This window comes from Xenopus tropicalis, chromosome 6, assembly GCF_000004195.4.
Source record: "Xenopus tropicalis strain Nigerian chromosome 6, UCB_Xtro_10.0, whole genome shotgun sequence".
NCBI lineage: Eukaryota > Metazoa > Chordata > Amphibia > Anura > Pipidae > Xenopus > Xenopus tropicalis.
This window is the reverse complement of record NC_030682.2, coordinates 117,132,023-117,276,201: the sequence shown is the minus strand read 5'-3', so window position 1 is coordinate 117,276,201 and position 144,179 is coordinate 117,132,023. Positions and strand designations below refer to the sequence as shown.

General features: G+C 40.0%; 1 protein-coding gene, 1 long non-coding RNA gene and 1 other non-coding gene across 4 annotated transcripts; 1 reads left to right on the top strand and 2 right to left on the bottom strand.

The window, feature by feature from the left end:
* Positions 1–31,633: 31,633 nt before the first annotated feature.
* On the top strand, positions 31,634–34,449 carry LOC116411593. The gene is made up of 2 exons (XR_004223232.1): positions 31,634–31,727; positions 34,362–34,449. It is a non-coding gene; the product is annotated as an uncharacterized LOC116411593 (long non-coding RNA).
* A 23,059-nt stretch (positions 34,450–57,508) lies between these two features.
* On the bottom strand, positions 57,509–142,484 carry chd7 (chromodomain helicase DNA binding protein 7). 2 transcript variants are annotated; one of them, XM_002936112.5, is made up of 38 exons: positions 141,945–142,484; positions 124,593–126,406; positions 105,696–106,108; positions 94,737–94,884; positions 94,002–94,133; positions 92,773–92,838; positions 88,082–88,137; positions 87,630–87,744; positions 85,646–85,729; positions 84,042–84,179; positions 83,821–83,942; positions 83,119–83,362; positions 82,196–82,372; positions 80,927–81,070; positions 80,452–80,713; positions 76,745–76,955; positions 75,486–75,681; positions 74,893–75,060; positions 74,579–74,758; positions 74,138–74,248; positions 73,846–74,051; positions 73,217–73,416; positions 72,627–72,786; positions 71,096–71,185; positions 70,720–70,823; positions 68,958–69,087; positions 68,790–68,862; positions 68,419–68,470; positions 67,942–68,170; positions 67,609–67,817; positions 66,829–67,500; positions 64,991–65,151; positions 63,931–64,158; positions 62,047–62,490; positions 61,076–61,297; positions 60,449–60,589; positions 59,862–59,966; positions 57,509–59,488 (listed from the first exon to the last, which is right to left on the bottom strand). In XM_002936112.5, exons 2-38 carry the CDS (start codon positions 126,234–126,236, stop codon positions 58,616–58,618), a joined length of 8,910 nt encoding a protein of 2,969 aa, XP_002936158.2. In that variant the 5' UTR covers positions 126,237–126,406; positions 141,945–142,484; the 3' UTR covers positions 57,509–58,615. The 2 variants fall into 2 exon arrangements, with proteins under 2 accessions (XP_002936158.2, XP_004915241.1); XM_004915184.4 differs by having other exon boundaries at positions 60,449–60,586.
* On the bottom strand, positions 68,275–68,365 carry LOC116411838. The gene has a single exon (XR_004223386.1). It is a non-coding gene; the product is annotated as a small nucleolar RNA U6-53/MBII-28 (small nucleolar RNA).
* Positions 142,485–144,179: the final 1,695 nt, after the last annotated feature.

Genomic DNA, 144,179 nt, shown 5'->3' with positions numbered 1-144,179 from the left:
ACTAAGCATGCTGGGAGCAGGATATTAAAGGTGGTAACAAGGACAACGGCTGCAATATTCCAGTAACCTATAACAACTAATCAGCCGTTAGCAATTAGATGTTTCCTTTAATTCGTTTCTATATGTTAGAAAACACAAAAGAATAGGTTACTACTCAATTGCTGAAATGATGAAGCTTACACAGCTTCCAGGCCTGGAGCAGCATCACTTCTTAAAGCAACAGGAACATATACAACTCCCCTCCTGTTAGATGGAGGTAGGAGAGGCAAATAATATCACTCTCACTATCCCCTGAATAACAGCAAAACCAGGAATGTGTACTAGAGAATGGATCCTGAAATTCATTTAAGAAATGCAGTCATTTTCTCAGAGGCTTTATGCTCTTTTTAATATGTGATGTATCTGAATAGGAAGTTTTTTACCCTCCCGTGGTGATTAAGCAAACAGGGGGGCTATGGGCACATCAGTCCAATTCACATAGCAAGCAATAACAGCAAAGCTTTGATTTATTTGCTTACAGTAAATTACACCAACTTTCTGATAGGATAATATGTAGAATGTAAACTGGTACCTGTACCTATTTTGTCCCCCCCCCCCCCAAGGAATACTGTCATGGAAAAACATGTTTTTTTCAAAAAGCATCCGTTATTGAGCTTCTCCAGCAGAATCTTGCATTGAAATCCATTTTTAAAGGTGCAAACAGATTTTTTTAGATTTAATTTTGAAAATTCACATGGGGCTATCCATATACTTTATTTCCTAGAGTGCTACAACATGTGACCTGTGTTCTGATAATCTTCAGTCACACTTTACTGCTGAGCTGCAAGTTGGAGTGATATCACCCCCCTCCCAGCAGCCGATCAGCAGAACAATGAGAAGGGAGCAAGATAGCAGCTCCCAGTAGCAGCTCTCATCAGAATAGCACTCGATAGTAAGAAATCCAAGTCTGGCTTGGGACTCCTCCAATTACAATTAACAATAGGTTACCTGAAAGCAGTTCTAATGTGTAGCGCTGGCTCCTTCTGAAAGCTCAGACTCAGGCACAATGCACTGAGATGGCGCCTATACACCAATATTACAACTAAACAAAAATACACTTGTTGGTTCAAGAATAAAATAATAAAATTTCAAACGGTAGAGTAAATTTTTTGCAATGTAAACAGTTTAATTTAGAAATTAAAAGTATGCCATAAAAATCATGACAGAATCCCTTTTTAGAAAGTGGTTTCTGTATGGTTGAAGGCTTGCCAGCAAATAGCAGATGAGACACTTTTTAACATCACATTTACTATCATACTTAAAGGGGTGGTATATATCTTCTGTATTTTACTATTTGTCGCCATTATAAAGCACTAATTTGGAATATCTACATTTGAACAAACAAGCCCTCCCCTCTATAAACAGTTGCCTTTAAGCAGGTCATTATCAGGGGCTCCTCTGTGGGCTGGTAATTCGTTTTATCAGTTCTTTGGGACTGGACAGGAAGTACTAAAAGGAAACTGGTTTCATATTCTTGCTTAGTGCCGGAAATAACAGAAACCATAGATATTTCTTAATTAAAACAATAGGCAAAACGTATGTTCAGCGCACACAAAACGCACTAATCTACAGATACCTTTTTTTTTCATCATAACTCTGTTGCCTTCATGTTTAATTAGTGTCCCATCACTGCTTCAGCCTTCTCTTGTCTGAAAGCCAGTTCATCCATGGAAGTGCCTCTACCCTTTTATTTACACCCCTGACAAGTTTTATTGCCAGGAACATGGGCGCTAATGGAGGTCACATTTCTAACGATGCACATTTGCCCTTACAGGACTCCTGCATCTCTCTGCCCCATACACCTCCCTGTCAGATCAGGAACCTTTCATCCCACCCTGCATAGCTACATAAAGGAGGCAATGAAATAATTATAGGAGGAAAGATAAAAGGACAAATAATCACCTTCAGAGAGTCTCTATATAAATAAATTAGGATTTATCCAGCTATGGTATTCCAAGGGTTAAGGTAAAGTAAAAGGGACAAAGAAAGAATAAGACATAACCGAGGGCAGGTAGTAAAGCGACTAAATGGAAAAAGAAAGACCTGAGATTAATTTTGGTTGGAAACTCACTAATAGTGCTACTCCCCCTACTGCTATCACGTTAATACTAAACTGATTTGTGGGTGTTGTTATCACTAGTAGTGATGAGGGAGATTTTTCACCAGGCGTGGATTCCCAGCAAAACTCGAAACAAGTGCAAAAATTTGCCGCAGAAAGAATTCACCACACGACAAAAAAAGTTGCATGCATCAAAACAAAAATGACACGCTGCAACAAAAATGACGGACTTTTTTTTTACTTACTGCATTTTTCGTGTTTGCAAATTTTTCTCCGTTTCGTAGCCGCTAGCCTTGAACACAACCCAAAAGAGCAATCACACTAATTACTGCTATTTTCAAGGAACAGTAACATGAAATAATACTGAATTATCAAAAGCAGAGAGAATTATCCTCAAATAAAGTTGAGACTTTGAAATTAGTTATTAAAAAATCCCAATCATGTAAAATGAAATAAAAAAACCTTGGGGAAAATGACAGGACAACGCAAATCCTTGACTGCAAAGTGCAATTTATTACATGGATCAGTTTATATGTGTGATGCAGCATGGTGGGAGTTAGAGCATGGTGGCAGTAAGAGCACGGTGGGAGTAAGAGCATGGTGGGAGTTAGAGCATGGTGGGAGCTAGAGCACGGTGGGAGTTAGAGCACGGTGGGAGTTAGAGCACGGTGGGAGTTAGAGCACGGTGGGAGTTAGAGCATGGTGGGAGCTAGAGCATGGTGGGAGTTAAAGCATGGTGGGAGTAAAAGCACGGTGGGAGTTAGAGCATGGTGGGTGTTAGAGCACGGTGGGAGCTAGAGCACATAGGGTATTAGAGCATGGTGGGAGCTAGAGCATGGTGGGAGCTAGAGCACGGTGGGTGTTAGAGTACGGTGGGAGTTAGAGCATGGTGGGAGCTAGAGCACAGTGGGTGTTAGAGCACGGTGGGAGCTAGAGCACGGTGGGAGTTAGAGCATGGTGGGAGTTAGAGCACGGTGGGAGCTAGAGCACAGTGGGAGTTAGAGCATGGTGGAATCTAGAGCACAATAGGAGTTAGAGCACGGTGGGAGTTAGAGCACGGTGGGAGCTAAAGTACGGTAGGAGTTAGAGCATGGTGGGATCTAGAGCATGGTGGGAGCTAGAGCACAGTGGGTGTTAGAGCATGGTGGGTGTTAGAGCAAGGTGGGTGTTAGAGCAAGGTGGGAGTTAGAGCACGGTGGGAGTTAGAGCACGGTGGAAGCTAGAGCACGGTGGGAGTTAGAGCATGGTGGGAGCTAGAGCACGGTGGGAGTTAGAGCATGGTGGGAGTTAGAGCATGGTGGGAGTTAGAGCATGGTGGGAGTTAGAGCACGGTGGAAGCTAGAGCACGGTGGGAGTTAGAGCACGGTGGGAGCTAGAGCACGGTGGGAGTTAGAGCACGGTGGGAGCTAGAGCACGGTGGGAGTTAGAGCATGGTGGGAGTTAGAGCACGGTGGGAGTTAGAGCATGGTGGAAGCTAGAGCACAGTGGGTGTTAGAGCATGGTGGGTGTTAGAGCATGGTGGGTGTTAGAGCAAGGTGGGTGTTAGAGCAAGGTGGGAGTTAGAGCACGGTGGGAGTTAGAGCACGGTGGAAGCTAGAGCACGGTGGGAGTTAGAGCATGGTGGGAGTTAGAGCACGGTGGAAGCTAGAGCACGGTGGGAGTTAGAGCACAGTGGGAGCTAGAGCACGGTGGGAGTTAGAGCACGGTGGGAGTTAGAGCACGGTGGAAGCTAGAGCACGGTGGGAGTTAGAGCACGGTGGGAGCTAGAGCACGGTGGGAGTTAGAGCATGGTGGGAGTTAGAGCACAGTGGGAGTTAGAGCATGGTGGAAGCTAGAGCACGGTGGGAGTTAGAGCATGGTGGGAGCTAGAGCACGGTGGGAGTTAGAGCATGGTGGGAGTTAGAGCACGGTGGGAGCTAGAGCACGGTGGGAGTTAGAGCATGGTGGGAGCTAGAGCACGGTGGGAGTTAGAGCACGGTGGGAGCTAGAGCACGGTGGGAGTTAGAGCATGGTGGGAGCTAGAGCACGGTGGGAGTTAGAGCATGGTGGGAGTTAGAGCACGGTGGGAGCTAGAGCACGGTGGGAGTTAGAGCATGGTGGGAGCTAGAGCACGGTGGGAGTTAGAGCACGGTGGGAGCTAGAGCACGGTGGGAGTTAGAGCATGGTGGGAGCTAGAGCACAGTGGGAGTTAGAGGATTACCTGGTCTTGGCAATCTACAAATGTTGTTATTGATAAATCTGCCCCTAAGTGAACTGCTTTTTATAAATGCTTTTAGGGTACTTTGATTGTACAGTGTTACTGGTCCTCTCACCTGTACCTATCCCAGTGGTTGTCAGCCTTTGTCAGTTCCAGTCCCCATTTGGTCAGAGATGCCCGTAGCTCATGAAATGAGAACAAATATAAACCATAATCTTGGTGTATCAGTTATTCAGCCATAGTTTCAGGATTATCCAAGACAGCAAATACATCATCACCCCAAAACTCCCAATCACTAACCTTAAAGCTGTGCTCTAGTTCCCATCCAGTTTGAGACCACCGTAGCATGGCATAGTATAAAACAACCCTGATCAATGATCTACTTTTATTCAGGGGGATAATCGACTCAATCAGGCCCATCGCATATACTTGTGGTGTGCGTATGTTGGGAAAATCTAGGTTTTCCACCAGGTATTTGATCACCTTGGCCCAGTAATGTCTGAATGCTAAGCATTCCCATGACAGATGTAAAAAGGAGGCTCAAGCTGGGCTTTTACAGTTATTTTTATTACCTGTTATTTATATATTACCGACACATTTCCACAGCACTTTACAGAGATTTTACCATTATCATTACCATAAGTCCCTATCCAAGTGGCACTTACAATCTAAGGTCCCAATCATATTCACACACAGTAGAGTCATTTTTTTTATGAGAAGCTAATTAACCTGCCTGCATGTTCTGGGTATCTGGGAGGGAACCAGAAGCCAGAGCTTTTGTGTATTATAATCCCCAATGGCAGGACAGATCAGTGGAGGGCACCAGTGCAGGTTTATTGCATCTTTACAGAGCATTGTTAGTGGCCCAGCTTGGTCCTTTATCAAGCCCTGTATCAAGTTTAGTTATATTTTATACACATAAGATAAGGTGAAAGGTTGGGCCATGGGTCACCACAACAGCATGGACACATGGTGGCCCAACATACGATAAAGAGTAAATGCAACTTAACATAGGAGTTTTCCTATCTGGGCACCTACAGTATACACTGCATGGCAGGTTACTTATCAGTTCTAATGCATGGCTCTGCAGGCTGCACTTGTTTCTGTGCAGCTGAACTGCTCATTATTCATCCACACACACAAACTCACTTGTTTCCCTCGCTGTGTAATGCATTCCCCCTGTTGATTATTGATGAGAGCTGTTTTACAGAGCCAAAAATTCATTTAGAACAATAAAGATCTTTCATTGCTGTAGAGGCGTGTTCCTGCTGGAGAGGAACAAACAGCATTGTGACAAAGGTGCCTTTCATGGTACAAGGCTCTCTCCAAGGCTACAAACCACACAAATCTTTGGGTATAAAGATGACATTAGGAAAACATGGCTTTACATGGAGGCTGAGGGCTATTCAACTGTATAAAATAAAAATGGGGGGTTAATTTATCAGTGTGTTCCACATGATTTATTTTATGTTTTACTAACTTGATTACATTTTTGAAAACCATAAGGACCAGAATATCATTGTATTACACTGAAATTATCAGTTCACCATCATACAGTAATTCTACTAGATACTGTATATCATGACCTGGATGAATGAGAATCTTCATAGACAGTTCACCATCTTACTCATTTATAGACATTATAAAACTGTGGGATAAATTCCAGTCCAGTAGCCCATAACAACCATTTAAGCTGACCATACACATCAAGAACCACTTGTTTGGCAACATTGCCAAATGAGCGGATTTTTGCCTGCTTTGGTCACCTACATTCTGGGTAATATCAGTCTGTGGCCCCGGGGCCAAAAATGGGATTGTAACTGGTGCCTATGTTGGACCGTCGGGAAAGGACAACATCAACGTGACAATGAGGTTAAAGCACATCCATAAACCGTTTATATGACAAAAACAATACAAAAATAATTAGTTGTGCTACAGTTTGGTGAATTTTTGATTGACCACTGCATTTGGCAAATTTTTCCACGGTTTTGTGAATTTTTTGGCAAAACAGGACATATTCACTCATCACTCTAATGTACAGGTCTGGCTCATTTCAGGATCTGGAAGTTGTCTGGCCCCATGAAAATTGCTTCTATTGGATGAACAACTTCCACTAATGGTAGAGTTTTAAAGGCAACCATACACCTTAAGATCTACTCGTTTGGCGAGGTTGGTAAATGAGTGGATCTTTGCATGGACATGACCCACTGGCCAATGTTGATATAAACATTTTGCCTGGGGGGGATTTTTAAACCTGTCTGATTTAGGGCCAGATAGGCCACCTGAGAGGGCTCACACCATGGGCAGTTAAGACTAGGCCAGTTCCAGCCAACAGCTATGGGAGATAGCTCTCAGTACAAGTGAGGGAATACAGGGGTAGGGGAGATAGCTCTCAGTACAAGTGAGGGAATACAGGGTTATGGGAGATAGCTCTTAGTACAAGTTGATCCAGGGACTGGTCCGATTGCCATCTTGGAGTCAGGAAGGATTTTTTTCCCCTCTGAGGCAAATTAGAGAGGCTTCAGATGGGTTTTTTTGCCTTCCTCTGGATCAACTAGCAGTTAGATAGGTTATATACAGGCATATAAAATTGAACTTGATGGACATGTGTCTTTTTTTCAGCCTAACTTACTATGTTACTATGCATTTATTCTGGGGGTATAGTTTGGCATTGATGTCCAAACACTGAACAATATTTTCTGTGTATTTGCCTCTGATTTTTACCTCAATAGCTGTAACTGTGTCAGGTGTATCACAACCAATTATGCTGAATTGTGGCCAAAGATACTTACTGTATGTAAAAAACATGGTGACGTGCATCAGAAACTGGATTTTACACACCGCCCTTGCACGTGAGCCCTAGTATAAATCACATGTAAGGCACACTATTTTAGCTTTTAGAGGAGTCCCAGTTACAAAGTCTCCTTAAAGGAACAGTAACACCAAAAAATGAAAGAGCTTTAAAGTAATAAAAATATAATGTACTGTTGCCCTGCACTGGTAAAACTGGTGTGTTTGCTACAGTAACACTACTATAATTTATATAATAAGCTGCTGTGTAGCCACGGGGGCAGCCATTCAAGCTGGAAAAAAGGAGAAAAGGCACAGGTTACATAGCAGATAACTAATAAGCTCTGTAGAATACAATAGTGTTTTATCCGTTATCTGCTATGTGCCTGTGCCTTTTCTCCTTTGAATGGCTGCCTCCATGGCTACACAACAGCTTATTTATATAAACTATAGTAGACTTTCTGAAGTAAACACACAACTTTTAACCAGTGCAGGGCAGCAGCACATTATATTTTAGTTAGTTTTATACACTTTCATTTTTTGGTGTTACTGTTCCTTTAAAGATCATTGATGCACTGGAGAAATGGGCTTAATGCCACTGAGGCTGCTGACCAGGAATTTAATCTCTGGATGAGATGGTGTTTGTGCCGTCAGACTGCTGACAGTGATAATTCTCTGAAGCAAAGCATGGTGGAGCAATGCAGAAATGAATTGGCAGGCACTAGATAATTTTTCTCTTGTGCGCTCTGCATGAGGTTACGAGACCGATCATTAGGTCACACGGAAATAGCTACAGTATATCGGCCCTTGGGATCTGCCTCCTAAGTTGCACAGACTGTGAATTCCATGTCATGGGCCACCATTTTGCAAGGGATTATGTGAAGGAGTTAATTGCTTTCCACAACCATTATATATGTGCTGCTGTCTAGCCTCCTAAGCACCTTTGTTGGGGGAAGTAGTAAGGAGATAAAAGTAGATTCCAAGGGAAACATAATAGCTGCAGATTTGCCCAATGTCACAGCAGGGAGCAGAGGCACCCTCTTGCTGAAAGAGAAAAAAAAGACAAGGAGACAATCTAAAAGTTATCTAGGAAAATGTATTTTTAAATAGGGTCAGGCACCCTGCCGTCTTTAGTGCCTTATCCTCAGCTATTCACATGCTAAAAGTAGGATTATGGGAGAGAAGCCTGGGGGTTCCCATAGGTCATCTGAACCTGCTAGAATATGTCCTCCAGTGGGTGGAAGCAAATGACTACAAAACAGAGAACAAGGAAGCAGTGGTATCAATCACACCAAATGGGAAAGCTACTACACAGGGCTCCATTTATCAAGCTGCCTGGTGGTGCAAGGCAGATAGGTGGGTGCAATACGGCATTGAGAAGTCCCATTAGTAATAGATTTGCTCTATGCTAATTAGTATTAACCATGTTGCACCGAGAGGCGCAAAATGCAGCTCTAAATCCCCAAGGAAAGCAGTTAAACAGTAGTCATTAAGCACCTGCTAAAGCCGGCCGTGTATGTTCCGTACATGTACTGACCCTGTCTTGTTATTTATACAAGAAGTACTTTGTAATAAATTGGCAGCACACTGGATCTATGCTTTATAGTGCCAAAAAGGGTTTTATTGGATCATACAGACGACGTTCCGAGCCTCACAGGGCTACATACAGATACTGTGCATGTTATATAGTGTACACAGTGGCGCTGCTGCCATCAGGCCAGTTGAGAAACTCACCTCAGACAGCAGTGTCGTCTTAAGTTACTAGGGATGGCAAAACTTTAAGAGCTGAAATTTCTATTTTAAATTAGAATGTTGGGTCTTCTAGTGCAGAGAGCAATATTCCGCTCTATGCGTTCCACCCCCCGTCTCCCTCCGGACAGGGCTGCCACCTCACCCCTTTAATACCGGCTACAAATTGAATATATAGCTACTCAATCAACTTCTCTTTATGCCAGGGATGAATCTAATTAATGTTTCCCTTATTTGGTCATATAACAAATCCTCTGTGATGGATTCAGCCGATTGCTGAACCAAATCCTAATTTGTCACATAATGTAAAGTCATATTCCAAGAGACTGAGGGCCTGATTCACTAAAGTGCGATAAAATGTGCTCTATTTTTAGTGTGCGCTATAAATTTTACCGCGTCTTAATTTTGGCGATTTTTCGCACGATTCACTATAAGCATACTTGCGCTTTTTTACGCGCGATATTGCATGCGTTATTTAACTCGCGAAGACTATTTCAATGCAGTATTTGCCGGTACATGCGCTAAATTACGCACGCGAATAGTCACCGCATATGAATGGTAGCATAGAAATAGTGTATAAAAATTGTTGCCGCATATAAATGGTGTATATAAATATTAGCCACATATAAATGGTAGCATATAAATAGTAGATGCTTATAAATAGTAGCCACTAGTGATGAGCAAATGTGTTCTGGTTATCTTTAGTGAAAAATTAGCAAATCTTTCGAAAGATCCACGAAACGGCAAAAATGTTGTGCGGGCAAAAAAATTGTTGCGTGGCGAATTTTTTCATGCATTTTGCCATTGGCAGATTGTTTTGCGAAACGCATGAAAAAATCCGCCGCGAAAAAATTCAACGCATGTCCAAAAATTCTCTGCGAATCCATGCCTGGCGAAACATTTCATCACTTGTAGCCAAATATAAATAGTCGCGCAAATGAACGCACGCCATGTTAGCCATACACGCCAATACTTGCGGAAAATTACTGTATTAAAAATGAACATTTCGCTGCAAACTGGCAGCTGCGTCACTCTAGGGGAAACACAGACTTCAATAAATAACACTGCAAAGTCCATATTTTATTGCAAAAAACTCATTTACTGTACTTTTGTATAATTATCGCCTGCCTGTAGTAGGTGTTAATTTTGAGTAAAATTGAGTAAAAAGACACATACTTGAATAAATAACACTGCTAAGTCCATTTTTATTTAAAAAAACTCATTTACTGTACTTTTCTATAATTTTTCGCCTGCCTGTCGTAGGAGTTAATTTTCGCATAGCCAAATGCGATATTTAGTGCGCAAAAGTTATAGTCAATCATGCGATCGTATTCTTTTCAGCGCGGAAATTAACGCATGCGGTAAAACTAGTGCGAGAAATACCATGCGAAAATGGCGATTTATCGCACGTGATAATACTATGGTGAATTGCGCGCAAATTATCGCATCTTTTCTACCGCAAAAAAGCGTGGGATAATTTTTATCGCACTTTAGTGAATCAGGCCCATATTGTATAAAAAAACAAGAATGTGCAAGTACATTATACTCCCCTAAATATAGAAGGAATGTTTGCGTTTCAAACTGATTTATTGAAAGTTTTCTCCAAAAACCCTACAAGTCCCGCCCATCTATTCCACTTCTTGCTGCCCCTTTCCCAGCCAGAGGCACTCTGCACTGTAGGACAGGAACTAATCAGCAACTAGTCTTGCCTGATATGGATATGAAGCCTGTCTTTACTTGCTTGACTGCAGGGCTGTGATTGGCTATCACTTTTCTACTGTAGCCTTTTCTTAGAACCCGCCCACCCCTCATTTAAATCAGAGACGGGGACCTGAGAGGATCTATGGGGGACCCCAATAAAGAGGCCCTTTTTAAAGATAATTATAATTTTTAGCCCAAAGTAAAACCAGCACCATATATTATTAATTACTGCCTACAAGATTGGAGGTTTACTTAAAGGGTTCACCAGGCACTTGCCAAAAACAGCCAAGATTTGGCCAAATCCAGCATTCAGTGTGGGCACTGGCATGTATACTGCATCTAACAATGGGCATAGCATTTTGTAATTTATGCAATTCTGGGAAAATGTAAAACATTTTGGTAGAACCAATAAAGTAATGCACTGACATTGGCACTTTTGATATTGCCTGCTATTAATAAATGAGGCTCACCATCTTCAGGGGATACTGGTGTGAAAATTGTTCCTGTAATTGTCGCTTAGTGATATCCCTGATGTATCACATGACCAAGTACAACTTGTGTATAGTGAGAAATAATGTGTGTTTGACTTTTAGCGTCCCGTGTGTCACATACACGTGTAGCACAGACACAAGATGTATGCAAACAATATTCTATGCACAAAGATACAGGAGTCATTAATAAATAATAAACAACATATCTCTTATCTCCTCTTTGAAACTATAACGTGTTTTTCCCATATTTAAGTGTAAAATGAATGAGAAGGGGCCCCTGACTGGTCGGTTATAGGAGGACATTACCCAGCAGCCCAGTCAATTCCTAACCCTGCAGAGGGTGTACGAACAAATAGAGGATTGCGTTATTTTGCACTGAATTAATGGCAGTTTCTTTTGGTGCTACTTTCCCTTTGGGAGAGAAGGATGTAAATAGATTAATGTGCAGGCCAGTAATGAGATGGTGATGTGAGGAGGAAAGTGTGGAGGAAGTAATAGATAGATGGCTGTTTCATCAATTGTAAATCACAAGGCTCAGACAATTACCTCGCTGGTATAGTTCATTCTCACTTTTATTGCCGTTATAAAGAAAAGAGAATGGGTTGTTAAAAGGGTAAAAAAAAAATACTTGGGCATAGGGTTGGAAATGTTATACAATGAAGTTTATTACAAAAGGCCAAAGCAGTAGGTCACAAATACTACGGTCAATGCTGGCAGCTGACATTTCCTTAAAGGGGTATAGCCAACAAAAAAAAATCCTTTTGTGAAATAATGTGTACTGTGGCTTTAAGAGAGATATTTCTGCATTGGCTAATGGACCTAAGATTTATTATATGGTGTGTGTAGCCTTTGGATGTGGGCAGAAGACAGCTATTTTTAAATTTTAATCAACATTCTCTGATCAAGGAGCATTGCGCTGTGCTGCATGGGTGTCCCCTTTTTGTGGCCTCAAGGGCATAACAGACTAGCAATAAGGTGTCCTTTCAATACAACGCAGGCTTTTCAGTCTAATTCATTGAAACTATTAATGACCTAAAGCCCAGATAACAACAGGAGCATTTCAATCCTGTCCTGTTAAAATCCTTATCGCCAGTTGGGCATGAATACTGAACTAAGAAAAGGCTAGGTTTGAAGTCTGCCAGTGCTTACCCTCCAGCTACTGCAAACCTTTGATTGCCGATTGTTATAGCCATAGTGCAAACAGTCACACCCTCACCCGTGAAACCAGTGTCTGCTTACCCAAAGGTTTGTTCTTGTTCTGGAACCAGTAAATGAACTAGACCAGAAAAACTGACTACTGATTGGTTTCATGGCATACCATTGCCATGTTACTATATTATCCCACAAGCTTTAGACCCCCCCCCCCCTTGGTCATCTTGGTCAACATAAGATTATATGACCTACCAGCTACACGTTCTGCCTTTATGCTCAGTGGCCCAAATAGACAGATTATGTGCAAGGGTCACAGACATTATGGGTCCTGAAGAAGAGCTTATGGCTCTGGCATGGGCCAACATGGGGCATCAGCAGATGACATTTTAAAATCTGCCCAGTTGGTTGGCATCATTGGTGCAATATTATTGGTATGTATATGACCAGCAACAGTCATATCAACCCATAGATATAATGGATAATATCAAATATACCATATTAATACATATATGAAATGGGCTGTAACTTAACGGTTATTATCATAGCCCATGAGTCTCACAAGATACCTGACAGTGCCATCTCCTTTCAAAGCTCCCTTTTGTCAAATGGAGTGATGAGTGCCGGTCTCAACCTTGGATTATATATATATATATACAGGTATAGGATCAGTCATCTGGAAACCCATTATCCAGAAATTATTATAATCAAATAATTCACAATTTTAAAACATATTTCCTTTTTCTCTGTAATAATAAAACAGTACCTGATCCAAACTAAGATATAATTAATCCTTATTGGAGGCAAAACCATCCTATTGGGTTTATTTAACGTTTAAATTATTTCTTTGTAGACATAAAGTATGGAGATCCAAATTATACAAAGACTCATGGGGTAACAGGTCCCATAACTGTATATGCAGTATATATATATTTTTTTTCTTCTTTTTTATGTTTTTTTTTTGTTGGTGATCTAGTAACACAAAAGAATAAAGCGTATACAAATTGTCATAACAGTAATTTGACCTGTAAATGTTCAAATGTTATCTTTAAAACAGATGTCAATTTTTATTGCAGCTCTTTTATTTGCTCTCCCTTTCCCTGGCCGGCCGGTGGGGGCTGCGGCCTCATCTGTGGGTGATATACTGGGCTGTTACTGGCTATACAATGATAGGCAGAGTAGATGGGGCACAGCATGTACAGGGCCGCTGCTGGCCAAATGGGTGCCCTAAGCAGAAATTCACTTTGGTGCCCCCTCCCCCAAATATTACGGACGTAAAAATAAAATAATAAAAAAAAAACACCTTCTATAGGGGACAAAATAGAACCAATTGCCCCCATAAACAGTAGTCCCCACACAAAGTGCCCCCAATTGCCTCATACACAGTACCCCCCATAAACAGTAGTCCCCACACAAAGTGCCCCCAATTGCCTCATACACAGTACCCCCCATAGACAGTAGACCCCACACACAGTGCCCCCATAGAAAGTACCCCCAATTGCCCCCATAAACAGTGCCCCCAATTGCCCCCATAAACAGTACCCTCCATAGACAGTAGCCCCCACACACAGTGCCCCCAATTGCCTCATACACAGTACCCCGCATAGACAGTAGCCCCCATACACAGTGCCCCCAATTGCCCCCATAAACAGTACCCTCCATAGACAGTAGCCCCCACACACAGTGCCCCCAATTGCCTCATACACAGTACCCCGCATAGACAGTAGCCCCCACACACAGTGCCCCCAATTGCCTCATACACTGTACCCCGCATAGACAGTAGCCCCCATACACAGTGCCCCCAATTGCCCCATAGAAAGTACCCCCAATTGCCCCCATAAACAGTACCCCCCATAGACAGTAGCCCCCACACAAAGTGCCCCCAATTGCCTCATACACAGTACCCCCATAGACAGTAGCCCCCACACACAGTGCCCCCATACGAAGTACCCCCAATTGCCCCCATAAACAGTACCCCCAATTGCCTCATACACAGTACCCCCCATAGACAGTAGCCCCCACACACAGTGCCCCCAATTGCCTCATACACAGTACCCCCCATAGACAGTAGCCCCCACACACAGTGCCCCCAATTGCCTCATACACAGTACCCCCCATAGACAGTAGCCCCCACACAAAGTGCCCCCAATTGCCTCATACACAGTACACCCCATAGACAGTAGCCCCCACACACAGTGCCCCCATACGAAGTACCCCCAATTGCCCCCATAAACAGTGCCCCCATAAACAGTACCCCCAATTGCCTCATACACAGTACCCCCATAGACAGTAGCCAGCCCGCACAGTGCCCCCAATTGCCCCCACAGAAAGTACCCCCAACAGACCAGTGATCGTCGGCGCCTCCTTCTCTCTTATGCCGCGGCAACAGGCACTACTGTAAGGTTGCGCCTCGTCGCTGACGTGTGACGTCATACGCACGGGCGCAACCTTATAAAAAGGCCTGTTGCCGCTGGCATAAGAGAGAAGGAGCCGATGGCGAAGACTTGGTATGTTTTTGCGCAGAGTGCGCACTCTGCGTAGGGAGCAGCGGTACTGTTTGGGTGCCCCCCTGGGAGTTGGTGCCCTACGCAGAGTGCGTACTCTGCGTATAGGAAGCGGCGGTACTGGGCATGTACGTACAAACATGAGTGCTCAGGATGCAGCAGTTGCACCCCTTTAGTAAGTGTTTCAAGTCGGTGCATGGCAGCATTATTGGGGTAAGGAGGGACATCATCACATGAAGTTTCAAAAGCAGTAAAAGGGAACTGCATATTTGGTCCTAGTATTAAGGTAATTTAATGGCAGTGTAGTTTTCAAGGGAAGGAGGTCTCTAAAGAAGAAATTAAGTTGTTTACGAACACCTCCGACAGTGTAGGTTTTGGAGCTTACCTGCATGGTGGATGGTGTGCAGCAGGCTGGCCAGTAGAGAAATTTGTGTTTCTTGGAACTGTTTCAGATTGTTGTGGCAGTTATCCTACAGGGGCAGGACTTGCCAACAGAAGTTTGGTTTTCAGGTGTGACAACCTTGGGGTGGTGCAGGCTCTCAATAGACAGTCGGCTACCCTTCCTGAAGTAATTATTTGGTGCCATGATTTGGTGCATTGGTGCTGGAAGATCAATTTGTATTTCAGAACAGTGCATGTTCCTGGTATAGCGAACAAGATGGCTGACACATTGTCTCACTCCCAAGGAATATTTATGGGAAGCCCCCATGCTAGCTGATCTATAGCAGCTCAGGACCAGACTTGAAGAGATGGTGAAATCATTCATATCTGACTCTACCTGGGCGGCCTATGATAAGGTCTGGAAGGACTGGTTAGAAATTGGTAGTTTGGTCGGGGAACACTTTTGCACCAGAAGATAGGATGGAGGCACTGTTATGTTGGTTTTTGGAAGGAGGAGGAGGGTAAGTCAGCAGTGTTCGTGGAGAAGGGAATGGCGGTATTGGCCTTCCTCTTTAAGCTCAGGGGTTGGGAGGACATCACTAAGAGGTTTGAGGTTCAGCAGACAGTGCTGGGGCTAAAGAAAGAGAGGGTAAAAGGGCATCTAAGAGCTGTCGAGATCATGTAGAAGTCAATGTCATGTGTCCTTTTTAGAACTGAGAGGTCTTTGCTTCGTGGTTTTAGAGGTTTTCGGGGTTTTTTGATGCTGTCATTTGTGTGACAATACAAAAAGTCACATTTTGGTGTTTGTTCTGAGACTTTTTTCATTCGTGCTTTTTTAGTTTGCATCTTTTAATAAATCACTTGGCATTTGTGAAAATGAATCGTGGTTTTAAAAAACTCAAAAACCACAAAAATCTGACAATTCTGATAATTCTGTCCCATGCATAATTTTCAATTAAAATATGATTCCTAGAGATGATGTGCAAGCCATGTTAAATTCCTGGTGTTACTGGCCCTTTAATAAATACAATATAAAACAGGGTGTATTGATACCATTTAATGGTGGAATGCATATGGATAGTCCTGTGGGGGGAGATAAAACAACAATGACTGAGCTAAATGACTCCCGCTTAATGTGTATGTATCCACTTAAGAGCCAGACTTCCAGATGCAGAAGGGGTTGTGGCCAGTGAGCCAGTCTGGGCAGTTAAGCACTTTGGCGCTCATTGCATGAACAGGGTGCCATGAAAGAAATGAGGTGGAAGCAAGGGTCTCAGGGAAGCTTGGAACTGCACACTGTGACAGCTGGACATCCTGTATCATGCAGAAACATACACAAGAAATAAATCAGTCTCTGAATAACAGACAGAGGCACAGGCCTCATCTTTATACCTAGCATTAAAAACAGCTAATCAGCTCAAAATGTTTCCTCTATATAAACACGGTGCCTATAAATCCATATATTTCACCACAGCTATCAAATATAATAATTCAATTAAATATTCATGTCAGCCGTGGCCAAGAAAATCTATTACCATACTTATCTGCACCAAATTAAATGAGCGCCCTTCACGAGAGCCTCCCGACTGCCTTTAGGTACAGTAAAAGCATTTCAGTTAATCAAATACAATAAAAGTCATTGTGGGAGGTGTTATTTGCATTTCAAAAATCCACGTCCGCTGATTCTGCACATTAGAATTAATGAAAGAATGAGTACAGGGGCTTTCACTTGCTAAGCAGTCTCATGCAATAAAACATCTGTTGTGTTGTAAAAAAAAAACCCCTCTGGTCTCACTGTCCTTGACTAAAAGAGATGTACTAAATATTTAATGTCAGAAGGCTGCGTGTTCATGAGGAGCCTTCTGTCATTAGAGAATTGCCATCTATAGAAGGGACATCCAACTTAAGGTCTCTGACTTGTGTTGAATAACAACTTGCTTCAGGCTGTTCTGGGGTTCTGGGGGTTCAGTTACAGAGAGAGGGCAGTCGGTCGGGCGCAGTATTGGGACTGGGTTATGCTAATGGCTTTGTAGCTGTTGAAAGAATTGTATTTTAATGGTAGAGCTACAGTTATCAAGTGAAGGCCAACCAGGGGGTCTCAAAAATGTGTCTGATAGCCAAGAGGTAAAATACACAACATACAGATAACAAATACTGTCTGAGTATACAGATCTGAGTATTTTAGGCACCTTTTACAAAACAAAAAAAACTTCAACTCTGAAATCTGTATCTGAGGATAATATGCAGTGAACCCAAAAGTGGATGCTGAGGTATCTAACCACTAACCATGTTTTTTAAAAGAAATAAATCAAACAATCAACAGTAAAAATATGAGTGTATTGAGATTTGGGCCAACCCTATGGGTATCAGTCTATGGCCTTAGACAGACCTCTTACTGAGGAGTATGGAGGTTGTTGGTGGCCTGGAGAAGGGTGGGCTCAAGAAGATAACACTCTGGGTTAAAAGAGTCCTTCAGTGGATGTCAGGCAGGTGGAACCTAAGGGTACAGGAGCTAGGTGGCCGTAGGCTAGATCCTATGATTAGTTTCTCTAGAAGCAAAAGAAAATTATGGTTAGTTATAGAGAAGTCTGACACAAGCAGTGTAAAGCTGGTGAGGTCACCAATGAAGCACATCTGGGTCACCCATGTATCACTAGGGCCAACAATCTGATCATCCAGTGGGGACAATCGAAACTTGTCAGATAAAGACTGCATCAATGTGCTAATGCACTTATTGTTTGACAGGATTTCCAAACCTGCCGGATTGGTGTCTGATTTTCATCTAATATTGGGCAGGCCTATTTGTGGGCCCTATACACTGGCTGACTCAGTCGGCAGTGGGCTGTTTATGGCAACCTTTAAGGGATAGCGCCCACATTCACCAGTGGAGTGATATTTATTTGAAGGAATCCCAGAATGAGTATTGTATCAGTCTGTAACTAATGACTCCCTTTGGCATTTATTATCATCAAGAAGTCATATGTGTGTGGCATCTGCAGAACAAAACTGCAGCAATAAACTATTACCTTTTTATAACAACCATCATCATAATCATGCTTATATTATTATATGTCATGATGAGTGAATCTGTCCCGTTTTGCTTTGCCAAAAAATTTGTGAAACTGCGGAAAAATTTGGGAAATGGCAAAAAAATGAGTAAAATGCGTTTGTTGCGACTACCGCACAACTTTTTTTACACAAACAACAATATTTTACAAGCACACAATTTATTTTACTCGTTACTTTTTTCTCACTACAAATACATTAAAGTAAATGTTTTTTCTCTAAATCCGTGCCTCGTGAAAAAAATCGCTCATCACTATTCAAGTGAATCTATGTAAACCTTTCCACCAGTGCAGGTCCCTAATCTGAGCTATTGTTCTACAGGACTTACTAAAAGGTGGCCAAAATAGCCAAAACAGAAGGGACTATTGTTTTTGTTGATGGGCCCGATTCTGTAGAAATTCTGTAGTTTAATGTGGGTTTGCTGCTTTATAAAATAACTTGCAGAAGTGCCATAAAACTAATTAAGAGCTTGATGAACTTGAGTAATAAAGAAACTACTATATTTGTTTGTAGTAGAAAAAATCCTGCTTAAAGACAATAGGTTGTATTACCCTGCAATTTTGGACAAAATTGCCAAGTTGGTTTTTAGAAGCAACTCACTGTGGGAAAAAGAGCAGCTTGTCCACTGCATTTGTGGAGGTAAATATTATTTATAACAGATATGAATACATCCAAATTCACTACAAAGAATTACTAAGCAAACTATTTCTATGTGAAGGATATGAGGCCTCTACTGCAGCTGGCAGAAAAGATTTATGCAGCAGCAAAAGGGAGAATTCCTGGCAATAAAGTTATACTGTTGTGTAATTTTAGGACCAGGGACATAGTAATTACGTATTCTGTAGAGCCAGGAAAGAATGTTTCAGATTAGACGTTATATCTGCAGAAAGTGTTCATGGTTATTAATCCTGCAAAAAATCTTATTCCCATCATCTGTGTGGTTTATCTGTGTAATATTCCACTGAAGAGATTTGCCACTTCTTTAATGTGCAGCTATTCTTCAGTAATGGTCACTTAGCACTATGCTTAGTTATGGTCTGGTGATTTCCATCTAGTCAGATCCCATGACAGATTCCTAATCTCCTGTTGTGGCAGGCATCCAATCAAAATGCAGCCTGCTTAGAAAACCAACTTCAGAAACATTTCTTTAATTTTTGTAAAATAAATCAAATGACATATTGCGATCATATCTACATCAATGTTTCATCTATTATCAAGTCTTGTAGAGCCTCCTGTCTAGATCGTTCTTCTGTTACACATTACACATATACTTTAAAGCACCAACCATATGCTTTTAAGATGTCCTTATGCTAAAGCATATATATATCAGGAAATTATAATTTGTAAACCATAATAAAGTACCAGCTGCATTTAGGCATGAGGTACATCTAAAGATATGAAAGGCAATGTAGATGGGTAGTGACAAGTGTCTGGTCGGCAGAGACAAGTCACAAGCCATGGATTAAACAAAAGATATGTAGAGAGAGCACGATTCAGGCACGTGGGAATCACACAAGGCCCAAACTAAAACTATAATGCACAACAAACAGCACTTTGGAAATTGGTAGCCATGACCTTCATAGATCAGAAAAGACTTCTACATATAAAGTTATTTGAGCTTTAATGTGACATTGCGTGATTATTACATTTTAATAGTGAAGAGAACAACAACCACCTTAGCTTATCCGTGTTGGATGGGTGTTCAAGCAGCTAGGACCATCACCAGAGGTAATAAAACATATAGAATTAAAGATGCTGCAGCACTTCCATTTGCAAAATGAAAAGGTACATTTTTTATTTAAGTTAACAAGCCTGCTTACAGTACAGTTGGTGTGTACCAAATTATATACAAAAACACAAATAGTCTAAGTGAAGTCCATAGAATGAAGGTCCATATCCAACCATGTCCCTGGTCTTTGACATAAAAAAAAATGTTGTCTTTTCACTTTTGCAAACGGAAGTGCCGCAGCATCTTTAATTCTATATATATTGTGTAATTATTGGCCCATGACTTCAGGCCCAGACTGGAAATCTGTGGGTTCTGGCAAATGCCAGAGGGGCTCCAGTAAGATGCCATAGTCACTATTTATTGGGCTGGCGGGGGGCTGTTTGGGCCTGTGTGCCAGGGCTAGTTTCAATCCCAGTCTGGACCTCCATGACTTTTATTTTGGTCTGAGCTATCAAACTTTCACTCTCATTTACACAAATACAACAGTGCCAGAGTACACCTGACACCATGAACACATCCACACCTGCACTTGCATAGATTACTGACATAATCAAAAGTAAGATTGGAGGTTTGGATTTGATTGAGTGTCATATAAAAAAAATATGTTACCTAAGGTCTATTACTTCTGAGAAATCTACAGACATAGAATATTGGAGGAACAAGATTGGTGATCAATGGCACCATCTATTTTGACATAAGCTAAAGCTGTACTATAGAGTGCTGTACTGAGCTACGTTATTGTTGCTGTTGTTATTATTACATTTATTTAGAAAGATGCAACACATTACACAGCACATAAAGGTACATAACTGATATACATATAAACCGATACAGTGGGTTAGCAGGGCCCAGCTGGCAAGGGCATACGATTTATCATTTCTTCAAAATACAAGATTGCATTCCTTAAGATATATATAATAAGAACCCAGCACCATTCTTGAGCAGAAAGCCTTTACCCTATTGCTCTTTATACACAAATGTTTCATACAGCTAACTAGTACTTCTGCACTGAATGCCTCTGCTGAATAAACTGACTGCGTGGGAAACAAAAGGATCTTTTAATGGTGCGGCAGAGTATCCGGGCATATACATCCTCCTTCACAATGTAAAATAGGGGTTACAAAGGATGGTTCAGTTCTATGTAAAAATCAATACCAACTATAACATGTCTACAAGGCTATGCCCTACTCCTTCAGCTGAGCAAACTGGAACATTGTGTTCTCTAACCTTGTTCATTTTATTATTTATTTCTAAAGGGCGATGACTGTTAAACATGCCCTCTTGGTCTATCATGTCATTTTCAGGGATCAGTTCAACCTGTAGTATTACATATGGATGCCAAAATTGCTGTGACCCAACGTATTAACAAGAAGGCCACTTACTAAGCAGTTCTGGCCAACTTTAGTATGAACCAGTGGTTTATTGATCAAATCAGTCATTTAAGGGGCCACATGCACATTGCAAGTGAATAAATATGAAGTTATAAAATAAATATTAAAAGGAAATATGAAGTTTATAAGTATATGAATACTATATGTCACAGGCTAAACTAAAGTCAGATGATCATTAATGCTTTTGAAATGGTATGTATCAATAGAACCAAGTAGGATTCTTTACTTTCTCTCATACATATGGTGCCATTGTTTTCCTAGAGTATATTTGTGCCTAGATAGTGTAAAGTGGTGAGTGCAACTATATAAAATAATGGGTCACTTGAAAGAAAGAAAGACAAAGAAATGACAATTCTGAAGAGTGCTTTTCCCATGAGGAGTATTGTATGATACATTCTAACAAACAACATCTACAGAGCGAACTAGAGTTTCACATGAATCACCAGCTAAATTATTCATGCCTTCCTGTAGAACGTCTTCACCAGAACGCAAGGGTTTTTTTTTCTAATCTGGATTGTGATTTACCAGAGATTTGAACAAAGAAACTGAATTTCAAAAAGAGAAAACAGCTTATAGGTTTAAGAAATGTCCTCTCTATACCATAAGAAATGAGTGGAAAGAAGAAGGTGTGGGTCTGTGTGTTAAAACCAGATTGGAATGGACTCACTGCAGATCACATCTGATGCCTGGGCCTATATTCAAGGGCAGTAACTTCAGGGATGTTACTACAGAGGAAGACGACTCTGTGGTTGCAGTGGGGCCCAGGAGTGTATAGAGATGTAGCAAACTGTTCGCCAGCGAACTAATTCGCACGAAAATCGGGTGTTCGCAAGTTCGCAAGTTCGCAAACTTTTAGCGATGTTCGCAATTTTGGGTTCGCCTTAGCTGGAGCCAAATTTTGACCTCTCACCCCAGAGCCAGCAGATACATGGCAGCCAATCAGGCAGCTCTCCCTCCTGGACCACCCCCGGACCACTCCCTTCCATATATAAACCGAAGCCCAGCAGCCATTTTACATTCTGTCTGTGTGTGCTTGATGAGTTAGCATAGGGAGAGAGCTGTGCAGGGATTTGAGGGACAGTTTAGGTAGCTTTGCTGACTAGTAATCTACTTTCTACTGCTCTGTATGTAGCTGCTGGGAACAGCTGTCCTGCTGATCTCATCTGCTGTAACCCAATAGTCCTTGTAAAAGCAGTTTATTACACAAGTTTAGGAATGTAGTGTGATTTCTGCCCTTTACAGCACAAAATGCAACGCTGTGTCAACAACGTATTTTTCAGAGAAATTTTTGCCCTTGATCCCCCTCCTGCATGCCACTGTCCAGGTCGTGGCACCCTTTAAACAACTTTAAAATCAGTTTTCTGGCCAGAAATGGCTTTTCTAGGTTTTAAAGATCGCCTTCCCATTGAAGTCTATGGGGTTCGCAAAGTTCGCAAAGGTTCGCACTTTTTGGCAGAAGTTCGCGAACGGGTTCGCGAACTTTTTTTGTGAGGTTCGCTACATCTCTAGGAGTGTAGATTGCCCAGTAAGGCCCTAATTAATGAGAAGTTTTAATATAACCTAAAGGTCAACATACCCAGTGTTGGAGTGGGAAGCCACTCTCCAAAATACTTCTCCTCCGCTCCTCTCTCAACCTCTATATTTTCCTAGTTTTTTATCTTTACATACTATTCTTTTATCTATTTAGTCTCTTTGTTCATATAGAAAAATAAGGAAAGACCATGAATTAGGCCAAATGGTTAGAAGCATAAGGGCTCCATTACACCTGGGCCCAGCGGGAGTTTTCCTGGTATCCCCATGGGCCAGTCTGACACTGAACATACCAGCTGAATGTGGTGTGCCCAGTAACACCTAGTTACATCACTGAGTAACATGTTTATAAATGTACTGTATGTATGTATCATAATTATGAATTATTTGATTAAACATCATTATTATTATTATTAATAATACTAATACTAATAATTCCTTCTTATCATATCTTAAAATATATACACTACATTGTCAACAGTGTTTGAACACCCCTTCTGCCATTTACAACATAAATTGTAAGTGCCACCACAAAACAGAGTTTTATACTTGAAAACTTGGTGCTGTGTGGAAGCAGGTTTGGGAAAGCTCATTCCTGTCGCAGCAGGATAATAACCCCGTGCACAAAGTAAAGTTCTAACAGAATGAATTTGCTGAGATGGGAGTGGAAGTCAACCCAACTAAACGCCTGTTGGATAAATGGAAACACACATGCAAACTAGGCCTGATTCCCAACATCAGTGCTCAACATCTTATTTATAAATGGAAGTAAATACCACCAATAATGTTCCAAGACCTTCCCTTACAATCTGTTTTAGCTAAGGAACAACTTCATATTAAAACTTATATTGGAATAAGAGTGCACAAACTTTTGGCCATACAGAGTATTGTCCACATCTGGATTTCCAGACAATAACATTTTTAAAAAAATCTATTCAACTAAAAGATCAATTCATTAAGCCACTTTGATTTATTTGATACAATCTATTATAATGATATTAACATGTATCCCCTTATTTTGTAAATAAATTCCACATAAATAGCTAATAATGCATTATTATTGATGTTAATGTAATAAAAAATGTGTTAAATAATGTTACAGGCATAAAGGGAGAACCCTGTGACCAAGAGGAAGTCCGAATCTAAAGTAAATAGCTCAAAGAATATAAGATTATATCATGAATCAAACTTGTAGCTGTATAGACTCCCCAAATAAACCAAAGAGTCACAACCGGGACCAAATACTTCCTGGCAATCTGTGGATTCTGGCAAATGCCAGAGGGGCTGCTGTAAGATGCCGTAGACAGTTACTATTTATTGGGCCTGTGGGGGGCTGTTTGGGCCTTTGTGTCATTGAAATGCTACGGCCTATTTTGAATCCCATTCCAGACCTGCTACACAGTGTCTTGCAAGGGACAAACAATATAACTTGGTACCAAATTCTACCAAAATATATATTAAAAAGGACATCTACCATTGTATATATTGGAAAATGATATGTAATATCCTGTATTCTAAATCAGGATGCATGTTTGTGCATTCACTTCAGAACGTCATGGCAATTTTGGAAAAGATGGGGGATATCAGACCTGTAGAAGCTTTTCATGTTTCACATCAATGTTCCCCCCAACGTGTGTACTAGCATGCCAACATTCCCTCTACCCTGAGTACCCTGAGTACCCATACAGTTCTCTGAAAGAGCATGGGAAGAAAGAATATAAAAGCTGAAGTGCAGCTTGGTCATGCAGCGAGGCAGTGATCCCATTCGTACAAGCGAGTCACCAACAGATACAGAGGTTTCCCATTTCATTTTAAAAAGTGACAAAATTAAAGAAAGCTGAAAAGCAACATTACAGACCATAGCAAACAGAAATGCTGGGAGGGACTAGAAAAATGGCAAAACATGATGAAGAGGCCCCTTAACAGATGATCAATTTCCTAATTGGCACCCAACCAAAAAGAAGGACAAGTAAAGCCCTAACTACAAGTGAACACCTGACTGAGTGACCTCTGAAAATCAACATGGAAATCAAACTAATTTCCATTCCAAGCTATTCATATTAATGTGTATTCTTCAGTTATGATGTTTTTAAAACATCTTGCATGGTAAACCATGTATGAGAATTTCCTCCATGAAAAGTTATTGCTTTATTATATAAAAAGTTATTCAAATGTAATTATAATATATTGAAACTATGGATTTTTCTTCCTATTTCATTTTGCTTCAACACAGAAAGTGGTAAGGCATCTTTTCTAGTTAATATTTTACCACTTATCTGTTAATTGTCGTCCTTTATTAATATAATCCCATATTATGCAGCACTTTGCAGATAGTGTTTAATCACTCTCACAGGTTCCTGCACTTTCATAGAAATAACATTCTTGAGAGCTATACACTCATGATTTTTTTTACCTGTTTACATAGCAAATAATTCACTCTACCATTTAACATTTTATTCTTGAACCAATAAATGTATTGTTTTAGTTGTAATATTGGTGTGTAGGCAGCCATCTCAGTGCTTTGTGCCTGAGTCTGAGCTTTCAGAAGGAGCCAGCGCTACACATTAGAACTGCTTTCAAGTAACCTATTGTTTCTCCTACTCCCATGTAAATGGAGGAGTCCCAAGCCGGACTTGGATTTCTTACTATCGAGTGCTGTTCTGATACCTACTAGGAGCTGCTATCTTGCTCCCTTCCCATTGTTCTGCTGATCAGCTGCTGGGAGGGGGGTGATATCACTCCAACTTGCAGCTCAGCAGTAAAGTGTGACTGAAGTTTATCCCAGCACAGGTCCCATGGTTGTGGCACTCCTGCTGAAAGCTCAGACTCAGGCACAATACACTTTAAACTTTAAATGGTAGAGTGAATTATTTGCTATGTAAACAGTGTAATTTAGAAATAAAAAGAACATCTTGACAAAAAACATGACAGTATCCATTTAAATTTCTGGGTTCCATCAGAGTCTATGAGAAATCAACTTCCAGTAACTCAGAGCTTTCTTTATAATGGGTTTCCAGATAATTGATCCCATACCTGTATGTGTACATATAGAGGCACTGGGGTTCATTTGGAATGGTTGAACTTAATAGACATGTGTCTTTTTCAACCCAGATTAACTATGTAACCTACAGTACCACAAACCCTTATTCTCACACACTCACTCAGTAGCTTCATGTTATCCAGTTAACCTATCTGTATGCTTTAGGACTCAGAGACAATGGGCAGATACTGTACAAGGGCAGAATACATATCCCTGTAAACAGAACCCAGTGTGGTAAGGATGCAATGGCAGCCAGTGTTCTACATACCATGTACAATTTCTTATGTTTTGCTAAAATATTTATCAAATATTCTTTCAGATTTAAATATTGTGTGTTGTTGCAATCATTTGAAGTATTTTAGCAATTTTGATCTCCGGTACTTGGCAGTAAATATAATGTACAGTATACCCACAGGGGACAGGAAAGCGCAATGCATAGAAATGGTTAACTCGTACGTTTCACTACTGTAATGCCCAGGAGTATTTAATCATAAATTGAAGCAAATAAAAACAACTCCTGTCATCTCAGTGGAATGACAGCAATTAGCTTTGCACTGGGAAATCAAAACATCCCACTCGTTTCTTTTCCATTTTTTTTTTTCTATAAATGCGGTATCTCCCTGCACACGAGCAGATACACCATAGATTCCTGGCTGTGGTTGCCAAAACTATTATATGAGGCCCCGGGCTAAGGAATGACCTACAATGCAATGTCGGGTGGGGCTAAAGCATTACTGTATGGGCATAAGGGACAATTGTCTGTTTCTTCTTACTCAAAATTCTTTGTCGATTGCTGGGGGAACAACTGACCTCAAGCTAGTGAAGTCACAAACAATAGGAAAATGGGAGAATGATGAGCCCATCTGTTCCCGAGACAGGGAAACAAGAAAGTAGGCAACAAAGGCGGCAGCAACTGAGCTGACATGCAAAATATTTAGAACTTCACGCTCTGTCTCTTCCAGTCCTACAGTCTGAGATTAGAAGACACAGCATATGTCTTGTTTTTTGTCTCGTGGTCAGTACAACAAAAGGATCAGTAGTGCGGCAGGAAATGTCACGCCCTGAATATAACTGCTAATGTGGGGAGAAAGGTTTTTTTTTTATATATGTTTTTAAACTAAAAATTCAATTTTTTTAATCTGGGGATTGCAATTTGTTGTGCTCCCCACAAAGTTCTGCAGCTCAAACTGTCAAGATGTGATATCAGTCATTTAAATAAATAGCAAAACATAATCAATTACATAAAAAAGTACAGGTATGGGACCTGTTATTCAGAATCCCTGGGACCTGGAGTTTTCCGGATAAGGGGTCTTTCTGTAATTTGGATCTCCATACCTTAAGTCTAATAAAAATCATTTTTGACTGATAATGGACAGGCCCTCTATTAGGGCATTTGTTAGAGATGACAGATAATTAATAATATACATACACCCACTACTACACAATTATGTCTGAAACCAGGGACACATTTTGTAATGATCTTCTTACCAAGGTAAATGGACTTTTATTTATGATGAACTGGGGCTGGACCCTTACTGGGGTTCCCTAACTCCTAAGACCAGACACCATACACTGCAAAGCAGGTAGCAGAGGCAACGTCCTGTATTCGGGAGAAAGTCAAAGAAGGAGGTAGAATAAGCATATTGCCAGCAGTGTTGTGTCATACAATTTTACATTGCACATATATATATACAGGTATGAGATCTTTTATCCAAACAATCCACTATCCACAAAGCTCAAAAATACTGGAAAGCCATCTCCAATAGCCATTATCACCAAACAAGCTAATCTTCCTGTGTATTGCCACCTTTAAGGTATGGAGATCCAAATTACAGAAAGGTACCTTATCTGGAATCCTCAGATCCCAAGCATTCTGGATAATAGATCTTATACCTATATACATATATAGACAAGAGCATGCACTGTGTATCAGCAGAAAACAAGAAGGAGAGCTATTTGGCATCTATAGGGGCATAGCTCTTCCCTGCTAATGGACTGTGGTTGCCTTGGGCTGGAAAGGAACCTGGAAAGATAACGGGGATCATTTATAAGTGCAAGTGCAGTGTGCAAAGTGTCATTTGGAGAGCAAGTTGGCATGTCTTTCACCCAAAATGCAGCATTTTACCTGCAACTAAAGCAGAGCCGTGGCCACGTGGTGGAGAACGTGCCTGATGCAATTACGGCTGATGCATTAAACCACACTAACCCGCTGACATAGAGTTGCATGAAATGTGTTCCTAGCTTCCTGCAATGTCAGCAGCACTACAGGCATTACTATTACACATTATCTGCACAGGCACAGAGTAAATACCATAGAAATGTGAAATACATACATAATTTCTCCCCTCCTCTAACCCACTCGGCCCCTTCCCTTAGGAAGTAACTTTGGTTCATGGCTAACTGAGCATGCTCAGTTCTTTTCGACTCAGATTACTAAACACCCCCTCCAGGCTAGCAGCCAATGAAGAGATGGCACTGCTGGTTTCCATAGAAACTCTGCTCTGGTTGTGCACTGATGGAAACATGTTTATGTGTCAGATGGAAAATGGCTGCTGGGAAAAACAAGTGATGCAGTTTGGGTGGCCGAGATGTGCCCAACCTTTATACATGGTAGGAAAATGTGCTTTAAGGCAAGTGAGAAAAAACCAATTTGTTAAAATCTTACATTTGAATTACTTTTTTTTTTTTTTTTTTACTATTTTCTGATTGTTATGGTTATAAATTAAATTTCAAATGGAATTTTATTTAAAAAATAACAATGTGAAGTCCCAATAAAAAAATTGCTATTTTGATCAAAATGAATTCCTTCTCCTAAATTTCCTATCTACATTGTCTTAAATAAATTCTCTCCCCTTAAAACTCCATTATCATGTTCAACTTGTACATTTCTCCATGTGCAAAACCTTTTGCTTGGTCCCAAAGTAGCTCTTAAATGTCTGGGAATAAATCAGAACTAATATTATGAACTTACACGCAAGTAACCCTCCCACCCAGGGAGATGTTTCAAGAGAGAATCAGACAAAATGAGGAGAATTATAAAAAGCAAGAAATGATTGATGAATTCTTCAGTGAACATGAACCAAAATAGCCTTAACCCATGTAATACATTCTCGGACAATTTATTTCATTTCATGTTTTTCCCATATTTGTATTTGATTATTTTAGGCCTTCCTCAATATACCAAAAAACATGAAAAGAAATGGTTATTGTTGTGTAAAATGCACAAAAAGTGTTGGGCTCTCTTTTGTTTTAGGTGCATCCAACTGATCAGCTGCCCCTTGCTGTCTTGCAAGCATTTATGGCAAGGTTGTTTTTCCCTTAAGCAACCCACAAAAGTAGTGCATTCAGAGAGTGGTTTATGGCTGCACTGTGTGACCAAAGAGATTAAAGGAAAACTATACCCCCAAAATGGAAAATGCCAACAGATAGTTTATATGATTAAGTGATCTATTAACCAATCTACCAGGTGACCAGTAAATATCATCTGTTGGTATAGGTGACTAGGCCTAACACAAGCTTTGCACTTTTTATTACATTACCCACCTAGTCCAATAAGAAGTAAAATAAGGATGAATCTAGTTATGAATGGGCAGGATGGGATCAGCTCAATATGGCCTCTCTGTGCAAAAAGTCATTTAACACGTTTCAAAAATTTTTCACAATTTCACAAATCTTTTTATATTTCGCGGGTTTCTCACCACAGCGAAATGGGACAGATTCGCTTATCTCTAAGGGGTGAGGTAAAACATTACCGGTGATGTTGCTCATGGCAGCCAATCAGATGCTTTGCTTTGGTTTTCTAAGTGTTAAAATCTAATTGCTGATTGGTTGCCCTGGGCAATATCACCGGTAATGCTTCACTCCACTTTTTTCACAGCATGATAAATACCCCATAGTATGTAATGTTTTGGGGGTGTTAACCCTCCCTTCAGTGCATAACTACAGAGATGTTCCACTAATTGTGCAGACAATTTTGAAATATATTTAGAGCTTTTCCCCACTGACTAGATCTGTGTTTTCCATCCTTTGAAACAATATTTCCATATTTTAGATCAAGCTTCCCTTTTAATAGCCAACATTTGCCTGGTAACCCCTTTAGCTCATAAAAAGGTTCCAGTTACACATAAAGATCTCTGTATCAACCGTTCAGTCATAGTTCCAAGATATCCATGGTGGATTCTAAGAATATCCAACACAAGGACTAGCAATCATTTATAAATATCTCTTACTCTTATCACATTCAAAACAAAGACCTAAAAGCAGTGTAACAAGATGGCACTTAGGCAGATTCATTTACCCAGATGTATTTATATTAGTAAGAATGCCTCAGCCATGTGCTTCTTTGGCCCAGAATATTGTGGGAGAAACTCAGAGTACCCTTAAGGCAAAATAAATAAACAACATTAAGTGAAATTAATTATTAATACGGGCAGGAAAAAACTGTTCCTATTAATTAGAAGTAATGAGTAATTCTTCATCTGTCTGTTGAGAAAACAAGAGTGTGTGGGGATAGCACTGAGAATATCAGCTACCATGTTCATCCAAGTCTGGTTATTGGATTCCTTAAAGTCATTTAGTCAGACTTAGCTGCTGACCAATCTCTACTCTACAGTCTTTATTCATATACATTTACTGCATGTTTTTGAGGGCAAGGCACCCAGATAAGAGGGTTAGATGTGTGATATTCTTATTCATTACAGCAAAAGTGGCACAAAGTAAGATCCATGCCCCATTTTAGGGCCACGCTGATTGAGCGCCAATGGAGATACTTACTCCAGGTTGACTGAACCTTTTAGCTTGAAAGAAGCCAATGCTTTTATTAAAACAAAGTTATGACCCTAATTTTTATCATATTCAGCCATACAGAGTGTCAAAAAAAGTACAAAGTACAATCATGAACTTTTATGATAAAAGAACTCAGTTACCACTGCATCTATGGTAACAAAAAAATACATGCAGTCATTACACGAACTGAGAACATTCATTAATGCTATGTATGTGATTCATTATCCAGAGACTTGTTATTCAGAAAGCTCCAAATTATGGGAAAGACATCTCCCATAGACTCCATTTTAAGCAAATTTTAATTTTTAAAAATATTTTTTCCTTTTCTCTGGAATAATAAAACCTTGTATTGCTCCCAGCTAAGATATAATTAATCCTTATTGGAGATAAAACAATCCTATTGGGTTTATTTAATGTCTAAATGCATTTTTAGTAGACTTATGGAAGGGAGATCCCTTATCCAAAACCCCCAGGTCTTGAGCACTCAGTATAACAGGATCCATCATAAAATTACCTTTGCTTGCTAATTAGAATTTTGCTTAAATCCTATCTGATCCCCAATGTTCCTCTATGAGGGGGCGGCCATATTTGTGCAGCAGGAGGCCGTTAGCACTAGAAGCTATAACTGACAGGCTGCGGAGGGACAGTCAGGTTGGAAAAACAGTCAGGTGTAGGGACTTCCAGTAACAATTACTTACAAAAGCAGCCCTATCAGAATAAAATGTTTCACATGACCTATAGGGAACTTAATGTACATTTATATTTTGAAGAGTTTTTTAGTGCCCGTCTCACTTTAAACAAGCTCCTAGCACTTGGTTCCAAGTACCACCGCACCTGGCTTGTCTGTTTGGCTGCATATGCGCAAGTCTATCTACTGATGCAGGGAAAACATGGAAGTACCACCATCATAAAGGTGGCAATAATTGCAGGGTTCCCCTCTTTGGGCTGCGTCCATATTGTGCCTAGAGAATAATGCTTAAACATCATTTTTACTCCACCCTAACTCTGCCTGGTTTATGATTCCTTAGCTCCCCCAAAGCTTCTGTAATTCTACCAACTCGGCTGCCAAGGGGAAGTCTATGGATAGATTCCATGTGCACCAGGGGAAACTGAGACAGGAGGCAAGGTAATTATAAGGAGTGATTCATGGTAGGTAATTGAATCATGGTAAATTTTGTGTCTGGCATCAAATAGACCTATTTATATTATGGATGTTGAATGTGGTAAGTAGGAAGAGAATTCCAAGGATAAGGTTTCAAACAACCCACCAACACAACAATTTGTCCATTGGTTTGCTCAATAGAGGGTATTTATTGCACAATGGTTAAAGCCCACAAATAGTATTGTCTCAGCATCTGCACTGTATTTTCTACGTCTGGGTCAGATGGGTTCCAATTATAGCATAAGCATGAAATAACAGCACAGGAACTTCTTTGTACACCAATGAGCACAGCCTGCATAGTGCAATATGAAAGGGAAACATTGTAAACGTCACAACAGCCGTGGGATTCAACCCCATCATGTTATTTTTTGGTGATGCCATTGTCGGCTCTTATTTTCATGCATGAACATTGGCGCAAATCTTTATGTAGATGAGGTAACTGACGGTGGGGCTGGTCATGGCAATCCATTGGATTTTTTATGGCCCTACACATATTGAAAGGATATGAAGATATGGGGACACAAGTGATAAAATATAATGGGATTAATAAATTATTCATTGTTTATTGAGAAGCTATGGAGTTGATACGATAAGGTTTTGGCAGACAGAATACACTGAAGTGGGAGAAATGAGGGTTTGAAGGTCAGATACTTAAAATTTACTAAATGTTCATAAATCTATTTGAATCCATGTTATAAATCAGCTTAATTGACCATGATACGTCTTTAATATCAGCAATCATGACATAGATAAGGTTTCTTAAAGCACACATTAATTCATATATTATATTAGGATATATTTCTCCTTTCTGTGATCAGCTTTGATAAATTATGCAGGAATTGTAATGGGAATACTCCTACAAAGAGAAAACTCAAAGGCTACAGAATATACTTCACACACAGCATGGTATCTTATAAATGCTATCTAACCCATTACCACAGATCAGCATTGCCCCTTTATGTATCAGGGGACTTTATTACTAAACAGTGTGCAAACCCACAGTCTGGTTATGGCCTTAATATGTGTGTGGCCAATGATAACAAAGTCCACACTGCTTGTTGAGAGCTTTAGTGTTAGAGCATATAGAATAAAATGCTGCAGAACCATAACCTTTGTGAACCAGTACAGTTATTTATTTTTACCCAGGTCACTGTATCATTTAAATTTTATACCTCTACGCAGCATTTATTTGTACCCTCGTCTCAATGTGTTCTTCAAACTCATTCTTATGATTTAGCATTAGAACTGGAGATTGGAAATGATTTCGGGGAAATTAGTAGGGAAAGGGGCAGGCTAGAGAACTGGTTGATGGGGAAGGGGAAAGGGGCAGGGAAAAGGACAGGCTAGGCAAGAGAATGTGTTGCTGGGAAGGGGGAAATGGGCAGGGAAAAGGGAAGGCTAGGCAAGAGAATGGGTTGATGGGAAGGGGGAAATGGGCAAGGAAAAGGGAAGGCTAGCCAAAAGAATGTGTTGCTGGGGATGGGGAAATGGGCAGGGAAAAGGGAAGGCTAGCCAAAAGAATGTGTTGCTGGGGATGGGGAAATGGGCAGGGAAAAGGGAAGGCTAGGCAAGAGAATGGGTTGATGGGAAGGGGAAATGTGCAGGGAAAAGGGAAGGCTAGGCAAGAGAATGGGTTGATGGGGAAGGGGAAATGGGCAGGGAAAAGAATGTGTTGCTGGGGAAAGGGAAATGGGCAGGGAAAAGGGCAGTCTAAGCAAAAAAACTGGTTGATGGGGAAGGGAAAATGGGCAGGGAAAAGGAGAGGCTATGTAAAAGAATGGGTTGATGGGGTGGGGAAATGGGCAGGGAAAAGGGAAGGCTAGGCATAAGAATGGGTTGATGGGAAGGGGAAATGGGCAGGGAAAAGGGCAGGCTAGGCAAAAGAATGGGTTGATGGGGTGGGGAAATGGGCAGGGAAAAGGGCAGGCTAGGCATAAGAATGGGTTGATGGGGCAGAGAAATGGGCAGGGCAGAGGCTTGCTCAGTATCAAAGCTTTGGAGCCCATGAGATAGAGGAAAACATTGAAAGAAAAAACATCACTTTCTGAAACCAATGACAAATATTTTTTCTACAATTGCCAGAGGTATTCCTGGGGCAAATTAACCATTGACATATCAGATACCATATTTATATTATTTATTGCTCTAGATGGTTGAAGCAGATAAAGATCCCATGCCCAACTACTTATTAGAGTACATTTTCTCTATTCATAGAAAGTGCTAAGAAATACTGGTAACTGAATATCTAGGAAACTCCTCCAACCATCAGCAGTTTCTGCATCAGATATTTATCGTTGGGAAGAAATTGCTGCATCTAATTGATCTGTGTAAGTGATGCTTGGACAGGGAACCATTATTACTGTTCCAAAAGCAAACAAAGACAACAACTAAACTGCAAATACCACAAAAACCCAAGGATTTCTACATATGAAAGGATTTACTGTTCAGTTGCCCAGTTCCCTTTATGCAAAACAAATACAGTATAGAAACACAGAAGGTTGAATTGATGCTTTAAAAAACATAAAAAGGGGCATATTATGATTTTTATGAATGCATGGCGGAATTCTGGCTTCAATTAATAAATTACTTTTTCTCCAGGTTTCCCTGACTGCGGCCAATATCAAATGGAAGGTTTATGTGACCTGTGTTAAAATGCATTTCTTCTTTATTAAATCAGTAATAACCAGTTGTAGTGAATTAATGACTCTGAGTCAAAGAAAGTACAACAATCTGCAGCTCTTTACACTGGTTGGACCTCTCAGATTTCATATAGTGCCCTAGCCAAGTGCTGGGTTTCAGTGCTTCTTGGGTTTAAAGGGATACTATCATGATTTTTATGGTATACGTTTTTATTTCTAAATTACACTGTTTACATAGCAAATATGTATTCTTGAACCAACAAATGTATTTTTTTAGTAATAGTGTAGGTGCCATCTCAGTGCATTGTGCCTGAGTCTGAGCTTTCAGAAGGAACCAACACATTAGAACTGCTTTCAGATAAGCTATTGTTTCTCCTACTCCCATGTAACTGGAGGAGTCCCAAGCTGGACTTGGATCTCTTACTATTGAGTGCTATTCTGATACCTACTGGGAGCTGCTATCTTGCTCCCTTCCCATTGTTTTGCTGATTGGCTGTTGGGAGGGAGGGGGGATATCACTCCAACTTGCAGCTCAGCAGTAAAGTGTGGCTGAAGTTTATCAGAGCACAGGTAATATTATTTACTGCATCTCTCACAAAGAGTATGGGCATGGAATGATTTCTAAAACAAATATCTAAATCTTCGCTTACATAAGAATTTTCGTGTAATTAAAAGCAAAAAAACCCCCAGAAAACTCTTAAACCTCAAATTATATACGTTCTTTTACAGCTTTCATCAACTTCTACATGACCTAGCTTTAAGGCTGATGCCACACGTGGCGTTTTTACGCTGCATATTTTCTCAGCCTAAAAACGCTGCACAAGCCACACAGCCCCTGACTATGGCGTTTTTCAGCCTAGTACTGGTGACGTAGAAAATCCCGTTTCCATGGTGCTAGTAGTGCGAAATAGTAAAAAAACGCTGCGTATTTCCGCTAGGTCTGGCAGCTGCCTTTGCGTATACATAGGAATAGCTTGCTTTGCAAATACTGGCATATTTCAGCCAAAGCTTGAAAAATCCGTGCTAAGGCGTTTTTTAGCGTATTTCCGCATTGTGTGGTTTGCTTCGAGTCTTTTCAAGTTATTTCTATGGATGATGATATCAGGCGTTTTTCAGCCGCCGTGAGAATTAGAAAATACGCAGCGGAAAAACGCCACGTGTGGCATCAGCCTAAGATGGCATAGTTTTGGTTTTTACATTTATTAAATTCCTAACATTAGTGGTTTTTGGGTGGTTATTTGAATGCGCAAATTTTTGCGCTAAAAAGTTTGATTCGAGGAAAAGAAAAAAAAAATGTTAATAAATGATATATGCATGGGTGCAATGTAAAGCATTGCATAATTTGCTTGAGCTATATAAATTAATGATGATGATGTAGTCTCTTCTCTGCCCTGCTCAACAGTATCTTCTACCAATTACTATCCCCATTCACGGCCTCAGCCCCTCCATGATTGCACCTCCCCTACATCCATCACTGGTTGCTCCATCTCTGTGTATCCTGACCATAATATGGAGCCCACACAGACACGCAGTCTTCCTCTCTATTTTACTCTCTTCTTCCTTCTCTTCACCTTCTCTTAAATGATGGATTTTATGATGCATACATTATTTAAAAAATGGATGCTGTGCGGTATTTCTCCTTGATGAGGATGGAAGTGTGGAGATGAAGCTGGTAATTAACGCAGTGCGTGCCTTTCCAACAGGCATATCTCTAGGATTGAACTTCTAACCTGACATAAATATATTGCATATTGTAACCTGTTCCTCCTGATTATTAACCTTCAGCATGGCAACCTATAAATCATCGCTGAAACAGCTGGCGTTCGGCATTGCCCCAGAGGTGCAGAATTCTGATCGTTTTCTATATATCTTGGTGCACAGACATGAAAAATGCATTGAAGGGTGTTCTACTATAGGACTTATTGTAAAGAATTGCCACTAAAACATACATCATGCCTGAAACTGGTGTCTGCTTATTATAATTCAGCCATTTATATTTCCCTGAATTACCTTGTCCGGCTCATTCATTTTTCTCGGTATTAGAGAGAAAGTCCTATTATATTGGTCAGCTGTGGGCAGAATAAAAATGATGATCTCCTTGTTTCAGTGGCTTGGGGCAGAAATCTGTAATGATATAACATTATTTAGATTCAGATGGGATACTGATGTACAAACTAGAATTCCTTACCTCTTTCTTTTGTATTATTTAGCCACCCGCTGGGTACTGTTTATCTGCTGGTTAGTCCCAGTTTTTAACCATTTTGTGTCAAAAAAATCTCATTCACACAAAAACACAAGTAGCGTGCAGGAGATACTGGACCCCCTACTAAAGAACATTGGGCTTTTTGAGTATCTGGAACAATGACCAAATCAGGTGGACATGCAGTGTAAGTGCATTGTTATTGAGCATCAATTAAGGGCCCCTGCAGGGCTTCTACACTCCGTGACCCCACAGTAGCAGCATGGGCTACTGGCCTCTTGTTATGGTCTTAAAGACTTGCAGACAAATTAACTTAATTAGATCATTTCTCAAAAGGTATCACTGTCTGCAGTGCAAAATAGTTCTATTCTACATTTCATTTGGTGGATTAGAGCCTTGTGTTTGTGTGGTAATTGCTTGTCTTAAATTAGAAAGTGAACTTCTTTTTTCATCCATTTAGTCTTTGGATGATGAATATAAAACTATGTGGGTGCAAAGGAATGCCTTTCCATTTACTGTCACTGAATGGAATTTGTTTTTCTTCTCAAGGAGAAGGCCTCTAGTATGTGCACAGTCAGGTCACTCCTGTTTATTTGGATATTCTTATTAACATAAATTCCACCACAGTATGTCTCCTACCCTGTTCCCACCTGAGCATGGTCCGTCTCTCTGTAACTGTTCAACAGTACAGCCGTAGGGTGCAACTAATGCTTTGTGCTGCATATGGGAGAAATCTGCCATTTGTTTCAATGCCAATGTGAAGTTTGCAATTAAGAAGAAATAAAGCCTAAAAATGAATATGGCTAGAAATATTGTATTTATGATACTGAGCTTATTATACTAGGCTAGAGGTCTAGGGGCCCCATAACAGTACTGATTCAGGCCTTCAAAGTTTTCTATAGCAGCTCGCCATCTTGGATCTTGTGACACTGCACATGCTCAGTGTGCTTCAAGCTGATGCTACTAAGAAGCTGTTAGGGGTTGTTGGAAATGATCAAGCACAAAAAAATGTCTTTCATAGAAGCTGATGCTACAGGGCTGATTACTACATTCTAATACAATTTGCACTGGTCTGCGTTGAATCAACACTGGGGCATCTTTGGAGATACTGCTTCACTGCTAAAAGGACAGGTGCAGAAGCCCAAGTTATCAAGCCAAACAGCAAAATAATGTTTAAAGCTACCAGCCTTCCCAATCTCTGAGAAAGATCTGATATACATGCATACGTGCATACTTACCCCCATATGTAATAAAAGGAACTAAGTTTGCCCAGAAGCATTAACTCATAGGAGCCAATGGGATGCTTGCTTTTAAACAGGTGACCCCTAATTGCTATAGGTGATTAGAAGCGTAGCAAACTTTGCTCCTTATATTACATTACCCAGATAGTGTATAATTGTGTATCAGTACCTCTATGAGGGCCTCCCAGTGTTTTTCCCCCCAGCAGCTGCTGGGTCTGACACTTCCTTTTTATGTCTCATTCACACAAAGTTTCCAGCTGTTTTACACACACATATATTAACAGCACAAGTTTAAAATAAGACATTTATTTATAAAGCTTCTTATATTTTCCCCTACAGGATAAAATGGTAATGATTTGATAAGCAAAGATTATAAAATGAGCAAATGAAGGTTTAAATAAAGGGCACTCTTTAAAGGTTGAGCAAGACTAGTAACCATGGTTTTTTATTATTTATCTTTGGATTCCACTCTTATGTTTAACCAGGCACTGAATTAAAATGAGGCCACATGTAAGTTCTGAAAGGTCAGCAGTAATTACTGCAAACAAGCAGGGTCCCTGTTCTCAGACAATATAAGCCAGGCAGGCTGGCAGGGTGTCTATATACTAAATATGTTGATTTCAGCTTGTTTGTCGCCCAAGACATTGTATGGGGGGGTGAAAACAAAATCTATATAAAACATTAAAAACATTACCCCTTAGATATAACGTACAGGAGCAATCCCACTGAGCCAGCCTGCATCAACTTGCATGGACTCAATTCAGGTTAGCAGTCCAAGCTATATCAGCATGCAGCAATATGTCGCAATATAATGAAACTCTTAAGGCTGAGTTGGCAACAATACAGTGTACAAACGTTGGGGACCTGCCACTGAAAGTCATGGGACCAAGGTCCAACCAGTCAGATCCACTGGTAGGAATCCAAATGAGTAGAATGGTACTTGTGCAAATAATGATAATGTGTGTTGGAAAGTCAGCAAATTGAGCTGCTTAGGTCTAATAGAGTTTGTTTGTGGCAAAGTTATTTATTTTTGTGCTTAAACAAAGTAGTTATGGATTGGAAATCCAATTTATTTTGTATATTAATTTGATTTGGGCAATGTCATTTAACGCAGTTCATTTCCCACCATTTTTTCTTAGGGAAAACCACTAAAAAGATAGATCAGAGTTGGAGAAGTTGATTGTTACTGTTGTTGTCAATGGGAAATGGTTTAGAGAAGCACATTCACCCAAAAGCACATAAGTCCACATACTCTCCCAAGGGTCACTCACATCAGTCGTAAGACTTATATTTATATCAATAAGGATAGAGTTGGCTAGAGATTATCCCTTTCTATTGGTTCACTTTCCCCAAGGAAAATAGTTTCCAAAACTGTGCAATTTAATTGTATAACTTGTCTAATCTAACATCCCTTCTAAAAGCCAGTACCAGGGGACACCTCGCCAGGCCCAGACTGGCATGCTGTGGGTTCTATCAAATGCCAGAGGGGCTGGTATAAGGTGCCATAGACAGTCACAATTTAGTTGGCTGTTGGGGGCTGTTTGGGCCTCTGTGTATATGAAATGCCAGGGCATATTCTGAATCCCAGTCCAGGCCTGCATCTCACTACCCTCCCGTAGTGGTAGTTGTGGTCTAGACCTCTCACCTGCACCATCCTTAGATTTGAAGATGGGTGTTTGTATAAATAAAGGACCTAGATCTCATGAATGGTGGTTAGTCAGAGCAATGCATACCATAATCTATAATAAAAGGTAGTACAGGTATCGGACCCCTTATCCGGAAACCCGTTATCCAGAAAGTTCTGAATTACAGAAAGGCCATCTCCCATTGACTCTCACTTTTTTAAAAATGATTTCCTTTTTCTCTGTAATAATAAAACAGTACCTTGAACTTAATCCCAACTAAGATATAATTAATCCATATTGGAGGCAAAACAATCCTATTGGGTTTAATTACCATTTAAACAATGTTTTTAGCAGACTTTAGGTAGGAGAACTGAATTATGGAAAGACCCCTTATCCAGAAAACCCCAGGTCCTGAGCATTCTGGGTAGGCACCAGCCCAGACTCATTCCCCGCAAAGTGCCCCCCCTGTGCCGCTGGTCAACCAATCAGCAGGAAGCATTTACTGTTTAAAACTGTAATGGGTTTCTGCACCTGAGCAAGCTTTGTGCCTTTTATTACATGTGGAGGGAACCCAATCATTACCTTAAAGCTCCACTAAGGATTGGCTAAGTGTCCCTGAGTATAAGGTACTGTCTTAGGTGTATAGGAAATGTATACCAATTCCATTTAATTGGTATGCATGTGCATTAAAGGAAAACTATGCCCACAGAATGAATACTTAACCAACAGATAGTTTATATTATGTTAAGTGATATATTAAAGAATCTCGTCAAACTGGAATATATATATCAGTAAATATTGCCCTTTTACATCCTTTCCCTTGAGCCACCATTTAGTGATGGGCTGTGTGCTCCCTCAGAGATCAGCTGACAGGAAATAATGCAGCTCTAACTGTAACAGGAAGTAGTGTGGGAGTAAAGGACAGAACTCTGTCCATTCATTGGCTGATGAGGCCTAGCATGTATGTGTGCCTTGGCTTGTTTGTGTGCACTGTGAATCCTATGATCCCAGGGGGCGGCCCTTAATTCTTAAAATGGCAATTTTCTATTTAGGATTACCCAATCGCAGATTTTACTACTAAAAAAGTATATTTTTATGAAAATGGTTTATTTAGATGAAGCAGGGTTTTACATATGAGCTTGTTTATGCAATATATTTTTATAGAGACCTACATTGTTTGGGGGGGTATAATTTTCCCTAAATAGTAACTTTATGGTTAAGAACGACTGGCTCCCTTCATATATACTTTATAATCGTTACATGTGCACCACATACCCAAATACACTCATTTATTATATGCAAGGACTCCAAGCGATCAACATGTGACCTGAGGGAATCGGCCTGATTCACCTCATTTTCTTTTGATAAATTATAGGTACGGTCTGACACTTTCCTGCATCTTTAAATGAAGGCAAAGAAAGTGAATCAAGTTAAGGAGAGAAAAAGTAAGCTTTGGACTGAAGGAATAAAAAGCTTAAAGTCAATTTTATGCACATGATTTAAACACCCCTAGGCCCAAATGCAAAAGCAATTGGCAAATGAAATCACCTGGTCTTAGTAAAGAACCCTTTGATTCCAAAAACTGGTTATACATTTTCAGCTCCACATTTGCATCAAATCACTTTATTTTTGCATCTGAATGTCTTTGCTCTAAAAATGCAAGCACATCTTATATTCCTCTAAAAATAAGTACAGTGGACACTGAGTGCAAGCTGCTCATCTGTACGTAAAAATTATTGGGAATTCTACACAATAGGCCCTAATAATATATCATTCTACACTAACAACCAGATGGCACATTTGGACGATATACAACCATCATATCAACCATTTATAATGGCCACTTTAATGTGCCCTTCCTCAGTCAGATCACAGAAATAAACCCTAAGACTCCCACTACAAGTGGTGACTTTATTTGTCTGAATTCTACATAAATGTACTGTATATGTATCATTTTGCACTGCAACCCCTTGCAGGGTGGGACTAACATGATTTAACAAAGATGCGTGTATAATGGATTGCTCATACTAAAACAATTCATATTCAGTAGGAATGGGACCGGTTATCCAGAATGCTTGCGATTTTAGGAATTTGAATTATTTGATTAAAATAGAGTCTATTGGAGATGGCCATTCCTTAATTCTAAATTTTCTGGATAACAGGTCTCACACCTGTACAAGAATTTAGTTTTTGATTTTTTAGTTGCAAGGAAAATAATCATAAGCCCCTCGTAGAGTTACCATGAGTTACTATTACGTACCCTAACTTACCTTTGCTGGATTAGATTTAAGAACATTTCCTAACATTTATACCTTTACTCGAGAGTGGTTAACATAATGAGCAACACATAAAGCAAAACTGAAGAAATAAAAATGATTTACATGTGCCTGAAAATTTGTAATTCTGCCTTTATTACTGTGACCTGGGCAGACAGCCACACTATTATGCCACCATGGCCAAAAACTGTATAGCCTTTTTTTGTGCATGAGTTCCTCTGTCATGTATATACCTGAAGGCCAGTAGTAGGAGGCACTAATATGGAAACTGGTGCTCTGTGAAGTCTCTTACTAACAGGACAGAGTAGACCGCACCAACAGCAGACTAGAAAATAATTAGGAACCAGAGGTAAATTCAATGTTGGGGTAGGCATAACAGGCTTTATAAAGAGGCAGGCAGGTCAGGTTGAGAATCAAGTGAACAGGGAAAGGTCTGAAGTCCAACAATTGGCAGTCAGTTAGAAGCAGGACAAAGATCAAAACCAGGGAGTCAAAAGCAAAGTCAAGTGTCCAGCAGGGCAAACAGCATCAAGTACAGTTCAGAAAAAGATAACTTTTAATGCTCTGAAAGCAGGAAAGCATTTCACTTAACATAACTTCAATTTTGCAGTAAAAGAGAGGCAATAGTATGGCAAAAACCAGACAGGAGGGCCTTAGGTAGTATTTACAGTATGCTGATGGTGTGACGGTTTCCTGGTGAGAAGGAACAACAGAAGAAATGTTTCTATGGCTTTAACAATAGATAACAAAGCTCTAAGCAAGGTTAACTATTCCTGAAAAGGCACATTCACACTGATAGAGCTGTTGGCTGGATATGTAGGCTAGATGTAGGCCAGGGACACATTGGTGACAATGGCAGAAACTCAAGGTAAACATGTTATGAAGGGTTTTGTAGATCAGCAATATGACTTTGAACCACATGCATGGAAAGATAAGTGCCAAATAATGAGGGGAAAGACTTTAGCCACTCTGGCAGTCTCTGCTCTGGCTTCCGGGACCTTTAGAGTAAAACTCAAACTTTTGACCCCCCCACCATTCAAAGCAGTTCATAATTCTGCCCCACCCTACATCTCTGAACCTATCTCCGATGGCTTGTTACATTTTTCTTCTGATCTACTTCTTAAAACCCTTCCTATTACCTCTTCACATACTTGCATTCAAGACTTTGCTAGGGGTGCACCTCTTCTCTTGAATTCCTTTTTATGTTCCATCCAACTTTCTCTCAATCTTTCTACCTTTAAATGATCTCTTAAAATACTTTAGAGAAGCTTGGGGCGCCCGGATAAGAAATCCAGCGCTGAGCCTAACATACCTTCAATATGCACTTCATGCTGCTTCCACCTGCTGAATGAAATGCTCAGTGCCACTTCTTTCCCTTCATTGATTCCTTATCTTGCCCATTCCTACCCCTTGAGTCTCATTTCCCCTTCTTATTAGAGGCAGGACCCTCTTTAGTATCTATTATTTTGCAAAAGACAAAGTATGACCATAAAGATGCACCTCCCCTTCTTGGATGTCTAAGAAGGTTAGGTGCATCTTTATGGCCATACTTTTTCTTTTGCAAAATAATAGGTTCATATAATTATGATATTGCACACCATCTTTGATTAATTTTAGGCTTTGACATTGTGGTGGTGCTCCCCTTTGCAGTAATTGTATAATTGGCTATTACCCTCTTTAGTATCAGCTATCATTTCATTTTTGCATGTAATCTGCATTGTTAGTGTATATACCCATTTACTGTACAGCACTGCAGAATATGTTGCTGAATTTGTTAATAGTAATAATAATAAGTATAATAGGAGAACTGGACCACAGTGGCGCCCAAATTCTGAAGGAAATAGATTATTGCCAAGGCAGGTCGATCAAAAAGAGATTTATACAGTCATTGTTCTTAGAGTTTGTCTTTTAGCAGCTGGATTTTTGTTATCAATTGGCTTGAAAAATAGAAGGGTGAACCCATAATTCATACAAATTACATACAAATACTGACACATACATGAGAATGAGGTGTGGGACTGAGCAAAATCAGGCAAGAGATATGGCATTAAAGGAGAAGGAAAGGTAAAAGTAAGCTTTATCAGAAAGTCCCCTATCAAAAGAAACACAGGATTTGTTGTCTCTTTGTTTTTCTGTGCCAGAGACACGCAGCTCTCTCTTCTCCCCCCTCTCCTGCTCCCCCCTCCATCAAGAATACTGAGAACTCCCTCCCCCCCTTAGGAATGTGGATCTGAGCCAATCAGCAGGAAGCTTCCTCATAGTCTTACAAACTGAGCATGTACACTGGTCTTGGTGCAGGAGCGAGGCATTGTGGGAACTTTCTTTACAGAGCTCAGCGTTTTTTTTTTTCCTATGAGGCTTCTGATCATCTGAACAGGAGAAATATGGGGAGATTTAAGGGCACTATTGAGAGAACTGAAGGTATGCCTGCATCTTGAGATTAACTCTTTATTAGCCTTTCCTTCTCCTTTAAGTATTGCACTTTTTGGAATTAGCTTACAGTGAGTGATAAAGGGAAGGTAGGGTAGATGAGGGTAAGCTTGTCCAACCAAATGGGTTTTATGAGATCAATTAAAGTGGGGAAAAGTCTGATCGAAGGTGTAAGGAAATCTGTAAAAAGAGGATCATGGTGATCTGATTAGTGGCTACATGTTGTTGAAATGTATTAGTGACGTATACAATATATATGTATATGTTTCAAATCCAGCATGCCCTTCTAGTGGCAGGAATGATTATTTCCCCCCTAACTGGAACCTTTTTCATATAAGTGGGAGGGGGACACCTTCCATTGTATAAACTAGAAGCTAAGAAGGAAATAATTAAACATGATTCATTGTGCCTTTATTCAACCTCTGTTACTGTTACTGTGTAACTTGCCCATAAAGATGTATAGACTGTTTGTCTAAATCAGCTAATCAGACCTCCTGCCGTGACTTTCAGCAGTAAAATTGCATGGTGAGATCAGGTCGATGTGACTACTGCAGCAGCAGAATGTTTTAGATCCCATCTGGGTATTATTGTATGTACAATACACAAGAGCAGTACCTGGGTTCCCACGTACCAATGCACCATACATTGTCACTGCATACAAGTTGCCTTGGGACACAAGGAGCTAAGAGAGGATACAGTCTTCTGATATCTTGGTGCCTCGGCCATTGAGCTTTTGATCTTATATCAGTATGTCTTCACTGTGATTATTCAGTAATGGTACATTTAAAAAAGAAAGCTTTGGCATATGTAAACATTTTATATCACTTTCTATTGCCAAGGCTGTACGTAAAATAGAATTTTGGCATCTCCCACATGGGTACCACTACAGCTTAGTTATTAAGGGGGTATAACAATTCTGCCATAGCATTGCAATAAGGGCACTGGGTTTACCCTGAGGGCATAATATCAACCATAACGGATCCTGCACTGTCAGTCGTCTAGGGGCAGATTGATCAACATGTGAGTTAAGAGTTTAATACCTAAAAACTCACCCACATTCTATTCATTCCTATGGGATTTTATTTATTAAATGCTGAATTCTAACTTTCAGCCATTGATAAATATGCTTTTATCCCATAGGAATGAAAAGAACATAGGTTTTTAGTAAGGTCTAAACTCAAATTTTGATAAATCTGCCCCTAAATATTAAGGGTGATCAGCCTAGGAAATGCCAGTATCACAACCATGTTGCTAACCAGATCTGTATCTATACCCAGCATGTTAGGGTAACTTAATAATATTTTTTATGGTAGAACTGAGCACGCGTTCTGAGCAGGCCATGCTAGGCTAACCAAGCCCACTATTTATTGGAGTCTGAAGGTTTAACAGCCCATAACAACTAGTACTTTACTTGCTCACAGCATTTTAACTGCTCTAGAGCAATCGGGTCAGGTTATTATATGGCCCAGTATTGCATAACCTCCTATAGATTCTATTTAATATCATCTTTAGCAGAGGAGCCAGTCTAGAAGCTAAATGTTCCCATGGGCAGTAGTCCATAGCAACCAAGCAGTGATTGGCTCTTTTCAGGTCGCTGCTGGTAGAACAATGAATGCAACACTTCGATTAACTGATTTTAAACTGAACATTTGCAGAAATATGAACTTAATGTGGTCTTTACAGTAAAGGGGATCTAAATCCAAAATCTGATTTGATGCAGACTGCAGAGTTTCTCTGAGCACTTTTGCAATTTATATTGATTTACTGTTTCTGAGATATTTGCGTTTTTAGATTGCTAATAGCAGGCTTTTAGCTCAACTGAAAGTGAGCAACCCAAGGGTTAACTGAATCTAGAAAAGAGCATAGAAAATGCATAGTCGCTGATAGTCTGGGCCTTCAAATAGCCCTTAAACGGAAACCCTGCCTAGCAGTATAAAACTGCGTCAAACTATGCTAAAATCTCAGCAACCACTAAGAAAAATGAATATAACCTCTTTGAAAATAAATATAAACAGCAGAAGTGCTTAGAGGACCTTTCAGAATAATAAGTTTACACCAATTCATTTTTTCAGGGTTTAGATCCTCTTTGAGCAATTATATTTTTTTATATTAAATGGTTGCCACATTTTGGCTATTGGAGGAGAATATGTCAGGTCAGTGTGTAGAGGGGAAGCTTGGATATTGGATTTGGGGCAGATTGAGAGGGGATTTGGGTGGCTCTTAGGTGTATAAGGATCAGAGAACTAGTTATTATAAATTTACCAGGCAGTACATTTGGGGTAAATCTGTAGTAGAGGCCCCAGGCTTGGCGGGTATTGTAGTGGCTAGGCCAGTGAAATGCCAGCCTGGTGGAACCCTAATATTTACCTATGACATACGAAAGCCTCAGTTTTCTGATAACTGTAATGTCTGTCCTTTTCTCCTACATTTCACAGGTCCCTTTAGAAAAACTTGGCCCCTCACTTGCATATTTTGCAATTAATTTGAATCAATTTATGATTTTGAGCCAGTTTTCTTACTCTTCAAGAGACCTCTGGATCGGTGTTGAAATTATTGTCAGATTTGTGCAGGTTTCTGCTGGGCAGATATGCATGCTCAGGGAAAGCAAGCTTAATGTCAAGCAGTGAATAATCAATACAGTTTCCCATTCCCACAATGCTGTGCCGGGTGTTATAGGTCCTCTGGCAGAACTAATGGTTAGCTCTTTTGTCGTTGGTATTCTCCTTTCTCAGCAGAAACGATCTTGTGCCCTGCCTCCCAAACACTTCAGCCAATAAGCACTATAGGAAACCTTCTGTGCTGCCAGTTATGCCCATGCTCCCATGAACAGTCTCTGGTGCTGTGCCTGAATATGGAGCTGATGATGGAATGCTGGGGCGTTCCTGGAATGACTTCTTTATTAGTGCTGGGTTGGATATCAGCACATCACAAAGACTTCCTTTCACTTGGTTTTCCTTTGAAGACGGAGGTCATTAATAATTCCTGTTACAAATGCTTTGTGATACCCACAGTAATACTCTAGCGCCATGCTCTGTGATACCCGCAGTAACACTCTAGCGCCATGCTGTGCGATACCCACAGTAACACTCTAGCGCCATGCTCTGCGATACCCACAGTAACTTTCTAGCGCCACGCTCTGCGATACCCACAGTAACTCTCTAGCGCCACGCTCTGCGATACCCACAGTAACACTTTAGCGTCATGCTCTGCGATACCCACAGTAACACTCTAGCGCCATGCTCTGCGATACCCACAGTAATACTCTAGCGCCATGCTCTGCGATACCCACAGTAACACTCTAGCGCCATGATCTGCGATACCCACAGTTACACTCTAGCACCATCATCTGCGATACCCACAGTTACACTCTAGCGCTATGCTCTGCGATACCCACAGTAATACTCTAGCGCCATGATCTGCGATACCCACAGTAACACTCTAGCGCCATGCTCTGCGATACCCACAGTTACACTCTAGCGCCATGCTCTGCAATACCCACAGTGATACTCTAGCGCCATGCTCTGTGATACCCACAGTAACACTCTAGCGCCATGCTCTGCGATACCCACAGTAACACTCTAGCGCCATGCTCTGCGATACCCACAGTAACACTCTAGCGCCATGCTCTGCGATACCCACAGTAACACTCTAGCGCCATGTTCTGCGATACCCACAGTAATACTCTAGCGCCATGCTCTGCGATACCCACAGTAACACTCTAGCTCCATGATCTGCGATACCCACAGTAACACTCTAGCGCCATGCTCTGCGATACCCACAGTAACACTCTAGCACCATGCTCTGCGATACCCAAAGTAACACTCTAGCACCATGCTCTGTGATACCCACAGTAACACTCTAGCGCCATGCTCTGCGATACCCAAAGTAACACTCTAGCGCCATGCTCTGCGATACCCAAAGTAACACTCTAGCGCCATGCTCTGCGATACCCAAAGTAACACTCTAGCCCATGCTCTGCGATACCCAAAGTAACACTCTAGCACCATGCTCTGCGATACCCACAGTTACACTCTAGCGCCATGCTCTGCGATACCCACAGTTACACTCTAGCGCCATGCTCTGCAATACCCACAGTGATACTCTAGCACTAATTCTTTTCCCCTAACCAATATTTTTCAGAAATTATAAAGAACAAGCAGAAATTTGCTGAATTGATATATTGATATGGTCATCTGCATAGTGACTTCTAATAGCTTTAAAAGCATATTATATCCTATATTAAATGTATAAGATTTACAATGAACCAAACATGTAAATGATATCCTTACAAACAGAACATTATATAAGAGAGCATATCAAGAACATATAGGCAAGATCCCTATGTCTCTGGAGGATGCCTATTTAATATGGTAATCTTTTATATTTACTGGCATTTTAGAGAGCAGAAGCATAGTGCAAATCACATTTAGTGTGGTTACCCTCAGTATTAGTGATCTGTTTATAAAAGCTTTTGTAATTACATATTCACTTACATACAATGTTGCCCTGGTATTGCATGTTTTTTTTGTATTGAGCTATTTCTGTTTTGTTTGGGATTTGAAATAAATAATAATCTTATCATTTCAGTAAAAATACAGTATGTGATTTTCACATTTTATATTTAAACAGCGACTAAGTAGAACTACCTAATGAGGGCCTGGTCATATGATGTCTGTAGCCCCACAGAGCTATTCACTAAGGGATTCTTATTATGCCAAAAATATCCACATCAAGGATGTCAAATCTGCAGCCTCCTGGTGTTGTTGCACTACATTTCCCAGAATCCAACTCTGGCTATCAAGGGATGCTGGGAACTGCAATTCAAAGCTGCTGCAGGTTGGATTAAAGGGTCTCACGCAAAGTGCTTTTCTCTGGGCCCCACCATACTAAGCACAGCCATGTCAGTAGGTCTCTCACCTTGAGTAAGGCGCATTATCTCTAAGCCTGTCTGAGCCTATAGAGGAGCAAAGCCAAGCACTCCCAATGGGATAAGTAATGATCCGTTACACCGCACATAGAGATGAGCTCAGCATTCTTACGCGTGCATGAAATGGCTGGCAGAATAAACAGGGGGGAAGCTTCTTCCAAAGTCATTCACAGAGGATAGTGCAGCCCTTGTGATACTACAGCTCCCAGCAGCCCCACACACACAGCCACAGGCAGACTGGAGCAGTCTCTGGTATAGAACAGAAATATCATGTCATGGCAATTCTATAGTACAAGCAGAAGATCAAGAAAATGTACAGTTAAATTACACATGCATAGCCCCAATCTGGTATGTACAGCAAAAAACTATATAATATTTGTTGCACAAGGTAATGTGCCATTTGTAGGCGGTCAATGTATAGAATCACTGCTAAGGTAAGTGGATATGAGTATTTCATTGGTTTGATTTCAAAATTAGCTGGGCGCCAAAATGGACATTTTTATTTTAAATTTCTATAGTGAATGTCAGTGTCATATCTAGAGTAGCGCCTCCCTAAATTTTTTGAATGAGACATAAATACTGCTTTTCAGTCAGGATCCCACTGGGCCCCTTTACCTCCTGGGCACCCTAGTTGAACGGTTTGCTTCCCTTTGTGGCTACACACTGGTGGTTGGTTTGTAGCTATTTGCTGGGTATTATAGGGCCCTTATTAGCCATTTTGGGAGAGGGAATGGCTTGTTTGCATCAGGTCCTGGCTGGCAATTTGTGGATTCTGGCAAATGCCAGAGGGGCTGATATAAAATGCCAAAGACAGTTACTATTTATTGGGCTGGTGGGGGGGGGGGCCGTTTGGGCCTCTGTGTACTTGCCAGGGCCTATTTTGGATCTCAGTCCAGACAGGGCTTGCTTCCAGAGCAATACAGCTAGGCAAAACAGATACCAAAATGATCAAACAATCCAGGGTATTACAGATAATTCAGTTGGTTTCTGTATTTGGCTCTCAAATTATTTTACAAGGAATCAGGCTTGTTATAGACAGGACCATTGATGTGTAGTGGGTATGTGCCCAACACAGAGACATGGGGGGTGCAGAGGTTCCCTTCTCACCACTGGAAAAAAGTAATTCTTTAAGTAAGAGCAGCATCAGGCGCCAGGCCAAAACGTTAGTCTGATCAGTAGATTGGCTGTCTAATCATTTCCCAGTTTGTCCAGGAATTGAAAATTATTTATGGGAGCAAACATCATTCATCTAAGCAGAATATATTTGTCTTAGTTGCAACCTGTATTATAAACAAATGACATATTTAGCTCAAGAGTTCCCATAGCATTACCCACTGGCAAAGGATGGGAGCTGATAAGAACATGCCCAGCTGCTTCTGGAACTTCAGCCATGGCAGAGCCACCTTTGTCTTAGAGAGAAGAATAGGCGTAAGGAATTACAAAAGCTCCCTCTCATCATAAAAGGCCTCAGAAAAAACATTATGTTTATAACCATATATATATGCTAATTCTGAATGTACATTTCCAAAATACCAGACATGTGGGTGTAGCGGGACACAATAGCGTTCTGTTGCGACGGCACAGCACAAGGCTTTATTCTCAGGAACAAGTGTATTGGGGAGTTCATGAAAGTTGAAGACTAAATGAATTAGTTCAAAACCAGAACAAAACGAATCGCAAATAATTCATCTTGCTTGAGATTGTGCGGTGGGTGCATGTACCTTTCCCTGACAGATTGCTTTCTTGTCTGTTTATTTTTGCATGGAATCAGCAAAAAAGCACTTCCAAATCCTGGGCTCACTCTCCACCCCACAAGCATTTCCATTAATCCTGTGCTCCCACTGGAAGCCACACTGTGCGTTTATATGGATTGCACGAGCACCTGCTGCTATAATACCCGGGGCTCCGAATATAAAATCAATAACTGAACGCGCTGGAAGTCGCACAGATAAAGAGCCTGTTTCCTGCAATTATTTTGCCAATTTAAAGGGAAATATACCTTATTGCTCAGTAGGAGTTCTATTCTATTTATTTTGCTCTTGAAAGGACCCTACTGTAATATCACGCCTTCTCTGCATACTTGCATTCATGTGGTGCCAGCCATAGGGCATCCCCACTCGGCTGTTTTCCATTAACACCAGCAGAGCAGGGCGTCCTTTTATTGATGTTTGTGATAAAACAATATGATAAAAATGCTAATATTCAATGAAATATTATTGATTCATTGCCTTCTATTGTTTGATGTATACAATGAAAAAAACCTTATAAATAAGGTACTGGTATATTTTCTGCTTACATCACTTAGGTACATCAGCACAATATCACCCCCCAGGTTGGGCATATCAGGGGAAAGATTTTTGTTTGGGGACGAGTGAATCTTACAGTGTATGGTCGCCTTAAAGGAACAGTAACATAAAAAAAAGTGTATCCAAGTAATTAATATATTACATACTATTGCCCTGCACTGGCAAAAGTTGTACATTTTCTTCAGAAACCCTACTATAGTTTATATAAGCAAAGCTGCCGTGTAACCAAGGGGGCAGCCATTCAAGGCATAGGCTATATAGCAGATAACAGATAAGCTGTGCAGATTCCCATTGAATTCTACAGTGCTATGTAACCTGAGCCTTTTCTCCTTTTCCAGCTTGAATGGCTGCCCCTGTAGCTACACAGCATCTTTGTTTATATAAACTATAGTCGAATTTCTGAGGCAAACCCACAGCTTTTACCTGTTCACAGCAACAGCACATTATATTTAAATCACTTAAAAACCATTTTCTTTTTTGGTGTTACTGTCCCTTTAATGCACATCTGATGTAATGCTACCTCCAGTCAGTAGATGGTGCTGTAGAGTTGTTCTGCTTTCTCCAATTATGCAAATCTTTGCAGGCAGTTCCGGGCCATAAGAGTGGTCTTATGCCTGTAACCCAAGATCACAGCTGGGGATTGCTGATAAGAGCACATGATCACCTGACTTACAGACTTAAAGGACAATGAAAGGTTAATATAAATTAAAAGTAAGTCTAAAGGCATTCTTTTTAAGTACTTACTGCATATCTAAATTCCCAGATCCCTGCTTGCTTTTCTAAGATATGGTGCTGCCAGCCTACAGCAGTGTGAAGACTACAGTGACATCACTGAAATCTCTCTCCCCTTCCTGTAGGTGCCAGCAGCAGCCTTCCTATTCTCTGAGCATGTGTGTAACTTGATCCTGTCTCCTGTTCTGAGCTACACATACCCACCAGCCAATCAGAAGCGGATCTGGCAGAGGGGAGGGGGGGAGGGAATGAAACACATGTGCAGTATGAAGCAAGGAGGGAAAGGAAGGGAGAATACCTTTTTAGAGATGGCTGCCTGTTCTAGAAAATGTGAAGTAAGTGTGACTGAGTAAATATTTGATTGAGCCAAAAGTGTGGCGTTTTTACTAAACAATAGGAGGACTATTGGGCAGTATGCTTTTTACATTTTGACTTGCATTCTCCTTTAAAGAGCTACACTAGTCTATAATCTTGCCAAACAGTCAGGACTAGCCATCCTTTACTGCAGCCTGGCATATGGCATATTCCCAGCTGACACAGTACTAAGGACTTGTATGGCCTCTGTGCGATGACTAGACAGCCATCAGGCACACTGGTTGGCTGAATGAATGGAGAACCCTGAAGGGGTTGCATTTTGACTACAATACTTCAAACAAGACCCCTTGCAGCACTAAAAGGCAGCAGGCTGTTAGGGAAGGATTACGCTACTGAAAACTGCTAAACTAGTTGCTATTTCCAAGGGACCCTCACTGGCATGGAAGTCTGAGGGGAAGGCACCAGTACCAACTGGGGCAACATCAGGTTGAAGTGCAAACTTCTCACCTGCAAAGACAATGGGTTTTTCAATTTGCTAGAAGAAAAAGCAATGCTGATATGTGTGAGTGTTCCTTAGTAAACCCCCAGCAACACCACCAATCCCAAGGTAAAAGAACAAGGACAGATTGTAGCTGTGTAAGGGTGCAGTGACCACAATGCTTCCCCACTGGTGATGAGCGAATCTGTCCAATTTTGCTTCGCCGAAAAATTCACAAATCTAATTGGTGAAAAAATTTATGAAATGGCAAAAAATTTTTGGGAAAAAAATTAATGCGCCCTTGGCACACCATAAGTCAAAGAAAATAGAAGAACCTAATATTCTCTGCAATGCTTCAAATAAGTGTAAGGATGCACAATTAGGTGATTTAAGTGCTGTCATGGCCACGGCAGACTCCTATACATTATCATTGACCAGGAAATGACCTGAAACTTCTACCTCTGCCTGCCATGGCTTAAATTCTAAAACATATACTGGGTGAGCAGCTCTTTTCTACAGTTCTAACACATTATGCAACAAACTCAAGCCTTCTTACTCTCTCTGCATTCGCACAGATATGCCCACAATTTGTAAATAAAACACTATGCATTGGCAGTATGGAAAGGTACAACTTAAAAGTAGTGATGAGCGAATCTGTTCCGTTCCGCTTCGGCGAAAAATTTGTGAATCTTTCAAAAGATCCGCGAAATGGCGAAAAATTCGCGAAACAGCGAAAATGTTATGCAGCAAAAAAAGTGTCGTCCGCGGCTATTCTTTTTTTTGATGCCGGTGACAATTTTCGGACGTGCGGCGAATTTTTCCGTGCCAAATTTTTTCATCCGTTTCGCGAAACGCGGAAATTCGCTGCGAATGCCTGGCAAAACATTTCGCCCATCACTACTCAAAAGAGAAAGGGATTGCAAGTGAATCCCAACCTTCTGTTTTGCATAATTAGAGAAGATATTTTCTATATTACTTTAATGCCTTCACATTGATGGAGTTCAACGCTCCCATCTCCAGGGTTTGCTTGAGTCTATAAATCCCAAACTGACTGAAATTGTCCTTCCCAGGATCATAAGCCAGCATTAAATCAGGTGGTCTTCTGATCATTCTAATTTCTGCTGAGTCTCTGACAACAGGGACATTGGTTTTTGACCTTACATGACTACATACAGCGCAGCAGTTCTATTCTATGCTCAAAGAGTAGTTGGGAACAAATACTACAACTTCCCAAAAGCTACGATATTAGGAACAAGCCATGGGGTTGTGCTTTCATGGCTTTGCCTGTATGAGAACTCTTTAGCCTGGCAATTGGAATAGGCTCAAGCTGATGCTTTCACCTCAGAGATTCTGCTCTTTAAGGTCTAAGACCTAAGCTGTCACCTTTCCATTGGTCAGCTGAAGAGGCAAGATATAACTCTTTATATGATTATATGGAGGGTTCACCATAGTGGATAGTATTTGAGGTATTATTTTGGTTTGTTTTTAGTGCAAGTATGAGAGGTTACTTATCCCTGAGCTAGAGTATGTATTAAGCATGTGCTAAGGGCATCCCTGGCCTAGAGAGTAAACCTTGTGACAAATGGTGCAACATTATAGGCCAAGTTGGTCACTTGCAAACAACCAAGACAACCACTGGGTTTTAATGTTTTAAGATTACTCATAATGAAACCTGCGGCCACTTAAACACTTCCAACACAAGTATGAGCTCATGATAGCACCCCATTGCTTCTGTAATCAGATCATGCAACGTGTGTGCTCAACAAGAGGATTAGTGTCATTTATCATTTTATATACCTGGGGAAGTTGCACAATAAAGAAATTTAGCTTGTGGGCCAAAGCATCAAACATTTGCCAGATTTCCTGTTCCTCCTAATCTACCCACACACCTTACATTTATTTGCCTGAGTTAGTTTCTTAATGTGCCAGGTACGACCATTTTGTAATCATGCTGGAAATGTTCTGTGCCCATACACAAGAGGATGACCTTTGGTGGGAGGAGGATAGAGTGTAGGTAACAGACACACAATGAGCAGGGAACTCATTACTGCCTGTTTTGACCAGTATGTGTATGTTAGATCTTTGATTTTGCTTTATAACTTGTAGGTGACCATTCAAATCTAATTTCTGATGGGCAGTATTCGGGTGATGTTGGCTTACACATCATAATAAATATGTTTATGCTCTGCTAGAGGGAGCCAGAAAGGGCCTTATTATTAGATAAGATGCATTACAAGCTGTGCCTTGCCTACTGCGAGCATAGGTTTGTGTAGCAGCACTGTAAACTGACCGCATGGAAACTTAATTTAGCAGAAATGAACAGGTTCTAGATTAGGTTCTAGAAGGGAGGTTAGTTAGAAATTATGGAGGGCAAGATTTAATCACAGCCTGTTTATCATACTGCCATATAAATACAATCACTGCCAAAAAAGGGGCAAATTAAGAGATATGCTTCCTACATGCGGATAACCAAATTACACAAATATCCATAAAATAAAAAGATGCTAGCCACCCCAGTATTCAGTTATGCCACGGTTTGCTGCCAAACAGTTATCAGCCCACAGTTTTGGATAGAAAGTACACAAATACCATTATATGGTTCATTTGGAAACTACACACTGTGCAAAATATACATGACCTATAAAGCTTGCAATTCTCTATAAGCGCTTCTGATATTTATTATTGCTATGTTATATGAGTGAACAAAATAAATCTATAAGCAAAAGTTGTTGCTGCAAAGCATATGTGTAAGTCCAATTAGATTTTTTTTTAAACTTTCACTGTTAGTGAAAATATTACAGAAGAGTTTGACATAGAGGTGAATCCTTTAAGTCACAGTGTTGGCAACAGTAATAGAAATAAGACTTTATAAAAGGTCATACAGCTGTTAAACACAGAATATGTTACACTGCCACTTCAGCTTTTTGTCTCTAAAAACGGCTGGGCCTTTTGCAACCTGTCATTTATTAAACAACTCTAACTATCTTAGTACAGATCTGGTCAAAAAAGCCAGAGAAATCTGTTGTTGTGCAACGGGGAAATTTAGAGAATTTTCAGGTCTAGACTGATAATTAAAGTAGGCCCTTGAATTTCATTACACGTAGGCCCCAATAAATAGTGACCGTCTATGGCATCTTACAGCAGCCCCTCTGGCATTTGCCAGAATCCGCAGATTCTCAAGTGTGGGCCTAAACTGGGATTCAAAATAGGCCCTGGCACTTTAAGTACATAGAGACCAAAACAGGCCCCTACCGACTGTCTATGGCATCTTACTGGCATTTGCCAGAACCCACAGATTGCCAGTCTGGGCATAAGTATTTGTGTAATGAGGTCAGTCACTCTTGCACTCCAAGTTCTTGCACCAATACAAAGATGCAGGTTGTCCACAAACGGACTAAGGTTCCGAATTATAAGACTGTATCTGTGCTGTTAAACCAGCATTTCATTAGCAGTTTACCAAGACAGCCACTGTATAACCCAACTCCTTCCCCGGCTTCAGCTTTTGTTAATCTTTGAAGGAGCCGCTCATTATACACAGAGATTTTCAGTGGACAGGTAATTTGTTTTAACTAATTGTAATAACCAGGAGGTTGAAATGACTCTTCAGCAGGCCATACACTGTATATAATATAAGTTCCTGACTTAGCCCTTCCAGATAGGGTCAGCAGATTACTGGCCCATGTATGGGGGGCCTTCAGACAGCCAGCCAGATATCCAATGGCTTGTTTGGAAATCTCCTCAGGTGAGGAGTGAATCAACACAACGGGGTGCTGTTTGGTAACCTCAATAAATGATCAGAGCTTGAGATCTTTTCTTGCCATTTTGCATGAAATAACAAACCATAGCTATTTAATGACTACGAGGGAAAAAGTTTTCAGCCTAAGCAGTATTCATTATAAAGTGGGGGGACACTCTTCCTGTGAGGTTTAAGGTTAAATGACAATGCTATATATTGTTCTGTTTTCACTGCATTTCTTGCAGTTGTGGGTGGCTTTACAGCTCCGTTCAACCCTCCTCACCCAAACTTCTCTGGTTACTTTCCATGACATCTGTCTCTAAACCCCCCCCCCCCCCCATACACTTACAGCAAAACTGGGCTCTTACTGTAGTCACTAAACTAAAACCAGTAAAGGCCAGTGAAGAGTAAAAAATCAATAGGTTCAGCGCCTGGTTTCAGAAAACTGGGTCAGTTTTCATTTTATGTTTACTTGGCACAGTTATTGCTGGCAACACGAGCTTTAGTCTACAGGAGGACAGTGATTCAGCCTTAAGCTGACACCACAGTATTGTTTTATACCTATTAACCAGAGATAAATGACCTACATATTGTGCCTATCAAAGGCTTTTTTTGCCCTTCTGTTGCTAAGTGCTCCATATCTCTCTTTGCAGACTCTCTTTGTATTCCAAAGCACTCTCTGGTTTATGGCGCCTGTTAGAATACGTGCTTTTGCACAGACAGCAAGCCTGGTTGACATTAGATTTTCCCTCTTCCCACGAGTGCCCCCCCACCTTCATTTACCAGCCAGCTCCCCATTGTAGTATGGTGTACCCGCCCCACACAAGGATTTCAAGAAAATATACAAAAGCCATAATACTGTATTTGCTTCTATTGTGAGTACAAAATATAAAGTGGTGAACACCAGCTCTGAAATTTGGTTTCCCTAGACACTTCTACATTCTCTAATTACATCACTGCATCTCATGGATCACTTTTATTAAAAGCATCATTACTACGTTGGCAGCAATTTACATTTTATCTTACATGATAGCAGTTTCTGAAAGAAAAAAAAAAAAAGACAAAAAAGACATCACAAAAAAAAAAAAAATCCAAAACAAAAAAAGAAAAAAAAACATTTACAAAGTCTTGACTGTAAACTTCAAGGCTAGTTTAGAGTTGAGGTAATGCTGTTTAGCTTTGTGGCTAAAAGTAACAAAGTCCTTTAATTTAAAAAGAAAGACAAAAAAAAAGGTACCTGATTTTAATTTTATGCTTTTTACCAGTGCATTACAAATTCATGAGACGATTCAACTGTAGTTTTGTCCTGTAACAACGTTTCTCAGTGTGTATGTTGTCAAAAAGGTACTCTTCACATTCAACAGCTGCCTTTTATTGCTGTGTCTCCAGGATGAGACATTCTCTCGACTGCGGAGATTGTCTGAGTGTATGCACATGTGTGTGTGTAGGTAACGTGGAGTTTCTGTATACAGTCAAACACGTGTAGCTATGATATGTACTTGTAAAAATTTATCTTGACCTTCACAGCAAAGAAAAAAATGATAAATAACTTCATACTTCCTTAAGCAGCCTCACCTTCTATTTGCACAACATGATTAAAAAAATGCTGCTCTCATAATACCAACGGTAAAAAAAAAAAAACACAAAAACAAAAAACAAAAAAAAAAAAGGAGAAAAAAAATACCCGCAGAGCATTATGTATGTTTCCTTTAAAAAGATTTCTTCTTTTCTCGGAAATGCCATCTTCTCCTAGGAATAATAAATAACGCACTGCAAAATACTTAATGACCAAAAATACCTTTTGACAAATCCGTGTGACATGGACTTTTTTTTCTCGCTACACTATTTTACAGAACAGCTTATAAAAACTATGGACATTTACTGTGAGTGTAAACAGTAGGACTACCACTTGTCAAAAAGTTTAGAACACTTTAACTGTTTTTTTTTTTATTTATTGTTTTCATTGTCCAATTCAGGTTCCCCATCTGGGGACTCCGCCTCTTCTCCTTGAGCCGTTTCATCTTCCAAAATGGATGAGTCGGCTGTTTTATCCATGCTCTCCTCTGCGTCGCTCGGTTCCTGATTCTCGCAGTCGTCAGCAGCCTTTTCTTCACTTGAGCTAACAGCACTCTGAAGTCCAGCTAATGATGGGAAACCCGGTAGTGTCAATCCTCCTAAACCAGGAGGTAGAAACATGGATGGGTAGAACAGGCCTGGAGCCATTGTGGAGAGTAGGAAGGGACTGAAGGCCAGAGGATTCGTGGACAATCCAGCTGTGGTAGTAGCAGCACCAACAGAGTCAGTAGCAGAAACATTGTCTGTTTTCTCAGAGTCTTTAGCATCCTCTTCAGTTTCTGTCTTCTTCTCATCAGCCTTCGAAGTGCCATCTTCAGTTTCTCCTTGACTGGAAGCTGTAGTGGAATTACTGCTGCCAGCTGCTAAGGGGTTATTCAAAAGTCCACCAAGCCCAAACATGTTTGGCAACCCTGCCATGCCTGGCAGCATTAGAGGCAGCATGGCAGCAGGATTTTTAGAATCACCTCCAGCAGCAGCAGCTGCTGCAAGCCCAGGGGGAAAACCCATTAGACCAGCAAGTTGGAGAGACTGCAGATTCTGAAGATTCTGAAGGCTAGCAAGATCCATTCCAGCAAATAAGCTATTCATCAGCAGTGGGTTGATTCCAGATGTCGAGGCTACAGCAGCAGCTGCAGCTGCTTTGGCAATTTCACTTTTTGGCCTTCTTCCTCTCCTGCTAGCCCCCTCTTCTCTTACTACAGGCCCAGTTAGAAGACGATCAAACATTGACTCTGGTACAAAACCCTGCAAGATTGAAAAAATGATGAGGGCATTGCACAACACAAGTTTCAACATTTACTAAATAATCAAGACTTTACTGCAAGTGCTTTAATACTTTATATGGGAGATGCAGGCATGAGGCAGTGATGAGGATGTTGATGTCCTACAATGCCCCATAATCATTAACAGCTAACAGGATAATTATATTCATAGCTCATCAGTAGGTAGCCTACCCATTCAACATAAGTACCACAAACTACCCTGTGGTATTGAGTAGCAAGTTAAAGACGCTAGCAGAATAGCACTGCCCAAATGAAATCCATGTTGCATGTTATTAAAATTTAAAACAATGAAATGAGCAGTGCTAAGAATTTGTTTAAAAAAACAATCCACTTACAGATTGCTTTACGATATCTGTCCAGTCTGGGGCAACCGCAAATTCAGGGTTTTCTTCCAGCCATCGTGGAAGGTCTCTCATAGGTGGTGCCATGGCTCCTCCCATCTGCAAAAACAAAGTCAATGCTTTAATATCAAACAACTCTGGTCTTGTTTGTGCAAAAAGAATGCAACAACAGGCCCACTACAATGGAGGATGATTAAGGATCATATGGTGATAAAAAGGAAGCCAGATCAACATTATTAAAAGTCAGTGTTCTCCGATTATTTTTTACAGCATGACTGTGTAAGTAGTAACCTAAAGCCCACTCACCCATACATTTGTTATAATGCATCTATTAGACAAAAGCTTTAAGATAGGGCCCATTCATTTTGTATAATTTGGAAATGCTAGTGTGTACAATCATATAAACATAGTCAAAATACACCACAGCAGAACGTTAGAAGTTAATTAAGAGTTGTAAAAAGGAATATAGCAATTCCTTGAATAACAAATATACTTCTAAAGCGAAGCAGAGTAAAAGATGTCAGTAAATGTAAGATTTGCGACTTTGCAAGATACTGAAGAAAAGAGGACATATCATATACCTTTTTCCCATTGCGTTTGTTCACCACAGGTACCCTTTCATCCCCTGTCAGTGTGTTAATATCCAACTTGTTAGGATTTCGGCACCTGTGTCGCTTCTGTTTAGGCTTTTGAAAGTGAGAGAACAACATATCTGCAGTCTTCTGTAGTAAAAAAAAAAAAAAAAAGTTACATTCTATATATATCATCATCTGACACAAGTCAAAAATGTCTTTAAAGTACACCTGGCAGCAGAAGAGTGAAAAGGTGCATGATTTCCATGTGACTTAATCCAAATATAAGTCAAGAACATTCTTCTGCTTAGTATTTTAAATAAAAATGGCTTAAAACAAATTATATACATAAGATCCTGACAAAGAGTAACATATTTAATACAAATTAAAAAGTTGTTTACATATGAAAAATAACAAGCAAAAAGCAGCAGAGAACCTCAGCACTGTAAAAAAGAGTCGCTGGATTATTATTCTCGTTTGCTTGTGATGATCACACTAGTTACAGCTTTATGCTCTTGCAAGTACTTGGATATAAGGCCAACATATTTTGAATATATTTAGAAGCAAGTTCTACATTATGCATGCAAACATGGCTGCAGTTATCACTTGACATAGAAACGAATTTCAATTACTTACCGGTACATAACTTGGCATATCAACAGTGTATGTAGGATGTAACTTTAACCATTCAACTAGATCTTTGTTTTTGGGAGCTTCTTCCCCTACTAGCCTGGTCCCATCCTCCAAATTAATGACAGGGATACGGGTCTCCGGCTCCAACTGCCCAGGAGATGGAATGTTTCTAGTTGGCGGGGTTTCTATATCTTCATCATAGGCTTTGGTCACATCATTTTCATCCTATAATGGTTATATCAATTAGAAAATCATTCACATAAGACAGAGGAGTACCATAAACCATATACCCCCAAAGCAGCATTTTTAGTGTATATCTGAAGCAATTATAGCACACACAGCAGACATTTGCCAGATTTTCCTCCCTAACATCTAAACAATACATAAACAATTAAGTACCTGTGTTTTTATTAAAATCCCCCCCCCCATATACTGGAGTATGAAGATTTTTATCAAACATCAGTTTTAACATATGATGAAATCCAAGAGAGAGTCATAAAGTCATAATTTGTTCCTCACACTTCCCCCTTGAGGAACAGTACAATTACTATATATTAAGAAACAGATGACCTGAGATCAAAAATGGTGTACTACACAAACTCTGATTATAGCAAGGGAAATAAAAATGATAAACTTTCAGGGATTCTGGTTGGCCAATGTGACATATTTGTTGGCAAGCAAACCCCAATAAGATGAGGTTTGTGCTGGTGAGTAGCAAGGCACATCTGGTATTATTGCCCCAAGTTCTGAGCAGAGTGTGCAGCTGGTGGGGAAGCATCACCCAAGTATTCACCTAACAGTTTTGGTTGTTGGTCCGTAAAATAAAACCCTGCATGGCTTTTGAGCAATATGGCAGGTGTCTATAGCTGGAAAATACTATTCAGTAATGAGAGAAACAGCATATATGTAGAAATGCTGGGTCACAGAAAATGTGTTGATTTTTTTAATTTGTTTTCTACTCTGTTTTATCTTACCACAGATAACGAAGTCCTCTTGTTACTCATAAACAAAAGATCTAGGCCTTCAACGTTTTTCCTTCTTCCTCTTCGCCTTTTCATGGGAGGTTCACCATCAATTAAAGAGCCATTGAGTAGATGCCTTGTTGGTGTGCATGAAAGACCTGCCTGCAGTCGCTCCATTTGAGTTTTAAAGGCATCAGAAACTGGGGTGGATGAATTATTTAACAAAAATTGAGAAGTAAGAGATGGAAAACTTGAGGTAGAACTTGTAGCCTCCCTGGAGGCATTTGATAAATCTACAACTTTTTCTTGTCCATTTTCTGCTCCCATTTGAGATCCTCTCAACTGAGCCACCATCTCCATTAGATTCCTTCTCTTTGCAGCCCGCTCTGCCTCAACCTCTACCTTCCTTCTCCTTCGTCTTCGCTGACGTGGCACAGATAAGCTCAGTGCAGTTTCCTGAAATTTATCAAATATGTATATTTTACTTTGTCAGAAAAAAGTATTTAGTACTTTGGTACATGACTGGCCATGCATGCTTTTATTTACAAGCTTTAGCGCTACTTATGTGGGCAGAGTATATATATATATTCAGATCAGTGTTACCGAACCAGTGGCTAAGGAGTAACATGCTGCTCACCAATCCCTTGGATGTTGCTCCCAGTGGCCTCAAAACTGGTGTTTATTTTAGAATTTCTGGCTTGGAGGCAAGTTTTGGACGCATACAACCCCAGTGTAATGACAAACAGAACCTCCGTTAGGCTGCAACATAGGGCTTACCAATAACAGCCCAAATTTGACGCCACCAGGAACTTTTTGCATTCTTGTGTTCGGAAATTTTTTTTTTTTATATTTGAATGCGTCTTAAGCTGGCCATACACGCACCGATAATATTGTATGAAACCTCATTTTGTATGATATTCGGTGCATGTATGGCAAGTCGGCGAGTCGACCGGTATCGCAGGAGGCTGCTGACATCGCTCGACTCGCTGATCGGCAAGGTCAAAAGATTTAGATCGGGCGCCATAGAAGGCGTCTGAGCAAAATCTGCCGTCAGGGCTGAATCGGCAGAAGGAGGTAGAAATCCTATTGTTTCTACCTCCTTATCTGCCCGTTTCAGCCCTGAAGGTTAGTGGCGGATCTGATGGTCGCACAAAAGATCGCAGATCGCCACGTGTGTCGCCACCTTTACTGGTAAAAAAAAAAAAAGGTTGGTGATCCCTGATTTAGATCTGCATTTATCTATGCGAGTTGGAACAGAAACCATTCTTTACTAGAAATCTTCAACTTTGGGGGACCCTTGAATGCTGTAGTTCAGCACCAGCTGGAGAGCCAGAGGTTGATGGCTACCAATCCACACTTAACAATGAAAACACGCATAGTAAACAGAATGATGGTTCTTTTGCTAAAGATGGTGGCAGCATTCCCTCATACATGTATAAATTTAATAAGTTATATATGCCATAAGAAAGAAAAAAGAAAATTTAAAAGAAACCTACCTAAGGCAAACAGACAATCAAGACTGTGCATGTTCAAGTGCCTACCACAAATGTGAAAGCTTTGACTGGGGGTGAACTATACACCACTATAACACCAAGTTCCATGTCATGCGTTGTTTTCCCAAACACTCAATACACAAACTATTCTGAATAAAACAAGGGAACCCCCAAACCTGAGAATTTTTGTAAAATTATTGCTCAGAAATAAATAGTCTTTAATGATAATATGAGGGCCCTGGAGATTTATATAGGTGTGCATTACATAGAGAATAATCTATGTTTGGTTTTTTTTCATTTTTTTTTACTTATCAGTGTTAAAATAATGTGAAATAGAAACAAATAGCTGTTAAGATAAAAACTAAGAAAAAAAAAAAAGAAAATTATGTTGTCAAACATTTACCTGGGAGACTTGCGGTGAAGCACTAATGTCTTCACTGCCACTATAGCTGCCTTGCGCCACCATGGAGAGCTCAGCAAAGCTTCTCTTTTGCAAGGGGCTGTCCACAGCAGTTGGTGTGTACCCAGGGAGGAGTCCTGGGAAGTCAAACATCTGCCGTCTGTTTACTGGCCACTTTCCTTTCAGCACAGCTTCACAGATGTTGTCTAATCGGTTGATCATTACACGGTCCTATATTAGGAAAGTGGAACAAAACAATTTTGTAAGAAAGTAGCAACATGTAAGGGAAAACTATTACATAGCCAAACTTCTCCTTCTACTGGATATTTTGGCATGATAGCCAAGACTGATATCTAAAGTCTACAAATTAAAAGCGAGAGAGTGGCTTTCCAGCAGGAGGTAGGACAAGCCTGCGGTGAGCCTATATGCTGAACTCCTACTGTTTCCGTCTATACAGCATTGTTTGGCATAACTACTGCACAAAGAAACATCTGCTTCCAGTATCCAGTAACCAACATGACTCAGAGCTAATAGGCCAGGCCTAAAACTTTGTCCTAGTAAGTGGTTCCTCATTAGCGTCACTATCAATAAAGTTCAGCATTATAAAACTTCACCACATCTAATGAATGTCAATATTCATTCACATCCTGTATCACTTAACCACCAGTGAAGCGTGGATGAACATTAAAGAAAAACGCTAACAAAATGATTTGCAAACGCAATCACAGAGGAGTAATGGTTTCCATCTTGGAATTATCTGCATTGGAGTTAGTGTTTTTATTTTTTATATTTTGCATGTTAAACTAAAAACAAACTGTTCAGAAGCCACAAGTGGACTGAAGCAGCCGCTGCAAACCGCCTTATTTTAACAGGAATAAGCCTATTAATGTTTTGTTTCTATAAGCAGATGGCCGTGTCATGGAGATTACCTAACTTTTTCTCCCCCTTTATTTCAAACTGAAAGCATACTAAATACATGTCACATTCTCAAATGGTGTTTGTTATGCTTTGATTTTATACTGAAGACAAATACTGTATCCACAAAGGTGAATACTTCACACACCTTGGGCCAGAAAGAGAAAGAGAAGGTCCTCTCACGAAGCATATGCAACCCAGATTGTTCGCCATCCTCCAAATAGAATCCATCTCTGGTTTCATCACGGGCGGTACTCAAGGAAGCATTGCTTTCTTCATCAAAATTTTTATCCTGAGACGCAATACCCACTGCAAAGAAAACACAAAATAACCAGATGTTAGTGTGACCAGTAACCACAAAATAGTGGCATTTCTTGGCTATGTCTAGTAAAAGGGTTTCCATTAGCATCAATCACTTTTTCATCAGTTTTAAGGGGACCTGTCATGCAGAAATAAAAAGTTGTATAATGAAAGTTATTTTCAAATTAAATATGAAACACTAATTCCTTTTTTTTTTTATTAACACACCCATACCCATCATAAAGGCATTTAAAAAAACCCAGCTGTCAATCATATTGCTTGTCCCACCAATAAGCCTTAGGCATAGAGGCAGGGCAAACAATATCAAACTTTCCAAACCTTCAAATAAACCCTGCACACCAGAAAAAAAAAAAAAAAAAAAAATCAGAGAGCTCCCTTGACAAAGGTGTTTGAGCAGAAACATTGGGGTATTCTCTCAGAGTATCATATCTTTTTTCAGTTTTTTCACTGGGCGGTATGTATTGGTTTGTTTATTGATGGATATTATGAGGGTTTTTTAAAATGCAATATTGTTGCTACATAATGACCTGATAAATAAAAATGTCTTTAACTATACTATCTCCCTGAAATATATTCTTGTGTGCAGGGTTTTGAGGGTTTTGTTTGTGTATATAATCCTTTCATGGGGGGGATTTTTGAAACCCTAGCAGCACCTGGATTTTGTATATCCAACACAAAAACAATATATGTTGTTTTTGTTCTGTTTTTAAAGGACAAGTGTACCTTAGCCAGAGTGCCCTCCACTATTCTAAATTTTAATAATTAACTTTCCATTCAGCATTTGCTAGATGTTCTTGCATGCCTCACTTACACCCTCCCTTAATCACTATCTAATTGTGTAGCCAGGGCATGGGCCAGGGCATCTGGTCCTCTGTTCTATCACATAAACAAGATTTCGGTATGATGCAAAACTTGTCTTACTAACAGCGTCCACAAAATGGCACCTGCCTGCTTGCTGCTAGTGTGTAATTTCAAGACTTGTATATTATATTATATAGTGTAAAGTTTACTTTGCTCAACTAATAGAAATAAATTTGGAAATATTTATTAGGGTGACAGGTCCCCTTTAAACACCCAGAGCAAGGAGGAAATGACATGGACAATTAAATCACTTACTGACTAAATGTCAGATTTTTTTTTTCTTACAAATCTGTACACAGATACCGGTATGGGATCTATTATCTGGAATTCTTGGGATCTGGGGTTTTTCCATTAACATGGATTTATGCTATCTTAGTTATCATGAAAAGGTAATATCTTAGTATTAAGAACATAAGACAAGAAAATAAACAAATTAAAGGGGCAGAGTACATATCACTGAATCAGTTTAGTGATGAGGGCTTGAGCAGAACATAAACCAAAGTGAGATTATATATATGGTTTTTGCTACATTTACAAAAAGCCAAAACCTACTATACCTGCACTACCCTAGTATTTAAGCTGCTTTCTGCAATGGGAACAGAAAAACAGACTGCAGAAAAACATCACAAACAACATTTTAGGGCTATCCTTAAAACACAAATCAGTTTTCAACATAACCCTTTGCACGAAAAAGTCCACAGAAGAAACAGCCATATACTGTTAATACACCAAGGCCAGAAACAGTCTACAGGGAATTAAGTGCAAATGAAATATAACATATGATTCTGCAAAGGTTCTTCTTACCTTCTGCCTGGGAGGACTCCTCAGATTTGTCATCATAATCCAGTTTTTCATCATCTTCCTCTGAACCTTTTTCTGAAATGGATTTTGGACCAACTGGAGTCTCTTCTGTCATTTTAATTTCATCTTTAACAGGAATGGCTTCCAGATCACTCTCTTGTTTTATAGACTTTTCAGCAGTGTCCTCAGCTTGCTCCTCTTTAACTTCTGCTTCTTCCTTAATTACAGGATCTTCAACCTTCTCAGTTATTGCCTCTTCATTACCTGAGCCCTTTTCATCAGGATTAGGGGTTGAAGGCATTATAGGTGGTGTGTCACTGTAACCAGGTCCGGGTGGAATTAGAATGGGCAGATTGCTTGGCTGGGAAGACCCCTTGTTTTGAGCAAAACTTCTGTGGGCTTCCAGAAAAGAAAGTTCTGGATCATTCAGGATGTGATAATCTGTCCTACTGACTCCATGTTTAGCTGCACCAACAAGCAAGTCTCTGTCGTGTTTCCCACAGTCCCACCATTCTGGCAAATCAATACTGGGCTGGCATAATTTAAGCCTCTCATTTAATTGGGGGTGATTAAGAACCTGCTCCCTTATTTTCCTCAAAAGCTCAATGCGATAAAGTGTTCTCGATGCACGTTCTTCCGTTATAGGTTCAATCAACATAGAAAGATCACAAATATCTGCCCAAGAGATTAAAAAAATTGTATCAGATAAATTTATCCAGAAAACAAAAAGAGAATTGACCAGTCTGCGTCAGTCTTGGCTTGATTATGGCATTTAACACTTACCTTCATCAGGTTTAGTTCCCATGTGACAAACCCTCCTACACATAGCCACAAAGCAGCTAAAGTATTTTTCCAAGCTCTCATCTGATTTTTTATCCAAGCGGGCATAAGCTCTGAACTGATTCCAGTCAAACTTTTGCTTGGCATTGTCAAAAATAACTCCAAATGTAGATACTACACGATAGAAATCTGCCTCTTCTCTCCTTGTCCACCTTCAAAAAGAAAGAGCCACAATAAGAACACTTATGGATCATACACGCTGTTTATGTGGTTTACAAGTCTTCCATAAACACTGTTCCTACAAAAAAAAAAAAATTATCAAGATCCAGAACTCACTTTTGGCGTTTTTCTGTTATTATTGCTTCTCTTTCAGCTTCCAGGGCCCTTACTTCTTCCCGAGGACGCCGCCTACGTCGGTCGATTTTCATTTGTGCATCTTGCCTCATTTGTTGCCTTTTATAACTGCGCTGATAAGCAGTGATGAGGCGTCGAAGGCGGGTGGTTAGGGATGAAGTGTTGGGCCAGTACAAATGACCTAACTCTGTGCTGCCTTCTCCAGATTTTCCTGAAAACAAAACACACAACACAGGAATATATCATTCAGTTTGAGCTTTTCCAGAATCAAACATTCCGGCTGTATAAACTTTGAGTCTACATTTGGGTGATGTCTGCTTTCAGTTCTAGTAAAACTAGTCATTTACATCCAGAAGAATTCTTACTCCTGACGTCTCAGTATTAGCATGGATAGTCATCAATAAACAGACTGGCTCAAACCAAAAAAACACACCATTGCTTGTAGTTCACAAGTCTCACCTGTAGGCTCCATTTCTTCTTCTTTATCTTCCAGTGGAGAATTGGCAAATTCCTGTCAGAAAATATTGAGGAAAGCAATGATTAATGACTGTTAAACATTGATTGCTCATTAATACTGTTTTATTACTGAATCACCTCTAAAAGGTGTCTTTAATTTACCAACTGGGTTTATATTGTAACCGTAACACAACAGCCTGATATATCTTATTGTGCACCAAGAACATTTATTATCAACTTATTTTAACATTTTTAAAATAAGAGGGCATTCATATCTACACGTGAATAAGCTAAGAAGCAATATTATGCTATTAAGGAGATCCCTCGTATAAACAATGAATGTCAGAAGCACCATAATAAACACATGCCCTTACATCAATGTCATCCTTAAATGGTAGCCTTGCTGGTTTGTATTCTGGATCCTCATCCTCTCGATCAAAGTCACCCCTGGTAATGAAAGAAATTTAAAAAATGAATTTAGAAAAAAAAAGAATGTTGCTATACTTAAATGTATAATAAATATTGCCTAGATGGTAACATACCCATCTCCGCCATCTGCCAGCATATCTGTTCCTCGCTGTTCAGCAGCAATTGCCTTAGCATCCGGCATACCAGCTCTCTCTAGGAAGCACAGAGCAGGGTCGGCCCGGATAGAATTGTATTTCTCGTACCCTACAGAGATATATTGTGGTTTGTCACTTTCAACGAGGATGCAAGGTTAAAAACACAATGTCTTGGTACTAGCATGTGCTGTGCCTTTGTTTCATCAAACTGTTTCTGTATTAAAGTGAAATGACTAAGGGTAAACATGAAAACAATTTGACAATAAAACATTAAAAAAAATTAAGCTCTTAGGTAGCATTAATAAAATAGTAAATAACCTAAAAATGTATGATTAAAAGATGCAAGAAAACATGTCAGAAAATGATCTAATATGTTAAACAAGGATGCACGATACTGCCTATCAGAATTAATGTATTTAAGCACTACTTGAATGGAGCTGCTGGTTTGGAATGGTTACTTTAGTGACCTCTGCTCTCAAAAGACCCACCCCCAAGCTTGGCTGATTGTCTTTTTGGTCTAAGCAGAGTCTAGCTGCTCCACCCCTCCTCCCCCTTACTCACTCAATGAACATGGGTTATATGAAAGGCCATCAAACCTGTCTTATTAGGTTTCATGTGATGTGTGTCAGTAAGATGACACTGTTCCCTCCACGGTGTTAGCAGTGCTGTTTAGCTTTTTTCTGTATGAACTGACTAGATAGAAAATGGCAGATCCTAACAGTGCACTGCAGGAGTAAGACTTCTAGAGCGGGCTCGTTTCAGTTGAGGCCCCACCATTTAAAAAAAAAAAAAAAAAAAAAAAAAGCAGTACATAGACAGAACAGCACAATTCAATTAGGATTTGTACTACAACACACTTCTCCTAACTGCTGTAGAGCCTGAAGCCAAACTGTAATCATGAAAGGTTTTATAAGCCATCATTCTCCCCTTTAGTCAGGCCATGCTGCTGAGAATACGACTGCGACCTCCAGAGAATTGGGATTATAATCAGGAATCGCTCACTGTATATATCATGCCAGCTCTGCATCCCCGAGCCTTTCAAAGTTAACAAGGCTGCATCCCACTCAAGGGAGCTGGGAGTTCTCGGCGCTGACATTTGTGAAATATTGCTTGGAACAAAGCCCAGGAGGCACTTGTACAGATTAATAGCAGAGGTTAAGCCCACCATCCACTTTGACACTAGTTGGCAGAGCTAGCAAGAGAAACGGTGCTAGAAGCAGAGTTTATGGAGATCTAGAACACTGCGTGGACATTACTACTACTAGGGATTGCTTTATGTATATATTAACATTAAATATGTTTTTCCTCTCCCTACTTGTATTCTAAAGACAAGATTGTTTCAATAACCTCAGCAAAATTCTCCCTATTTACAGCTTGTTAGAACTGGAATGGAAAATCTTCACAAAAAATTTCAAAAATCAAATTAAAACAATATATATCTCCTTATAATTTACTTAGCAATAACAAAACAACTCCTGAGGTACAGCCAATCCTTACCCTACAGATCTATGGTTTACAACCTTATTCAAGCAAGCTCTAATGTTACCAGTTTCTAAATTCCAATAATTAAAAAAAAAAAAGTAAAAATACATGATCATGCTCATGTTGTGTATGTCCACCATGTCTGTGAATGTGTGAGAAGCACGTGTGCAAGTGTCTACCAGTATGAAAATGTTTGGTTGTGTGTTTTATATATTCACACACAGCCCCTTAACTTAGCACAAGCTTTGCCATAACATACCATGCTTGAAGACACCAATCAAAAGGGATTTGTCTGCTTCATTGTCCCACCAGTCTGTAGGAACCTCAGCATGGAATGGCTCTGGAATCCATACATCTACCTCACTGAAAAGCAGATTGTGAAAACAATGGATCAAACCTTCCTTCGGAATTATGAACAAGAGGGCAGCAAGAAAGGAAATAGTTAAGTATCAAGGGTATTTATTGTTAAATAATCGTTAGATAAACATTGAAGATAATATGTTCGAGTTAGAAACCTGAATTCAGTTAATCTGCATCAGAAAGGTTAAAACAAGGCAATAAGCCCAAGATATTTTGAGCAAGAATAGGTAACAACCTTGCTTTCTTTGACAAGGACACACAGATAATTTTCTAACCTTGAGTCAGCACCCTCCAAGATTTTGTCAGCTTGGTCCCCTATCACTTCTTGCCTCAAATAGTACAGCATGCGGACACGCAGCAGGACCCTGGAGAGCAAAAGAGAAGAGGAGAGGGGGTGAGGGGAGAAGTTCTTAACTTCAGGATTGTTTGCCAACAGTGGCTTTTGGCAGCTGCTGCTGTTCATCCATCATCCTGCCAAGGCTGATTAGCCATGCTGTATGGTAGGCTTGAAGCGTGACAGATGGTGGCATATAATCACCTCTGTGTGGTGCTTTCTGCTGGCTTCCAACGGGCCTGCCTGGCAACCGCTCACGCTGCATAGAGAGAGAGCAGGCTGGGCCCAGCCCAGGCGCATTACATTTAGTCCTACCTAGTGCAGCTTGTGAAGTTCAGACACGTACTGCACCGCTGCCTCTGAAGTACTGGAGCAAGTTTGTAAACAACCGAGCAGATGGCTTTCACTAACTGTTCTGCTTCATTATCTCATAAAATTTCCTCAGCTGCTGCCTTAATACCATTTTTGGAAGCACATCAGAAGTTGCAAGGATAAACGAGATTTTTTTTTTTTTTTTTTAACTACCGAACAATAAACCCTCACAATGGCGTGCTGGGGCTTCAGCTTAAGGCCTATTTGTTTCATATAAAAAAAAAAACTATTTTAAAAGGTTTCAACAGGCTGTAGCCCATTGCTGTGGAGGAACTGCAGAGCTTACACTACATTAAAAATGTTGATTAAGTTCTGAAATATAACAGGAGGTACCTAGAAACAAGTGAAAGGTTACAATTATAAATAGCTGCCAACCATGTAAGCGTCCCCTAGTTTGGGATGGCAAACATACAAGGCTAACTACAGGCAGATGTTAGAAAACTATAACCCCTAGAACTGATGTTTCTAGAACTGCTGGAGAGCAAAAGGCTGCTTATTCCTTTATAACAGAGGTCTCTCTCCCAGTAAGATCTTAGCCAGTCCAGCTGGATTATGTAAATTAGTATTTCATTTCAAGGCAACATCCATTCAAAATGTGCCAGCGTTGCTAAACTGCATTCATTATGGTACAAAAGTATTCAGTGTATTAAAAGAAAAACCAATGGGATGCAAGTTTCATAGGAAAATACCAATCATATCTTCAGGTTGCACACTGGTAACTTTGAATGCAACAGCAAGATACATATCTGTTTTGATATGAAATAGCCCCTTACTAGAACTCCTATTTACATTAATGCTGCAAATTCTATTTTGGGCTAGAAACCCACTTTCATTGTCCCAACATACCAGGATCCTATTGCACTACAGCTAATTAACATATTAGCAGCATGCTGCCATTTTTCAAGTACCGAGGCACTGAAATTAAAAATAATGACCCCGAATGAAGTTTTGTTCCACTGGTTGGTACTTATTTTGCCTATTCGGGGAGTCAATAATTGAATAGCTAAGATCACAGTCCAGAACCACTATCAACGGCATTCTGTTAAAAGCCTCGGCCCTTTTAATACAAAGAGTAAAGAAATGCACATCTCTATACATACTTGTTACAGTGATGCTTCAGGTGCTTTTTGTAGCTGTCCTCTTGAAACAAGGTGTCGGGGTTACAGCTCTGGAGCCAGTCGGCATGCTTTAACACAGGCTGTGAATTCTGGCTTTTTACTTTCTTCCCTTTCCTTCCCCTGGGCACAGGGGCAGACAGACCTGCAATTATGAAGAAAAAAAATATAGTTCACCTAAAGAATTGACAGAAATAAATTCTTCTTGAAGAACCTTCAGCCACAAAAATCAGTCCAAGCGTAACTTAACTTTAATGACAGTATTTTTAAGTTTGAGGACTTTTCCATAGCCCAAGTATATAAATAAAGCTTCTCTGCTGTTTTTACACTGAAAGAACAAGTAACTTCATAGGCATCATGTTGATCTGGCAGTATTATTCCAATAAGGAATCGGCACTCTCACCTCTACAGGGGCAGTCTCAGACATCCCATTGGAAGAACACACAAATTACCCTGGTTTGATCCTCATGAATAAAACAGAAGTTGCTTTTAAACTATACTTATATATTAAAGTTAGCCTTTCACCAAAACACACACTATCCTATACCAAACACACCTACATATGCTGCAAATACCTGAGTGATTAACCAAAGCTCTTGTCTGTCCATCTTCTGTTGGTGTAATCAGGTCCCATATGAAACCTTTGATGTTTTCATCCCCTCTGTAATGGTTGAGACAGTAGACCAGAATGGTACGGCAGATGGTTTCCACATCTTGCTCAGAAAGCTGACGTTTGAATCGGCCATGTGAGAGTATGTCAGTCCATCGGCCCCACCTATACCATGATGCAGAGAAGGTTTTCAGAAAAGATGCAAAATATCAGTTCAATACAAGGCATCATTCTCTAAGGAGTTTTTACGTACTGCTCATGTCTGAGTGGGTGCATTTTCAAAAGGGACCTGCTAATATGCCCAAATTCAAATTTGTAAGGGTATTATTTCATAAATAATTTCTTTCTGGCAGTGTATTTACATACTTTTGATGAACTGTTTTAGTAGGTGTATTTTCAGTCTGTACTATACACGTACTTATAAGGTGCCAACATATTCCACAGCATAGATTTTTCATTTTTAAAGAGGAAGAAAAAAAAAAAAAAGCTTCTCACTTCAGACTAGGGGATTTTCAATAACTATTAATGAAACACTAGTTTCCAAAATCACTGCTAAATGTATGCTTAAAAACAAGAATATACTTGTGCACATACCCATATACTAGAAGATTCTTCTCAACTCTGAAACATTCACTCCTTGCATAGCCCAGAGATTTATCCTGAGGCCTTCGTGGTTTGATACTTGGTTTGTCCTCAGAATCGCTCTCCAGATCAGAGAATTCCATGAGCTCATCCTCCTTCACTGCACTAAACAGTCTGGTTTGCTTTCTTACTCGTGGCGTGTCAATTACTAAAGTGTTCTGCAAACAAAATGTGTTCTGTTACTAGCTTGGCAAAAGATAATTTGCTCTCCTTAATCATTAAGCAATGCGTGCAATGTCCTTACCCTTCCATTTAGTACATCAAGATCCAGTTCAGCTTTCTTTGCCCATTTTTGCCAGAAATTGGGATCATCCAGAGAAATGTCTGTCCTGTTTCCAGATGCAACAAAACTAGCCTAGCAGGTTTAAAAACAAATATTTAAAAAGGTGAAAACTGTGTAAGTAGTTCTTTAGATTAAAAAAAAAAAAAAAAAAAATTATATATATATATATGTGTGTGTGTACAAATATATATGTGTACAAGTGCACAAAGGAGTATGAACTACAGCCAACATGTTAGATATATAGGGAACTAATGACTTCGTTGTACACAGCAGGATACTTGTTTTAAATTTCCATTTTGGGTAGAAGAGAAAGTAGCAGCCACCAGAAAAGCAATAAAGGGAATACACACAAAGCATCCAACACAGAGGGGATTACAGTAGAACTTTATGACAGCCCCATACCTTCGCAAACGTAGACCCCTTTCCTTCAGACTCTATTGTTATTGTATGAGTGCGACGAGAGAGAATTTGATCAATATCTTCTTCACAGAATTTGGAGCCTTCATCTTCTTCATCCATCAGTGCTCCATAAGCACCTTTACGCAGCAGGTCTTCGATTTCTTTTTTGGATAGCTGTTGCACCTACGGAAAAGGAAGTGCTTTCAGGATTTTTGGTGTTTTGAGGTGGACTTTGCTTAAGTGTTGAAGGTGGACATGGATCATTTTTAACTTGAGGCTGTGTTTACACACTGTAAAAAAATAAACTAAAAACTCACCCCATTGGTAGCATTGTCTCTTCCACTCATGGACTGCAAGACTGCTTTATCCAGCCCAAGCTTTAAACTGGCCTTATCAAACATTTCCCTCTCATAGGAATTCCGAGTGATCAGTCTGTAAATTTTCACAGATTTACTTTGGCCTATTCTATGGCATCGCGCTTGAGCCTAGAACAACAATTATCACAAGTAAAATTGGCACCAGTTCTGCAATGGCACTTACATTCAGAATTTAGATATTCACTATGGCAACCACAAACCGTAAATAAAAAAAAAACAACAAAATCACAAATCAAGCATAATGTGCAAGCCATTCAACCACTATTATGCCACTCCACTATTCCAAATCTAATGGGAAGGGTTTTTGTACACATACCCAATAGAAACATTGATAAACACTGATTAACACAAACTACAGTTGAAGTGAATTTTCTGAAGTACAGGAAAAGTTTTGTAAAGAGGGGTCTAATAAAAACAAAAAAAACACACTGACTGGAGTATACAGAACACCACGCTGGATATTCTTATTCAGATTGTCAGAAACATCTATACTTTCAGAAGCAGATTGATGCTGGGTAACAATAGCTGCTTACCTGAAGGTCATTCTGGGGGTTCCAGTCAGAATCAAAGATAATGCAAGTATCAGCAGCAGTTAAATTAATGCCCAGACCTCCTGCCCTTGTACATAGCAGGAACACAAACCTATCAGAATCGGGTTTGGAAAATCTGTCAATAGCAGCCTGACGAAGGTTGCCTCTTACTCTGCCATCAATTCTCTCATATGGATACCTGTATATAAAAAAAAAAAAAAAATTATGAGCTGCAACAAATAGGATAATACTATTCAAAATGGATTAGTAGCTAAGTGGTTAACTGTGAGAAAAATATATATATTTTATTTATTTTTTTAAAAAGGGGTGGTTCACCTTTATTAGAGTTTTGGAAAGATTCATTGAAGTCAAATTTACAATTTGCTTTAATTAAAAAAATTGATAGTTTTCAAAATAGCTACCTGTAAAGTTTATGCTGCATAAAGTCTATTTACAGTGCCAGCCAGGGGACTCGTACTGCAGGGAAGGGCAGGCAATGCTCGCTACTGTGCACACCCCTTTATTAATCTGATTGGCTGACATGATTCAGCCAATCAGGTCAAAGATATGCAAATGAGCATATGCAGCAGCAATGTATGCCTGCACCTGCTCCTTGCACCACTACGTGTCAGCTCAGAATGACATGGACAGGACCTTACAGAGCCAGGGTTTGGCAGAGAAGAGAGACCTAGAGATCTATGCAGCAATACCTTTACAGGTAGCTATTTTGAAAAGAATCAATTTTTTTTTTATTAAAACACATTGCAAATATATAATTTAAATGAGTATCTATTTATATTTCAAAACTGCAATAAAGGTGAACCGTCCCTTTAATGTTATGTGTGCAATATTTGGCTTGTACCAGAGCCTGTAGCCAGAGCTGTATAATCTGCTGGATGATATAAAACAAAAGTAATTTGGGGGAAGAAATACAACAAACACACTACAACAAAGACAAGGCAACTAATTTAGCAATAACAAACATAAATGAGGGCTCAAGATTAAGTTGTACACCCAAGAGTTAAATAGGATTAGAAAACCTAAAACTAAAAAGTGAAAAGGCTTGGATGTTCATAAACACCTCAGAACAAAAGTATGGACAGGAACTTGCCACACACATTTATTTTAATCTAATTTTCTTGACCAAAGTTTTGAGCACACACCATAATCCTGAACACTGGGTTGCAACTGCTTTGCCCAACAGACTGCAGTAGTAGTGTAGGAAACTGAACAGGTACATTGCTTTAGGCTTGCTGACTCACCTTCGTTGAATGAGGTAGTCTTCCAGTATGTCCAAGCACCGCACCATCTGTGAAAAGATAAGCACCCTGTGGCCACCAGCCTTCAGCTTTGGCAGCAGCTTGTCAATCAGAACTAGTTTGCCAGCGGCTTGGGTCATTGCCTGAAGCTGAAAATCTGAAGGGTCACAATTGTGCGTTTCTCTAAACTCTTCCAAAATTTTCTCTTCAGCACCTGTGGAGATTTAAAAACTCAAGTGAGCAGGAAGAATCATTTTCTACCAATCTGTATTCGCCCTATTCCGCAGTCTCGAATGTCATACCAAAAGGAAAATGAAGATAACAAGGCATTACAGCAACAAAAGCAAAAACAGCAAGACAACCATTTCTTAGTAGTTACGAGTTTTCTACAAACCCGCAAAACAAGCACAATTTAAGAAGTCAGTGGCGGGCTTGTCATTTTGTATGTTGAATTCAGAAGTATAGAGAAATATCAAAAGCTGTGTTCCTCTAAGTGTCGTGGAATTATAACTCACCACCTGCAAGAAGCTGTTGTTCAACCAAAGAGGCCCCAGAATAAAGACCCCAGCGGTACATCACAAAACACTAAGAAAATACCTGTAAAACTCTAGATAACTATTATATGCATAAAGGAATCTCCAAGTACTAGCCTGTAAGAGTTTACAATGATCTATAATGATTTTAGATATTGAGATTGGCCAATGGGTCAGTTCTGCTGAGCAACTAGAAAACACCAGAATGCAGCCATTCAAAATTAGCCCGGTCTGCTAAAACCCCAAAGGCCTATAGGGCTGACAACATAATATTGCTCTAGACATTTGAGAAAATAGATAGTAGACCCAGCATGTGCAAAAAGATGGACACAGCACAGATTTAGAGAAGTGGGCCTGTGAGACCAGGTAGGAGAAGGCAGGCAGAAAAGGCTAATTTCACAAGCAGAAATGTACTGGTAAATGTGCTCACTCTGCATGACATTTTATTTCAGGAATCTGCTCAAAAGGTACTGTATTGTTTAGGTTGCCTATATTTTAAAACTATGAATCCATATAAAATATATACTGCAGTTGTGAAGATCTTGTCTGTTTCCTCGAGGATGCTCGTGACACACAAAACCATGCTTTGGGAACAACCCGTATACCATTCATATATGCCAAGTGCACTGGTGCATTGGGTAATTGATTGATAAGTCTTTAAATGTGATGTGACGAGGATTAGTTGGATATAGGTTTGACAAATAAGCAGCTCTACTTTAAAAGCAACTCATACCAGGAAAGCTTAAGGGGAGGGCTGAGAGTCCAAGGGCAGAATATCCAAGCAGTGCCCGAAGGAAAGCGCATGCCAGCGTGTAACATCTAAACAGACGGCACATGCAGTTCCTGACTGAGTCAGCAGCATGGGGCCTGGGGCAAACTGCCCAGGATGAATTCCACCCCCCCTGAGTGACAGCCTTGTCTAGAAATGTTATTGTGAGTCAGAGTCATTGCCTGAGGGGGAGGGAAATAGGAGGTTGGAGGACGTTCCACATCAATCAATGCAGGTTACCACGTTGTAATTAAATATAATTTGCAAACAGTTTTATTATGGGTTAGACAAAAATTCACATGCACTCTTAAAGCAATATTCCACAGCATAGGGGACTTTAGTAAATGGTTAGGCATATGTGCGGCCGCGAAGCTTAATATTTCTCTGCTGCCAGTGCCATTTAGGTTTTTAGCAGTTTGTACAACTAGCACACACACTCAAGGTATGCGAGTATAAGACATTTAACATTAGACAATATCAAATTCAAATAGTTGATTGAATAACCATATATTTCATTAAGGCCAATTGGCTACCAAATAAGTAGTAAACCTATAATAACGAGCAAAATAAATTCAAGTTCTCCAGTTGCTATTCACTGCAACTACTAATACCCCCCTTGGGCATCCAGATTACTCATGGCCATGGAAGAACTGACTCACTCCATTACAGCATAACACCATCAAATAGTTCCATGAACAAATCAAAAGTAGTCTCCATTAAAGGAAAAGTAACAAAACATTTTTAAGTAAAAAATCTATTCTACCCTGCTCCAATAATTGCCCAATCCTGAAAACCATTCAAAATAATAAATGGTTTTCAGGATAGGGCAATAATTGGGGCAGGGTAGAATAGATTTTTTACTTGAAAATTTTTTTTGTTACTTTTCCTTTAAGATTATGAAGATGCTTCTTGTACACATTACACAAGAAATAAGCAGCGCTAGAGATTATAGGCAAGAATGTTCACCCCATGCCATATTCTTTGATAAACACCAGTTTACGTTTCTCTGTTTTGGGCTCTTTAGAAAAACTGTTTGTGACCTGTACCTTTAAAAGCTTTGGGTTCACCTTATGTGACTTCATATTCTCCAGTCTTACCTTCCCCAGTATCATACCTCTAGCACAATAATAACAAAGGAACATCTATTTGTTTACTTCCATAACGCATACTGCCGGAGGGCAAAATCTGCATCTAGTATATGAAGCGGCTGCATAGAAAGAACACATGACCATTTAAAAAAAAATATTTGAGCTACTCGAAAGAATGTTGTTTAACCCCCTTAGCACAAGATAGGAGCGCAATAAAGTAATGTACTTTGCAGCCCTCTGTCACTTACAGCAATCAATACAGAACAATCCAATTAGATGGAAGAATTAACTCCTATGCCCTTAATTATTTTAAAAGTTGAAAATGCTATGTTACTGCACAGCTCTGAAATCCGACTCTGTATCCTTACTGTGTACCAAAGTCAAATTCAATAACATTACAGCAACGCTTAGTCAGCTAAATAGGGGAATTAATGAGCCTGTCTACATACTTATTCACCTTTCATTAGCACCTCCTGCTTGAGATCCCTCTGGTGAGAGGGTAAAATAAGACCTTAAAAGTTAAATGCTCTACTTCTACAGGAGGGCATTCTAGTAAAACAAATGAACTCTTTGCTAATAAAAAGCTATAATCAAGGGCTTTATAAATCTACATTTATATTACGAATGGACTTGGATTAACCAATAAAGAATACTACACTGAGGTATCTTGTAAGAAGACAGAAAAATAGGGAATATGTGCAATATTCACTAATAAAGTGTATATATTTAGTAGAACTAAAGATAATATTCCTGCGAATCATACACTGAACCACAAAACATTTTATATAACAAGCTATAAATGGGCCGATACTGCAACATATACAGACTAAACAAAGACATTTGCAATATCTTCTGCTCTCAAAAGTTCCAACCTAGATGTTCCATTTTGATTAGCACATAGAACCTATCCCTGTGTGTAGCTCTAAGGCTGGCCACACAAGCTTTACAACAACTTCTATGAAACTATTAACCCCCCCCCCCCCCCCACTGTCATTTTTAGAAGGCTATTTCTGATATATTTACTGAATCCAACTGTAACACATCAAATATACCTAAAAAGTGTGACATTAATATTGTAAGCCAAAATCGAATTATTATTGTTGCTTCAATCCAGATTCATTAACCACTTGACAAATGGCATTTTATGGAACTAAAACTATAGATTACTACATTTAAACTGCTGTAATGTAGGGCTGGCCAAATATGTTGATTGGTTTTGCAAGCCTGACTTTATTGAAATTACAATGCAAAGATTAACTAAAATAGCATAATACAAAGAAAATGAATCTTATGTATGTACACCAAGAAGCTTTGACTCACCATTTATAAGGTAAGGATGATTGCAGCATTTTCGGAGTTCCATCATAGTGTTTAAAAGATTAGGGACATTTGCATGACCACCTCCACCACCCTTGGAGAGGAAAGCAAAGTTCTTCTCAAGAATTGCACGATAATATTTCTTCTGAATGTTTGTCAGCTCTACTTCTATTATGGTTTCTTCTTTTGGAGCCAGATTCTTTTCCACATCTTCCTTGAGGCGCCTCAGCATCATTGGTTTTAGAATGCCTTGGAGTTTTTGCACCTAAAAATAGATAAAAATAGTAGGGTAGTTCATCTACTGTACAAAATATTTAACACTATTTAAAAATTGCTAGGCCTTTTGAAGGCCTAAAGCCTCCTATAGGAATCCATCATCACAAGTGACATGCAATCGGGGGTCAGACAAACATCTTTTGAAAATGCTGAACTAAGCAAGGACATAGTTTGGATTACATGGTACTGTTCTGTATCTTACCTGTTCTTCAGTTTTCAAATCTCCAAATTCTTGCATGAAATTGCTCTCTGAAGGAAAACGGTCTGGTTCCAAAAAGTTAAGCAGACTAAAAAGCTCCTCCACGGTGTTTTGTAAAGGAGTTCCTGTTAGCAGTACTTTGTGCTCCTGGCAGATCAATAAGTAGTCAATAAGTTATAATGGCCGCAGAGAGCTGTACAATAGAGCTACAATAGGACTGCAAAGTATTTCAGCTTGTTTAGAGCCATTTCCCCCAATCACTAGCTCACTGCCACCACAAAGCTCTCTCATTAGTCAAAAGTTTTCTTATGCGTATACAAACATAGTTGGAGAAACAAAGACTTGGCAAGGCATAAAGCTAGTGGCCCACTTTTCTCACTACTGAGACTAGTCAGTAGTTAGAAGACAATTCTGCTTCCTTCCTGCAGAAAACACAAAGTATGCATTTTAATGCCAAAATCAGCCCTTGTGTACACTGATGTGTGAGTGCTGTGCCTGTCATTTTGAACACAGGGTGGAAGGAAGTGGATTGGATGCCTCTCTCTGGCAAAGAAAACAGTGTGCCAAATAGCTTAACCACCTTAAAAAGACAGACTGCTATATATTTAAATAAGCAGTTTACATTAAGAACAAGAGTTTGACAGTAACTATAGGTCATTACTGGCTAACATTTGAGGCTACGATCACAGCTTGGATTAGTGAGTAAAAAAACTCAAAATAAAGTAGTTTATTTGCAATGATCTAGGACAGGGATCCCCAACCTTTCTTACTCGTGAGCCACAGTCAAATGTAAAAAGACTTGGGGAGCAACACAAGCACCATAAAAGTTCATGGAGGTGCCAAATAAGGGCTGTGATTGGCTATTAGGCAGCCTCTATGCACTTTATCAGCTTACAGGGGGCTTTATTTTGTAGGAATTCTTGTTTTTATTAAACCAAAACTTGCCCCCAAGTCAGGAATTCAAAAATAAACTACCTGGTTTGGGGGCACTGAGAGCAACATCAAAGGGGTTGGGGAGCAACATGTTGCCCCTGAGCCACTGGTTGGGGATCACTGATCTAGGAAATCTCAGATTAGCAAAAATAGTTCAATTGTGATGTAAAATCTCTAGAAATCTATAGTCCTTCCAAAGTTATATCACAAAGCCCCTCCTGTTGCTCATCCACAAGATGCCCTGCTAACCACTTATATTGCACATTTGCATGCTTCTCCATATCAAATTGCTCCTCTTTTTGTATCTCATAATGGAAGAAAACTGGTGTGATAACTCACCAGATCCATCATCTTCAGGCCTTCCAAAAGTTTACAGTTTCTGTTCTTCAGTCGATGAGCCTCATCAATAACCACACATCGCCAATGGATGTTCCTGAGCTCGGGGCAGTCCGTTAAAATCATTTCAAATGTTGTAATGATCGCATGAAACTTATAAGCCCCTTTTATAATTTTTCCCTAAGAATAAAGTAAGATTTGTTGAAAATGTTTGCAGCTTTATTATGTAGTTACTGAAATCTTGAAAACCAAAAAAAAAAAGAAAGAAAAAATCATGCGGAATAACAGAGCTGGGATTATGAAATAACATCACAGAAAAGTTAACATTGTCCAGTTTGAGCCCTTGTACAATTGGCTTGAGCATTAAACACTTATCTTAACGCTTAGATCTTATTCAAGTCTTTTCCTCTGATCAAGGAAATCAGCTTAATCAGCTACTATGATCCTAGCTCAACTGCAATCAGTAGGTAGTCTGATCAGGGCAAACATATGCTTTAGTAGGCATATTGTTAATACACCCATAAAGGTCCATCAGCAAGTGCAGTAAAAATTATCTACGATATCATTCCCAAAAAAGACCTGATTTTTCACTGTAGAGTGCTGTTCCAATTAAATGTTGAATGTTATAGTGCTGCATAAAAATTTTAGCTTTAATAATATCAGTTGATTTAGCAGACGCCAAAATATAAGGATGCATGCTGGTCTAAATGCATTGGTCCTGCAGGGCGCTTATGATTTTCAATACATGTTTGCAACATCTAGGCATCAGCCCCTTCAACAGCAGGAAAGGTAAAAGCATACTGAAGAAAAAGCCAATAGCTGATGATTCATAAGCTTAAAATAAAAAAATAAAAATTATTGTATATATTATATATGACAATGAATAGTTGTAGTGTACACAATAAATGCAAAATGGCTGTTTATACCTGTGGATCCTTGAAGTACATTTCATAAAGTTGTATAGTTTTCCTGCTTGCTTGACTCCCATGATAAACGACCACATTCAACTCTGTCCAAGTGCGAAACTCCCTTTCCCAGTTTGGGATTGTTGACAGTGGAGCAATGACCAAAAAGGGCCCATGAATTCCCTTTAAGTATATCTCATACAGAAAAGTGATCGACTGAATTGTCTTCCCCAAACCCATTTCATCTGCTAAAATGCAATTTCGTCTAATTTAAAAAAAACAAAAAAACACAAACATAAAATTAGAAATGTATCATAATGTAACAAAAATTCACTTTACTATAACAGATTATTCACCTTTCCTATTCCCTACCCACACACGTGGCGATATTATCAGCTTTCTGTTATAGTCTATGATAACCTAGAAAGCCCCAGAAAAACACTGTATACATGAAAATATGTAATGGCGAGGTCTTCAAAAAGAGGTTTCAGGCATCGTATCTAAGGTATGCCTGCACTGTTAGCTGTATTTTTGTCTTCACATGAACTCTAACCAAAAAAAGAATGTTCAATAAAAATATGGTTTTCCGCATTTTTATTTTTTAATGCAGTATAAATCACAGCTCCTAAGATGCCAATAAAATCTGTTGGGCTAAATCGTTCCATGAAACAGAGCTATTAAAGTTTACTGACGCTACTGCTAAAATGGTGGGAAAATACTTACTTGTTGTACCAATTGAACAGCAGCCAGTTTACTCCCTCCAACTGGTATTCCCTGAGACTGTTATTATTTTTATACTCCCTGGAACTCTCAGATTTCTTCCAGTCATCGGCAGGAGGTCGCTCCTGTTTCAAATGAAGTAAATCCCATTAGTGGTTTTCCGAAACACCACATAACTGAGCTATTTTCAAATGAAATCACTGGTTGGCTGTGCCAGTTCTTACCACGCGCTCTGTTTCTGGCTCCCTGCTCTGAAGTTTCTCAAATTCTTCAATCTTTGCTTGATCCAAGTCCTGCTTCAGTTCCCAAGTGCTGTCTTCATACGGAAGGGAACACCATTTCACCAAGTAGTGACAGACAGGCTACAAATAACACAGGTAAGGCATAAAAGGTCTTGCTCTGGTGAAGCAGAATAGCAGATTAATGACTGAAAACATGATGCAAGGTGTTCTCTTAAGGGATGGTGGAGATCCCAGAGCATGCCAGGTGGTTGAGTTACATTATTCCATTAAACCTTATAGTTCTATTGACCTGCCCTGTACATAAAGATATTATTGTGTAACTATTATAATAGTTACACAATATCATCTTCCACAAGAGCTATTGGTTTTTTCCATGGCAAATACTGTAGATTGTTTGGATCGCCTTATTAAGAAACAAAGCATTTATCTTGCATGACATTAACAAAGTGGCAAAAAAATAACAGATAAGATGTTTAACCCTATAGTTGTTGAACTATAATTCTCAAAATTCTAACATCTAGATGCTAGGATTTGTGGTCGAATACCTTGCTATATCCTAATCTGACAATGCATGTTAATAAGCAGTTCCTGAGAGATTTATAAAATACTGGCAATTTCTCAGCTTTAAGAACCATCAGGGACCTTTCTGAACCATTTGTGTGGCTGCCACTTGGAACCTATAGGTGAAAAAGGGTTGAGGGTCTTATAGACAACATTTAATAAAAATAGAGAATTAGGCATAACACATTGGTAGCACTTTGCTCACAGCTTTATAATCAGTCTGTTGGGCAGGATAGATTAGTACACAAGGTACAGCCAAATGGTGGCACATTTGGCAGGGACTGCTTCAAAAGATATTAGGAGGAAAAGCAACAGATGATAACCTAATACATTGGAGAAATATGTCGCAACCAGATTTTTAATTAAAATAGGTTTGGGAAAATGACTAATACAGAAAGTGCATGGACAAAAACCCAAGCTGCCCAATTTCTGTAATTAAAGTGCGGTACTTGGTTTCACCAAGATACATTCTAAACTGGCACTATAAGCACAATGCACTCACAGGAATAAAACAAAGTAGCACCCCAGTCTGCATGTAAGCATTTAAACATTTTACTTGTGATTAGGACTAAAAAGTCAAAAAAAGAGGCCCCAGAAGCAGAGTGCAGCACAGCTAAGGCAGGCAGTATGGTAGCTCTACCACTGATATCAAAGTGCAAATATGCAGAGAATGAACATTTTATATGCACAGTTTTTACCCAATCATACTAGCACTGAAATTTTTCAGGGGGCTCCATATCCTTAGATAATGCGGTCTATAAAAACCCATCATGGTGGAACTGATAATGCATAAAATAAATGCACAAGATGACATGGTAACAATATTTACACAATCAGCACAACAAACATACTGTTGGTCATTATGATCAGTAGAGGCTAGGATCCTCTTAGAGAGGATAATTCCATGGATATTGTAGAAGTCTTGTGCTTTATGCTGGCATAACCTGGCTCAATATATAAAACTACACTGCAGCTAAGAACAACATGCCACCCACCCTGAAAGGAAAACAAGAAAAAAAAAATACCTCTCCATTTTCATCTGTGCTGGTAGCCACATCCAGTATCCGATCAACTTCAACGTAGTCAGGATTAAACAGATCATCCTCAATCTGTTGGCAAAAAGGAAAATCTTATTTACTGCGTTCCTAAGGGAAGTCATCGCTTCGTCAAAAAGGAGTACGTCATTAGGGCCACACTAACATGAAAATTCTGTGCAACATTCCCCAAACACGCTAATTGAAATACTACAATTCAGCAGGATTACTCCCTGTGAGGAAAGGAGACTTTTCTGACTTTGTTAACCGGGATTCTTAATCACTGTGTGAAAGCTTTTACGGCAGGAAAATGTTGAAGAATATTTTAAATGAAGTGTGAAATTACAATTCACTAATGAGCAATCGAAAAAAGGCTTCAAGCTCATATGGTGTCGCTAATTCTTTGGTTTGCTAAAGGAAGGTGTGCATTAAACTCTGTAAATACCAAGAAAAATGAAATTAGTGGGGGAAGGTAATGGGTTAACATGTTGAACATTTAGTGTTTACATTACGGTAATGCTTGGCATTTGTGTTGATTCTAATGGGAACAAGAAGGCTTAAGTCACGAGTGGCATAAATGGGCCTCTTATCCCTGTGCTTTAGTCTATATGCTGATGAGTAAAAAGCAATAAAGTATACAGTTATGCAATACTTCAAAAATTATAACGTGCTTATTTACTACTTTAAAGCATATATTGCATAAATTAAGCACAGCTAGGGATTCTAATATTCAAATGCCCGAGTCTTCAGATATGGGGTCTTAAAGGTTACTAAAATAAAGTCAGGATAACTTTCAGTCAACATGGATTTACGCTAGAACTATGTTAAAACTGGCCTCTGAGGGGAAATGCCTCTTGATAATGGGTTTCCAAATAAATTCAGTATCAGGATCGTGTCGGCTGCTGTACCAGAGTTTGTTGTTTTCTGTAAACATGAATTCCCAGAAGGCAAATCATTTGATGCTGAATATTAAGCTAATAATCTGTAAGGTCCTCAACATACTTGACAAATTGTTGGTCTGGTGAAAACCATATGCACATGAGAAAAGAGGGCTAAGACACTCAGTATTGACATTGAAGAACACGAGAAAAGGGAAAATTCTATGGGGCTTTCAACTGTGTGACCCGTGTCCAGTCCTGCATACAGATCTAAGTGAAATTAAATTGGTGATCAGAAGCTTATTCCCACGCGGGCAATTGTCCAAATGTGAGAAGGACAGCCACAATCCTCTGCATAATTAGCTGCTAGAGAGATGAGGAGCAAAATATGCATGAATGCTCCCAAGCATAGCAAGGAGTACAGACTTAACCCCTCTGCATAAGGTCTGCAAGCAGAAAGCATTCCGCTCAATAGAATATGCAGTGTTAAGACTGTAATTAAATGTAAGTAAACATTCACTTGCCAGCTGTAAATAATATTCTGTGGCCTGCCTAAATGTGTCTATGGGAACACAAGTAGATAAAACTATATAAAATTTTTTTTATTTTATTTATTTATTTTTTATGGGCTGCAATGAACAGACATTAGACAACCCTGCATGCACTGCCTACTGGCTCTCACGTACTGGCAACAGATGAGATGACAGAGGAAAAAAATAAAAGAAAGTTGTTTTTAGTCATGGTAGCTCTGTGGACAGGAAAAAAGAAAAACAAAGAAGCTGCAGGACTGTTTGCCTGCTTCTTTTCAGCATATCTGAACAAACTTCCCACAATTCTTTATTTTGCTAAACGAAAAGGCTTTGTACATAGCGGCCACAGGAAAGCAGACATACTTCCTGTTTACACAACCCATAATAAAGAGATTATGGCAAAGAGACAGGGAAGACGTGCAGAGTGACGAGCCAGAGACTTCAGCTGCGCACAGAAAGGACTCCCTGTGTAGTTAACTGTACCGCTACATGTAAATCTGATATTTCATTTTTGGGCTTTTTTTTTACTGTTTGTGAGGGTGCCAATAAACATGGTGGTTCCCCTACCTCTGAAAGAAACTTGTTTTGCCCTTGCTTTGCTTTAAATCGCTTTATTTTCTGTTGGATCCTCTTGTCTTTCTCCAGTTCTTCCAAAGTAGCCCAATGGCAGTGCAAGTATGAGCTGCAAGAGAGAAAGAATTCTATGAGAACAGCACGTAATTAATTATGCATTATGATGCCGAAATGAGACTCCTGAGCACCTGTTTCAGGTTTCCCGATGGGAAAGGTGCAGGTGGGGTCACTAGGCAGAACAGAAACCTTAAATGGGACAGAGACATGGAAGTGGGGGTGGGAAATAATGAATGGGAATCATCTTGGGTTCATATGTAAATCCAGGAGTTTGCAGTTTCAGTAGGGCAGCTTCTGACCCAAACTGGAAAGGATTGTGTGAAAGACACATGCAATGAGGTGGAACAAAAGCAGTTAACAGTTAAGAAAGCTTAAGAATTTGTACTCACTAGTTCTTATATTTCACATAGAATTCTTCTATCTCCACCTCTTCACCAGATTCCAGCTTTAAAAAAAAAATTAAACAGAATTTTATTTAACATGCCAAACCTTAAAATGTATATTTATAAAGTGTTTTCTTGTTCTGTTGTATTAGACATCTTTTACCAATAAATATCACCAGCAAATAGGGAAATATATTCAGACTCATCCAAAGTAATGACAGCTTTTGGCAGATGTAGCCAGAACAGGTGCAGTATCAGAGAAAGTGCAGAGTGATTAAATGCATCCAGCGCATTTACTTGTGATTTGATGGATGCAACTGCTTATACAGCAGCCCTATAAAACTAAATAACTAGCCAATGTAGCTCATTTCTTGCCTCCACAATGGGAGATTCTATTCCCTTCAATGCCTTGCCATTTGAGCAGTTAAGCGGAGTGCTGAGCAGTGAACTGTACACATGTGGCTGCCATCAGTCAATGGATAGAGCCAGGACATGGAGGTGATTTGGCACTTGGGAAAGGTTTCTTAAGGGCATGGACACACCAGTGCTTGTACAAGTCTAGATCCTAGTTTATTTAGCTAGTTTGTTTTAGCCCTGAATGCATAAGACAAACATGCAATAGATTGCCTAGCACCTTAAAGTTTACCCATAAATTCTCACTTAAAAATTGCTTACAAAATTTTATTCTATTTAAACACGAAGACTGGGTTTACACGATTACTTTCCTAGTTGCCTTTTACAGAATGCTGTTAAATATGAAGCTTCAGGTGTTGCAGAACTACAACACCCACTATCTCCATAGCAGCTTGGCATGCTAAATGCTGCTAATTCCCCCCACTGCCCACATACATGCTATTAAAAAACAAACAAAAAAAGCCACCAAGTCCTTTAAATCTTCAGCACAGCGGAAGGGCAGATTTGAACTATCAGACCTCAGTAATGATAAGGCAAATCTCTCAGGAACAGCTGCACGGTTCTGCATTGTCATATCTGACACATGAATCATTTTTAACTCCTCCTTCCCCACACGCCATCTTCATTCACAACAACCTGACCCCGTATCTGGCTGGCTGCCAAACCCACAGAGTTAAGTAGACGCCAAGTGTACCATTTTCTCAGGCAGCAGCCAATTAGCAACTGCACTCCCTAATGCCAAATGTATTATTTTTGGCTGGCTCAAGACTGTCTTGCTGCATTTTACAATTGGCTTCTACAGGGTGTGTACTTGTGCGTTGAGAGAAAACCACTACGATAAAATGCTTGTGGTAAAAATGTATATTGCTTTTGTGTTAGCACTTAAGACAGCAGCAGGAACAAGTGAGATTTGATAGCGCACTCTTAATGGTTAGGGCATGTTTAAAGGTTAGATATTAACCTTCAAAAAGTCTAAACAAACCATAAACAGACAGGCACAAATACTAGCCCTTTGCTGCTTTTCTGCACACAGACGTCATATTTAGTAAACATATTGAAAATAGAGATAGAACCAGAAACTGTAAGATGTAATAAAACAATAAAGTGTGTCTTATAACCCTATTGACTCACATGTATTTGCCTGGCAAAAAGATCTAAACACTTCAATAGATCCAATAGACCGAAATCTAGTTTCCACGTTGACTGCAACAACATTTGAATCTGTTCAATTACTGGAAACAAGTATTAGGCTACAACTAAACTGTGCTGAAGAAACTGTGGCCAAGACGTCTCAAAATGTTGCCATACTGGACAAAAGAATTTGATTTAATAACCAAATCATAGGCCTCCCAGCTCATCAGCCTCAACAGCCCTTCAGAACCTCGACCTGGACTCTTTGGAATAGCACTAAAAGCTTTTAGTAAAAAAAAAATGATGTTATGCCTTTAATGTCTGAATTGATAAACTTTCTCAATTTAATGGCGAAATTTAAATTTTATGATGCCAGGATAAAAACTCCCTTAGCAAACAGCAAAACAAATGGTCTTTATGTCAGAACTTCCAAGGCCAACACAATTAGGGTTAAAGAACAATTACAGACTTTTGCTTCTTTACTATACTATCATCTTCTGCATTTTCTCTTTCCTTATTTTCCAACTTTCCCTTTCCTGCAGGTGGCCTAACGATAGGCCTTATAATGGTAAAATAAACAATTGTTCTATATTTTACAAACTTTGTATGTGATTGCGTAAATCCAAAAATTTTCAATTAAAAAGAAATAAAGTCCTTTATAACTGCATGGAAGGGTTTGCTACAGAAAGAATCTTGCCGTATCTGACCAGATCTTTAAGCTAACCACTAATTTAGCTTTAGCGATAATGTCTTGATTGTGTGCAATTTTGCTAAACAAGAGGATTCCATCTAAAAGGAAGGAGGCATATTTCATTAGCCTCAAAAGATGTGGACTGACCAATCAGCATGACTTAGTTTGATCAGATTGTAATGGTTTGAGTTTTGTCCACAAGCCAGGAAATATAATAATTTGCCAGTTTAGCTCAGAGTCAGTTCTGCTTAAGGTAACGTTACACCGCTACGTATTTAAGGGGCACACTTCCCATACACAGGAGGAGGACCTAAAGTCACTGGGCCTTCCATACTGGCATTAACTGGTGCCAGAGGAGCAATATGGATGTATCTTCAGTCCAACAGCCCAAAGGGTTTGGTAAGTCAAAAATCCATACGACATTCTTAAACTCAGTGGTTCAGTCTCTAGACCCTGCACAAAATTTGAATAACTTTCAAAAACTGATTCAACATGGTGGGAAAGTAACTCATGAGACAAAAACCTACATGAAACAAGAGGTGCATCTGGAAAGTGTGTAAGTCTGTAATAACTATTAATAAGAATTTATTTTCCTGGGAATGCTATACATAAATATAAACACACATTTCTTTTTAGTATTTATATAGCTTAACCAGGCTAAACCACTGATCATTCAGGGATTCTCTGCCCCTAGTGAATCTCAGACTTTCAGTAGAATGGTCTAATGACTAATGTCAGAACTCCCTGGAAATGTACAATAAGCAGACTCTGTAATAACAGCAAAACATTAGCTGTAATTTTTTTTGCAATAATGCTGAAAACAATATTCTGTTGCTGGGCCATTCTTGTTTAACACCAGCGTTCTCTCCCAGAGTCAGTCCTGCTGCTGTAACCTCTGAATTCCAAATCATCACAAATAAGACGCTCTGCATGGGTGAGATATTTATATATAGGAAATACAATTTCATATTTACACCGTAATATGCGCTAAAGTGGCACGCATGGCACAGCATCAAGATACCAGATGGAGTAAATAAAAAGGCTTCACATTGAGCAGGTTCATTGGAAAGGTCAGGCAGAAAATCAGCCTTAAAATGCTTGTGGTAATCTTCAAGCACTTGACTAAATTATAGCTGCCAACCAGAATAAACCCCACCCTTGCTACTTCTAGGAAAACTAGCAGCCTCATTCATTTCCTGCTGAGATGGATGTTATATTCTTCTGGAAATCTTACATTACTTTAGCTAAAGAGAAGGAAAAAAATGCTTGAAATCACTCAAGCGCGTGTGTCACTGGCTGAAACCCCCATGTTTTTCTGTTAGGCAAACTGAAATTAGCAACATTATTGACAAGTGCACAGAAATAACATTAGAGGCATTTGCAGTAATTTATTTGTATTCCTGAAGGTTGGATCAGCATAGTTACAAATCTGCTAACAAAGTACAAGCCTATCTCATTAAACACTTTTAATGATTTGGTGCTGGGACAGCCATATCAAAATACCACAGCCAGGCGGCAATAGCATCTGCTTAAAATCAACTGGAATCATGTAAAAAAACAAGTTTAAATTTCATGCATTTCTCTTCTATAAACCCACTCTTGGTTTGATCCATTATATCATTTAAAATAGGCTGAGATGAATCCCTGCCCCCCCTTCCCTTGCTATTGGGCGCTAGGGCCACAAACCATCCTTAACTTCCTAGAAAAGGGAGTTTTTGTTCACTCCTTTAAAACAAAACCTTAGTGCAAGACAATAAAGAATCCCCCACCTGCCATTTCAGGGTTTAAATACAGTGCAGTCTATATTTCAGCCCATCTTCTTATCCTCAATATTGCTTACTGCCAGGTAAATTTTCTAGACAAACAGTATACAAATCCAGTTCAGAGTTACCCGCTTTATAACACCATCCAACACAAAGGGGCCTATTTATTATGCTGTGTAAAATAAATGGTGCCTTCCATACACCAGATTTTAAGCCATTCTTTTACATAAATTCTGGCGGAATAAAACAAAATGCGTAAAAAATTAAGCCTTTAAGCCTGCCAGTGTGCAGCAAATTTTGTCGTTTTTTACATAATAAATACATAACATACAGGTCCCAAAGTGTCTTGCATTTTAGGTGGATGGTGGATTTACTGCACTGCTTTGATCGCGCTGCAAAGTTGGATGTGCGCATTATGGTTTACCAGCTTTGTGTGTCTTGGTGATTAGTTTTGTGATTCTCCAGTTATATACAGATATTGCCATGGTTCATTGCTTTTGGTTGAGTTTGTAAACAATGCTAGGTTTATGCCATTAGATATCTGCCAAAATGATGTCTCAAAGCTTTCTGCTTTTTGTATATGGGTAATGGCACATTTTGGCACCCGTGCATAATGCACTCTTTCTGGCGCATACACTTCATCACTTGTAGGGCACCCTGTGCACCATTAACCAAAAGGCTGTAACAGAGTAACCTACTTGTTTTTTTGTTAACCGGCAACTCATGATTTTCTCCACCACGGGTCCTTCAGCATCTAGTCCATCCTAAAAGAGACAATTATGAATTCTTATTTAAGAGTGTAGAATTTTTTGGAAATATTTTGTTCACATTAACTGGGAAAAGATCAGCTTTCCACACATTGTTTATAAAGGCCCATATGAAATAACGCAAGGTTTTCACACTTGGGAACATTTGATTGAATTCAGTGCACCCAGATTCAAGTTGTTGAAAGCATTTATTAAGGTAAAAAGAAAAAAGGTTCCTCCTAGAATATTTTGAGTAATAATCATCTGTAGATTAAACCTCTCTACTGCTTATTATAAAAGGAAACCAAAGGAAGGCTCATGAACTGCCACAGGTTGTAAAGTATACTAGTGTTTTGTAATAAACTTGTTCTCTGCTGATTGTGTCTCGTGATGCACTCCTGCATTAGTAATGGATTGATAGAGTGCATCTTGGATATTTCAAAGACCAAGCGGTTGTTTTGAGATTCCAATAAGAAACCAGAAAGAAGGACTGCATAAGGACACTTCTTTGAAATTGAATAGCAGTACGAAAGAATAGCATATAAGTGCACTTTGTAAGGAGTCATTTAGGTTGGAATTACAGAACTGCAATGGAACTTCCTATTGCTGCTAACTTATGGTGCTAAACAGGCTTAGGAAATACAATTGTGTCATTAGACGTAATAGTACAAAATAGTAAAGCTCTCCAAATCTTAGATTACAATTCTCAGTATTTTCAAGCAGTCAACATCTGTTGTAGAGCAGAGCAGGGTAGGCTTGGCTTCTGCTTAGGGCCCCAAAACATTTCTCTGGTAGAAAAAAAACATTTAGCTTAAATACATTTTATTTTTTATCATTTACATTACACCTCTCCAATCAGTGACTGTCAAGCTGTTGTTCCACTACTAATCCTAGAATGTCATCATCATGGGATGTTAGGACAACTCTCCATTACATTTTATATGTTTAGATGGCGTGAATAACAACTTCTCTCTTTGGGAAGACTCAGACGTGAAATACAATATAAAGTAAATGGTTTTGCTTTACTTATACATTTGATATCAGTACAGCACTTTACTAGCAAACATAATCTTGTCACGAAAGCAATATTTTTAAATAGAAAACAGAAAATAACAGTAAATTAAAGGCATGTGCACTTGACCCCACATAACTATTTTCACTGCCTTTTAATTAGAACTGACCTGCAGCTCCGACTGAGATGTGTTGGAAGGAGAGTCTCTTCCATCTGCATCATCAGGCTCTTCATCTGAAATCTTAAATTCTAGGTCTTCAGTGTAGCGCTTCCTTTTAACCTGCCTGCTAGAGCGCCTCTTCTGTAGATATTAGAAAACAAGAGGTGATTAGCAGGGGTGACTTCTAGAGTTGTGCAACATACATTTGGTAGTGAGAATCACCAAACCAAGAGATTTCAGTTTAGGTTCCACTCACTAACAACATGGAGCTAATCAGTCTAAGCACTGCTACAAGTACAGTGAAGCTTACACTGAACAGTGAAAATATGAATACAGTGAAAATATACTGAAGCCTCAAGAAATCCAGTACTTTCTGGGAACTGTTCATTATGGTGTTAGGGCAACTGCACCATGTAATGATCCCAAGAGTTTTTTTTTTTTTTGTCTGGCAAGTTCATCCTAATCTATTTACAGCACTGCCCCTTCCAGGGAAACCACATACTGTGCCAAAAGCCATATATTTTTTGCATAAATTTCCCTTACATGAAAATCCAAATATCATTTGCTTGTTTTCACATTAGCTTGAAGAAGAAGATTTTGTGGGTGGTGAGCACCAGTGCTTCACTGTATATGTTCTATTGTGTACAAGAAACTATTACATTGTGTCTGCTTTCACTTTTATGTGATATGTCCACAATTTTATGTGCAAAATCTAACATTTATATCTAAATACATAAGTATTACCTGTACTCCCGAGTCATCTTCCTCTTCTGGAGGAGGAGGGGGAGAAGAAGGGGGTGGGGTTTTATCCAAATCTAAAGGTTCAACCCCTTCTGGTTTCACTTTATTAACTTTTTTCTTCTGAGCACTGCCCTCTGCATCCGACTTATTGCTGATTAAAAAAAAAAAACAGAAAAAGACAAATAAGTCTATTAAGTAGAGATCAGTTATGTTCACAACGGGTCACTGAATATACATGGTATTGCTGTTCCGTAATGATAGTAATTTTCAACAGGTTTTTATGCCAGCTCCTTAAGAAAAAGGGCCTTCTACAATTCATTTTACATTCAGACACCCAAGCTTTCACTAGGATAGTTGAGCCCTAGCAACCAGACTAATCATTAGATCTTTTTAAAGATCTAATGACTTATATATGTTTTATTATATACAATTATTAAGTAGCACAAAACTATAGCTCGTATAATGTATAATGGTTTGCATAATGTATATTAAATATAGAGAAAAGAAACATTGTTCGGATAAAGGAACTATGATGCACTGTACATAATTTTCCCCAATTCATTTATATAGCTCTTTCTGCCACAAACCTTACAAGCACAAGTAAAAGTGTTTAAAAGAGTGACTTTTTCAGGGGTTCATATGAGGAACCCATCAGCCAACAGGTATGTACGGTAAGTAAATCAGTAAAAAAAAATTAAATTCTACATTCTTTACTAGGCAACCAATATAAGTTAAAAAAAATTATATATAGATATATATTTTTTTTTTATATTTTTCATGACATCTTGAAGAAAAGATGAGAAATACTCTGTCTCTTACAGAGAATAATTAACTGAAGATTTTGCTTGACATTCTGCCGCCAAGCTGTGACCGGAGCCAGACGGCAGACTGACGGCATAAATGCATCACGGAAAAAGTCTCCAAAAGTGCCCTGCAGGGTTCTGCAATGGCTGTACAGCTAAGTGCTTGTCAACTGGGAAACTTTAAAGTCTTGTCCATGTGAACAATTTGGATTTTTCCTGCACACATAAATTCAGCTTTCGCTGTGTGATACTGTGGACAACAGTGATCCATCCTATAAGGCTGCTCCAAACAGTGTCATATTAACTCTGAGTTGTGTGTCACTCATACACAGGAATGGTTCAAAAAAGCCACAGACAAATGCATATATAACCTCATATCAACAAAAATGATAAATGATCAGCAGTTTCCTATTGCACTAATCCACTCATGGTGTGACTGGACCCTACAGTGTTTCAGCTTTTGAGTGTAAGAACTGCAGCATTTCAAACACCATTCAGGACGCCGGTCTTAATACTAGTCAGTAACAAGGGTGTAGCTGAACGCACATGGAACAGTAACAGGTGGACCTCTGTGACAACACTCAAGCTAGTGTTTTCGCACTAAGGACTCCTTGTCACTGCTCTGTATACTTTAAATTGCGCCCCTGTCATTCACTAGTATGGCATAAGAAGCAGTGACAGGTGGGTAAAAATCTCCCTTTGCCAAGGGTCTTAGGTCTATTGTTCTCTTTGGGAATGACCCACTGTGGCTGGACCTGGAGCAACTAGGGGAATATTCTTATTTGCTCTTCTTGTATAGTACTGGAAGCTTGACATGAAGACTAGAGTTGGATTTGAGGGTGAGCATGTATTGCTATATGCATATAGCTGGAAAAATGGATAAATGCTCTCATATATCCGTAATGTTGCTATGAACTAATGGGGGGGGGGGGGCTTGCCAAAGGTTTCACCTTCAAGGAGGTGGAAAGACACCCTTCCCTTTCAGTTATAGGTCTGAAAATCACTTGCAAGTTCTCTCCTGAAAATTACAGATCACACCACATCACATCCTCTCAACGTACAGCATGACTTGTTATGTGTCTGTCAACTGCCAGAAATAAGGCAACTGGGTTTAATAACTTTATTAGCGGGTGAAACACTACATTCCAATATGGTTAAAATTACAATGATTCCTGCACTTGCCTCCATAGATATTGAGCACCAGAGAGCAACATAAAACCTGACATTTGGTCTGAAGGAAACTGATAATTTCCAAAGAAAAACCCATGTTCAGATCAGACGCGTAACAAAAATATATATATTTGAAGCACAAAATGGTTTGCCTGGCAGAAATAAAGCACCTAGATTGCTGTCACCGGTAAACTTTTTGCGAAGGAGTATCTATCTATATAAAAAAAAACATCTTTATTGTATTTTGAATAATGGCTTTCATCATTATCTGATGACTTTAAGTGCCCGGCTATTGGCACAATGAATAAGGCCATTCTATTATGGGAACCAAATGCACAGTCACCATGGAGGTATTTAGAGCATTAGAGAGTCTAATTACAGTAAATATCCTGAAAAGGACAGTAAAAAAAAAATACCAAAGATTTAACAAGCATACAATCTTAGAGTTTTATATAGGCATATATATTTAAAGAGGAAATATTTTTTTTAAAAAAAATGTATATATAAAAATTTTTTTTAATTTGTCTGAAACACAGCGCACCATCATATTTATTGAAGGGTTTAAAACACTTTTTGAAAAACAAAAGGAAAATACTGAGACTTTATATTATGTGGCCAGCAGAAGTTAAGGGGTTAAATAAAACAAGGGAAGAAAGGGAGAAATAAACCCCTCTTGTGTGTGTGAGAAAGCCAGGGAGGACTCTTCCCAACTGCCCTGGTGTTTCTGCGCACATGGACACAAGTCTCCCCTAGCATGAGGCTCCATTTCCAGCCTTTATTTCCGCTCTAACTGCCACAAATTATACAACACTCCAGCTCAGCGCTGGGCCCCTTTCCTTTCATCTGCACGCCAAGAGCAATCACATTACCCTGGTAACCAGCGATCACGTGACCAGCACCTGCTCTTTTGGCTGGGTGCCACTGACTCAAGCCATCTGCTTCCCTCAATCAGCTTTCAAACATTGGCAACACCTGCGCTGCCGCGTTCTCTGCTGCCGCCGCTGCTGCTTTTTATTTCTCCTATTTGTATCCTGGAGAAACTGAGCAATAAAATAACCTATATTTATATATAGGCACATATTCCTATGGTCAGTGGATTTTAACTCCTTACACTACAGCTAATGAGAAGAGCAGAGCTAGACCTGTCATAGGGTGCTCAGGCGGGGACATAAAAGAGCAAACAAATCACCTTTCTTGGGTGGCGGGGGCTATGAACTAGGGGAGGAAAGCACCCAGTTTACTTTCCTGTTCCTTCCAACCCCCTCACCCAATAACCACCCTCGAAGGAGGAAATAAAGCAATTTTTTAGTACAGATACTGCTCTTACCCTTAACATTTTTCAAAGGAATTTCTTTATAATTATTTTTATTCTAGGATATACTGGGCTGTCTGACACTTCATGTTGCTGAACTACAATTCTCTGCGTCCAGAAATAGGTTGTGAGATTTAAAAACGAAATTAGCACAAAACAAAGGGGTGTTTACATTTCCTATGTTTAAGAAGCCATTAGTACATATGGATTTGTTTATATTTATATGTAAATATTTATATAGCATCACTGTATTCACATCATAGTACATTTTTTCAGTTCAGTAATCATACAAACACTGCAATATCATGCAAACACACATTATATATATATATATATATATATACACAGATGCAAAGATTAAGTGGTTCATTAGGAGACACAAGAGCACAAAGGTCCCTATCCCTGGAGCTTAAATACAGAACTGTGGCTCTAAAGGCAGTCATACGTGGTAAGATCTACTTGTTTGGTGGGGTCGCCAAACGAGCGGATCTTCTCATAATATGCCCAATTTAATTGGGCGATATTGGCCTAATTTGACTGATTATGGCAGGTATATGGGCCTTCAAATGAGCCCATGTGGTTCTCCATCAGACAGGAAAATCAAACCTGCCCCATCACAAGTAGCAAGCACTGTACTCAGGCAAAAAGATAAAGGAATATACAAGAGAGGGTAAAGGCGATACATATGGATCACTAGCACCCCCGTCTTGCAGTTACTGACAAATGCCATGCATCTATCACTGCACACAGGGGGTGCATCCAGACAGGCGGATTGCATTCATGTCGAGGCAGCAGCAGGCTGTATTGGTGCTTTCCCAGATGCCACATGTGCCCTTATCCTAAGGGCTCTGGCACACAGGGAGATTAGTCGCCCGCGACAAATCTCCCTGTTCGCGGGTGACTAATCTCCCTGAGTTGCCTTCACCTGCCATCCCACCGGCAAAAATGTAAGTCGCTGGTGGGATGGCACACGCGGCGGCGCGATTTCGGCAAATCGACGAAAAAGCCTTGCGCGGCAACTTCTGCAATTTGCCGAAATCGCGCCGCCACATGTGCCATCCCACCGGCGACTTACATTTTTGCCGGTGGGATGGCAGGTGATGGCAACTCGGGGAGATTAGTCGCCCACGAACAGGGAGATTTGTCGCGGGCGACTAATCTCCCCGTGTGCCAGAGCCCTAAAAAGTGGTAAGAGCATTATCAGATCTATGGTACATGCAAGTCCATTTCAGCCACAGAAAAAGGCCTGTGACTTCTATAACTGATAAGAATAGAAGCTGCTTGTCATGGTTTTTAGCCCAAAAAGCAAACCTACGAGCATTAGGACAGGTAATATCTACAGAATGTAAATAGTCCTGGCACTGAAAGAGTGTATATGACAAGGAATTGCAAGTTCAAAGGGCCTGCAGTCTCTCAACCAGACTTCAAAGAGGAGCTTGCAGCACTCACCTTTAACTCATAGAGGGACCAAAGCCATTTCTAAACAGATACAGATGGAGGAATGCAATTTCCAGAGCAATATATTGGGCTAGTTCTGGCCGGGTTAAACTCATCCACAGATAAATCCAGTCATTTTTCCAAAGAAACAGAGCAACACTGTCTCTGGCAGCACCCTTTTTAAACATGGAATTTGTAACGCACTTTGTGCCCTTGTCACATACAGCGTATAGTTTTACTATTCCCTCTTAAGTTTTTCCAAAGTAGCAAAATCTGAGGCAACCTTTCATGGACTGCACTAGGGCCCCTGGTTCCAGTGAAAGCAACACTTAGTGGCAGCATATGATATTCTTGACATTTCCCTGTTTCATACTTTGTGGCAAAAGTTTGGGGAAAAGCACAATAATCCCTCCCTCCCCACATATGTAAAAAGCAATTCCTGTACAGAATGGGTAGGTAAAATGATTAAGTTCTGACTTCAAGCCAAAATCCCACACAAGGGATGAATGGGAACACTGAATGCAAGCCAGACCTGACTGTCCAACATTACTAGTGCTCTACTGGATGAATGGAGGCAAATTTAACCAATAATAATATATAATATTTTAACAAGTCATTTTAAAAATTTTAAAGCCCTTCCAATAGTGAAGGCTCCTGTAGTACAGCAACGCCATTTTCAAAGACTGTCAAATCACCAAGACAGGGTACTGAGGTAGCTATGCAATATTACCATGACCAAAACAAGTATAGAGAAGGCTAAACAAGGACAAATTAAAATTGCCTCCAATACTACAATAGGTTTACAGGGGCCCGAATTCTAGAGGATTGTGTTGAGCATTAGATTGTTAGATTAAAGCAGACAATACACAAAGATTAGCTCATTTGAAAATGTCCCTAAATATGTGGATCTTTGCCAGATTTGGCCACCCACGCCTATGGAGACCCACCAGGAGAGGACTGCTTTAACATGCTAATGCATCCTTGTCATATGAAATTTTCTAACTTGCAAATATTTGCCCAATTTACAGTCATCAGGCTGGCAATCATAGGAGCCAGGGCAATAATCTGCTGACTTTAGGGGACATGTCCGTAATTTTTAATCGGCTGTTTAGGTCCATCTTCAGAGATATAGTTTGGGGATAGAGTTGTAGTTCAGGGGTATGTAAATAGAGTTAATATATGACACTGATTCAAAATTTTGTGGCATGACTAAGTCAGTGTTGCAATAAATTTTGATTAAAAAGAACTTGCAACTAGGACAAGTGAATGTAAAACAACAGCTAAAGGGAAAGCACTTTGCACTGCAACATTCTGAAAACGAGGATGTAATCTGCTATGAAAAGCAACAGCTTGATAGAACGGAGAGCAAAATTTTGCTACTAAAATAGCCCATGCAAATGTCAAGTGTATGGAATCTGTCAGTAATTCATGCTCAGGACATCCTAATGGATCATGAATTTAGTGACCCAAGATTCGCCTGCACTCATAGCAGACAGGAAATTTTGCATTTAAAAGGTAAATTTAGCCTAGTTATAATTTGGTATTAATGTCCATTTAATGATCTTGGAAATTGCGAGGTTGCAGGTTATTGTTTGCAGAAAATACTCCTGTGTGATTACATGAATGCATGGAACTGGAATGCAGCCATATCTCTCCTCTGGCGTATGCATTATGTACAAACAGGCAGATCAAAATGACAGGCCACCATTGGTTCTGTTGCAGTTTGTCCATGCAGAATATGCCTCAGCATATGCCCAGAATGAACACTGTATAATATTCTGCATCCTTGCGGTTTTAAGTGAAGCACACAAGCCTACCATTAAGAGCTAAAGTGGATAATTGCTCAAATACCTTTGCTCACAGGCTAGATCACAATCACTGGAAGAGCAAGTGTAAATACTACTTTACTCAATTATGGGTCCTGGGTGCAAGTGCAGTCTAATTTTAGGCTTTCTATTTTTAGGTGTATGCATTAGGGTGGCCCATACACGTTACAAAAAAAACAAGGGGTTTCAACTAAGTTTAAAACACAGAGGAGGGGTGTGGTAAAACGTGAAACCACCAATGCAGCAGGTTTCCTGTTCTTGATATTCAGTACATATTGTTAGAAAGCAGATACAGGTATGGGATCTGTTATCTGGAAACCCGTATCCAAATTTTAATACATAATTCCCAATCCTATTGAGTTTATGTACATTTTTTTTTTTAGTAGACAAAGTATTGGGATGCAAATTGCAGAAAGACCCCTTATACAGAGAACCCCAAGTCCCCAGCATTCTGGATAACAGGCCCCATACCAGTATTTCCATTTAATTAGAGCTCCATAACCAAAGGGCAGCCAGTTTGAATCTTGGGAATACTCCAATCAGTGAACATATACTGGAGTTTCATTACTAGCACCGGTGCAAATTCACCCCCAATGGGATAATTTACAACATCTGTCACTAGCCAATATTATTTCTTCAATAAAAGCATGATTACTTTAGTGTAGAACTGGCTGTCTTCATTTAGATTGTACCCACCATCTACTGAAAAACTTCTTATAATATCAAAATCCAACAGCTGTTTGTGGAAGGCAGACGTTGTAGTTCTGCAACAGCTAGAGGGCCAAGTTTGGACAGCGGAGCGAGACGCTATACATAGATTTAATCAGCAACAGAGCATGCCGTTAATAGGGGGAAGTGAAACCAGCTGTGGAACAGTCACTTCTACTACTGAAGCAGTAATCTGTTTTGCCTGCAATCGGAGCCACGTGCGTATCTTGGGAGAGCGCCCCCATTATGGCTTTTATGGCTCTGCTTCGTGTCAATCGACATACAGTATAATTACAGTGGGGAACAAATCCTAAACAGGAGTGTTTCAAACAGAAGAGATGGTGAAAGAGAAAATGTAAGTTTCTCCAAAATTGAGTGAGTGCTTGTAGTGGAAGGGAGTTATTCAGCAACTGCTGGAATTTACAGACCTGTCTGTTGAATAAGCACCTTCTCTATACATATACACACACACAAAGTACTTCTGTCTAGCTGTCTTAATTTCAAGACTAGATGGATAATACAACCTTTGCTGTTGCAGTGATTGCTGGCCATTTGGACAAAACAATATTAATAGGAGAAATTTCCATCCTTATTTGGCCTACCTCAAGCACTAAATAGTGAATATCTATGGGTATCTTCCAGCAGCCCCTTTGGCATTTGCTAGAACCCAGACCTTGGTTGCTTAGCACAAGACACGGGCTTTTAATTGCCATGGTTCTTCTTTACCTTTTATGGTTAAGCCTCCATTCTGTAAATTATGCACCATGCATTTAAGCTCAATGTATGAATACAAACAAGGAATATTTTCTCTTTAAATTTAAGCCTGAAGGGCCAATCTAGGTTAGCCTATACATAATGTTAACTAGCCACAGACACATCGGGCCTACAGACCTAGATCTTGCAATATATACTTAAATATACTTTTTTCCCTCAAGACTAGAAGAAAACCAGTGGAAAGGGCAACCAAGCATGATGTATTTTTTGGGTTTGCTTTGGGTTTTGATGTACATTCTGCCCTTCCCCAAGATACACCAGTTTGCAATTTCGGAGCACCTGACTGAGCAACTTGATTTCAGCTTTAATTGTCAACATTAAGCATAAAAGCTCCTAGATAAGTAATAGAAAGTAACAATAATAATATAACTGTAGCCTTCACAGGGCAACATTTTTGGTTGCTGGGGTCAGTGACTTTCCCAGAAAGCAACAACTGAAAAGAAAAAAATGCAATCAAAGTTTAACAGTTAAAAGCTATTCGCCATTCTAGGACATACTAAACATTGCCTAATGTTGCCTAAATAGAATTCAAAAACTATATAAAAAAAAATTTTTAAAACGAAGACTATATAAGACAGTAACTCATACTGGACATTACAAGCTAATCCCTGTTGGACCGTTTAAATGTTAAAGCTCAGGACACAAGCAACCCAGATAATTGGATATTTATACATTCGCAGATAAAGACTACTTCTAACACAGGGGTATACATTGTACAAACAGTAATATTTTGCAAATAAAAATGCAGCGCTGCACTCCGTAGAAACCTTAAAACTGTAAAATTGACCGCTAACAAAGTATATTTTAATCCTTCTTAAAACACGGTTTCTGAGCCGATTTGGATTAGGTAATTCTGACTGTGCCTCCATCTGGAAAGTATATATTTTCCAACATTGGTCACAGCTTGAAAAACAGGTTCAGATGTTTGGAAACCATTCAGAACAGTTGTAAGACATTTTGGATACAAATGCAGAAATGAGATGCTTGTGTATTGCCTCTCAAGCTTCTTTGGAAAGTAATATTTGCACCTGAACATATGTTCACTTCTATCCGAAAGATCATTGCAATTTTACAGCATATTGTTACAACACCCAACAATGCAAGCAAAACAGTATAGCTTTGGGGTATGTTACTCCATAAAAACACTTCACTTACAACCACTACACGGCTAGGAGCACACCAGTTCAAATGCTTTCCTATATCCTTGGTAAGTTAGGACCAAGTGGCCATATAGCTCCATATACTTAGCCAAAATAACCAGCACTCTGTTTTATGCTCTTATATGACAGAGGCTAAGCATTAACACCTGGTACACTAACAATTAGCATCCAGTTGATCACTTTTTACTGATCTAGCATAGTTAACAAGAATAAACATTGGATTGGGGCCCATTTTTGGATTTAGATTTTTATAGTGCCTACTTTGCTTCAAAACTTTAGAGGTTTTAGAATTTTTGGCGTTGTTTATTTTTTGTGTGACAATTTGTCAAAGTAGAGGTTTCGGCAAGTTTTTCCCGCACACACTTTTTCCGTTCAGGCTTTTTAGTAAATGTCAAGATAGTGCCAGGTGCCTGGTTCAAAGTACAGGGAGAAATCAAAACTAGTAGGGACCCAAAATCCAGAACCACACAAACACAGGGTACACAGTGACTTCTGTGAAGTTGCTGCAGGAGTAAAACTACTAGAGGGGTAACTTTGCTCTAACAACTAAATGAATAATTAACTGAGCTACCAACAAAGTACAGGTATGGGATCCCTTATCCAGAACCCAGTTATCCAGAAAGTTTCAAATTACGGAAAGGCCATCTCCCATAGACTCCATTTAAAGCTAATAATTCTAATTTAAAAAAATGATTTCCTTTCTATCTGTAATGATAAAACAGTACCTTGTACTAGATCTCAACTAAGATATAATTAATCTTTATTGGAGGCAAAACAATCCTATTGGGTTTATTCAATATTTAAATGATTTTTAGCAGATTTAAGTTATGGAGATCAAAACTACGGAAAGATCCCTTAGCCGTAAAACTCCATGTACCGAGCATTTTGGATAACAGTAACCTTTACAGGTACAGGTATGGGACTTAGGTTTTAACAACTATCAGCATTATCAGTTCAGTGCTGGCTTTTTTTAACCTTGCCAAGCAACCTTGGCATTAAAAAAAAAAAAAAAAAAAAAAAAAACACAACCCGGTGCAACATTTTAAAGAGAAGCCCCAAATTATTAATTCTATGGTATACCAACATAGTATTCCACAGTGGGCAGCGGTAAGGTGTTTTCAAATAGTACAGCAAAAATACTGGCTTCTCATTTTTATCTAAAATGTAACATTTAAAAATGATTGATTGGTATTAACCCTTCTGTCATGTTTTAAGGCAGCAGTTTCAGAAGCCTGGTCTCCAACCTATTAGTTAAAACATTAGTAGCTGGCATTTCCCAGCTTGAAACTTTTAAAGATAACGTAGCCAACAGTACCAGACTTAATAAAGCCTAAGACAAATGAGAGCAACTAATGTATCAAACTATAACTGTTAGAGTCAGCAACCAAGCTTGCTGAGCTGCTACTGGGAAACAAGATGGTTGGAATCAAAAGTGTTATTTTAGAAAAGAAAAGTATTTGTTGCATATCATTTGAACAAAGAACACATTTTAAGGTAATATAGCCCTGGGAGTTCGATGGAAAGTCATGTGACCACTTAAGCAGCTGTACAGAACAGCAAGTGAAGGGTGAATGCAAAAAGACCACAAAAGTCTCCTTTTAGGGTACGTGATTTTTGCTGTAATTTTTTAGTGCATCAATAAAAAAACAAAAATCCTAGCCAGGAAACACTGACACAGGACCGCACTGTAATTTCAATGCCTTGTACAGAGGTCCAAGGTGCTGTTACAGGAAAATAATTGCTGTAAGTGGTATGCCCAAGCTGAATCTTACCTGGTCTTTTTGCTTGCCTTTGGTTTTGGCGTGGTTGTCTTCACCTTCTTCTCTTTTGGCTCTTTGGGGGGCTTGGGTTGTTTGGGAGCCTTAGGTTCCTTTGGCTCTTTCTTTGCTTTGGGCTCTTTTGGCTCCTTGGGCTCTTTTTTGACTTTAGGCTTTTTCTTTTTCTTTCCATCTGGTGCTCCGTCAATTAAGAGGTCAGAGTTTTCCCCAGGGAAACCTTCCAGCCCAAACCCTCCAACAGTTTTATCAGTAGCAATGTGGTTGTTTTTTTTCTTCCTTTTCTTTTGTGGTGTCTGGGACTGCATGGATGGCAAGAAATCTTCTGTGTTCATTAAAGAAGCATTGGGGCCACTTATCCGAGTCATATCCGGCACAGAGTTATCAAGGAAAGATTCTGAAGGAGAATGCTAAAAAACAAACAAAACAAGATTTATATGTAGTATAAGGGTAAACATCTCAAATATAGTATTTAATACAGAGATCAATTGCACTGAATATCTCCATTACTTGGGGGGGGGGGGGGAAGTCACTATTCTTATGTTTGAGTGCACCCATACCACTTCAGACAGTATGGAACAATAATTTACATCTTACGAAACAGGGCTCCACAGTACCCAACATGTCTTGAAAAAAAACTATGCCACAGCTATTTGCTGAACTTTTGGGAACGTGTGTAAGGAGAGGGCCCTAAATTAGAACCATTGTATTTGAGGCACTGATTTTAAAGATTACAGATCAATAGTAAAAAAAAATCCAATAGATTAAAGAATATCTGGGAAAGCAAAAAAGGGCCAACCCAAATCTCACCTTAACGGACCTTAAAGGAAAAATAACGCCAAACAAGGAAAGCATTTTAAAGTAATTAAAATGTAATGTACTGTACTGTTGTACTGCACTGGTAAAAGCTGTGGGTTTGCCTCAGAAACTCTACTATAGTTTATATAAATAAGCTGCTGTGTAGCCACAGGGGCAGGCATTTAAGATGGAAAAAAAGGAGAAAAGGCTCAGGATACATAGCAACTGGTTTAGCAGACTCATCAATCAGGAGGCGCGTGAAAGAGGCTATTGACTTTGGTATGTTACGGGGGCTCATTGTCACTTTTGGTGCGAAAAGGTGTACTAGTGGTGTTGTGTTTAGTTCTGAAGTGTTCATTTAGTTTCAATATAAAGTTGTTCTCTGGAATTTACGGATATCAATCATGAGGTCTAGGGTGTTACACTTGGTGGTAGGTACAAACGTGAGACCCCCTAGCCAAAATACCTCTCAGTGGTGGATAGATTGTATAATGTATTTATTTATTTATTGGAAACCTTGGATGTTACATAGTACCATTCAAGGACAACATGTGGAGGACAGCAGGTTACTCACTTTTTTTAAAAGCACACTGTACTCTTAATGGACAGTAACAGCAAAAAATGAAAGTGTATAAAAGTAATTACTATATAATGTAATACTGCCCTGTACTGGTACAACTGGTGTGTTTTCCTTAGAAAGACTACTATAGTTTATATAATAAAGCTTCTGTGTAGCCACGGGGGCAGCCATTTACAGGAGAAAAGGCACAGGTTACTTTGCAGATAACAGAAAAGCTTTGTAGAATATAATGGGGTTTTATCTGTTATCTGCTATGTGCCTGTGCCTTTTCTCCTTTTTCCCAGCTTCAATGGCTGCCCCCGTGTTGACATAGCAGCTCATTTATATAAACTATAGTAGCGTTTCTGTTGCAAACTTACCAGTTTTACCAGTGCAGGGCAACTGTATATTATATTTTAATTACTTTAAAACACTTTCATTTTATGGTGTTACTGTTCCTTTAAGGACTATGGCTTTCAACATTGCCTAGATCTTTACATAATCACTTCAGGTGTTTTTTTTTTTTTTTTTTTTGACACTTCAACGTATGCTTTGCAATATGGTCTGCTGTGTAACCCGATTCAATGATTTAGTGTGTTTTGGGAACATTCTTCTAATTCTGTAGATTTCTTGTGAAAAATGAAGCACAGCCATACCCAGTTTAAATTCCCTATTATGCAGTAGATTGGTCAGCATGCTTATCACCCACTTTTAGTGGAATTCACCAATTGCTCAAAGAATCAGTAAAAAAAAAAAAAAAAAAAAAAAAAAGTGCTTCGGGAAATTATTTTCAAGTGCTGACAACTATGTCCCATGGGACTACACAGCAAAAGTGTAGCAAGAAGCAGGTGTATGGGAAGCAACACTCGCAATCCTTCATAACTATATATCCAAGGTAAACTGTACCGGTCTATGAAAGTGCAACTGGGAATACTGTAACTAAACATATGTTTTCAGACTTATGAAAATGTATAAAACTTCACATAAATAGTTAATTCAGTTAAATTTTTTTCCCTATTTGTACATGAAGCCAAAATTCAAACCTGAAATTTGTATAACTCGACTATTCTACTACTTCATTATGGCCATCTAATTAGTGTGGGCAGTGCAGAAATCTACACAAACGACCAAGAAGTACACTAGAAAGCCTACCTTTTTAAAGAGGAATGTTGCAGTATATAGGAAGAGATTATATGAAGCTTAGTTAAGCAATGTTTCAAGTCCTTTAGAGACCTCTGCATTGTTGTGCTGCAATAGAAGGCAGCAGCAAATGTATATCCATACGGTATGTCATTTAGGACTACATGGCTGAAATTTTTTTTTCTTCTTGACCCTAGTTTTACAGTTATGGTAGCCATCTTGGGTTTGCCTAAGTATGCGGAGACCCAATCAGATAAATCAAGTTACCAAAGGTCAAAGATACCAATATGGTTCAACTATGGATGCAAGATCAGGATTCAATATTGCTGGTTGTGCACGGCCATAATCTTTAAAGGGAATCTATACCCCCCGAACAATGTAGGTCTATAAAAATATATTGCATAAACCAGCTCATATGTAAATCCCTGCTTCATCTAAGTAAACCATTTTTATAACAATATTCTTTTTTAGTAGTACAGGTATGGGGCCTATTATCCAGAATGATCGGGACCTGGGGTTTTCCGGATAAGGGATCATTCCGTAATTTGGATTTCCATATCTTAATTCTGCTAAAAATCATTTAAATATTGAATAAACCCAATAGGATTGGTTTGCCTCCAATAAGGATTAATTATACCTTAGTTGGGATCAAGTACAAAGTACTCTAATACAGAGAAAAAGGTAATCATTTTAAAAAATTTGATTTGCTTATAATGGAGTCTATGGGAGATGGCCTTTCCGTAATACTGAACTTTCTGGATAACGGGTTTCCGGATAAGGGATCCCATACCTGTATGTGCTATTGGGTTATCCTAAATAGAAAATTGCCATTTTAAGAACTAAGGGCTGCCCCCTGGGATCATAGGATTCACAGTGCACACAAACAAGCCAAGGCACACATACAAGCTAGGCCCCATCAGCCAATGAATGGACAGAGTTCTGTCTTTTGCTTCCACACCACTTCCTGTTACAGGTAGAGCTGCATTATTTCCTGTCAGCTGATCTCTGAGGGAGCACACAGCCCATCACTAAATGGTGGACCAAGGGAAAGGATGTAAAACTGATATGCCAGTTTGGCAAGATTCTTTAATAGGTAACTTAAAATAGTATAAACTCAGTTGGCTAAGTATTCATTTTGGGGGTATAGTTTTCCTTTAAGACAGTTTCTGGTTTGGCTTGTTATTATAATGAGGTGTATTTGAGCAAAGTATATTAAGTTTTCAAATGTGATACGCGATACGTGACTAATCATTACGATGTTAATTGAAGGGGCTGCAGCATAGTACTTCCTAAAAAAGGTGATATTGTTTCATTAAAAAAGGGTAGACTGAATAGGTTTAAGGGTATACCTTAATGACATCAAGGGCAGTGGGAGGGTGAAAAGGTGGATCTATACAACTTGGTGGGCCTGTAACGCCTTTCAGAAAAAGCTGTTTCTGCAAACATATAACAAAGAACAGATGGTCTGCCCTAATCAGGGAGGGCTGGGAGGAAGGACAGGGCAAGAGGAGGGGAAAAAAAAGGAGCTCTTTAAAGAACTAAGGGATTTATGAAACCAACCGTATACTCCGGGAGTGGGTTTGTTTTGTCATGGGGACATGGAATGCAAAGCAGTTTATCAATCAACACTAACTGATACAACTAAACTCAAACAAATATACTTTTACCATCTAGGGTCAAAAAGGAGAATGTAATGCAACTTAGGCACTAAGCCACTCAGCACAGAGCAGTCGCTGCCACAGCATTCATCAACGACCAAGACACAGGCTGTTTATATGATTTTGAGAGAGTTATACTTGCCATGCTAGTCTATAGCAAAACCTTTTTTTTTTTTTTGCAAACTAAGAGTACAAGTTCATTTGGCAAAAATAATTTTTGCAAAATATCTCAAGTCCTATGATTTAGCTTGGTCTCAAACCAATGTTAATGGCAGAAGGGCCATACATTAGTACAATATACTGTATAGCAAATAGGCCAAACTGGGGCCAATCTTGGCTATGGATGCTATGGTTGACCTGATGTGAGGTTCCGAGGTGCGGTGACACTGTACTTTTCCATCTAAGTGCCTAGTACTACATATTGTTATGCCTTGTTCCTCCCAGATCTGTTATGTAAAGCTAGCACAAAAAGGAATTAATCCAATGACTGCTATAAAGGTGAACCAAGGGGAAGGGCAAAATGCATCAGTACATTCAATCCGGATTACTACTACACTGTAACCTTAGTTAACCCATTAGCACTGAAAATCATAACCTGCAACTGTTCAGACTGTCAATAGCTTTAAAATTGTCCAAAAAAAATATACAGCCTAGCTCTTGGCTAGCACCTGGTCAGGTTATAAAAGCAGTTAAAATAATTTGTGGAAAGCAAAAGACAGAAATAAATATGGGAATATGGTAATAGCACACAGATAATTGCTCAATAAAATGTTATTTAAATGGTCACAAAGGCCTTCCTCTCAGAAGTAGGGCTGACATTAGAAGCAGTTGCAGTACTTGGCAGCTGGACTGATAGGAGCATCACCACTTATGGCAGTTTGCCCATGTGCAGTAACCCACAGCAACCAATAAGATATTTAGCTGGTGAACAGGTGACTAGATCTGTAGCAAACATGGTACCTTTTATTGACTATTAAAACTTTCAAGTTTTTTAGCGGCTTCAAGATAATAAATCCTATACCTGTGCACAAGAGCCAGTGACAATGCTTTTTCTATAGCTTTCAGACTTATCAGAACCTTTGGCTGGTTTGTATTTAAATCTATGTTTAATGTACATACAGCACTGTAGAATATGGTGTTTCTTTATAAATGTGATGTAATAGTAGGTGTAAATTTGTGTAAGTAAGAAATCTAGACAACATGAAATGAAACCACTTACACTCACACACACATAAAGCAATGCCGGACTGCCTTGGGATAATGATGTGGAGTAAAACATTCCATTCTCCAAACATCCTGTGAGATATAAAGAGATGCAGTGGGGGGGGAGTGCTAGCAAAACCCAAACACTGGGATGTACACAAGACAGTCAAGCCTTTAAGTGCCCCCCTTTTCGGACACGGTTGGAACAAGGGGTAGGGACTATCAAAAATCATTAAATCTATAAAATCAGTACATTTGAATAAAAACACTGCAGGCAAATAGGAGGTCAAAAGGAAGTATAAGAGTTTGTTATTTATACTACACACAAGTTAGAAAAAAAAATGAATTTTACATTTTGTTTTAAACCTATAAGTATTGAACGAGACCTGTTATGGATAACTAGAACCAAAATAGCCTAGTGCCTTGGCTGGGTCTTGACACCAAGGAACCAATACTAACCATTGTAGTTGTGGAACCAAAACTAACCATCGGGTCTCACACAGAGTTCAGTATCTCTGGTCTAACTCACTTATTTCTGCATACTCACCAACTCTAAAGTACTTTGGATCAAACTTTAATCCAACTGGCACATATCCTAATTACATCCAATTAAATCCTATAAGCCTGGGTTAAGATGATCTAACAATCCAAGGCATACTTTGCTACATGAGATTGTTACCGAAGTTTGGCCCAATCGACCTGGACTGAAACTGGTCAAAGTAAAGACTAAAGCTGGGTATAATTTTTTTTTTTTTTTTTTTTTTTTTTTTTTTAAAGCTAGTTGTCTCTCTACTGCTTGACCCATAAGTGCATTTTTACATACACAATAAAATATGCAGAAAAGATGCATTTCTATTAATGATTCAACACATTGAAATAAATTACGTGAAAGCACATGCTACTCTTAGCAGAGAGGGAAAAAATATTTTTCTGCCCTCCTGTTTTCATGCCACTCTTATCAACAGCACATGAGAAATATGGATCCCCCCCAAGCTTGCAGTATTTTTATTTAAATTCTATTGTGCTCACAGGTATATAAAATAAGCACTGCGTGATCTTCAGACTGTACCCTGGCCAACAGCAGCTGAGAATTAAAGTAGCTTGACATGTTCTTGCCCACTATTCTATAGCCATCATTCTTCAGTCCTGGTGTACAGGGCTTCTTTTCCTTTTACAAAATTCTATATTTGCATGTAGCCAGATGCCCAATTTCATGTTTAGATTAAGCCTTTTCCTAATAGCTCTATTTATGACCATAAGATGGCACTCATTCACTAACTGCAACTGCAGTACATATATTAAAGTTGCTTATTTATTGGGTATGCTTTCCCTTTAAATATATTTCTGCTGAAACCGTACTGCTAATATTTCAGAAGCATTTCATCAGGACCGAAATTTTATAAACCTCCCTGAGAGAAAAATCTGGTAAATGACGTGACAGCAAACCGGATGCAAGTATGGGTAAAGCCTTCAGTTCCTTCTGTTCTCTGTAACAACGTAAATCACAATTTAGAAAGAATTAGGCTGGGTACAATACGTGGGCATAGAGTACACATTGCCAAGTGTTGGAAAACATGAAAGGCTTGCCAATGGAAATGTTCTTTTATATTGCATTATGTTTAACTACTGCTTGGCTGGAATATGCACCCCTCTGGGTGGCTGTAAAAGGAGGAATTAATAAAGTTGCAGAGATTTATGGTTAATATAGGATTCCTTTCCAATGCCTTTTGGAGGATATGCAGAAAGATTTGACTAGCTAAGGATGCTGGATGATGTAGTTAGCTGCTGATAAACTGAATACTACATACATATTTGCAGGGAATTCAGAGTAAAGCTGGCCATACACACCGATATTATTGTAAGAAATCTTGTTTGGTACGATATTCAGTGCGTGTATGGCGGCTCGAAGCGGCAACCAATATCTACTTGGGTGATAGCAACTTCCATCTGCAACTGAAATCTTAAAGAGATACTGACACCATAACATTGTTGTTGCATAAGCTTTATTGGTTTGCAATAAAAGTACTTCCTGATGCCCCATGTTCCTATGAGGGGGCTGCAATATTTGTACAGCAGCAGGCCGTTAGCATTAGAAGCTATTATGGACAGGTTGAGAAGGAAGTGTAAGATGGCAAAATAGTTTTTGGAACAATTACTTACAAAAGCAGCCCTATTGGTAAAAATTATCAGTAGGAGCACTTGGTAACTTTATATGGACATAAATATTTATATGTCAGTATCACTTTAAGGCAACCAAAAAAACTGATAATTTTCAAGAGTGAAATAGCAATAAAAGAATGAAGTATATACTATAAAGGGTTATCTTGTTATTGTGTGCCGTTTGTGCACACTAATTCCCCAAGTGGCCATTAACAGCTGGTACAGTTATTGCTGCATTTAAAAATCTGTAACAGGGAATAAATAGGCAAGATCACTTCAGCTGTGCTGCAACTCCTGCTAAACTAGATTTAATTTTTACAGACATTCAAGCTGGTCATGCAGACTGATGGCCTTGAAAAAAAAGCACAGTTGCAGCACACACAGATGGCAAAATGGCAATACTTCCAAGATGGACAAACACTGCACTCAAAAGGGTGGCATCTTTACAGGCAGCCCTACATCCCACCTCTGACCATATTTGCGTTATACTCTGTACACAAACCTGCATGCTTAACTACCAAAGTATGCTACAAGAGATATGGATGGGCATCTTAGGCAACTAACCCAGCTTATGGTTCCGGAATTGAAAGAAGAAAATTTAAATGCATTACTGTATTCTTTGTATATAAGGAAAACTAGTTATGTGTGAGTATATAGGATTTCTGCAGGTCAGAGTTACAAAATGGGGTTGCTGGAAGAGATTTTGGTAATGGCAGACACGCCACCTTGAGCCCATGAGAGTTACCTTCCAGCAAACCACCTCTGTTGGCAATGTCAGTGGCAGGGCCCTTCCTCTGCCACTTTAACTGTTGAAGCAAATGAAGTAGAAAAAAATAAATAAATAATAACCCACATGCTCTTTTTAGCAAAACACACACCCAAACCACTACACAACACATCCTCTTCCACATGTCATATTTCTGAAGTTTACGTTTCAGCTGGGGGCTGCAGACTGAATCGCCGTGAGTACAGTGCTGCTGACTCCATCTTGCTTTCCTACTCATCCCCCCCCTCACCAATAACCAACCACCAGCTGCTACTCCCAAGAAAAACAATCACTGGGACAAAGTGGATTTTCCCACTGGGTAAAATTGTTAATCTGTAATCACAACCATGGGAATCCAGTCCTGTGAGTTGGTTACCAAGTGCTTATTGGGAGAATTTCAATTATTTCCATCAAGCATAACTAAAAAGTAAATTTGTATCTCAGCCCCTATCTTGGCTAGCATTACACCACCAACAGGAATAGTGAATGTGAAAGTCAACTGTAGTATCCTGTTTCAGGGGCTGGTTATGTCAGAGGTTCGGCTTGTGTGAGATAGAAGCTATTCCTTCCGATCAAGCAACTTCCTTCCGCAGGCTGGTGTGGAAATGCTGCTAGAAGCTCAAATGAATTGGCACAGACAGGTCAAATGGCTAAAATCTCATCATTCCCACTGCCATCGCCGTTCTCATGCTACGCACTCTGCACACAAAGCAGTCAGAGACACAATCATTCTAGAAATAAAAGTATGCAATCTAAAGCAGGAAAAAGCAGCCTGCAGCTCCCCCAGATGTAGTTAAACTACCGATCCCATATTCCACTTATTTTCTTGGCTAAAAGCAGGGCCGTTTCTCTAATGAAGTAAGGTTCCATAAAGCGGCAAAAAGCAGCCCCCTGGTAACTTTAAGGGCAATGGTGATCATTAACAGGACTAAAACCACATAGACGGTACAAAATTTGCACCCAATCACTAACTCCATTATCTCCCCCCACAAGAGGGCCCTGGTGCAGATCGATCCACTGTCCCCCTAGCTCACACTACAGACTAAGGTAAACTACACAAGATAAAGCAGGGTTTATCCTCTTTACTCACTCATTAGGGCGCTGTACGGGTCAATTATTATGATAAATAATGGAGGGACTAGGCAGTACCATGCAACTGTAACAGACAAATTAAAATTTTTAGGTCAAGGAGCACCACTAAAGAATATTGCTTCTTACATACAGATGCCTAAAGGGGGAAAAAAAAAAAAAAAAACACAATGTCTGCTCCCAGTTAATGCATGGGAAGCTACTGTGATGGTAATTAAAGGATTACACTTTCAAAAGCTTCTTTTATAGAATAAGCTTTGGTAATTGCTAATTTTAGCTTACTCCCTTAACACCTTAAAAGAACTATGCAGATACAGGACCTATAGGTAGCATATCCATTCTATAAGGCTGCATTTTAGTTCCATAGCACCCCTGCACAGCAACTATGGGCAACTACATCTAAGACCCTGCCCTGAAAAATCAGATGAGCTTGGGCCACTGCACACTTGAGAAGGTCTGGATAATTCTTTAATTGCGTGGAGCTCTATTACAGAGATGTGACACCATTCTTTCTCAGCATCCTCAGTGGATGTCTTCTTAAAAAACTGCTCATGCTTCAAACTGGGACCAAGTTGTGCCCATACATGCCACTACAGCCTGCACACACAGTAATTATTTCCATTTATGGCCCTGTTCAACTGCCCACACCCCCTTGACCATCACACCATCACCCCTCATGGCTTTTTGTAATGGGATTAGAGGTACAATAGGATCCCTGTCGGAGGTCATAAGGAGCTTGTGGCAAGCCTGCAGTGAGACAGTGGCTGCGTAGGCAAAGCCAGATCTGCAAGTTAGGACAGTAATACTAAATCTGACTGCATATTTCACTGGGGATGGAAGCATTTGCTTTAAATATTCTTGTATCAGTCATTTATTGAATTGCTGCCAGATACCTATTATATCTTGTGTTTCACAACGCTTGTTACTGGCCTGATAATACTATGGTCAATATAAGCCTGACAATTCGCAAACTTGTTTTAAAGGTGCATGCAGTCTGCTAGATGATAATTACCAGGAGCTATATCCTTGAGGAAAATCACTTTCCCAAGGTCAGAGCACAACCCATTAATATTTTAGTGCCTCATCAACAAAAAGATCTTGGTGGTTCTCCTCTTTGCTATATATAGTCAGCCAGCTGCAGGGGGAAGGATAAAAATCAGCGTCTGATTTAATGGTGCCCTGATGGTGACTTGCAATCACTGCCTTTTAGCACCGGCAGGAGGATGGCCGACTTGCAGACTCCCAGCTGAATTACAACTCCCAGCATTCTCTGAAACCTAGAGGGCTGAACGAGTGGAACCCCCTGCTTTTCAGTCCATTCGTGGCAGAGTGTTTTCCCTTCCAAAAGTGGAGGGCGGGAGGGATGAAACACAAAGAAGCATGTACACACACACACACACACACACTTTCTGCTAACTTCAGCACATGCTAGATATAATTCTGCAGTGTTATATCTGTGTAGATTCAATTATTCTCTCTCCCACCAACTGTTCTTCAGCATGGGCACAATTATTGAGAAGCCTGCGATACCACTTGTTAACCCTTGCTAGAAAACCAACCCCTTCTCATAGCATGAGAAATGTAGTTATTTTATGCAACTCTACTAGTCACTGTGAGGTTAAGCCACTTCGGCGCCAACAATTTAGTAACTAAATTTACATTTAAAATTAAGTTATTTGATTAAGGAGCAGACATGATAAATGACCATTTCTTATTGCAGCTTTTTGAAAGCTCATCTAAAGAGGAAAAACGTTCCACCTACAGCTAAGACTAAATTTAAAATAAACTAAAATGAGAGACCTTTAATTAACTATACCTTTACTATACCTATTAACTATACCTATAAGTATAACTATAAGTTATACATAAAAAGAAAAGAAAGAAAAGGACCTAGTACTGACCTGAATGGTAGGAGGGGGCTTACTTAGGACATATGGATGTAACTTTTTGTCAGCATAAAACTGGCAGGCCTATATGGTAAGGTAGCACTAATTATCATTATAAATTAACATGTTCTTTATAAAAGCGCCAGTATATTCCACAGCCCTGTACAATAAATGGGTTTATAAATTAAACATACAGAATTACATATAAAACTTCAAATAGTGGATACAAAGAAGAAGAGGGATTGTTATAAATGGAACACTATCAAGTGAGGTGGTGTGGCGACAGCTAATGGTGCCCACACAGCCTGTTTAGATTATGATCAGAAACCTTTTTTATTGTCCTTTTTTCTATCCTTGATCCTTTCCAGATTGGCTCAAATTTAGCCAGCCTCTTTGGCCCTCTGACAATGCCAGTTCACTTCTGCTTATAACTAGTGAGTCAACTAATCAGGGCAGTTGCAATCTCACTCCTTTAAAACCATCCACATTTTCAATGCACATCATGCATGTCTAGTTAGCAATTAATTTAGGTGCATGCTGCATATATATCAGTTCAGTCTGCATTATGCATCTGTTAACTGTTAAATGTGGGGCCGATATTAAAGGGGTGAGGTGACAACCCTAACCACGGCCTATGGAAAGTATATATTTAACACACTCAAAACTTGGGCAGCAGTTACACACTTTATTTACATGTCCCCTGAATACTATTTGCACATTGTGTTGAACTCTACTGGGAGCTCTTCCAACCAACAACTGATGCAAAGCGGGTAGGTCCTTCCCAATGTAACTATCTGCAATGGAACCCAACAACCCAAGTAATTTCTGGATTCCACCCAATGACTACACGTGTCTTAATCAACTCTTCCCCAATAGGTCCTGAACAGCAGAAATAGATCAATTGCATGCTGAAGCAAATAACTCATACCTGTTTACTTAATCATCTCCCTCTATGATGCAATTGTTATTCATGTACTTTTTGGTCTATTAAGCAAGGGGGGTAGGGAGATTGCACAAAGGATGTTTATATTAAATTGCTTGTTCTAATATGTGATTGCAAACTAAAGCAAGGGAGTGGTTTCCTCTAAGTTTTCAAGTACAAAAAAAAAAAAAAAAATGTATAGAGAGGCAACAGCAGCAATCACTGCAAAGGTGCCACGTTTGCGGCCCTCCAGCACCGAGACCCTCCATGAATAGCTTTGTCAGCTCATATCAGGGGGTGAATTTATTACAGCTGAAGGGCTGCAAGTTGTTTAAAGTCAAGCAAGGATGTTTAAGCTGTTTCTCCATGTTAAGCTTTTTCCACCCTAAAATCTTTTCCCCTGCAGTGGTGCAAAATGTCTTTTGCCCATATGGTATATATGCACATTTTAAACTGCCTTTAAAGAGCTGTGGGTTTTTGTGTGGTCCAATGTAAGGCAACAGATATATTCGTTGGTATCAGGGTTCTTTAGAAGTTTGTACCTGCAGTAGCAGATTGAGATGCAAAGAAAAAAAATTGGTGTTGCACTTTTGGGTTTTTTAAAAAAAAAAAAGTACTCATAAGGTTTGAGATATATTATCTGGAAATGTGTTATCCAGACAGTTGTGAATTATGGAAAGGACACCTATACTAGGATAGAATTATATGGGACTATAACTACCAACATACTAAAACTACAAGTAAAAAGCATAGAAATTTGATTATAAGAGAAGATGAGAATATTCCCAACTGCAATTATACAATACAAAACCCTTTCAGATTAAATCCTTTAGTTGTACATGTCATAAGATATATTAACTATTTTGTAACTATTGGCAGACATGTACATGTCATAAGATATATTAACTATTTTGTAACTATTGGCAGACATGGCTTACGGTAGACATTTTTTCACGTGTGTGTGGTTACACTCGCATTCTGTGAGAGCAGTTTCTGGGTCACAGCTAAAGATAAGTCATCTTGGGACACGGAAAGCTACACACAAGGATATACACGTCTGTTGTGAAGAATACACTACATGAAAACACTGGTATCCAACTAGACAAAAGCAATAGCATGCCAAACCAAGATGGCCCAAGTGCAGCTGTTGGAGATTAAATAGTGTAAAAAGCAGACATGTGTTGAGGTCCTTCAAAAGAAGCACAATTCTTCTCACTTTCAACAGAGCAACATATATGTAAATGTCTTTATATTACATAGGCAGTATCCTAGCTTGGAGCAGGTTCGTTTCCCACTGAAGAGCTGAGACAGCAAATTGTCGCTCAATGTGGTACTTCTATAGTATATCTAACCTGTATGAATTGTCAGTTAGCATATATGCCTATGTACAGTCCTTCTTGCAGGCATTATGTGGATTTGCGCAAAAGGATACCGGATGTACTTTTATCTTGATGAGGCCATACTGTGGTACTTAGAAATTGCCGGGCGATTACTATTTCATAGCAGTTAACCACCAGAGTTTACAAAATATTAACAAAATACAATCAAGGATAGATACATATGTGATAAATATGTATACACATGCCACTACCACCTTCCAGCATGTGCTGTTAATCATCTGCACTCCACATTCTCTGATTGCAAAGGAAGTGGAATTTTTATTTGCCAAGAAAATGGACACTACACTGCATGACGTTAATTAGTTCTATATCCTTCCAACCCCTTCTGTCTCTTGCAGCTCGGGGAAAATTATGTGACCTTGCTCGTCTCTAAATCAGTGTTTTATTCTGTTTCATAATTACAATTTTCCCAAACAATCACTTACTCGGAAACCACTAAAGCAGCTCCGGCGCTTGGCCTTTCCCAAATTTAAGTCAAACTGTTTCTATTTTAAAAATAAATCCCCCAAAATTACAGAAAGGAGATAATTTAATTCTGTAAAAGTGTTATGAGCTTGCCATTATTTTCTCATTATCCTCATGGTTGTGCACAGAAAAAAAATTCTCCAAAGACACGCTCTGGTTATTCAGCCATACCAAATAATGCCAGAGACAAACTGCTCATTTTTATAAAGCAGGTGTTTTTATAGGGAATAAACTGGGGAATGTAGTTCTTCACCCCAGGAATATGTGGAGAGGAAGGAAAAGTTAATGGCTTGTCCCCTCTGATGGCCTCCAAGCTTTTCACTTTCTATTTTGAGAACATGCAGTTCTGTTTCTCTCCTCCTTTGTCAGGATTGGTGATATCATGGTGCCTTAGGAAATTAATCAGTGCCTGTAGTAAGCGAATTCCCAGAGCCCTCTGTGCTGAATTCTACAGAAGAAGTCAATCTCCTAAAGACATCAGACAATAGTCTTCAGCTGCAGTGGAATGCTGGGATTTGTAGTTTAATAGCTTGGGATTCACTGGTAGAAGGGTCCTCAAAGCTTTGCACAAAATAAAGCACTGGTTTTATTGTTTTAAACTTTATGTGCCATAAATCTTACCATATACAGTAGAACTGAGAAACCTGTAGGCTAGTGATGTGCGGGACAACAAAGACCCACAACTGACCCTAACTCACACCCCACCCTAACCTGCAAAATGTCGCCGTTGTAGGACCTGCACCCAACCTGCATCTTTCCACTCTTTATGCTACTTCTGCACTTGCCTTAGGTTCAAGGCAGGAAAACTTTCCAAAGTTGGAAAAGGAAGCAACGCATATGCCTTTCCACAGGTGATTAACTTTATTGTTGGTGCAAATGAATTTCAGGGAGATTTTTCACTCTGCTGAGATTAATTGCGGGCGACTAATTTCCCAGTGGCCCACCACCCTAAAGGATGGTATCAGTACTGATATTTTGGTAATTTCATACTATAGTTATCAAACTTACGTATGTATGTATGTATGTCACAGCTCTTTTGGGAGTCAAGGGAGGCAAAGACCCAAAGCTAAAAGGGCTTTTGAACAGCTCACATGCATTCAGTTCTTATTAGGTGCTTATTGAATAATGGAAAATATATATATATTTATATTAGAAAAAAAAATCCACTTCCCTTTGTGTTTGTGAAAGGGTGAATTCCCCATGCATTAACCTCCAGTGGCAGGTCAGCTGACTCCAGCACCCACCAAATGAGAATGCAGTTGTTGACGTGCATTGTTATGTTAATACAAAGAACTGGCTTTAACCGCCCTGGAGAACAGATAATGAATGGCACCAATTACTCTCACTCAGTCAACTGATAGTACCTGAGATGGAAGATTCATCCAGAGAAGGACTTGCAGCTCAAGGGCACAAAGCTACTTTTCCAGCCAATGTGCCTTGGTTTTAAAGGGAAAATAAGAAAGGGGTGGGGGTGTAGAGGAAAGTACTACATGTTTACCATGCTGCAGAAAGGATTCTTGAGATTACAGCTAACTTTAAGCACAATATTAGAGACTTGTTGATAGGATTGTGACTTGTCAGCAATTTAATTAAAAAAAAAAAAAGGGGGGGGGGAAGGGGAAAAAAATCAGCATGATGTCTATTCTAGTTTGTCAGAATGCAGCGAGGTGTCCTAAGCATGGGTCACTAGATTGCTGACGTTACTAGGCATAACAAAGAAGGTGCCTGCAAATAATTTACAGGATGGGAGGAAAGAGCGAGGTCACATATGGGTGGATTCCACAAAAATGTTCTACCTTTTTTCCACAGGACCGCAAATCTGTTAGTGATAAGCTTCTGCTCTACCCAAGTTTCAAATATCCCCAGCTGCCCATGGAAGGGGCTTCAATATTCCTTAATATAGTATGAAGAGTATATGAGCTGCTTAGTTAACAGAACATGCTATTATATATACTACAGGTATGGGATCCCTTATCTGGAAACCCATTATCCAGAAAGTTCTGAATTACGGAAAGGCCATCTCTCAGACTCCATTATAAGCAAATAATTCTAATTTTTAAAAATTATTTCCTTTTTCTCTAATAAAACAGAACCTTGTACTTGATCCAAACTAAAATATAATTAATCCTTATTGGATTGGAAAATGATTTTTAACAGACTTAAGTTATGGAGATCCAAATTACAGAAAGATCCCTTATCTGGAAAACCCCAGGTCCCGAGCATTCTGCATAACAGGTCCTATACCTGCATAGAAGTGGGGGCAGACATTTTTCTCATGTAGAAGGCGAATGGGACATAGACAATTAGGCCATTACGTATAAATAGGCTATTCTCTTGACTGGTAACGTAACTAGACTTAAGGGCACCTCCAGCAAAATTTATGTAGGGCCCCCAGAAAGACTACCTGGTTTATACATCAACTACATGTTGGGGCCCACAAACCCCAGCACAGATAACTCTGGATTTTAGAGTATACAGGTTTCTGAAATACCAAAGCAGCAAATCATCCATTCCAAAACCCGAGTTGAACAGGGGAAACTGGGAAAGTAAAGTTACTCCATGTTTGGTCCCTGCAAAATCGATAATTAGATTATCAGTGCACAAATAAAAAGCATTTGGGAGGGTGAGCCTCTGGAATAAAATCGCTGACATCCCAGTTATGCTCAATGCAATGTATGTAGCACATACAGACTCATGGCCCACAGGATGCTCCATGGTCAAATTATATATAGACATACTTTGGGTCAAACGTGGTGTTCAAGGCCTCACAAAATGTCAAATATTTCTTAACTAGAGTAGTTTAGCAACTGCAAGCAGTTAAAAGTTGAATAGTACCTGTTCTAAAGATGCAAGAGTTGTAATAATGATCAGAAAATGGCACCACACTCCTGTGTTTACATAGCAACAGGGTGGGTGAAATATGCCAAGAAACACTAACACTGTAACAACACACGCAAGCAACATGGAAGGAGTATGAGAGAAGCTGTCTCGTCACTTTCAAGAAACCACATAACTGTCCCTGGGATAGCCCTGGCCTTGGAAATACAAAACAGGCGCCTCGGCAGCAGCACAAAGTGTAAATACAAATTTATGTCCTCTAAATGTGAGCACATTTCCAGCTCTTTCACAACAAGTCATTCCATTGTTCTTCTGTGGAAGCCATAGAAATGGTTCCCACACCATTACAGAAGCCATCTTGTGTCTTTCTGCATACGCCCAACAGCAATTTCCTACCACCTGAGGGGACCGAACAGGGGAAAAACTGTTGGATGCGTGTGCTCCCAACTGACCCTATCCCACATCAGCCTCATCACTGAAAACACTGAGTACTCGCATGAACTGGCAATCTGTGTTTTAGGGGAAAAAAAATGTCTCTGGGCATTTTTAGCTCCCCTCCCAAAGGAAAATATAAAAAGTTAGCTTTCAGTAGAAGCCTTCTAAATATTCCTTTATAGGTCACAGCCAAACCACTTCTACACTCATTTACATTTTAGTTCCTGCTACTTCACTGGCTGGCACACTGTGGGCAAATTTAACCCCTCCAAACAACCACAGAAGTAAGATCAAATTAAATGTATCACTGTAAAGGATTTAAACCCCTTTTCTCTTCCAACAAGGTTAAAGTTTGCACAATAGTCAATTTAACTTTGCCCACACGTTCACTAGATGAACTTATGAACACATATGTAAAGGACAGCATACACGCATATACACCACTTTTCAACATGAGCATAACCAACTATCAATACAGATTCTGCCTTTTATTAAAAAAAAAAAAAAAAAAAAACATTTTATGGGTTTGTTTATACAATAACTACGTCCTGCTCCCTCTTCCTGTAATCAGCTCAGTTAGTTTAAATAGAGATAAGGAGCTCTGTGTAAATACATCCATCCTGAGTCCAATTTTTGTTGCTTACAGATAAGTATTATGCAGGAGGGTTACCTGTGCATCTAATAACCTCTTAAAAAGTATATCTTCCTTCATCCATAGCTGCTTGGAATAACCAGGAAATGGAAACAAAGTAATTTCAGTTGCTCAGTTTCCCCTGTTAAGTTCAAAATATGGGGATTTTTTTTCCTTAAAAAGGGATCTACGCATTCTTTTTTGCATAATGAAAACTAAACCCTAAAGCAAAGGTTTCAAAAAGTTATACTGCAAATATAATTGCAAGCAGCAATGGCTTTGCTACATTGTTACCAGCGTCTGAGCCAATTATGCAGAGAATAGAAACAATACTCAATAGCAGAACCAAATATTCACCTGTTGCTTGCCACACTTTCTTTCATAGGGTGCAACTGAGAAATGCCACCACCTATGGATAAACTAATGCCTGAAATGAGCTTATGTTTGAAAGCAACGTCTAATAAAGATGGTAGGACCCCTAAAGTCAGCAAGGAGAGGGTTTTTTTTTTTGTTTTTGTCTGTGTTCTGGGAAATATCATTGTGTACTGAATAATAAAAAGTATCAATTAAACAAGTGGCACTACAGCACTTTTTGCTATTTTTAAAGCACCATGCCATTAAAATATATAACACAAAGGTTCACATTGCCCTGCTCACTGGCACCAAAGGGAAGAAAGGCTAGAAACTGCAATTATTTTTGTTTCATCTGCATTAAAGCACACACATCAGCAGCAGCTGTTTTAAATCTAACAATATTACAAAGCTTCCTGTTGTGTATGCCTTGGTGTACACTAGGAAGAAGAAAAAAAATAAAAATCACAGTAACCTGCACCCGCAGGAAGTTCACAAGTCTGCCTTGTGTGAAAGCCGCAGCAAAATTTTAAGCAGCAAATCCTCTGCGTGTCCATTCTCCTTTCAGTACTCAGAGGTTTCAAATCACTTACCTGATGGACAGGCACTTTCTGAGGGGTGTTCTGAGGTGACTGATGAAGCGAAGTCCATGGTTGGTGATGAGAATGTGACGGAGGTGAAGACTGATGGTGCATAGCTGGATGAGGCTGACAGTTTGCCATTTGCTGTTGAAAAGATTGATGACCAGGATGCTGCTGACCAGACATCATCCTTTCTTGTATTGCCTGTGGATCTGCATGGCTAACTCCAGGACAGCCATTTGGTCTCATGTGCCCACCCATCTCCCTTGGTGCTGAAGACATACCCATGAAGGCTTGACTCTGCTGAATGTTTCTAGGGCCGATATTCCTTTGCCCCATACCCATGCTGCCAGGGGGCTGGTGAGTTGGAGGAGGATGGGGCATATTTGGGTAACTTCCAACATCCATAGGTATCCCAGCACTGCCAGGCCTAACTTGTGGTGGAGGGGTACCGGCTGGGTTACTCATTGCTTTCAGTGGTGACATGGGAGGTGGAGAAGCATAGGTTCCCTGAGGCTGTGAAGGATGCATAGTTTGTGGGTTCATTTGGTTAAGTGAGCCACTAGGATGAATAGGTTGCTGGTGCATCAGTCCTTGACTACTATTTGATGGAAACCCCACAGCATTTGGGTATCTAGGTACAGATGGAGTCATTGGAGTGTTGTTTGTAAGGCCTAAATTCTGATTCATCCCTGTATTATTAACTAATCCCTGATTAAGGTTACTATAAGGATATCGGGAATACTGCCCTGAGTTGTTTAACGTGGGTGAAGGTACAGTCTGGTTACGAGAATTAAAATTAAGGGACTGTGGCCTCACTGCACCCTGCTGAGAAGGATTAGGAGAAAATCGAGGACTGTGAGCAACAGATTCCCCATGCAGAGTAGTGGGAGGGTGATGATGAAACTGTTGTACTGTATGACGTAGAGAAGATCCCATGTTAGGATTTTGCTGGGGCACATGTGACAAGTGACCTGGTCCTGAAGCACCAAGGAAAGGATTTCCCTGATTAAGACCCTCTTGCCCTTGTGAAAACTGGTTCATCCTTTGTGACTGTAGTGGACCATGTTGTTGCATTGAAAAATCTCCTCGCACCATATAATTTCCCATCTGTTGAACATGCTGAGGGTGAGGAGGACCTTGGGGTCCGGAAGGTGCTGGTTGCTGCTGTTGTGACTGCTGCTGGTAAGGTGGTCGTATCTGGTCCGGCACCTGCACAGCCCTGGGTCCCCACATAGAGCCATTGTCCACAAAAGATGGCCCATGTCGGTCATTCTGCATACCAGGGTACACACCCATTTGGCCACCTCCATGGGGGACTTGAGGAACAGGTGTGTTGTGATACTGTGAATGTGGAGAGGCAATACCATTTCCAGGAGTGTTTGCCATCATTCTGTTAGGCTGGTCTATCATGTGCATTTTTTGTGGTTCGTATTGGTTATAGTGATCAAAATGTGTCAGCTTAGATTGGTTTTGATTGCTTGTACTGTGATGGAGCGGTGACTGAAGTGTGCCAAATCCCTGGTCCATAGGCATTTGCTGTGCCATGGAATTTACAGGATTTTCTGGGAAGCCACATTCACCTAGACCTTCTAATCCTTCACTAAAAAGGTTCCCATCCTCTCCAAACAAACTCATCATGCCAGGGTCTGCCATTTTTAATTCTTTGTGTGCCCCCCTCTGGAGTCACAAGTGCAAGATTGTGCTTCACCTCACTGAGGTGTTTGTCCTCAAAGCTTTTAATCCTTAGCTAATCTCTTTCATGTCATTCCATATTTTCTTAATTCTGTTGGACTATGCAGCGTTAGGCAGTCTGGTAGCTGTACCTGAAGGAGACATAACAGAGGAAACCATAAGCATAATCATATTGGAAGCCATATAAAAATCTAAGTAGGACAAATAATTACACCTGCATCTGAAAATTAAAACAAAAAGAAAATACAGAAGCATGTGAAGGCACAAGGTTAAAGAACTACAGTGAACACTGTTTAGCATCCAATCTGGTTGGGGGGGGGGGGGGTGTTTAAAGAAAACTCAGTTCAACACTAAGAGTATTTGGTTGCATTGGGTGGCAGAGAACAAAAGAACACAATATACAGCAACAGAATCAGCTGCCACAGCAGGCAGACAGATGTATGGATACAGCCAAGCATCCCATCTGCTAAACTAAAGCCCTGAAAATGCTCTGGTTACCAACAGCATGTCCTTAACCTTATTCCCCTGAGGAGTGTAATCAGATGAGCGAGCAGCAGCATCGAGACCCGTAATTCACTAAGGTTAGCAGAATCTTAGTCCAAACCTTAGAAGGTGGAAAGTCACCTTTTAAAAATCAAACTAAAACGTGTTTGTCACAAATATTACCGCCTCCTTTGTTCTCTTGCCTTTTGCAGTGGACATTTTGCCCAATATTTCTACTGTACACAAGCCTGAAAAAAACCCAAAGAAAATAGCTCCTCTAAAAGGTTCTGATGGTGAAATTTCTGGATTCCCTAATGTGATACCATCTAATAAAGTCCATCTGGGTGCAACTCTACACAAGGTTGCGAAGTTGGAACAACAGTTAGGTGGAGCTGTGAAATACAACTGATAAGTACAGCAAATACAGGGCACACAGGGATTTACTTTTAAGTCTCCTTCCACAAGCCAAAAAGATATGGTTTAGCTTAATTCTAATGTATTGTACTGAGGTATGGTCATTTCTACGAAGCCCAGGGAATCAGCATTGACAACAGGAAGTTAACACACTGGGTTCTCCACTTAGTCTAATGTGCCATGGATAATATTAATGACGTCACAGCTTCCTATCTAAACTGGATTGTACAGGCTGTTCTGATGTGACGAGCCAGTCAGTTAACTCTAAAAGGGTTTCCCCTAATGCACAAAACACAGGCCAGTAAGCTATAAACGTTCCCTAATGCTGCAACTTTTCTCCGGCGAAGTCCAATTAACCTTCTGGACTACCGGCACCTCTCCAAATCTCCCCTCTTGGTACGTTCAATAAAGTGGATAAAAGCGGACTGGGTTTCATGGAGTGAACGGAAAAAATATCCCTTCCAGAAATACAGTCCAAATATGATGAATAAATTAGGCTTTAAATTCATACAAAAGACATATTCAGGAATCCCAGCAATGTTTGGAATTTGTCACTATGATTCTAACCCATAATCCTATTTTTCTTTCCAAACATTAACGGTTGCGGGTTAGTGCTTCTGTGGTGCGCATGGGGAACAAGTAGCTGAATTCATAACTTCTCTAGGAAACTTTCCTCTAGAGCACAGTACTTTATAGATGAACATTCTGGAACCTTAACCCCCTCAGTGCCAGGACATTTTGATAAATGTGGCTCAGAGAGAGTAAACAGTAAAGGTTAAAAAAAAGGGGGGGGGGCTTTAACCAAAGGCATTGTCCACTTTCATTGTGCTTTCTCTTCCTGCATTTTTCAATGCACAGTAACAATGTAATGGAACACATTATCTAAATATAACAGTGTGACTGGGAAAATATTCATAGAGACTTTGCTTCCATTGTTAGGAATGCAGGAAAGTTAATGGCACTCACCCACACAACTACTCCTCCCCACATTACAGCTTTATAGAATAGATTGGTAATACAGGTATGGGATCAGTTATCTGGAAAACCCCTTACCCAGAAAGATTCTGAATAACGCAAAGGCCATCTCCTACAGACTCAATAACATAATTCAAATTTTTAAAAGATGATTTTCTTTTTCTCTATAGTAATAAAACAATACCTTGTACTTGATCCTAAATCATATAGTGGAAAAAAAAACATTAGCTGGGTAGCGATAGCTATGCATGAGCCTCAGTAAGATTAAGGGAAACCAAAACTATGCTGGGGCAATTAAATGTAAGCTACATCTTTGTTAACTTTTTTTTTTTTTTTTTTTAAACAATTTCCATCATCTGCAGTGATTTAACTAACCCCTTTTAAATGCCAGTGAATCAAACACAGCTATGGGATTCAAATATTTTAGTAACAAATTGCACTGAAGCAATGCAAAACAAACCCCATAATTTATAAAGCTAGAATAATTGTACAGAAAGCAAAACGAGTCATCAGTAGAACACCCTCCCTGGTACTTAGATCTTTGCTTTTTATCTATGAATATTTGCTCACTTGATTACAATAGGAGGATACTAAAGAAGCTAATAAAGAACCCATACTTCTATAGCAACTGTTTCAGGTATAAACAGGTGTGAGGAGCTAAGCTTTAAAGGCCAACAGGGCAGTGGATTGAGTGTTGCAGTTTCAAAGTCACCATCTTCCCTACTAAACCCTTACTACTATAGACACCATCTCTCCCTACTATACCTGCTATCCCACAGCCACAGTCCCTTCCCAGGTTATTATCCCCCCACTGCTACTATAAGCACCATCTCTACCTACTATCTCACAGCCACGGTCCCTTCCCAGAGGCTATTATCCCCCCCACTGCTACTATAGGCACCATCTCTCCCTACTATACCTGCTATCCCACAGCCACAGTCCCTTCCCAGAGGCTATTATCCCCCCACTGCTACTATAGGCACCATCTCTCCCTACTATACCTGCTATCCCAGAGCCACAGTCCCTTCCCAGAAGCTATTATCCCCCCCACTGCTACTATAGGCACCATCTCTCCCTACTATACCTGCTATCCCACAGCCACAGTCCCTTCCCAGAGGTTATTATCCCCCCACTGCTACTATAGGCACCATCTCTACCTACTGTACCGGCTAACCAACAACCACAGTGCCTTCCCAGAGACTACTGTCCTACTGCTACTATAGGCACCATCTCTCCCTACTATTACTGCTATCCCACAGCCACAGTCCCTTCCCAGAGACTATTATCCTACTGCTACTATAGGCACCATCTCTCCCTACTATTACTGCTATCCCACAGCCACAGACCCTTCCCAGAGGCTATTATCCTAATTCCATAATGAGAACTGGGCAAAAAATAAATACAATTTAGGCACATTTTTCATATTCCAAAATTCAAAGTTTGATTGCAACCTGCCTGGTCCTTTGCAGAGAATGTGTGGTATCCCTTCCCCCTCCACACCTCCAGAGGCCTTTTCTTTGGCCTGACCTGCAGCTGAAAATAATTTATCTCCTTCTTTTGGGAAGGCGGTGGGCATATGCGGTGGGGGTAAGTAACCCATCATGAATAAGCCGCAGCACAAAGACTGGCTGAGTGTCACAGGATACAAAAGGCCAGAGGTCAGAACACTGAGCTGGAGGGGACTGCGCATTGGCTCTTCACACACGGCTGCCTCATTTAACTTTTCCTACACATTGTGCACATACAGAAATCCGCCCACAGAGGCATTTTGTTCACATACTGAGACCAAACAATATACAGGCACATCACCAACTATGGCTGCTTCCAGAAAATAGCTGCCGCCCCCCCCCCCCCCCACCTAGAATTCCTTTTTGTGACATTTAGAATTTAGTAGATTGTAAGCTCTAGCAAACACTTTCGCGTTGGTCTTATCATATAGTTCTTCTGAGTCTACTTCCTACCAAGCACTATCTATATATCATAAATCCAAGCTTCTCCTGACCTCCTACACTATGGCTACTATAATATCCTGCATTGTTATGGTACAAGGTGTGTGGGTGTCCTCATTAAAAAAAAATCTGGAAAGCTGTTCACGTGTTCAGAATACACGTGTTAGTAGGTAGTATTTTAGTCAAGCTCAGACACTAGATTGATACTTTAATAGTGCAGGCCTGCAGCTGTTATTAAACTATAATGTCCATCAAATGAAGCCAGGGTTATAGTTCAACAGCTTGAGGGCTCCAAGAGCCATACCTGCCGTATAGGTCTTTTGCTGTTGCACATGTGATTTTCACACCAGACACATAACATGAACGGTCCTAGACTACTTTCATAGATGGGAGAAAGCCTCCTGGTCACTCAGGCAGCTTATTGGCCCATGTATGGGACCAATCAACAGCCCTGCCTGATATCAATCAAGAGGGCTTGAAAATGAGTGCATTGGAGCATCAATGCAGTCCTCATCTGACAGGTCACTGCAGGCCCCACCTGTGTGATCTCACTGGCTGCCCAATTTCAACCAGCATATGAGTGGCCTAATTGGGCTCAGATCCAAGTTAGTTATGAACTTAAGATATTCTATTAAAAGCACTTATTGTACATGCCCCAGAAGGCATAGATAGCTTTTACATAAGAAAAAAAAATAAAATAATTTTTCGCCAATCTACATTTCAGAAACAGCTCAGAATTACCATCGGATACATTTTCTGAATTTCTATCCATGGCCCATTATCTGCATACAAGTAAGAGAAAAAGTGAGATCACATTCATTCATTCTTCAGCAAATTACAGACAATATTCCCTTCTGCATTCATCTAAGCTGTCAATATGTGAAAGCAAGATATGATTACCTAATTGACTTTATTATACCTTTAGTACACAAACACACAAAAGCTGTACAGACAAAGAATCAGCAATACCACATTGCGCTCATTAAATAATCAAAGGCATTATATTAATACCTCTTAATGACAGACAATATGTGAATTAAGCAAGGGGCTATAATATTCTGCAGTCCTTGGTAAATAACAAGGACAAATCTAATTACACTGTGCCTTCAATAAAAGCTGTTAAACAATACTGCAGAGCTAAATCTAACATTATGAAAGTCTCGACAGTTCATTTAGATATTAGGTCTTAAATACACAGAGAAAGGGTAAATATATTAGAATACCTTGTGGTCCACTCATTTGACCAATATGGTCACACACAAGGATGGCCAAACTAAACTGGCTGGCAAGCAGAATAAGCAGACATAAGCAAAGTGACATTGGTCACTTCCATTTCGATGAAGAGCATACTATTTGTGCAAATGTAAGCAAACGGCTACTCAGTGGGACACTTGATTAAATTAACCAACATTTTCAGATCTATAGGCTGATCAAGTCTATAGCAAGAAAAATAAGCTTTAAATGACCAGGGAATTAAGTCTGATCTATATCCCATCCAGCGAGATGGCCCTAGTTGCCATTTGCACCCAGGACTGTACAGCCTCAGCAGTATTCTTTTAACCATTATTATTGAAGATCTGTACATAATTCATGCAAAATTCTTTTGCACCAAACTGATTATAGCACCAGATTTTGATTGAAAAAGCAGTTATATAAACTTAGCAGCTGACATTTTGTATTTAGCCCTAAAGTATGGATTCAAGAGCATATTTAGATAAACAAAAAAAAAAAGCTTCAATTAAAAATAAAAAGTTCCTCCTTTAATTCTAAGAGACCCCACCCTTGGTGTGGTGGTGTGTGCTTTAGAAAGGCACAAACTACGGAGATGATGTGGCTAGCCAAAAAACACGAAGACCCACAAATGGTGTCTGCTGCACACATTATGCAGTGGGAAATACCAATGAGACATTTTGACAAATATCCCCAAAGTGCCAACTTTTAAACTGTTCTGTGAGCTCTACCTTTATAAATGTGAGAAAGGTTTCATATATCCTGTTTGTGGCTTGACCAAAATATTTTTGGATGGAACAAAAGCTCTCCCCATAAGCCATATCCTAGTGTTGTCAGACATTGCTTTTGCATGTGGGTGTTAAGGATCCATCAGGCTCTGTCAGTACACTCAAATTAGCACAGATAGATCAATGGCTAAACATATTGAGATCTATAAATACGAAGGACAAACTATTCTGAAGCAGGGCTTCTCTGAACACTTCAAATATTCCTAGCACTAAAACTAAAAAGAAAGGTCCAGTTCTATGGAAACTAAAATACTGTTCTTGATTTTAAACTATGAAATGGTAACATTTCTCCATGCTCAATTAGTTGCTATAATGTGACTTGTTGCAGCAAATGGGCACAAAAACAGCTCTTAACTACAGGGGGTAGAGAATACAGCCAGTGAGCTTTTAATTATGACAAACCCATGATGCCTACATTGAAAAATATCTAGGAACTGCTTCTTGTCAATTGTAATTTTATCCAGGGGACATGCTAGATGCATGATTTTTTTTATTCTACTTAATACTGAATCCTCAAGAAAACATTTGACTTAATACTGAAGCGAGTCCCAAATGTGTATAATAAACTCTAAATAAAAGAACAAAAACAAAAAAAAGTCTTAAATTCTGCTCTCCAGGGTCAGATTCAGTTTAACATTTGGCCGGTTTCTGAACTGAATACCAGATTAGGTGCATCCCTACATTTATCTATATTTTCCAACCAAAGTATCCCTTGTGAAACAGAAGAAGCAGGTGCTCTACCCAACTACCATATATAAATGGACATATATGATAGAACAGGAACTTTGCTAGAGCAGTAACCCATAGCAAACAATAAGATGCTTGCATTTAAATAGATGACCAGTAAATTCTACCTGCTGATTGGTTTCTATGGGTTACTGCTCCTGGGCAAACAGTGCCTTTTATTACATAAACCCGTAAAAATTCAAAGGACTGCCATTTTCTTGCACTGGCAAGTAGAGAGGTTTAGCAACATCTGCCAAGAACATAAAAACTAGTAACTGTCTGCTGGTGGACCACAGGAGACTTAAGTTGAACAGGATGGAACCAGAGCAGGTCCTGTCTTCATAACAATACTATATTTTATTACTTCTCTAATACTGGCAAGCTATCAAAAAATAAAATAAAATAAAAATCTGATTTTCGGCATAAATGTTAAGACACGTCACAGAATCCTGAATACATGATCCAAAATGTATTGGGATTCATGTTCTGACAGCGCAACAGTAATTACCTTTGCAAACAAAGCATCTAAAAGGTCTCTGGGAAAGGTGGGATATTAGCTCACTTTTAAATACAGGTGAAACTTATTACAAATAGCAATTATTGTTACGACCTTTAATTATCAGTTATGTAGCCTGGCAACTTTGATGTTTACATAATATTGGCTTGAAACTGATCTAAAAAAAGTAAAGGCATTTCTAACTGCTTCTTAAAACAAATGGAAGGTTAAATGGATCCCAGCATCTCCAGAGAAGCAGCAATGGAAAGAAGATAGAGTTCTAACTAATGACTGGGTTGCACAGCTGACCCAGTTTCAGGAGATATCTACTGGTGCCAGTATAAGCTGGCTGACTGGCAACTGCCTATTAAGGCTATGCCACACAGACCATTTTGCAAGTAATAAGCTTTTGTTAGCAATAATAAAATTGCATTTTGGATCAATGGTGGGGAGAATATTTGGATTAAAAGCTCCTATCATTGCAATGAACACCCTCTCTCTATCAATCTTCCTAAATTTACAAATTACTTGTTTTGTTGTTGGTTCTATTTGCATGCCATAAACATTACAAAAGCATCTAACCATATAATCTGTAATAACGTAGGCAATGATTGTCATGAGTTGGAAGTTCCACAGGTCTTATCTGTAGGAAACAATAGGAACATTAGTAAACTAATGGCCCGTGAGCCTTGCCTCTTCTCACCTGCAACACGCAGGAAAGAGAATTCAACTACTTGCTATTCCATCAGTGGCACCAAAAGCCCCACTATCTGGCACCAAAGATGCTCTTGAACTGCAATTCCCAGCTACCCCTGAGAGCAAAACACCAATACAACAGGTGGATGGCTTCAGGCTAAAAATGCTAGTTTATATGGTTAGCACCACAGATATTAAATCTAACTTGCCAACAGCTTAAAAACAACTCTGTTCTAATCAGCTTTTAAATGCTTATGGAGAACATCCTGAAGAGCTTTGGTGTCATACACAGCTTATTTTATATACCATATGACAGGTATTTAACCCCCCCCTTTCCAAGGGAGAAACATGGAATTTAAATGTTCTCAAAACTGGACCAAATAAACACATACAATGAATATAATAATAATTATGCATGGATTAATCTGGTATTCAAACTGATGCACATTCAGCCATTTTCTTTATCTGCCTGTGCAAGGTCAGAATGCCCACTCCATGTACCTGCACATAAACTCAATTCACTTCCTGTTAGATGCTGTGTTTGTAATAAAAATGGATGGACTTAAAGGAACAGTAACACTAAAAACTGAAAGAGCTTTAAAGTAATAAAAATATAATGCACTGTTGCCCTGGACTGGTAAAACTGGTGTGTTTGCTACAGTAACACTACTATAATTTATATAATAAGCTGCTGTGTAGTCATGGGGGCAGCCATTCAAGCTGGAAAAAAAGGAGAAAAGGCACAGATTACATAGCAGATAACAGATAAGCTCTGTGGAATACAATAGTATTTTATCTGTTATCTGCTATGTGCCTTTTCTCCTTTGAATGGCTGCCTCCATGGCTACATAGCAGCTTATTTATATAAATTATAGTAGTCTTTCTGAAGTAAACACACAACTTTTACCAGTGCAGGGCAGCAGCACATTATATTTTAGTTACTTTTATACACTTTCATTTTTTTGTGTTACTGTTCCTTTAAAAGTAAGAGAGTGAGATAAGGAATGTATAGCTCATCTGCTACTCACACAACTGCCCATGCTGTAGCAGAATTATAGCATTAATGTTACAGGAGAGGTCCAACAGACATCCCAGTTTGCAATCACCATAATCATTCTATGTTGGATTTTTGGGTTCCTGCTAGCCTTTTGGGACCACAACAATTTTGGGAACAAGAATAGTGGTGGGGGGGGAAACCAATGTAATCAAGGATGAATTTACTGAATTTCTCACTGCAGTCTAGTCACGGTCTAAAAAAAGAGAAATTTTACAGGGTTCATTTTCTATAGCAGGGATCCCCAACCTTTTATACCTGTGAGCCACATTCAAGTGGAAAAAGTGTTGGGGAGCAACACAAGCATGAAAAAGGTTCCTGGAGGTGTCAATGAGAGCTATCATTGGCTATTTGATAGCCCCTATGTGGACTGGCAGGCTATGGAAGGCTCTGTTTGGCATTATACTTGGTTTTTATGGTTGCAAAACGTGCCTTCTTTACCAGAAATTCAAAAATGAGCACCTGGTTTGAGGCCCCTGGGAGCAACATCCAAGGGGTTGGGGAGCAACATGTTGCTCACGAGCTACTGGTTGGGGAACACTGTTCTATAGATAAACCTTGAATTACAAAAATATGTATATATATTTTATACATAACCAGCATCTGTGATTATTATAAAACACCCGAACCCTTACATGTTTCTGCTATATAAATGAAGAACTGCTCAAAACAGGTACCCACTGGTCACATACCTTCAGGAGCAGTGATAACTTGCTTATAAAGTGAAAAAAAAAGGTTCCTAAGCTTTCTTTTATTAAAATGATTTTATTTACAGTAGAAACTATGCAGGCAGAGTTCCATCTAAAGCAAGTTATCCCTCCAGCAGTTATTGGGTTAAGTGGACAGAATCCATTCTGCCAGTTGCTATTAGAACACACATCACTGTGTTGCAGGATTACTTTTCACGCAATCACTAGTTGTTAACTTTAGCCATATAAATGTTAAAGAGCTATTAAAACATACAGACCATTCCAGTGAATAACATAAAGGGAATCTGACCTGAGAAGTCTGGTAGGAGGAGATAGCACATTATAGAGAACTGGTGTACAGCAGCCCCAGTTTACCACAGGATGGCAGAAATGGTTAAAACGAACAGTCATCCATTCACGCTGCGGAAGGACCATATCAGAGTTTTCCCCTCTGCTAACACACACCCATGATGTCACACAGCTAAGTCAATCGATGATTTGTAGTGACTCACAGTGTAACCTCAGGCACATTCCCACTCACAAGGTCATACCTACTGGGTCAGAACTACCACGTGCTGCCGGCCAAGGAGAGAATAGCACAGACACAGCCACACAACTGAGAAGCAAAAGCAAAGTATTCCCGATTTCCAAGTTCCGTTAGAACATGACAAGTCATAACAAACCACAGGATAAACATACTGATTTTTATAAGTGAAATGCTTTAATGCTTTACTTCCCTTCAATACCCTGGTGCTGCACCAGTCAGGGTACGAACCCTAGCAGGATATGCTGTAAGAATATGTATATTTGAATAAAGGCTGTCAGTTTGCACATGCTAAATAATTGCCAAAAGGAGAAAAACCCTCCGTTCTCTAGAAACAGCATAAAAATGGGGAAAGAAATGGCTAATTTTACAAACTAACAAAGTGAGTATCACATAAATTATAGATATTATTCTCAGGACAGCTGTCTCTACAGTTTCACCAGCACTTTACTGAATACTCTGGGCAAAGTGTAACCAGAGAACAGAGAGACAAGACACCGGTGGAACCAGAGACAAAGAAGCATCACATGTAGTACTTCTGCTCTCACTCGTCCCCCTTATTCTAGCCCACTCCTTGTCTGCACAGAGTTCATGGCACACCCCACAGATAACTACAAGGGTCTATATTAATTTCAGCACCCTGTAATTACACCATTGCCAGCTAATATACAAATGTTCTCACGTAAGGATTAGTTTGTGAAACAGAATTCTTGTTAATATAAAAGTTTCTAAAATGTAACTATTTTCTAGCAAAGAATGAAAGTGATGTAACTGAACTGAAAATGTTACAATGTTCAATATAAAAACTTATATCTAGGGGTAGGGGATCCAGCAAAAAAATAAAACACATTCACATGTGCAACCACGCTCAGACTAGTCCATACATGGTTGCTACATCAAATTGGAATACACACAATATACACACAATATTACAAACATTAACACTGCATTATTGTGCTGTATAAACTTCTTTCAATTCACTGGGCATCCAATGCTAAATAAAAAGTTTATGCAACACAGGAATGGAGTGCTAATCCTTGAAATACTATATATTTGTGTTTATATAGGCATATTTCATACATACATATTTACAAATGAAGAAAAGTGGACTGACCCACAAGCAATGATCGTGGAGCTTACTGCAAAACAGGTCCAAACAACCAACAGACATAGCTTTTACAGAACAAGAAGTTCACCTATACAAACAGGTCAACACTGACGACAGTTTTGGCTATCCAGGGGCATAAAATACTAAAGAGACTGCAATATGGAGAATCATTAGCACCAGCAAGGCATTTAAAATCAGAAGAGCGTAGGTGTGGTTTATCTGGTGCCATATTAAAAGTTCAGCCTGCTCTAATCACAAACAGCAGTGCCCAAACGTCAGGGTGTTAGTCTAGCAAAGCTATTCTCAGTGTACCAACAATATAACATGAAAGAACACCACTGTACGTTGGGCTAATAGGCTGGCTAGCTGCCTACGGATAGGTTATAGTTTAAGGTGCTTTGCAGCAACAAGTTATGGAAATGCCTGATCAGGCATATTTAGCACATGCTGCACCTTCATATTATTGGTTCGTCCATAAGTAGACATAATAAATATTGCTGCAGTAAAACAACTGGGATGATCCCCATGACTCAAGCAATATAATCAGACAAAGCTAATCCTGTGTAATAACAAAAAGTTTACCAATGTACTTCTAAAACATATAAACTTTAACTACCATCGTTCTTTTACACATAAAACAAAATCTCATCTTTACTATGTAAACCAGTTCTACCTACAGTAAGAGTTACAGATCTATTTGACAGAGGAATGGGATCACAGCAATGCAATAAGAGGTCCCAACTCACACTGCTGTTTTCACCACTCAATGGGGAGGGGCCAAGTAATTCTACAATATGAACCTCATACGCACACTTCTCGCAATGGGGGTCTATACAAAGTGGACATTCACCTGTAAATTCACCCTATAGCTGCTGTAGACCAAGAAGTAATTAAACTGTGTATATCATACTTAATTCCTTTTTTTGTTTGCATATCAAAGTGGGGTTTTGAAATAGCTTCTGGCAGTTAAGGTTAGTGGACTTGGCCACCATGAGGTTGAGTTTTTATCAGAATAGGTGTTTTAGTAAAGCATTATTTAATTTTCTTATTTCTGTTTTTGGAGTAAAGTAGCTGCTGGTAAACACAACAACCAGAGAGCAGCAACATAACCAAATAAGCACAAAAGGAGATCCAGTTTGAACCTTAAAATATCTACAGAACGCAGAAATGGTCACTTTAAAGTGAAGCTCCCCTTTAAACATAGCTGTCCAGGACACGTGTTTAGTCAGAAAGCAAGCTTCAAGAGAAGGAATAAATACAGTTACAACTGCCTGCAAATGAATGGTTACAATATATTTTAGCCATTAGGTAACAACAGGAAAGCACACATACAATGTTAGCACATCAGTAAACTTGTATCCACTCTGTCAACCTGAGTAACATTAGATAGAGCAGAAGGTGGAAAAACACACAGCAAAACCAAGGAAACGTCTTTGTGTGGCCTGGAGAAGCGAACAAATATAACAATGTTTTTTGCATGAACGGTATTTGAAAGTTACAGCTATTTAACTTGTTACTTCCAAGAAAAACCTGTTACATCATGGGCAATTTCACAGAATAACAAAGTACTCAGCGTTTCTGTGTATCCCTATGTACATACCCACTACAATCTTATTTCCTTGCACAGTATTAAAGGCTTAATATTAAAACAGCCCTACAGAAAATAGAATATGGTATTAATAAAAAAAAATTGGGATTTGTTATAGTTAGTACCTGTGGCCAGTCCAGGCCGTTATCCACAGCAGTCAGCATGCAAGGGGCGGCCTAAAGCTTAGAAAAGCTTTAACCTTACTTAAAAGGTACCATTTTATTTAACGATGAGTGCATCCTGTGCTGCAGCGAGGCCAGTACTTTACCCTATTTAGGGGATGCAGCACACATGTGGCTGGGCCTCCCAACTTTAGAAAAAGTTGAGAAAAGAACTAAGCCTGTCAGGGGATGCTGGGAACTGAAGTCTAAAAGCTGCTTAAGTACCACAGACTGGATATTACAAAGCATAATCATTGCACTTATTAAATGCAATTAAATATCCTGACAAAAGGGAACAGCACTATAAAAAAAAATCAATGCAATGGGACGTTACAGATAATCTGTGGGTGATACTGATGGGCCAATCAGCCAGTTGCAGTAGGAAAAAAAATATCCCGGGGACAATAGGCTCCCTGTCATTAGCATGCATGGCTGCTGGGGGACGTTTATGGGGCACCTTCCTGTTCCCTGTTTAGGAGATTGGATTCACTCATCTAAAAAGCACAGAAAGCAAGCTGCAGAGTAAAAGAAAATTAGAAAAAAAGGGGGGAAACTTTATGGTAGAGGTGATTAAAGAAAAACTAAACCTTCCTTCATTTGCATTTGTTTAAAACTCTAGAGTAGCAGCAGAGAGAATGCAAAGTGCTGAAAAGCCAGATCTGCATGGTGCTGGTCGGTGAGCTCTCCCATTCAAAGGAAACTCCTCCTCAATTGCTACTTTTGTGTCCTTTGTCTATTGTTTGCTAGGGGAAAGAAAACACTTTAAATAAAAAGGGGGTGTTTAATTCTCAGTGAGATACCCCTGGCAATACCCCTAGTGCCCCTCTGTAACAGGGTACCTATGGCTTGTGTAGCCAGTGCCTTTCCCAGCCACCCCCCACCCTCTCACTTTGGCTCCCCCAGGGTAACCCCCTGTGAAAGGCCATCAGGAGGAGATGAATGCCATGCAGTGATGGCTGCTGGTAGCCTGCAGCGCCTTCTCCCTGAGCCTCATCAACAAACCTCTCCCTCCCATCCACACACCGCTTCCCACCCCCCTGCTCCCCCAGCAGGACCCTGTGCAGGGAAATAAAACAAGGGAGGCCATGTCTTTCTAGCAAGCCACTACCATCGGACAATGACCCATTCCCAGAGATCCATCCTCAGCTCCCCAGAGATCAGAGCTCCCACTGCCCCACACACTGGCTAATCCCCCCGCTGAGAGGGTAATTAGGGGCGAGCAGCCGCCTCTAACACATCATCTGGGATTATTTCTACCATTTATGCCTTCATATTTTACAATTGTCCGGGGATAAAAGAGAAAATCTGCAAATCGTCTATTTAGAACGCACTAGGCACGCTACACACGTACGGTAACAAACTCATTAGCGGGCAGGGTGCAAAACTGTTGCCGAACTACATTTCCCAGGATGCTGCGAGAAGCGCTAGGAGGGATGCAGGGTTCCAGGTGGGGAAGGCTTAGGGTTAGATCCTTGAGCTTTAGCGTTCTCTCCTCCATTGTGGATGCTCAGGCCAGCCCGATACACCCCCAGCATTACTCTCCCCCCACCAACAATCACACTTAATTGATTTTACAACTGTTTTTTTCCTGCAGCCCCCCCCCCCCGAGCCCCCTTTTACTTTCCTCCCTGGGCAAGGCACCTCGTGTCTCAGATCCCAAATAAGCCCCCTCCCCCCCCCCCAACCTCTCACACCAACATGTCTCCCATCCTCCTGGCTTAGGGATAACTGGGCTGGAAAGGGGTGTGCGCCCAGTGCCTGCAAAGTCTATGGCGACATCCCGCCGGGACCCGGAGCCGTGTAGCCGGGCTGCAGCGTGGCACTAGTACACAAACACACGCTACACATGGAGGGGAATACAAAGCCAGCAGCGCACCGACCCTTTAACTGCACCACATGCACCACCATCAAGCGGCCACTTTGCACAAGTTGATGGGCAGCCAGAGCTGGGGGGCACACAGCGCAGCCAATATAAGCCCCTATATACCCCCCTCCCTAACTTGACCTTAGTGGTCAGATGTCGCGATACAGACAGCGTGCTCCTGTCGTGATTTCTAAAGGGGGAGGGACAGCAAGACCTCCTCATGCGGTCAGGATCTGACCCCCCCTCCTCCTCCTCGGCCAGAGAGCCTCCATCTCATCTATCCATCTCTTTCTCTGCCCTCCAACCAGGGCCGGGGTGAAAGGGGGGTGCCCTGGCAATATACACAAGGCTGCCCCCCCCCCCGCTCCTCCGTGAATGAATAACACATAGGGGTCCAACGTGCAACACCTCCAGCTGTTTGGCTGGGACTCCAGGGATCCCGCTGTAGAAGGATTGTGGGAGTTGTAGTTTAATAACAGCTGGAGGGCTGCCTGCAGACCGGGCATCAATGGAATAGAAACTGCAAATATCTGTTACAATGGGGCCCCCCTCTGATCCCGGGGACCTGTCTGCCCTACACTAAGCCCGACCTTCTCTCAGAGCCCCCCGGTGGGCACAGTGCACTGACTCTGGGGGGCAACACTATACTAAAGCGGGGGCATCTGTGGGGGTAACAGGCGGCACCAAGCACTTGTGGGGAATGCCTGGCACAAAGTTCGCTGGCTGCCCGGCAAGTTGTGCCAAGCCCGGTGCTGGCGAGTTCTGGGCAGAGAAGGGGCCCGCTGGCCCTGCCCCGTGTGCCAATGTGGGAGTTGCATTGTTAGCCTGGTCCAACGCCGGGCTGATTCATTCACACGCTGTGCCCTTCCCCGCACTCCCCATCCCGCCCCCCGCAGGCACTTACCCGGGCAGGAGGGTGCTCTTCGCCCAGCGGCGCTCACACTGCCCTATTGTCTCATGAGCAGATGAGTAGATATATATGGGCAACTCTTATGTGCCCCTGCCCTCCTCTCCCAGCCGCACGGGAGGAGGGGGACGATCTCTGCCTGTATAGTTGACGCTCTCCCCACACTCCAGCCCGCTTGGGTTACTCTCGGAGTCCGTCCCGTGTCCGTGCGGCTGCTCTCGGCTGGCTGTGGTCTCTCTCTCTCCCCCTTTTGCTCTTTTTGCCTTTGTGTTTTAATTTCGGCTCAAGTTTAATCCGATAGAAGTGCACGAGCGCGCCCGTACGGAGGAGGCGAACCCGCGGCTCCGCCGGACACTCTCAAAGCGCTCTCACAGCGCTCACACACAGCTCTCACTCACTCCTCCTCAGGCACCAGCTCCGCCCGCGCTCACGCGTCCTCCCAGGGGACCGAGCGCGCTCCCGCCAGCCGGCCGCGAACTCACTCACACACACAGCCCGGCTCCTCCCACTCCCTGCCCCCCTGCTTCCACCGCGGCGTGACGTCACGCAGCCACCAGGCATAATTTATGCAAGAATTCACTAGTGCTTTTCATTCACAGCGCTCCTGTGCCTCCTCCCCACTCCTTAAAGGGCCACGCGTGTTTATCTCCGGCTGGGTGTGTGCCTAGTACACGCTGTATTCATGAAGTACACACTAGCGGCTAATGGAGATCACGCTCTGTGTAATCTAACGCACATCTGCTTTCCTCTGAATAACAACATGGTTAAACGTTTTATAATTGCGTCTCAATTTACCTCAACACTGTACACAGAAATTTTCAAATATGGCTCTCCCCTGTCCATGATGGATCTTTGGGGGATAAACATACATACAAATATGTATGTATAACTTTATTTACAAAGCGTTGCAAGGATACGCAGTGCTGTACCATTTTACAATATACACAGTTACACATAGAGGGGACAAGTGCACAATAAATACAATAAATAAGTATAAATACACAGGGATTACGTGCCATGTGGTATGGGACACAGTAAAAAGGAGGTCCCTGTCCCCTAGAGCTTACAATCTAAATAATATTAAGTATATATCTATATCTGTTAGCAATTTGTAGTCATTCTAGTATAACCATCAAGGCTCTACAACCTGCAGAGGACAGCTGTAGTTGAACTGCATCCTCCACTTCCTATGACTAAACACCCTCTGAAAAAGCACAAAGCATATTCATGTTTGTCATAAGCTGCCGGTGCACCTTATTGTATGTATGTTGTCATGTGGGGAATCAAGTGCTTCTATTCTAATTACCTCACATTGACTTTTTAGTAAATGTCAGACATTTGGGGAAATGAGTTTATTCAAATTTTAAAACTAAAAAAATGAGAAAAGTGTTAGTAAATCTGCGTGTGTATTTTACCTCTGAGGTATGTATTGGAATTGGTTATTCCTTACAGTAGTAGTTGGACACCATGTCAAACAGCAACCCAACTAGAAAAACATGGGGGGATACCAGCACTTAGTCATGGACTCATGAGGCACGAAACGCATGCTTTCTAATGTATTTTCATTAAAATATATTTTTAGTTTAATTTTGTGACCCTTGAGGAATTCTTCAGAGTGCCCGGATACCTCCGTGTTTTTCTAGTTGGATTGTCCACTCCCCAAGCTGAGGGTATGGGGCGCCTGGACCAATTGTTCTACTTGGTGAGTGTTTAACCACTGTTATTTCCTGTGCCCCGTTTGCCATTTTGATTTGCATTAACAGGAACCCAGCCTTCCTTCATTTAGGGGTCCCCTATTTTCTAGCAACTAACCCCATGTCATGAGGGAGAAAATGATCCAATCCAGGCCTTTTTAAGACCTTATTTCATGTTATCATTTAGTGTGAAGAGGAATTCAGGCCTAAAAAACAGAATTGGATCATTATTTCCCTCATGAAATGAAATTGGTTGACAGTTCTGCAATTTACATAAAATTCAAATGGAACCACCCCACCTCAGTGTATGTGGCTAGCATAATCTGTATAACAGAATGCACCATTAAAGGTAACAGTTTAACCTTTACACATAGGCGTTTTACTATGCTAGCTAAGAAAGAACAATCCCCTGCCACAAAGCAAAATGGTGGAGCTGGCATATTCCTGTCTGCAATAGAAAAAAATAGTGCTTGTAGCTTTAAGAGTAAGGATTCCTATTTTAAACCAGAGGTTGTGGCTAAAACTGCAGAAGGGGGCC

Excerpts from the sequence above, each read along its gene's own strand:
- chd7 (XM_002936112.5), bottom strand. The coding sequence starts at position 126,236 with ATGGCAGACCCTGGCATGATGAGTTTGTTTGGAGAGGATGGGAACCTT. Across the intron at positions 81,071-82,195 it reads GCCTGAAGATGATGGATCTG|GAGCACAAAGTACTGCTAAC; the intron begins GTGAGTTATCAC and ends TTGATCTGCCAG. Across the intron at positions 69,088-70,719 it reads GATTGGTGTCTTCAAGCATG|GGTACGAGAAATACAATTCT; the intron begins GTATGTTATGGC and ends ATATCTCTGTAG.